Source organism: Pogoniulus pusillus, chromosome 12, assembly GCF_015220805.1.
Source record: "Pogoniulus pusillus isolate bPogPus1 chromosome 12, bPogPus1.pri, whole genome shotgun sequence".
In the NCBI taxonomy this organism is placed as follows: Eukaryota; Metazoa; Chordata; class Aves; order Piciformes; family Lybiidae; genus Pogoniulus; species Pogoniulus pusillus.
In genome coordinates this window covers 11,642,948-11,787,126 of record NC_087275.1, presented here as the reverse complement: position 1 = coordinate 11,787,126, position 144,179 = coordinate 11,642,948, and positions in this window count along the sequence as shown.

Genomic DNA, 144,179 nt, shown 5'->3' with positions numbered 1-144,179 from the left:
ATAGAATTTGCACTGTGAAAAAGAATTAGTAAACTATAGCACATAAAAAAATTCTGACATAGGACTTTTGTGAAGTAGGAGAACAATGAAGTTGATGGAACTTAAATGTTTTTCTCGACTCATCCAAGTTACTTTATTTTGATAGCAGGAATCTTTCTGACCACACCAGCTTCTTCTGCATGTCTGCTAGAAGTTATCAAATTATACTGTTCATTAATGCCGGTATAAAACTAAGCCCAGTACCATTTTGGGATCATCAAACCATACCTATTGACATTCATTGCTGGAAAATGAAAATGCTTTTTTCTAGCTTGTGAACCTCTCTTCTCCTCTGTGGTTGTGTATGTGACTCAGATAAAACAGTGACATAAGTGCCTGCTTATTCTGATTTAAAGTTCATTTAAGCCTATAGGGACTGTTTCACTGACATTAATGGATTTTGTATTGGGCCTTTTTAGCACACTGGCAAGATCATAAGTCTCTAAGCAACACTCTGAGACCCTTAAAAGCATATGACAAACAGTCTTATTAAGTGAATGCTATATGCAATATTCCCCTCTGGCATACCTTTTGGAAATACTTTTTACCAAAATCTCTTATGTTTATGATAGACAGAGGAATGACCAAGACATATTATCAGGCACAGCCTCGCAAGTTCTTTTTCCCAAAACAGTTGTTGCAGTTTGTTTCAATAATTACCCAGTAACCAGGGCTCATGTTATTCTTTTCAACTCTCTGTCTGGAAAATGAAAATAAATTCACCAAACCATGCCATGCTGTATTCAACACTATTCAACACAAGAATTTATTTCCTGTACTTGGGATCATCTAAGGCAACAGGATGATAATGAACAGCACCTCTCCTATGAAGAAAGACTATGAGCAGTGTGCAGAAGGAAAGGCTCCAGGGAGACTATAGTGGTTTTTGAACAATTAAATCAGGTGTATAAGAAAGAAGGGCATCAGCTACTGAGGTCTGTAGGGTCCCTAGCAATAGAACAAGAGATAAGGCTTTTACACTAAAAGAGGGCAGATTTAGACTAGATCTAATGAAGACATTTTTTACCATTAAGGTGTTAAAACATGAGAACAACTTGCCAAGAGAGAGGTAGATGCCCCACCCTTGGAAACGTTCAATGTCAGATTAGTCAGGACTTTGTGCAACCTGAGCTAGTTGAAGATGTCCCTGCTTACTGCACATGGGAGTGTTCTAGATGACCTTTAAAAGTGGCTTCCAAACTAAAGTGCTATATGGTTTTTATATTTTTATAATCCTATGATTCTAGTAAAAGTGATGAATTCTGTGATCAGGTGAAGTTGAACAATAAGAATTAATGTATTTAATAGTTACAATAGATAACAGTAAAATTGACTTTCAAGAGATTTGCATAATCGCTGAAAATCTTGGTTAATCAGTGTATCAGTGAGACGTAAAACAAAGCCAGAAGGTTGACAATTGCCTGTGATTTATATTGTCCAAGTGCATTGTGGCACACAGTGAGAGGCATTAAAAAATTAGTAATGTTTGGCTGCAAGTCAAAACTGGAAAATTGCAAACTCGTTGACCAGAGGCAAGATGTATAAAGTCACATTCTGTCAGTGAGAAAAGAAGTTAATTTGTGATGACTAATTAAGAAACAAAACTCCTAAAGATTGAAAGTGTTAGCTACCTCATTAATAAAATTGTAGTAAAAACACATGAGTCAAAAAACTCTGTTATTATATACAACATTTTTTGTCACTTTCAAGACCAGACGCAAATGCTAGGCTAAGGACAAAGAGAATGATCAAGGAAAATTCAAGCAGAGCAAAATACTACTTAAACTAAGAATTAATTAAATAACTATCTAAATAAATAAAATGGAATAAACCCACATAACTAAAGGCTTGTCTTCTACCTGGACTACTTTCCTAATCATAAAACTCAAATCAATAAATTCCTAAGTTCCCATAACTTTCTACAACGAAGGAAAACATTGTAAAAGCAACAGACCATATAGCTAACATTATGCTCCTGTCTAGTCATAAATCACTTGGATTTCACAGCTTTCCACGCCAAGTTGTTTTAAGCTGTTAAAGCCTACACCTACTTAGGGTGACACTTGAGAAAACTGTCTGCATAAATATGGGGAAGGGAGACTATCTACCAAGGTTCTTACCTTATTCAACACCCAAATATTGGCTCAAGACATATAAGTCAAAGATGTGAAATTCAACTATAATCTCTGACTCAAAGCTGAACTGAACCATAACAAGCATTGGACAGGTAATTAATAAAAAACATGAGATGAATGTATCAAAAAATATGTTTAAAACAAGCACAGAATCATAGAATCATAGAATCAACCAGGTTGGAAGAGACCTCCAAGATCATCCTGTCCAATCTATCACCCAGCCCTGTCCAATCAACTAGACCATGCCACTAAGTGCCTCATCCAGGCTTTTCTTCAACACCTCCAGGGATGGTGCCACCACCACCCCCCTGGGCAGCCCATTCCAATGGCAAATCACTCTCTCTGGGAAGAACTTCCTCCTAACATCCAGACTATACCTTGCTCAGCACAACTTGAGACTGTGTCCCCTTGTTCTGTTGCTGGTTGCCTGGCAGAAGAGACCAACCCCCACCTGGCTACAGCCTCCCTTCAGGTAGTTGTTGACAGCAATGAGGTCCCCTCTGAGCCTCCTTTTCTCCAGGCTAAACAATCCCAGCTCCCTCAGCCTCTCCTTGTAGGGTTTATGCTCCAGGCCCTTCGCCAGCCTTGTGCCCTTCTCTGGACAGTCTCGCTAATGCCTGAACTGCACCCCATCTTGGAGGTCCAATACTGTTACAAGCACCCAAGGATTTGGCATTCTTCTTGAAAAAAAGATAATTTGAACTTTAGCCTAATGATGTCACTCAGCAAGTGCTTGTAATGGAGGGGCTAATCAATTAGTGTGAGATGATATTTTTCCAAAAATCATATTGTTTATTGATTTTGATACTCAGGAGTCTCAGCCTCCCCCAAACACTAATTTTAACAATAATTAGTTCTTCTGCAACTGTCATGGAAACATTATACAGAGGGATAACTGGATCCTCTGGATGATCTGTGTATCTCCAGGACTTCCCGTCTTGGCAGGAGACTTTCAGGTACAGGAAGGGTGTCTTGCAATGTGCAGTCTTGGCATGAATGTCATGCTGGCCATGCAGGCGGATCATGTGGAGGCGTTCAGATCCTGTTCCTGGTAAACTCAAGGCAGTGGAGTTTCCAGGCAGTTCAGGATGCAATAAGGCAGCAAGGAAGTATGCTACAATAACAGCAGGCAACAGTAAGCTGAATACAATGGCAGAGCACGTTGTGTTACCCATTCGTCTCTTTCTATCAATACAGCCAGAGACTAATAGACCTTTGGACACAGAATAACCAATCAGAATGGCAGTTAGACAAATCTGACCATATTAAGTAAAGACATAGGCTTGCTTTACCCAAATTTTGGAAAATCATAGGCCTTGCACGAGGCAGGCACAAGCTAAGTATGTGTAACTTGTAAACTAGTCTGGGAAGGCCAGAGTCCTTAGAATCAATGGCTTCAGGTTCTTTGTCCTCTTTCCTGTGGTTGCTTCTCCTCATAGCAGAAGGAGGGAGAGCAGAAAAACCTATCTGGGCAAGCCAGGACATGTATAAGCCTATTTTGGCTTATTCAGGCCTACCATAACAGTGCCCGACCTTTAGGTATAGTGGTTTAGGAAGCTTATTTATTTTCTATTCAATAAATAATCTGCAAGTGCCTTTTAGCCTTATTTTAATCTTTAGGCAGTGTTTAATTATTGATACCTGATATTAATTGCTCTTTGATATCCAGTCACATTTTGTCTAACAACTTAGGCTGTGTCTTTTGTAGGCTTCTATCGAAAATTCTCTATACCCATAATTACTATGAAATACTTTAGACAAAAAGATAAATTGACATCCAACAGCTGTAAATATCTATATCCGTGCCTACTTTAGGCTTAGGAAACTGTACTTCAAACAATAAAACCAAATTAACATCTGTTAGCAAAGGAATAGTTCTGAACAGCTTTCCAAAACTAGTAGCAGATCCATCTAGCCTCACACTTGAGCTACTGAACTGATTTTAAAAAAGGCAACATTATAATTTAGAATTTTGTCTTTTGTCTGAAATATTCTGTATCTAATTCTCACTGCACTTGATATGGAAATGAAATGGCAAATCTTTATACATTCATTTTAAAATTGTTTTATGCTTACATCTCTTACACTGTTTTAGACTCAAAATAGTACAAGCAGATGTGACAGACAATAAAAAAGTTCTTATTTACTGTGATAAATGTAAATCTAAGTACAAAAACTATACAAAAAAAAAAAACAAAAAAACCACCAAAACCCAAAACTTAGTAGCATCCCTTCTGAAGTTACACCTTTTTTCCAGCAACACCATATTTCAGAGCCAGCTGAGTCTAGTCTGGGTGATTTCTAAAGTGTGGGGGGGCAAGGAACACCCAAACCATCACAGGGAGACAAAGGCAAGTCAAGCACAGAACTATTTCTCCACTTAAACTTCCATCTAACTGCACTTTTAATAAAGAAAGAACACAGATTTTTCTCGAACAAAATTATATGACAAACTAATCTCATGCCATATTTCCAAGACTTAGAAAGTCTCCGTAAGGAAGAACAGCTTGGAGTTTTAAAGAGGTTGAAAAGAATCATTATTTTGTGTCTTTAAAAGACATAACCTTTAATTATCTAAAATTAGGATCTTTTCTTTCCTTAACAGTAGAAGTCAAATAATCTGTCCATTATTAATGTAATTCAGTAATAATAATAATAATAAAAAACACTCTACTCTTTCCCTTGCTTATCAAGTATGAACTGGAAAATCAATGTGTGAAGTTGCAGCAAGTAGAAAAGTTGAATATTTTGTCTATTCCTGGTCAAAAGTAATATATGATTTGGAATTACTATCAACAAAGAAATAATGCTTTTTTGTCCTTGAAAGTGTTAACAGTGATTGTTTAAGGCTAATTGGAATATTTTAATCAGAGAAATTAGATCACTGGCTGTGGAAATAATAGTGATGTGTCTATCACTCATCCATTCTGCTGAGAGATACAGAATCAAGAAACATAAACAAAATTCAGTCAGACTCCATCGGACTGCCACCTGCTTCCCTAATTCTTCTGTGTAACCTGGACCTGTGTAACCCAAACTAATCACTCTGCTTCTAATTCCTTATCTGGCTTCCTGTGTTCTCACCCTTTGCATGTGAGAAATTCTGAGATAAGGGAGAATAGGTGGAAAGCAAGAGTGGAGCTGGTTTGAAAGCCCTCCTGGGTGGTTCTGCTGTTCAGGAGGGGGCTTGTATTTCTGTATTACTTTTAACTTGTATATAATTGCATATAATTGTAAACATCTGGATATATTTTGTATATACACTTTTAAATTGTACCACACTATAACTATAGCTTCGTTCCTTAACTGCCAGCCAGCTGAGTTAGTTTGGTGAATTTGTGGGGGCAGGAAACTCCCAAACTAGCACAGTGATGTCGAACATCTATACAGCTCATTTTACAATTCAGATGTCTGATTCTCTGTATTCTGAATTTTAATCTTAGAAGTCTTTATCTGTATTGAGTTTGAAAACATTAGACCAGGCTCCTAGGATTATCATTAGAAGACCTTCCATAAGAAAATCTATTTTGAGGACAGCACACAGGATCACAGAATCATAGCACTGTTTTAGTTGAAAAGAGCTCTAAGATCATTAAGCCCAACCATTGACCTAACACCACCATGGGAACTAAATCATGTTGTGAAGTGTCATGTCTACAGATGCATTGAACACCTCCAGGAATGGTGACTCCACCACCTACTTGGGTAGCCTGTTGCAGTGCCTGTCCTGTCTATCATCCGGTGTGAACCTACCCTAGTTATATTTGAGGCCATTTTTTCTCATTCTATCACTAGATACCAGAGACAAGAGACCAACACACACCACACTACAAACTCCTTTCAGACTGTTATACATGCAGCTAAAGAACAAATAACTCTTATGAGAAACAAGAACCATGCTTTTATGGGGGAATATAATATAGATAATGTATTAACACAAGAGATGTCTCTCAGCTTTATATAAATATGAGACTAAAGACTTATTTCCCTAATCAGATGAAATGTCAGTACTGGGAAGTGTTGATCCTATATTTATACTAGTCAGTGTGGGATAGCAAAATCAAAAACCAGAAATGAAGCACTTGTACTCTACAGTAAATTTTACCAGAAAATAAGATTATTTGAAAAGGGAAAAAAAAAAAAAAAAAAGAAACTCCAACAAACCAAACAAAAAAAACAAACAAGCAAGGTAAACACCTGAAGCTGTAAGCCTTAAGAATTTGCAGACCATGAAGGAGGAAGAGGGAAGTTGAAATAACAGAAGGTCACTGACTCAAATTTTATATTTAAAAAGCATTTCTCTTACATAAGAACTTAATGATTCATGCTGGAAATTAAAGTCTAGATGTGGTCTCACTCTTCTACACCCACATGCAATCTATTCAGTGACACACATTCCAGAATTCATGATTTATTTTTTCTTCTCACATTCAATAACATTGCTACATCCAGATTTAAAGTAAATCATTTAACTGTTTCTACTTTTATCTTAGAAATACACTCTTGCATGTAGTGGATATAACCTGCAAGAGAAGAAATACATCTTTATGAATTCAGAGCATTTTTTAAACTGGCAGTGCTTCTATTTCTCTAATAACTAAATGCAGCATGAAATAGTTAAATGTTCAGCTTTTAGAATAGCTAATATTTCGAGCTTTATTAAAAGGTTCTATTTAACAAACCTGCCAACTTGCAAATTCCATTCTGAGGGCTATAGCATAAATCAATATACCTGTAACTATTTTCGATCATGCATTAGTTTAACACAATTATTTCATTCTGAAATCTGGGAGCACTTAGTATCAATGCAACACTGAAAATGTAATTTAAGAAAGAAGTATTGATTCAGTTAAGTCTGAATGGTGAGAGAAAATGTCTTGGTATTCTTTTCATGTTATTAGAGCTACAAGCTAAAGCTGTGGATACTTTATTCAGAGATAGTTTAAATGAAAAACTTGAATTTGGACTTCTCCATATATGCATAGTTTTCTGTAATTACTACTTCTTGCTGGCTTTCATAATTAGCAACAATTCAGTTTTATTTTGGAAGCCTCTCAAAGTCTAGTTTTGGCCCATACAATGGGGTAGCAAGAAGAACTTTGCTAGCAGGAGTTTCCCTGCTTAAGAAATAGACTTTCACTAAAACTACTGAAACATAATCCTTGAATCCATGTCCTCATGCATATTCTAGATCAATGAGCCTAAATTTGATAATATTTCTCATTCTAATAGTAATTAATCTCTAATCAAACTAAAATTAACCTAGAGGTAAATAAGATTTTTTTCATAATTATTACCTAATTCAATCAGGACATATAAGTTGTAGATATGTGAAACAAAATGCTAAAGAAAACACTCAGGTTTCCTAATTAAAATCAAATCATCAAATTGATGGGCTGTTTTTCCAGGAGATTTTCAGACTCTTATTCAGCTGTTCTCTGGCTGTTGCTCAATCACCCTGGAATGTGTTAACTGTCCTTGAGACTTTTAACAGGTTTTTTATTGGGAGAACCCAAGACTTCTGATTTGTAGCCTTGTCATATCCCTAATGAAGGAATTCTAAACTCATGGCAGTAATTAGATAGTATTGTCATATGCTGCACATAGACACAGAGTGAATATCTGGCTAAACATTATCTTCATCATCAATCTATGAGCAAATAACTGGAATACAAACAAGTGATCTTTTTTATTTGCTATTGCATTTATTAGGCGATGTGTTTACATAGAAAAAAAACAAACTGTAAGAAGTACAAATTCAATAGTGAAGGGTAAGCCTAGCCTAAAAGACCTTCTCTATAACCCAAGATTACTTTTCATATATATAATTTCCTCTGGAGCTGTATCTCGCAGTATTTCAACCATGAAAAGCAAAACTAATAAATGTAATTAATAATTAAATGAATTTTGAATATTTACACACTTCCTCTGAGAAATTTTTTTCAAGAGAAGCTGCCATGGAGTGAAAGGAGATATCAGTCATAGAAAATCATAGAAATCATAGAAATCATAGAATCAACCAGGTTGGTTGACCTCCAAGATCATCCAGTCCAACCTAGCACCCAGCCCTAGCCAGTCAATTAGACCATGGCACTAAGTGCCTCATCTAGTCTTCTCTTGAACACCTCCAGGGGTGGTGACTCCACCACCTCCCTGGGCAGCCCATTCCAATGGCAAATCACTCTCTCTGGCAATATATTCCTCCTAACATCCAGCCTATACTTCTCCTGGCACAACTTGAGACTGTGACCCCTTGTTCTGTTGCTGGTTGCCTGGCAGAAGAGACCAACCCCACCTGGCTACAACCTCCCTTCAAGTAGTTGTCGACAGCAATGAGGTCCCCCCCTGAGCCTCCTCTTCTCCAGGCTAAACAACTTCAACTCCCTCAGCCTCTCCTCATAGGGTTTGTGTTCCAGGCCCCTCACCAGCCTTATTGCCCTTCTCTGGACACATTCCAACACCTCAATATCTCTCTTGAATTGAGGAGCCCAGAACTGGACACAGTGCTCAAGGTGTCAATTAGAAGACTTTAAAAATCAATAACAGAAGAATGAATTTAGCAAGACTCTTCTGAAGAACCTTTTGGAAATAGTATACGAGTTATGCATAAAGTGAGAGAAATGCTGGCATTCAGAAGAAAAAGAAGATGGTACCCAGACAAAAGAGCAGAGAAGCATATGCAAGCCACTTCACTGAGCCAGGCAGAACTCCTTCACTTCACAAAATAGCTTTTCTCAAGGGAAATATTTAGCTTGATACAAGATAGCAAGATCTATCACATCAATCAGGGAAGAAAGAAGAACAAGTAGCAGCCAAATCCATTAGAGAGTTTTATCTCAAGTCACATGCTGGATATTAACATAGGAGAACTTCATAAAATTTTCAAAACTGAACTGTCTAATATGCTTTTTGCACGTTAGAAATTTTCACTTATTTTCCATTCTAAAAGACTTTCACAGCTTACTGATATGAATGCTTTGGTTACCCATCCCTGGTGCTGCAGCTCTGTCTTTCTGTTATAACTCATGGAAGCAGAAAGCAATGTTCAAAAATTTGGTGTTAGTTTCTGAAACATTTAAAATTCTTCAGGAAATCATAAAGGTGTCTTAATTAGTTGTACTAATCTGTATCATTGCACTTTCACTGAGGTTCCTTTTTACACATAGCAATAAAAGAAAGTTTTTATATTTCTCATTGTTTTCACCACAAGGTCTGAAGAACTGCTTCTAAAGAATGACTTTTTTTAAAGTATGCTATTTTGTCCTTTCCTCTCTTTTTTTTATACACTCTTTTCTCCTACTATTAAGTATTTTGGTCACAAATAGTAAGTCATGAAATAGACACAAACTACAAAAAGCTTAATTTATTCACAATACACCAATTAAGTGGAAGAGACATCTGCACCAAAAAACTAAGTAGAAGTGGACTGACAGTGGTGCACTACTATTGCACTACAGTGCTACTACCCCACGTTTCTTTGATTTTCCTCTAATATTTTGTCTTCATCCTTCACCATCTAGGATGTGGAACTGTAAAACAAAATTTCTTAGCAACTGTACTTTCAACATTACTATGTATAATCATCTGAAAGGTTGCTTTTAAAAACAAATGTTACATGTCAACCAAGTCCTAAGCTGTTGGGTATAGTAATATTAAATGTAGTGATTCTATAGGATTGGCTGATTATGGTACAGCTATTGGAAATTGAAATACTGGAACATAAGCTATGGACAGACGAGAGAGCACAAGCTCAGTAAGTGCTGAGTTGAGATAAAGTGGAAGGTTGGGATGACCTTAGAGAATGGTGTAACAAATATAAACAAATGTAAGGCTGGAGTCTGTGGTTTTCTCCTATCTCTGCTTAGACACAATGTACGTGTTGCTGAGAGAATATGATGAGTGTCTACACTAATTAGTATGTAATTTCTAATGCAAGTACATGTAACCAATTGCAGTTTAATACAATTTGTAGCCTTCTGATGAAAGGTATAAAAACACATTTGGCATGCAATAAACAGATTGGATTGGATTGGATTGGATTGGATTGGATTGGATTGAATTGGATTGGATTGGATTGGATAAGGCTTTCTCCCCATCTCTTATTCTTCTGATGCCCATGGCATTGAAGCCCGTGGCACTAAGCCATCAAGAATACTGATCAAGAATTTACCATGTGGATAGAAAATACTCAGCATACAAAGAGTTAAACTAGGCTGCCGACTGTCATCAGAAGATTCTTTATGCGTATGTGCATACTTGAGCTCACCATTAGCACATAATCACACATATGCATTTCTGTATAGACAATGCTCAAATTTGCATCTATACCTTACAAGTTATTTTGCTGAAGCTGTCTGTAGATTAGATATTTTTTAATGCCAGTAGTAATGCTGCATCTCATTGACATTTCCCATTTTATGCTACATATACCTAATCAATGCTGTCTCTGCTGGGTAGCAGAGTAAAGATCTCCATGATTACTTTATGTTGCTTGATTTCCTATCCATCTAATTAATTCTGATACTTTCTGATTAGATTTTCATAAACCGTATCTTGTTGCTACATGTATTAAACTTCTTTTTTTTTTTGTGGGCAGTAATCATTTGCAATACACAGACAAGCAGAGGGTTCATTAAACAAACAAGTGCACTTGGGTTGCATATGTCCAGTTCTGTAAGCATCATAAGCAGATTTACCCTCACTTCAGTAGCAGAAGACATTAATCTGCTACTTACAATCTCAAGTTTTAAATATCTACCATGGGGAGAAAAGTGTTTTGTGTATACGACATGGTTACTGCATTTTAATTTCTGTTTTCTGTGAGCTGCTAAGAAGAAATTGTTGCCAAGGGAAAAAAAGGTCAGAAATAGATGTGATGAACTGGGGAAGATGGATAAGTTTATCTTTCAGGATGGCTTTTATGTGAATGGCACAATTAGGAGATAGTGCTCCGCAGTGTTTTAGATTTGGCTGCATAATGCTCTTCAGATTATCTTGGCAGCGTAATATAATGTTTTAAGGAAAATCAAGGTTCCTCTGGGATAGAACACTGAATTATAGTAATAATTCAAATTATTAAAAGCAAGGAAAAATGATTTAACTGTGTTCTTTAATCGTATCTACTTTTAAAAGGGGTGGTTTATTACATTTGAAAGTATTTTTCCTAGTTTGGTGCTACCCATATATATCACCATGGCAATCTAGTCATACAGTTGTTTGCATATGATACAATGAGTCTTCTAGAAGCAGTGTGATAGGTCTCTAATATAGGTACATTTGTGCAGAAACCTGCAGCCATATCAGAGCTTGGTTTTCCCAGACTTACTTGTGAATTGCTCAGCCACTTCAGCACACCACTGCTGGTGTGTTCTCCTAGGAATATTTCCGCCTTGAAAATAATGTATTTCCTTGCGCTTTCTATTTGCAACACTTCAGTGTTTTTTCATTGCTGCATTAAGATAAACGTTTAAAATTGTCTCTCTTCCAGGTTCCATGTACAGTTCTTCCTTGACAGGAAGAAGCTCCAAATACTGTAGCAAACCATACTGACTCACTTTGAGATTTAAGTTTGCAAACATTGTCAATACGGCCTTAAAAATTGGATAGCACTGGAGGTGTCATACTACTGTGTCTGAGGGCCTTATCAAAATTTCCAATCATAACACACAAGCACATTTTGCTATTTCATACTCTTCTGTCTCACTGTAGGGACAATTGCTACCTGATAGTCATTTTAACAGTCTTTTCTGTATACTGTCTGTCTGTAGAAATGTGCTTTGCTTTCTCCTCCTCACTCTGAACACATACATTTGTATTTTTTATTGTGTGGGTTTGGGTCTTTGTTAAGTTCTCTATGTTTTAAGTGTATTTTCTGAAAAAATGTAAGTTTTTATCATCGATTCAGTGCTAAAATGTTTTGTGTTAATGAACCTATTCAGTTCCCTTTGAGTTCACAGGCTCACAGGCTCACAGGATGTTAGGGGCTCGAAGGGACCTAAAGAGATCAAGTCCAACCCCCTGCCAGAGCAGAACCATACAATCTAGCACAGATCACAGAGGAACACATCCAGTCAGGCCTAGAAAGTCTCCAGAGAAGGAGACTCCACAACCTCTCTGGGCAACCTGTTCCAGTGCTCTGTCACCTTTACAGTAAAGAAGTCCCCCCTTGTGTTGAGCTGGAACCTCCTGTGCAGCTTACATCCATTGCTCCTTGTCTTATCCCAAGGAGCAAGTGAGCAGAGCCTGTCCCGACCCCTCCTGACCCCCAGCCCTCAGATATTTAAAATAGTTTAAAACTGATCTTTAAAATTCTCTTTATTTATGCTAGGATTTCCTCCTTCTTCCAAAACTACACATTTAAGCCTAAGACAATAATCACTAGATAATTATAAGATTGTCATCTCACATAAGCAGCTCAAAGACATTCAACAGCACTATGATAGAGGCCATATTTATTCCTTTGAGCAGTATAAGATTGTCGTGGAACGCAGTTTCATGGGAAATTTATGGGGAAAACACGCGAGGCTAACTTGTAAAGATCAAGTGATTTATTGCTAAAACATGGAGATCTCCTTCCCAAAACTAAACTACCCACGTAAATTCTTTTGATACGAGGTTGCAGAATAACATTTCAGAAAATAGCAAATAAGAGAGGGTCACAGTATCACAGTATCATCAGGGTTGGAAAAGACATCACAGATCATCAAGTCCAACCCTTTACCACAGAGCTCAAGGCTAGACCATGGCACCAAGTGCCACGTCCAACCTTGCCTTGAACAGTCCCAGGGACGGCGACTCCACCACCTCCCCGGGCAGCCCATTCCAGTGTCTGCGATTTAAGAGTTCTTTAAGTCTTCAGAAGTTGCTCAGTCTTTAAGTAAAGAGTTTGTTGGTTACTCACTGTTAAGCAGTTCAACAGGGTTGGAGTACTATTGAGTTTGGGTGTGGTCCCTTCCCCTGGTCAGGATCGGGCCTAAGCAGGCCCTCGACCTCTGAGGATCGGGCGTTGCCAGTCTGGTGCCGAGCAGGCCAACCAGGAGCAGGAGCGAGCGCGAGCTGGAGCTGAGGCTGGAGCAGGCTAAAGCAGGCAGGCAGGCAGGCTGGAGCAAGCGAGCAAGCGTCCCGATCAAGGCAGACCCACCATTTTATAATGTCCAAAAGAGTTGTGCTCACCAGTTCAGGCGATTTTGACGTTATTTTTACAGATTGGTACAAAGTTATAATCAACCTGCACAATTGGACAATTCTTATCATAACAACCTGTAAGACCACCCAAAGGTCGGCCCATCGACAGGTGGCCAGCGTACATGTGAACCAAGGCCGGTAGCTGGGAAACATTGGCCAATGTTTACCTTTTATCTTCACTAGGGAGGAATCTTCTCATGGGTACAGGAAGATTGTTTTGAGTTTTTGTATAGGGTTAACACTCCTGGGGGAGTAACCCTGAACCTGACCCTGGGGGTCTTGGCCCCTCCCCAGGGGTGGGCCTCACTCCAGGTGATGGTTAGCCCACTCCCCCCACTTCCTGTGGTATAAACAATGCTTTGGCCTTCAATGTGAGGCACTAACACGTACAACATGGGGACCTGCTAGGGAGCTCTTGCTACCCTCCATGACAAAGATACATAGAGGCTCCCTGAGAGCTGTGAGAATACACTATGAAATTTATGCCAAAAGGTAGAATAATACAATTTCTTTCCCATTTGTAGTGCTTCTGAGCTTGCCACAAGAGTTCTGATTAAATTTATAAAGGAGATATTCTACCAAAAAAGATTTCAGAGAGAGTGGGATTAAAAATAAATGCACTTGAGATTAAAAAAAACAAAACACATTGGTGTGATATCTTGTTAGTATAAATACCTTATGGGATTATGGAATGACTAATTTTGGTTGTTTTTAAGCTTGTGACTAGCAACATGATTGGCACTTTTAGATTACTGGACAATGACAGACACTCTGTTACTAAGACAGTATAAGGTGTTTTGATTTCTTTAAAACTTGTATATTTTCATCTTCTGCTCACAAGTGTGGTGGAGAGTCCCAAAGGGCACAAAATGGGCTTGAGCATGTCCTGTCTTGTCCGGACATATTTACCTGCCTGTCTGCATTGCAGCCAGAGGCGGGAAAACAGGACAAAGAAACCCAGACAACAGAGTCTGGTTCAATCCGGTCACCTGAGGGGGGCTTCGTGAGGCCCACGCCCCTGTCGTGTGCAAGGGGCATGTGCCCCCATGTTTGGAAGAGAGCAGCCTGTGGGTTCTGCCATTTTTGGGTCTACTTCGGTGGTTGCCAGAGGTGATTGGGTGATTGTGTGGCCAATGAGACCATTAGCGTCGGCCATTGTCCTATAAAGGGGTGAACAGGTGAATAAGGAGCTTGCCTGCTCCTTCGCTCTTCGCTCACCTGCCGCTCGCCACCTCAGCCACCTCAGCCACCTCAGCCACCTCAGCCGCCTCAGCCGCCTCAGCCACCTCAGCCACCTCAGCCGCCTCAGCCGCCTCAGCCACCTCAGCCACCTCAGCCACCTCAGCCGCCTCAGCCACCTCAGCCACCTCAGCCGCCTCAGCCACCTCAGCCACCTCAGCCACCTCAGCCGCCTCAGCCGCCTCAGCCACCTCAGCCACCTCAGCCACCTCAGCCAGCAGCCCATTCCACATCGCAGCCCATGTGGAATTTGCCACAGGACTTCTGTTGAATATTTTCCTGCTTATGCTTTGGGCCACAGACACTAGGACTAGTGAGTATTCTTAACTCTTTACTCGAGTTGCTAAAGGAATGTAATTAACCTCACTAGCGGTGAGTTAAGCCTCCAGACTCTCTATCAAAGACATTTATAAAACCTTTCAAAATTCCATTGCATAGAGACATTCTGTAAAACACTTCTGCTAACTGCATCCAAGAACTTGTGTGGAGAGTTGTAAATAAGTTTGGAGGAATTCTCTTTGTATATAGATTAATAAATTATTTAATAACTTTTGAATCAGCCTCATTGCGCTTTACCCCAAACTCAGATTTCAACTAGCCCCCTCATAACAACAAGTTAAACAGATGTCTATCATGACTAGGAACACTGCTCCTTTCATTTGATAGGAAGTTTTTCGTCAGAATTTTAATAAATATCTTTGTCCTCTGTGTAGCAGGAAAAACAAGTGAAATAAATAAATTGGTATTAAAAAAAACCCCAAAACACAACAACAACAGAAAAACCCCACACAAGCCCAAAAGAACCATCCACAATTTCTGAAATTAATAGTTGTGAAAAGAACAAATATATGACAGGATATTTTTTTTTCCCCCATAACTTTCTGTTAACAAAATGAAGTCTTTGCTGTATGAGGTATTTATCTTTCCATAGATTTCATTTACTGTTGTCATTCATGGCTGTTTTACTGAACTTCCCTGCTACACATCTAGGAAAGACCGTTTTAACGCGCTCTGCGTGCATCACTGCTTTAATTTTCTGTGGCATCCTATAATACTGGCAGATTTTGTAATGGTGTACATTTTCTGTATAAGCAAGATAATTTTCTATCCTTTAGCAGCTATTATTTATGACTTTCCAACCTATCTAAGCCTTATGTAAATCAGTCTTACTGCCAGAAGTCTTTTTTAATTGAGCTGTACTTCCACAGCTTAACTCAAGGGCAACAGGCAAATCATATTGTTTCCTCAGCCCTTTATTTACTGAAGAAGAAAGGAATGAAGACAAAAACTCCTGTAAATATTTATTAGATACCAGCTTTTTTAAATACCTCTGTTTTGAACCAGTCACTGGCAGTGCCACAGATGTGGCACTAATCTATTAGTTGGCACATTTGTTAAACAGTAAAAGACTGTTTTTGCAGTAGGTTGTGCTAAATTATGATAGTGAAACTCTCAGCAGTAAAAGACTAGGATATCTTCTTGTTTTTATCCTACAGAGAACATTCTGAGGGTGTGTGGCCATCCAGTGAGACCTGGACAGACTGGAGAGCTGGGCACAGAGGGACCAGATGAAGTTCAACAAGGACAAGTGCAGAGTCCTGCATCTGGAGAGGAATAACAAACTGCACCAGTACAGGCTGAGAGGTGATCTTCTGAAAAGCAGTCCTGTGGAGAGGGACCTGGGGGTCCTGGTGGATAACAAGTTACCCATGGCACAGCAGTGTGCCCTTGTGGCCAAGAAGCCCAATGGGATCCTGGGGTGTATTAGGAGGAGTATGTCCAGCAGATCAAGGGAGGCCCAACAGAGAACCACGAGGATGACTAGAGGACTTGAGCATCTCCCCTACGAAGAGAGACTGAGAGACCTGCAGCTGTTTAGTCTGGAGAAGACTGAAAGGGGATCTCATCATTGTCTATAATTATTTGAGGGGTGGATGTCAAGTGGATGGGACCAAACTTTTGTTGCTGGTCAGCAGTAATAAGACAAGGAGCAATGGATACAAACGTGAAGATAGAAGGTTTCACCTCAACATGAGAAGAAACTTCTGTTACAGTGCAAGTGATGGAGCACTGGAACAGGCTGCCCAGAGAGGTGGAGTCTCCCCTAGAGACTTTCCTGTGCAGACTACCCTGGGTGATCCCGCTTTTGGGAGAGGGGGCTGGACTTGATCTCTGGAGGTTTCTTCCAACCTCTAACTTTCTGTGATTCTAAATAAGACAGGCTAAGATTAAATGCTTGTCGTGGAGGGCCTGTAGGCCCGATAAGAGGATTCTTTATGCCCATACATGCCTGGACATGTTTTTCTGCCAGGACCCCTGGCAGTAAACAAGTTGTGTAACACACAAACATCCAGCTCATGTATCCCTAGGGCAAGTCCATGTGATCCCCATACTTGGGAAAGTCCAGGCAAGAGCCTCCTACCTATTATGGTAATGTTTGGCTTACTGCCAACCTGATTGGTCACTCTGGTGGCCAAAGGGCACATTAATCTCAGCCCACAGTCTATAAAAAGGGGTGCACAGGAGAGCCACGTGTTCAGACCTGTTCAGTTCAGCTCAGCTTAGTTCAGCTCAGCTCTCTGACCCTGCCTGCAGTGCAGCTCAGCCCTCTCTGACTCACCTGCAAGGCCCAGACACAGAGTCTGGCACTCACTTGCAGCTCTGAGGCACAGACCTCATGCTTTGATTAGATTCTCAGCTAACCTGACTGCATACCTTAGAAGCAGAGCTCATTCAAACCTGCACGCACATATATATATATAAGGAGCCGACAGTCTCCTAAACTAGAACCAGCTGTGCATATCTGCAAGATATATTGCTATCAGGACCTGATCCTGATCTTGCTTTATCTACGGAGCTCAGACTCCCAGCTTATTGCCTGGTGAAAGCCATTGCAGCTGAGAGAACCAGGAAGCAGACTTCTGGATTGTCTGCACCCACGCACACGGCCTGAACCCATGTGAAAGAACCGTGCCAGAGACAGCATGGATATTCTTCTCCTGTTCCTGGAATCCTGCCAGCTGGATTAATCCCTGGACACAGCATCCAGAAGAAGACAGCACCATCGAGGCAGAGATCATCCCACACCAGGAGAACAAAAGGTTAGAGAAACCTGAGACCCCAGAGATTGGGAAAATTCACCTATCTCCCCTCAAGCCAAGAAGATTCAAGTGTCCAAGGGTCCATGGGCAAAAATCCCCTGAAGTCCAGACATTGGACACAGGTTGTGACAAAAGTCCGAAGGGTGATTAATAATTAATAATAACACTTAGGAGTAAAGCTTAAATTCCTCTATAATATAAGTTGCCTCTGCCTTAGAGCAGGAAGAGTTTCAGCCCCTCTGTTGGGCAAATAGCATAAGTTCCCAAGCGACACTAAGTCAGAAGGGAAACTCCTCTCTCTGTTTATAGTTTGAATGTTTTGCTAATTATTAATCAGATCCCTGTATATATTCTGTCCTAATTGTTTTTATAATCTTGCACAAGAACTAAGTTTTAATACTCAGTGGTTGGGGGTGGCAAGAGTTCATAAATATTGATTTTAATAAATTATATTTTTACATAAAATTTATTTCACCTCAAATTAATTTCTCACCTCTGCCAAATAGGTGTAGTTATAGAGATCCCCCTCCACAACAGCAAGCCAAGGAAAGGATTGAAAAAAATCCTACCAACAATTGTTCAAATAAATCCATTTTCTTGGATAAAATACGAGTATTCAGATTCATTCATCTATGAAGTTATTTGTTATTTCCATAATTAGCCCAATACATTAAATTAAATTTTATTTTGGGGTTATAAAATTACAGTAGTAATGCACTAAATGAAAGCAAATCATTATACTTCGGCTATCAATTTATTAACAAGCCTTTTGAAAAGCTGGAAAGAGGAGGTCAGGTCACACCTATAAAAATACCTTCAGAGAAACACCAAATTCTGGAGTGTGTCAAAATCTTTGTCATAGCTGAAGAATCTACAGTCCATTCATAGTATAGTGACACACAGAACTTTTACTGCAATATAATATGATAATATCCATATGCTGATATCTCTGAATGGGTCAATCCATAATTTCTTTGGTCAACCAGCTTTGAAGAAGCACAAAGTTTATTATCAGCTCAGATTGCTTCTTGACTTTCATTTACTCACACAGATGAAAAGGAAAACTTTGACAATGAGAAGTTTGGAACATAATTACAGGATGTACCTTATGCTTTTGATTTACTTTCTCCATTTGAAAAACACACATGCAAGTAGGCTATGCTAAGGAATAAAAGCTATTACCTCACTGTATATTTAAAACAGTTATTTAGTGTTAAATACTACAGATGACCTCAAAATAGGCTCACAATTTCACATTGGAAAAACATAATTAAGGTATTATATTTATTCAGATGTAGGTACATGATTTGTTATAAATCTATGATTCAGGAAAAAAAAAAAGAAAAGAAAAAGAAGAAAAAAAAAACAGAAACAAGAAAAATGTTATGTCTTTAGAGAAATATACAAACTTATGTTTTGGTCTCCATTCAGTACCTATGGATAAAGTAATATTTCATGTTTAGAATTAGTCCTCTTATGCTTATTAAAAATACCATCTTTATACCATTAACTGATCATAGTAACAATAATAAAAGTCATGTGTTTGAAGAACTATATTCTTTGTATCTTTACATCAAATGAGTTCCTGAGGGAAATAATGGATTTATTGTACCTTCTCAGCCCTCAAGGTCTCACTCCATTTCAGGCCAGTCAAGATCTGCACCTGACCTGCCTGACCCGTTCTCTGGATGGGAGCAATATAACAACCCTGGGATGGGAGAAAGCACTCTCTTCCCTTCATCCTCACAATAAATGTCTTAAAGAACATTCATGCAAACTATGATATTGATCTAAAAATGCATCACATTGTAATATATATTTGTGTGTGTATATATATATATGTCATAGTTTTTCTTCAGTAACTTTGAAGGTTATTTCTGTTTTTTAATAGACTTTCATAGATTTATGCAAAAGTTGATTTTTTTATGTGAATGTCAAAGCAATGATCTCACAACCATAAACAAAAAGAAAGCTGTACAAGAACAAAGCAAATATTTGTTGGACCTATTTTTAAGGCATTGATGACAATGTACAAATTCCACTTTTTTACCTTTAAAACTCATGTTGTGTATGCAAATATGGAAATTCAGAATTTTAAATCATTATAGCTTATAGAATGCAGAATCATAAAAATATTATTTATAGCACACACTCTAATGTTGAAATACTACCAGCATAACTTCACTTGTGCTGCTGCTTAGAGACACATCAATCTAGGTTTTGCAGAAACATTTTCACAGCTATCTACAAATCACATATAATCTACAACTGTTTAGCACTAGAGAGGCATTTGGGCAAGAGGAGAAAATTTTCAGTTTAAGACTGGTAGAAACACAAACTTTTCAGGATCAAGCTGCAATTTAAGGAACTCAGAAAAAAAAATATTTTTGCTAGAATACTTTCATAAATTCAGCTGTAAGCAAACTAAAAGAAAGCCTGAGAGAAAAGGGAATTGAGAAAGTAACATATATATATATTAAGATTCATATTGTAAAAAAATAAAATACCTGAAATAATAGCTTGGTTGTGGTTTGGGGGTTTTTGGTTTTTTGTATTTCAAAAAGTGCAGAGGAAAGATGTAAATCTTGTGCATAAACATATCCCATGAGACCACTTAAAACATGGAAGTGTTTGTATTTAATGTTGTTGACTTCCTAGAGATCACATGAATTTTCAGTAGATATCCCTCTACCCCACATTTCAAGAAAGTGTCATAATTTATATGGTTAGGGTTTTTTCCATTCTCTCTTCTTCCTGAAATAATGTTTCATTATATTCAAAGTATATAATAACAAAAGACATCTATTAAATGCTTCCAAAGAATTCCTTATGCCTGAATTTTCTGAGTACTTTCCTATGATGCATATCCCACTCTCCACATTCATGGAAATTCAAATGGAAGTGTACAAAGCACTGAGGAAATCACATTGCTACAAAAAGAAATTATGACAAAGCTGCTACAAAAAAAGATGTGTCAGTTAGAGGCTGTCCACCCCTCAAGGACCACCACTTTCAGTCTTTCCATGACGCTAGATGAAATTCAGCAGATGTTAAATGTGTTAAAATCGATGACTAAACAATCACCCAAGACTTAATTTTATGAGCTTTGCTTTTTGTCCCCAGTCTTCACCGATTCTAGCAACCATCCAACTAAATGCATAAAATTATCCTAGGAAAAATTAAACTGTACTGAAGCATCTCTAACGCTTTGAACAAGGTTCGCTGTGTCTCTGTTGACATTAGTTAGCGTTTAAAGAGTTTAGGAGGATGTAAAAAAGACTCATAAAATCAGTCATTATAGTCTGGGGGAAAGTTGTGTGTTCTTCAAGTGCAGCACTAAGTTTCTACCTTTGAATGTTGGGCTTTTCTCTTTCTTTTTTTTATTTTAATCTCATCCTACTTACAGAAGGCCCATTACTTTGCTGAGGAGGAGATGGAAAATAGGATGCACTGCCAAGGGACCTGCAAGAGCCACTGTACCAGGCATACATCATTCAACCAGGAGCACTAAAGGGATTAAGAAGGCAGGTTTGTATTGTCTCAGAGGTACAGTAACATAAGCACCACACTGGATTGTATGACAGTTACCATGGTAACTGCTCCTTCTTTTCCTATCACTAAACCACAAATTTGCTGGCAAAATAAACCAAGTAATTCAAAAGCATGTGAGACAAAGGTTGTGACAAAGTCCTTTCAGCCTGACAATGTTTCCAATTTTCTAAATCTAAAGATTGTCTATTTTGAATGATTAAGTCTCTAAACTGGGTTATTTTAAGCCCTCGTATTAAAAAGATCCCATGCAAAAAAATTAGTAGAGGCATTTCTTGAGAAGAGTGCCATGAGCAAGTCAGAAAAAAGAGCAAGATAACAGGACAAAAAATAAAAATCAGCATAATAGTTCAAAACAAAGATCTTGGTAGAATTATCCTTATCTGTTAGGAATATCTAATAATACTTAAGTGGAATAGAAGTGTATGAACATTGTAAAGTGTCAGGGATGGAGGTTAAGGGAATACTGGTTTGAAAACTTACACATAGTTGTTAGAATGAACATGTCTGAGGAGACAGCTAGGGGTTATAAACAAATTCCACCCAAATAGAGTAATCATCTGACCGGGTTACACATATAAAGTCACACAGGAATAAAAACAACAGCAATATTCTAGACAAGTAAATACATTGTGCTTACAGCTTTTATAACAATAGGCAAAAGGCAGGGGGATAACGAGACAGGGAGTCTCATTCAAAAAAGAATGAGACAGAATGTTAGAACCGTATTTTTTTGTGAATAATAATTTCATAAAGAACTATCACATAGAATCAACCAGGTTGGAGAAGACCTCCAAGATCGTCCAGTCCAACCTAGCACCCAGCCCTAGCCAGTCAACTAGACCATGGCATTAAGCGTCTCCTCCAGTCTTTTCTTGAATACCTCCAGGGACGGCGACTCCACCACCTCCCCAGGCAGCCTATTCCAATGCCCATCACCCTCTCTGTCAAAAACTTCCTCCTAACATCCAGCCTACACCTCCCCTGGCACAACTTGAGACTGTGTCCCCTTGTTCTGTTGCTGGTTGCCTGGCAGAAGAGACCAACCCCCACCTGGCTACAACCTCCCTTCAGGTAGTTGTAGACAGCAATGAGGTTACCCCTGAGCCTCCTCTTCTCCAGGCTAAACAACCCCAGCTCCCTCAGCCTCTCCTCACAGGGCTGTGTTCCAGGCTCCCTCACCAGCTTTGTCACCCTTCTCTGGACACTTTCCAGTACCTCAACATCTCCCTATGAATCAATGAGAATCTTAAATCTGCTTCCTTCGGCAAACAACTTCTACTCCAAACTTCAACTTCACAGCAGAAAACTGGTATGTACCTGACCATGACTACAACTGTCTGGGGGAAAGTAAAGATAGAACTTAGAATATACAATACAGTAGAATATGTTTTATCTTATTTTTCATGTTTTGTCTAATTCTTCCAAAAAAAAAAAGATATTTTGTAAATGACTTTAAGTTTCAGTGAATTTTCATCAAATGCTCTTTTAAAGGAAAAAAAAAAAAAAAACAGAGGAAGAGAGAAAGTCCTCCTTAATTGATTGATTGATTTTTTTTTTAATACCTTGATTTAAGACATAAGTTATATGCACTGATAGAGAAGCACATAGAATGGTTCATTCATATTAAGGCATATTATGTTTCTACTAAAATCCATTCTCTAAGCATCAGTAAGTACATTTGAAGTGTCTCTCAAGTGGCCCTAGTTTATGTCTAGAAATGTTATCATGGCACTGTAGATAAGCTAGTAAGTCTCAATACTCAGCCAGCATATATTCCTGATAGAGAGGAATAACAAGAATTAGCACAGCCAATAATAATCCACTGCCATTCAAAGTGGAAAGGTCTAAAGGATCTGCATTGTGCATCTATATGAAATAGGTTAGAAGGCAAATGAGTGTGAATGCAAAAAAGTAAGAATGAAACCAACAGAACATGCAAAACTTCGTCAGGACAAGTAATTTATCTCTTTTGAAATGCCTGTGGCATTTCATCAAGAGAAAGACTGCAAGCCACAAAAGAGATAGTCTGTCTTTCTACTAAATTTGAGCTCCAAATCCAGAGCATTATCTTGAAGAATAGTCTATACACTGACAGAACTTACTGAAGGAAAAAAGGACCTAAACCAAAAGATTAATTATGCATTGTCAACAAAAATATTCTTTGCATTTTATTTCACCACTGTTTATATTACCAGACATGAGAACAACATAAATTAATGAACATATGTGGATGAAATATGAATGGACATTGGACATTTGATTAGCATGAAAAAGTATTTTATATATTTAAGCATTATAAGAATTGGAAGATTGGAAGATTGTGAGTCAAAAGACTTCTTTCAATTTTCTTTTTCCTACCCCGTGGATTTTTTCCTTCTTGAAGAATATTGATAATCAATTCCCATTAATTTCTGAAAGTTCACCTAAAGCTTCAACTAAAGAAATAATATCCAATCCTTTTATTTTTCGTAATGAAGAGTCTGCAGAATATTCAAGGAATATTCAGGAAAGCGAATAATTCAAAGCATTAATCAGGAGGAGTCTTTTTAAAAAATGTGTCTTTTTCCAAGGGTAGTTTAGAAAATTTAATCTGTAGTTATTAATCATAAGTCAATTTAGGTTCTTATGGCTTCTCCTGAGAACAGACAATTTACTTTCCTTTTTTTAAATCTCAAATATACTCACCGACAGGTTAAAAGAAGTAATTCAGGCGTTTTACAGACCCTCTCACAACCAGTATTGTATTCTAAAGCTATCTTATAGATAAAAAGAGACATGTATTTTTGACTGACTAAAAAATTCCTTTGAGAATTTGGGTTTTGTTCTGCTGCTTGAATTTTACTAAATTCTCCTTTGAGAATTTGTTTTTTGTTCTGCTGTCTGAATTTGTACTAAAAGATGGCTGTGCTTAAAAACTGTTTAATAAAAGTGGTTTGGTGAGGACACAGTAACAATAAATGGAAGAGGAAGATGGGCTCTCCCTGCAAGAAATGGCTATAAGAGAATAGATGTAAATATCTGCAGTGAAAGGTAGAAAATACAAATTACAACAAAAACAACAACAACAGCAGACAGGCAAAATAATTATGTTAACTTATTCTAAACTTTAAAGGAAATGTAATGAAAACTGTGACTAAAAATTTAGAGAAGAATTTTATATGACAAAAAAGCATAAAATATAAAAACCAGGACTAAAACCAACAAAAATTCAGTGCAAATATTTCCCTCTTAGATAAGTGAGATTATGCATAAGTTAGAATTGTTTTTGAACAATAGCTATTTAGAAACCCTTAGAAGATTACATTAGTTTACCTTTTTTTCATTAAGATCATGAGTTAAAATATTTTGCTTTGATTGTCTAACACTAAATTGACACTAAAAATTTATCATAGAATAGAATCATAGAATCAACCAGGTTGGAAGAGATCTCCAAGATCATCTAGTCCAACAGTGACACAAGTACCAAAACTAGGTCTGTGTAATTGAAAAACACCACAACATTTCCAGTGACAGAATAGTTATTGAATTTCATTCTGTTAGAATCCTAGGAGTTGCACTTATTGTAAGAATTAGCATTCCTGATAATGGTACAAATAATTTGATGCTTTGGGATTTGTTAAATAGGGCTAATGAAGGACTCATTGCTTGAGAAGTGTTGTATAGGGAATAGACTACAGTGAAGATCTAAAAAATCCCACAACGATGATTATAAAAATATTTTGGAACAGAGCCCTCAGACAATCCATTTGGGTTGGAGCATATATTTAATTTTGTACAATAGCAAAGCCCAAAGCAGTAAATCACTGCTCACCAGTCCCCAAACAGATTTTCACTATCTAGCCAAAGTCACCCTGAAAGACGATGTAGAGCAAATCAGTTCATTTATAGCAAATGAGATTTTTGGTAGTTGTAGTGTATAATCCTATTTTGTTAGCTCTGCTCCTGCTTCTAAATTGCACTTCCTTACAGCGAAAGCTTTATTTTTGCAAATGTTGTTGTTCAGCCAGCTCTAAAATTAAATTTGTAGTAGAAACATCTGGTTCTGAGTTTGGCCCTTCCTCTGCTCTGATCTTATCCTCTTATGGAGCTACGCATTCTAGCTCTTCTGCCAGTCAAAGAAAAATAAACCACCAAAAATACCAAACCCCAGACAACACCCAAACACACCCCACACCCCCCCAAAAAAAAAAAAACTGGTTTGAGGCTAAGTGAAATATTTTAATGAGAGAAATTAGATCATCGGCTGTGAAAAGAAAAAAATAGTGATGTCTATATCACTGATAGGTTCTGCTGAGAGACAGAAAACCAAGAAACAATCAAAGTCAGTCGGTCTCTGGATACTGCTGCTTCATTAACTATCTCTGTCTTAACCAGTTTAACTCGATCTAACCATATTTCCTCTAACCTCTTGTTGGCTTTCTGCATCTTACCTCTTGCACATAAGAGATTCTGAAATAAGGAAGGGGGTTGGAAGAAGGAGGGGAGTTTGTTCAGAGCCCCCCTGAGTGGTTTTGCTGTTCAGGAGGGATTTTGAATTTCTATATTACTTTTAACTTGCATATAGTTGTAAATATCTGTATATAGTGTGTATGTATGCTTGTAAATTTGTGCTACGCTGTAAAATATGGTTTCATTCCTTAATTTCCAACTGGCTGAGTTAGTCTGGTGAATCTCACGGGGGAAGGGAAACTCCCAAACTGCCACAACTGTTTATTTAAGTGACATCCCAAACCCTAGAGTGTTAAGAAATAAATGCACAGGAATAAAAAAGTGGGTTTGATTGTTGAGCATTTGAGAAAAACAACAACAGCAACAAAAATTATGAAAAGTGTTGGGGTTTTGTTTGGTTTTGTTGTTGTTTGGTTTGGTTTTTTTTTTTTCTTTCTTTCTACTGTTTCAAGATACAATCTCAGGATTACTGGAACTGCAAGAAGTTGGCACCAAAATTTAGTCTTACTTTCTTTTCACATTTTGTTAATACCTCATGATGGACAACATTTGTAACTGCCTAGCAGAATTGTTGTGACAGTTAGAATTGGTGACATACACACTGTCTTTTTTGGTCACGCAGAGAAGTTAAATGTTAAGTGGCAAGAGCCATCTAAATTGTACATGGATAAGCTGTGACATTCAAAATCTTCTTAAGGGTAGACAGGAACACACAAAAAGTATAAGATTTTATTTTTGGCTTGATTAAATTGTTCTGACATTGAACTCAAATGCTCTAATATCAAAACTTTTTTGATGGTGTTGCACTTACCTGCCCCACCAAAGACCCTCTGGGCCCCGTAGATGGAATTTTCCACTTCCTCCAAGAACAGAAGGTTGAACACATGTTTAGGTGACCATTAATGTCTCTAAATGTTTCAACAGTTTTGGGGTTTTTTTTGCTTCCTTCTCTGTTTTGAGTCAGCTTGAGATTGCTGTTAAATATTTTCCTATCACCACTTGCTCTTTTTCCCCTACTTTCTGGAAAGAGGTGAAATCTCCCCACATCATCCATGACCTCAACAGACAATTTGTCCCACAGGGACAGATCAGGACTGTCAGTCCCTTTCTTCTGACAACATCCTCAGAGATGAAGCTCAAATAGGCTGTCATATATGTCCATGTTTTTGTAGGCAGAGACATCATGCAGATGTGTTAAACTGAGGCCAACACATGTCTATGGCCATCCACTTCAGACTCTGAATTCTGGGGTGAGAAACCTAAATTTAGTGGTATAGTAGACGCCCTTGAGTGAATAGGGTGATAACAAAACTCTCAAAGAGTATAAATGCAAACTGTAAAAGTCAGTTATGAGTCAGTAAAAAAAAACCAAAACTAAACCAAACAAAAAAAAAAACCCAGAACCCCTCCCAAAACCCCACACCACCTTGAAAAGTGGGTAGAAATGAACTCTGGACACAGTGAAGAGAGAAAAGCATAATATGCAACATAAGTATCCCATATACAACAAAGGAGATAAAAAGATATGCATTTGTAAGCCAGCTACAAATGTTATTCCTGATAAGCTGGTACTAAAAAAACCCAGAAGCAGCTCTATGGTCAAGAAATAACTAATTCCTCCTTTTCCTCTTATTATGTGGATTATTTCAGACAGCAATATGTAAAGAACATTTTACATGTAAATAAAGAAGAAATTTAAAGAGAAAAGAGGATGTTTGTGTCTCTCTTCTGCTCTAAACTTCACACACAGAAAGGTGATTGATACTGCACCATAAAGTCAGAAAAAATCTCTTGTGGAAATGAGATATATGTAATATCTTCTGTATGCGAAGGCAACGCATTTTAGAGTAGATTGATTTAAGAATGAGAGCTCATAACATATGAAAGGGAGGATGATATAAAAGGAAGATTGGTGCAAGCAGAGGTTAGTGAAATTGACAGATATATTACAAGGGTAGGTTTTAGCGTAGAAAACAAAACACCTAAGATAGAAAAAAGTCCTCAGGCAGCCTGAAGACTTGAGTGAAAAAAAGTGTTCATATTCTGAACACTTTCAAAAAGAAGAGGTCTTAGAACAAGGCAAGAATATATCAAAGTACAATCCCAGTTGCTTATCATCTCTTTGTATATGAAGCGGTTAAAAGTAAACTACTTCAGCACAGTTCGTTTACTACAAACCCTTATCAAACTCTCACCCTGTAGAGCCTTTACTGCTTTAACTTTACTGCAAAACATGGATTGTTGAAAGAAGTAAAGCCTGCCTGAGATTTTTTTGGTTTGTTTCAAGAGGAAAACTAAGTGAACTGAAGGTCATCCAAAGGCAATGGCATCTATCAGTGGTTTAAGATGAAGACATTAGACATATTATACCATGAAATACGACAACTGCCTAAACTCCACCAGTTGGTGATACTCTGATACATTGTGTATTCAGTTAAAAATAGGGGATAAAATAGCAAGATCATATCTAACAAAATGGTATCAAGAGTGCCTGAATTCAAGGTTTCTCACACAGAGGAAGAACTTACAGAAGATAAGCTATTTTTTACTGCAGTTATATAATGCTAGAGATATGACTCATTTCTCTCAACTTTTTGAATTGGAAAAAGTGAAGCAAGAGTTTTTCACTTGAGGCTGTCTAGCAGACAAGTTTTTGTGGGTGTTCTTTTATTGAGAAATTACATGATTGTTACAGAGAAAGATTGCCTTACTGATTGGCATTTCATTCAGAGATAAATATTTTAATGAATAACTTCAACATTATTTTTTCTGGTTCTCTGTAGTCAGAGTTTATGTAGTAGTCTGATGCATTCAGCTAAATGAGTGAAAGTTTAGCAAGAATTTTCTCTTTTTAATAGTTCTTACAATGAGAAGGTACTCATAGAAGAGTTTTAGCCTGTAACTACAAATGTGAAAAAGAGGAAAGAGAACTAGTTAGTTTTTCCCAACGTTGGACTGCTTCTTGAATAGTCTTATTGCTAATACCTAAGTCTACTGTACTAATTTAATTTTTCATCTTACTGATTTTGGAAAAGTATTGATAGTGAAAATGAGATTCTGGAGCTCTTCTCAGTAGAGCCTGCTTAACCAGCCAGATACAAAATTGTAAGTGGTGATAAGATACCCAAGTGACAGAGGCGTTCAGATGAAATTTAAAAGCAGCCACTCAGAAAATTTTGTTTCAGAAAGAATGCTAGTTACATTCCAATTTTGTACTAAAATGTTAATTCCTGCCTTTCAGTAAAAAATACTTCTTCAAAATTGCTTTTCAAACTGCTGTTAGAAATAAGCTTTATGCTTACCAAAGAGAAAGTTTGTGCATTAAATTACTTAATCACCATAACTGAGAAGAAAACCCTCCAAGTTTGGCTGCAAACTCTTCAGAAGGGATAGCCCTAGGAGGAAATGCAATGGAGTGACCTTCATCAGGGAAGTATTTTTATTTTCTACAGATTAGTGATGGTGACAATAGGCTTGAGTGTTTATGGGTAAGAATCAGAGGAAATGCCAACAAGGCACATATCATTGTGGGAGTCTGTTATAGACCATCCAATCAGGGGGAAGAGGCAGATCAAGTATTCTATAAGCAGCTGGGATAAGTCTCACAATTACTACCACTTGTTTTCATAGGGGACTTCAACTTACCAGATGTCTGCTGGAAATAGAATGCAGCAGAGAGGAAATAGTCTAGTAATTTCCTGGAATCCATGGAAGAAATCTTCCTGACACAGCTGGTAAGTGAGTCAGTAGGGAAGGCACCCTGATAAACCAGTTGTTTGTGAACAAAGAAGGACTAGTGAGTAATGTGATGGTTGGAAGCCATCCTGGGGATGACAATCATGAAATGATATTTTTCAATTCGCAGAGAAGTAAGGAGGAGGGTTAGTAGAACTGTCATCTAGGACTTACAGAAGGCAGACCTGCTGTCCCCTCCTCACTCCAATCTCCCTTCAGGTAGTTGCAGAGAGTGAAAAGATCTCCTCTCAGCCTTCTCTTCCCCGGACAGAAGAACCTCAGCTCTCTTAGATGATTCTCACATGTCATATGCTCCAGGCCATTCATGAGCATTGTCAGCCTTCTCTGGACACTCTAGCACCTCAATATCTTTCCTAGAGTGAGTAGCCCAGAACTGAACTCAATATCCAAGGTGTGGCCTCAACCCCTGCTGAGTACAGGAGGGGAGGATGATCACCTACTTGTTCCTGTTGCTTTTCTAATACAAGTCAGGATGCCATTGGGTTCTTGGCCACCTGGACACATTGCTGAGTCATACACAGTTGATTATCAACCAATATGCCCAGGTCCCTCTCCAAGTCACAGCTTTCCAACCATACGCCCTAACTCTGTAGCTTGTCATGGGGTTATTATGTCCTAGATGGACCTTGCACTTGGTCTTGTTGAACTTCAAACAATTATCCTTGGTCCATCAGTCTAACCTGTCCAGATCCTGTTGCAAAACTTCACTACCCTCTAGCAGATCACCACATCCACCAAGATTGGTGTAATATGCAAACTTACTGAGATTGCACTCAATGCCCTCATCTAGGTCATTGATAAAGATATTAAAGATGACAGGCCCTGGGGGACAACACTAGTGACTGGTCTCCAGATATAATGTGTGGATGAGGGAAAGGCTGTGCAAATTGTCCACCTAGACTTCCGTTTTTGACCCTGTTTTGCATGGCATTTTTCTACAGCAACTTGCTGCTCATGGCTTGAACAGACATACATGTCACTAGGCTGAAAACTGGATGGATGGCCAGGCTCAAAGAGCTGCAATAAAAGGAATTAAATCTTATCAGTGGCTGGCCACAAGTGGTGCTCCTCAATGACCAGTACTAATGTCTGTTCTCTTTAATGTCTTGATCAATGATCTGACAGGGGCATCAATTGCACTGTCAAGAAGTTCGCAGACTGCAACAAGTTAAACATGAATGTAGAATGACTTGAGATTAAGGAAGTTCTACAGAGGAATCTCAACTGACTGGATTGATGATCAAGGCCAAAGGTATGAAGCTATCTTTTGAGGCTTTGATAAGATTAAAAACCAAGCTTAAATTCAAATGCATTAAAATCATACCCAAACCAAAGAAATTTATCACTCTTACTGAAAACAGGGGGAAAAAATAATTACATCTTGAACAGTTTCAGTTATATATATTCATCTGACTTCACAAAACTGCTCTTTGATGACCACATCATTAAACATGACCAGAATTCACTAGTGGTTTTAGAATATAAGCCTTTATTAATAATTCTCTCTAGTTTGACAGTTTAAAAGCAACAGACGAAATAATCCTATAGTTAGATCAAAAACTAAAGCAAGAAATTTCTATGCAGATATCTTAATTTTCTGACTGAAGCACACAAAGAACTCATTCAGTACCTTGAAAGGCGTCTTAATGCTCACCAATTTCATTATATCTTCATTTCAAGTATTTTGCTTCCTGATATCTTTGGTTCTTATGTATATGACTTTATTTTAGACATATGACTTTTGGACCATGAAATACTAGAATGACTCTATTTCCTTTTCCTTATTGTGACAAATATTGCTGTCATAATAAGAGCATATTATACTACAAATAATAAAATGTAATACAGTGTATACTAATAAACTGTTTCATATCAATGACCAGAAAAAAAAAGTGTCTTAGATAGGACTTGAATTATACCTATAAAACATATTAAAATGAGAAAAATAAGCAGGTTTAGATATAGGCAAATTTGACTCTGTATATATTAAAATATTACTAAACTGTTGTGTAGCATTACATCAGTGTCTTCTCAGTGAATACAGTAAATACTTGAAATCACTTAAAGTCAGGAGTTCATATTTAAGATTACTATATTTAAGATTACTATAAATAATTCCAATAGAATATCAGTTATAATAGTAATAATCATCAGTTATAATAGTAATAATCATCATCCAGCAACAATATTATATCTATTATATTGCTGTAGACTGACAAATGTTTGAGTTGTGGTCAGGTTTTGTCTTGTAAATCCAGTCAGAGAAAGTTCCATGTGTAAATCATAGAATCATAAAATCAACCAGGTCGGAAGAGACCTCCAAGATCATCCAATCCAACCTAGCACCCAGCCCTATCCAGTCAACTAGTCCATGGCACTAAATACCTCATTCATGATATTCTGTTTATTCAAAGAATACAAAAGGTGGGGAAAAAAGTTTTCTATCTCTATTTAGAAAATTACTCACTTCAAGTATTGTTTCACTTAATTCATACTGGAAATGAATGCTAGAAATTGAAATCAAAGATATCAGATATAAGTCAGAAGTGAAGAAGTGCATAATTAAAACCAATATTTGTCTCTTACAAGTATATTCAAATATATATACACCATAAAAAAAAAACAACAAAACATACAGATGGATTATGTACTTCAGCAGTGATAATTATATAGACAAAGGCACTAAGAGCCTGATAGACTTCACTCACAAAAGTGTTACAAAGTTGTGGGGGTTTTTTTGTGTCCAAAATTCTGTGAAAAGAGATATTAAATTTCCTTCCCTTCTCAGCAGCAAAGTTCTCTTCAGAACATGCACTTATGTATACTAAAAATAAATAAATAATAATGCCCCAGGCAACAAACATAAAAGTGCATCCTTTTAAAAGTAATGAAGTGCTGCCTTCTCCAATTGTAAAATAAACCCCCACCTAACTGACTGATTGTCACTTAAACACAAGCCTACTGAATTTATGATACATTCTAGAACCTGCGGGCTATAAAAATAGCCAAAGAAAAATGGTTTTCCTTGGGCACATTAGGCTCTGGGGATTTGATGTTTGCATAGGAATGTTTGAGGCCTTTTCTGTTTCCTAAAAGATAGAAATCCCTACAGAATTGAAAGATCCCTTCTGCAGCTACTGTTATCGTGCACTTTAGAGACAGAAGTACTTGAATAGGATAAATTCTACAGAACTAATTGAGATATAATCATGGACTTGTGTAAACTGCAGTTTACCCTGAGAAATATCTTTGCTCTGCCTGTCACATACAGCAGCCAGCTTGACCCTCAGCACAGCACTATTTCCCATGCCACAATGACCCTGTCCCCAGTTTACCACTATCTTTTCTGTAGCAGTGAGATTCTTTTGGAGCCTAAAGCTTTGTGTGTTGTTAGCATCGCATGCAAAATGCTTTCTCTAACCAGTCACTAGCTTTGTTCAGAGTGAAGGCAGACAGAAAGCAGGATAAAACAGGTTGATAAAATAAGACATTGTTAATTGAAAGAAATATAAATCTAGGCAAATTCCTAATACAAGATAATATCCTAATCTATTCCCTGAAGTGTCAGATGAATTGTTACCCAGAAATGACTATTTGTTTCCTCAGCTGTTTTTTGAGTCCACGGTACCTCAAACATAATGTCTGACACTGAACAAGCCAAAACATTTCTATTGTTTTTACTCACTGATAATATCTCAAGCAATAAATTGCTGATAGAGAAATTACTATGCCCTGAAAATAGGACACTGACATGAGAATTTATTCCTTATGGGCCATATTTAAATAAAATAATAATTACCACAACCCAAAACCACACAAAAACAACAAAATAAACCAAAGCAAACCAAACCAGATAATCTCGACTTCATTACCCTCTAAATTTCATTAAACATCAGTGCAGCTGAAAATGTACTGATTTTACTGATGCTAGTTACTGTGGGGTTTTTAAGAAACATCAGAGAACTTTCATTATAATCCTGACTACTGGATATTGACAGCAAGCAAATAATGGCACTCTGTCTCTTAATGAGAAATAATGGTCACATTCAGTTCTGCCAGCACAAATGACTAATTTAGAATCACTCTGGGGTTTGTTTGTTTGTTTTTTTTGGGGGGGAGGGAGTTTGGTTTTATTTTTTTTTCTCAATTAAATGAATATTCTGAAGGGAATCTAAGCATTTCTTTCAAATTCCAGGGGAAAGGGAGTTAAGAAGGACACTAATATAGCCTTTTTACTAGTAAGGCTCACAGACATACAAAAAATCACAACAGGCTAAGTCGGAGCCCAAGAATTTGTTGCTTGCAGAACTGATGGGATTACAGCCACCTGCGTATTATGAGTTGGAAGGATAACTACAAGGCAATGTGGTAACAGTGTCTCAGGCAAAAAGGAGCCTGAGTCTCACAAAATGACGAGAAAGGGACAGCAAGGGTCATAGTTTCTAGGTAGTAACACAGTTTAAATAAGATGACACAGCACCTTGTCAAGCTGTCTTGAAACTGTCCAATATAGGGAAATCCACTGCTTCTCTTCAAAGATTATTCCAAAGTCTAACTGTTCTCATGGTGAACTCAGAGTCACATACACTCAGTGACATAAATACATAAAGGAAACTTGGAAAAGAGGCACTTTGTTGTATACTGTTATTTTTTTTTTGTCAGTTGTGTCTGCTGTCTATGATCAAACATTTATAAGTGGGGTTTTAGCACATACTTCCTCCAGTGCCCGATCAGCCCTGCCTAAACACATGGGCTAGTATGAGAAATCTCTCAAGTAAATGACACAGCCTTTAATGAGTGCTTTTAATGGTTAATGGTAAAATAACTTTCAATAAGCTGGACTTTGATATGCTTTAGCTTCCAGCCTTTTTTTTAATTGTTTTGTCTGAAGTATTAAAGGTCTCTCTACTATCAGACATTTTTCTTCTGCTGCAGGCAATTTTAGACCATGATCAAGCACTGTTTAATTTTGAAGCAGTTAAAGTGACTCAGACCTTGAAGTCTTGCTATACGAAGAGAGGTTTTAAAATCTTACATCATTTTGTCACCTGTATATTCCAGACTTCTTTTTGTTCTCTAGTTAAAAAAAGTGGTACATATGCATCTCATAGCTAGATGTAGTTAATATACACTTGAAAATAAACTTATAGAAAGCCCATTGAATGCTACTCTTTTGGTACTATGTGCTGGATTGGAAAGAAACATAGGCTCTGCTGTGAAGTTAACACACAAACACGTAATATGACTTCCCTGCATCCTTAATGTACAACTTTTTACTTTTCCTTAGAAGTATGTTCTTCAAAATTGAATCTTTAGCTATACACAGTTTCCCAAGAGAAGCAGCTTATTTTGTCTAATAAACAATCAATAGTTTCTACTCTAATGATGATCTTAGGATAAAATTTATTCCACAATAATAACAAATCATGGTCTGATCTCTTTAAAAGAAACAAAGTGCTTCAGCTTTCCTCCAAATTGCCTTCAAACTAACCCTTCCAGAAACAAACTCAAGTTCCCACTTGAAAATCACTAAGTCATACTTCAAAAAATATCTGTTATTCTCAGTGTTAGGTGTTCTGGACAAATTTAATGCTCATAAGAAATATTCTGATTATTACAGGTTCACAAAGCTTGGATGAGGCACTTAGTGCCATGGTCTAGTTGATTGGCTAGAGCTGGGTGCTAGGTTGGACTGGATGATTTTGGAGATCTCTTCCAACCTGGTTGATTCTATGATTCAGCTCTGCTGAATTCTTGTGAAATCTATGATTCTTGTGAAATTTCAGTTTAACAGGATGTTAGAGGTAGGAAAGGACCACCAGAGATCATTGAGTCCAACCTCCCTGCCAAAGGCGGGGCCACAGAATCTAGCTCAGTTTGCACAGGAATTCATCCAGATGTGTCTTGAAAGTCTCCAGAGAGGGAGACTCCACAACCTCTCTGGGCAGCCTCTTCCAGTGCTCTGGCACCCTTACAGTAAATAAGTTCTTCCTCAAGTTGAGATAAGCTGAGCTGTAATTTACTCCCATTACCCCTTGTCCTATCACAGGGCACAACTGAGAAGAGTTTGTCTCCTCCCTTTTGACACTCAGTCCTCATATATTTATAAAGATTGATTAGATCCCTTTTAAGTCTTCTCTTCACCAGACCAAAATGTCCCAGGTCCCTCAGCCTCTCCTCACAGGGCAGTGCTCCAGCCCCTTAATCATCTTCATAGACCTCCATTGGACTCTTTTGAGTAGATCCCTGTCCCTCTTGAAGGGAGGAGTCCAAAATTGAATGCAATTTTCCAATTGAGGTCTCACCAGGCCAATATATTTTACAATATATTTGAAAATAATAAAATATATACTACATTTTATAAAATATTTTACTTATCTCTTTTTCTTTAGCTCTTTTTATTTATGATACAGTCTAGGAGCTGAATAACAATATATGTGTAGTTATAATCAATACTTCAGTGTCTCATTTATCACTTCTTTAAAATCTTTTTGATCATAGAATCATAGGGATCAAATCACAATTGGAAGAGACCACAAGGATCATCTAGGTCCAACCCCCCTGCCATGGGCAGGGACACCCTACCCTACATTGGCCTGGCCAGAGCCTCATCCAATCTGGCCTTAAACACCTCCAGAAATGGGGCCTTGACCACCTCCCTGGGCAACCACATTCCAGGCTCTCACCACTCTCACCATGAAGAACTTCCTCCTCACATCCAGCCTGAATCTCCCCACCTGCAGCTTTGCTCCATTCCCTCTAGTCCTGTCACTCCCTCATACCCTAAAAAGTCCCTCCTCAGATACTGGAAGGCCACGATAAGGTCACCCTGGAGCCTGGAATGCTTTGATATTTTTCCTGAACCAAAATTTGTCTGCATTATTATAAACAAATGCTTTCAGAATGCATTTTATTGAACATCTGAACAATGTTAGTGCACTGGCTTCCTTCTCACTTAGTAGACCAGCCCACTTCATCCAGCTGATAGCACTGCTGTTGATGCAACACCTGTGACTGAATGCAATTGAACACTGTGTTGTGCTACACCTGACCTTCTCAACTAAAAGCCTCCTTACTAAAAGTGAAAGGACTAAACATCTCTTGACATCTAAGTATCAACTTAAATTGTTCAAAAGAAAGTCAGCTTTAAACACACATTGAAAAGTTTCATTCCAATGTCACTGGGGTCAGTTCTCGTTAGTATCTTTATTGATGATCTGGACAAAGGGATTAAGTGCACCCTCAGGAAGTCTGCAGATTACATCAAGCTGGGAAAGAGTGCTGACCTGCTTGAAGATAGGAATCCTCTACAGAGAGACATGGACAGTCTGGATCAATGAGCTAAGGTCAGCTGTATGGAGCTCAGCAAGGCCATGTGCTAGATCCTGCACTTGGGTCACAGCAACTATTGCTACAGGTTTGACACAGAGTGGCTGAAAAGATACTTGATAGAAAAGGATATGATGCTGGGAGACAGCTGGCTGAATATGAGCCAGCAGTGGCAAAGAATGTCTGTATCAGGAACATTGTGACCAGCAGGCCCAGGGAAGAGATTGCCTCACTCTATTGTGATGCCACACTTTGAATAGTTCAGTTTTGGGGCCATACCTCAGAGAAAGGCATCAAGGTGTTCAAGTGGATCTAAAGAAGGCAATGAAGATGATGAAGGGCCTGGAGAACAGGCCTAACAAGGAATGAGTGGCTGAGGGAATTGGACCAGTTTTGTCTGGAAAAGAGGAGACTTTTTTGTATCCTCATGCTGAGGTCCTTAATTTTCCCTGGGAACTGAATGAGAAAATTAATCTCCTTGTTCATTTCAGAATTTCACTCCAAGGTATTTAAAATCTAGTAATGCAGCCCATGATATAGCTGATTTTTGTTTCTGTACATGATGTAGGATGCATGTAGACCTGATTTTGAGAACCATACTGATGTAGTACTGTGTGAGCTAATTGCTGAGAGGTTGTAAGTAAAGATATGTTAAACTAATGTCCATGACAAAACCCATTTCAAAGGAAAGCAGCATTGTCAGAAGCCTTAGAAGTCTTGTCATCATTTTTCATGAATGTGAGCAATCATTTTAATCATATTTTTCTCTACAACCCTTTTAATACATGAATGCATGAAAACAGACACAGTTTTGTCATGTAGATATAATTTAAAAGCTAACCCCTGAAGCGCTACACTGATGCCCAACATGAAAAGAAACAGTAATTCTGTAGTTTGGTCCTGGAACTTCTTTCCTCTGACATTTCTTCAAGAATATGTTAAACAGCATTTAAGGGAAAAATGAGAAGGGAAACATCAATGCTGTTTCTTGGTAGCACTCATGCGCAAAATGTCCAGACATTATCTAAGAAGAATTGTTAGAACTCAGAATTGATTGAAATCTTCAAAGTCAGTGATTCAAAGTTGAACTTCAGATTGTAGGCATGAATTAATGTAGGTGAAAGAAAATTAAGGAGAGTAGAAGGAGCCAGGAAAACATTAAGAGCTGAATTTTGACCATCTTACATACCAGTCTATATTTGAATAAACACACAAATGTTTCCAAAAGTTCACTATCTGTGATTGTATATAGAATCATACAATCATAGAATCAACCAGGTTGGAAGAGACTTCCAAGATCATCCAGTCCTACCTAGAACCAAGCTCTGTCCAATAAATTAGACCATGGCACTAAGTGCCTCATCCAGTCTTTTACTGAACACCTCCAGGGACAAATACCCTCCTCCTTGGTCAGTCCATTCCAATGCCAATCACTCTCTCTGGGAAGAACTTCCTCCTAACATCCAGCCTAGACCTCCCCCAGCACAAATTGAGACGTTGTCCCCTTGTTCTGCTGCTGGTTGGCTGGCAGAAGAGCCCTACCCTCACCTGGCTACAGCCTCCCTTCAGGTAGTTGTAGACAACAACTTCTATTATTTCTATTTACTTCTATACTTCCATTTACTCTTCTGTTTAATAAATAATTCTGCCTTAAGTCAATATTGGGACTATTTTTTCTTGTACAAACATGGAAATGAATAGTTATGGTGTAAGTGAAATGTAGTGTAATTCTGTGAATTTGTTGCATCTCTGCAAACTTCAAACTTTACCTTATGTTACTTACTCTGTGCACATGTGTGTAGGAATGTATATTAATGTAAAAACTGCTTTGAGACAGGAGACTTTCCAAGACTCTACAAGAGGAAACAAGTCTCTTTTGCGGCTATCAATTGAAATGTGCTTTCAGCTTATAAAAATGCCTCAGTGTTGCAGGTTTTTGAGCAATTTCACTTTCAGGTGTGAAAGTACTTTATGTCAGTTTTTCAATTCACTTTATTCATAAACAAACTTTAAGCTTAAAAGTACACATATCTGTGAAATAATATAGAATTAAAATTTTCAAAGACTAGTTTGTTCTATATTATATTCTCCAAAATTATAACTAACAACAAAGAATTTTCTACCTCTTTTAGTATCATGACTGTAATCTCCAGGATATCATCTGTTACTTGAAAGGATATTTCTGTGTCTGGAATACAGGGGAAAAAGTTGTTATAGGAAATCGACCTATTCTGTATTTACTTTCTTCTTTGTTGGATAAATGTTTCTACTTTCTTCCTGTGGAAAAAGTAGTTGAAATTACATCCAACTTTGTCTCACAATCAGGAAGAGTTCTTTCCCCCTTTTTCTTTAGTATTTTGAGATGGATCCTATCAGGCCTCATGGATTTATGAGCACTTAACTGACACAAATGTTTCTCCACAATTTCAGTCCCTTATAATTTTCTTGCTGTGAACTCTGACAGGTGGTAAAATCAGCAGAAGTAATTCTGTTCGGTGATTTTACTTTTTAGCTCACTCTCTTCTAAGCAACTGCATTTTCTGAGCTTAACAACAGCAGAGTTTTGCAGACACTGTCTGCTTCTAGAAATGATAACATTTGATGCTTATAGTTACTTACAAGGGTTAGTATACAGAACAGATCTCTCTTCAACTTGCTCCTAGAAGACCAAGGTCACTGCTAAATCTTGTATAATGTATTCAGGGTGCCAAAAGTACGAAGTGAGAAAAAGGGTCAGGGAGGACCTACAGTGAGGAGCAGAAAGGACAGATGGCCCTAAACTGGCCAACAAGGTATTCCATTCCACGTATGTCATATTCAGCATAAAGTTGAGAGATCACAAGGTAAAGCTCTCTTCTTGAGTGGCTGCAGTCCAAGAAGGAGTCTGCCCACTCTGCCTTCAATCCTAGTCCATGTGTTCTTGAATCCAGTTCCAGAATTCACATCATGAATCTAGTTCTGGTCTGGCACATTTTTGGCTCCTGCCCACAGCATCAGTGGTGACACAGACCACCAGGGGTGTTGTGGCAGTTTGGGAGTTTCCTGTCCCCCCCATAAATACACCAGACTAACTCAGCTGTCCATAAGTTAAGGAGTGAAGCAATATTTATAGCATGGCACAATTTCCAGACACATACATACAATATATATATGCAGATATTTACAGCTATATACAATTATATACTAGTTAAAAGTAATACAGAAATATGAAACCCCTCCCAAACAGCAGAACTGATCAGGAGGGCTTTCAACCAACCCCCCACCTTCTCTACAATCCCTCCCTTATCTCAGAATCCCCCTTATATGCAGGGTGTTATGTGAAAGGTCAGCAAGAGATTAGAAGGAAAAAGATTACACAGGTTCAGGTAGAGATAGTGAAGCAGCAGCAGCAGCATCCAGAGGCACACTGAGTTTTTTGTTCACTGTGACAGTTTGGATTACTTAAACCTCAAGCTAGGACAGTTTACATTTCTTGGGTTTATGTCCATCAGCAGAGCCAATGGGCAATATAGACATCACTATTATGTTCTTTCCACAGCCAATGATCTATTTTCTCCATTAAAATATTCCAATTAGCCTCAAATCAGCAGAATCTGCCCCTCTCTATTACCCAGTGGTTTTCTGAGAATGACCTGTATAATTTAAACCAATACTTACTGTCAAGAATAGTACAAGTCCATCTTTTTTTGGTTTACACTTTGTTCTGGTTATCTCTGATGTAGGTGATTCAAAAGCTCATAAAACAGTGAATAATTTGTCTCTTCATGTATGAGACCAAAACCAGACTCACAGGTGACATTTGGTTCGTGTTCATATATTGTAGATTCTCTCATAGATTCTCTCTTTGGACACCATGTGGTACCTAAAACAGAAGCTCCTAACAGCTTCTATTAAACACTCTGAATTTAAAGTCTCTCAGCTAAGGTTACATTTCTCTGTGGAATACAGGATCCAGGTTCACAGGCTGGAACAGTGCAATCTGGTGCAGTGCACAGGGTTTGCCCTGTTCACAATCGGTCAGGAGCAGATCCCCAGTGTTGCAACTCCTTGCTAGGCTGTTGCTAGGTTTGTCACCTAGACTTGTCTAGAGTCAAATGGACTCGGGCTCAGTTGAGCTCAGGTGGGTAGTTACTCCCAAAGCAGGGAAAGAGCTTCAGACCGCTGGCTTGGTTCAGAGCACAGGCAGAGTTGGGCTTTCCATTCACAGGGGGAGGCAAGTCCCCAGCTAAGCAGGGTGCAAAGGCAAACAGGTAGCGAGCAAAACAAAGGTGGCAGCAGCAAGCAAACAAGTTGGCTAAGTTTTTAAGCATTTTGGTGAATGTGTTTGACCAATAGCAGCAGATAAAACATTCCTAGAACCAATCCTAGGTTATTTCACCAAAAAAGGAAGATGCACATGCCTAGCATCTGTGACCTATACTTACCAAAAACAAAGCAGGGTGCAAAACAAGACCAAATATGGTGCCTCTGTGGCAGACTGAGAGGCACCAAGGCTTCTGTCTGTTCTCCTGCTTCTTCCCCCAGGAAGAAGGAGAGAGGAGGGGAGCAAGGTGGATATTCAGGCAGGCATTTAGGATGTGTCTTGAATATATATTTCAGGTATAATTTGGACCTTCCACCATGGAGATGTCTAATGAGTGGAAAAACTATCTTTGGACCTACTCTCCACACACCTACATAATGCATATGAAAAAGTTTTGGACAGGCTATCAGAAGTCCTGTGACAGACCTTTGCTGCTAGTCTTCCATGTGATCTCAGAATGATTTAGCCCAAAAGACAAATCCAGCAAGGAAAAAGTCTACAGAATGCTATAAGTACTGTCAACACAGCAACACAGAAGCTTATAAGTCTATGGACATTTCTTTCACTGACACTGCTAACTTAAGAGGTTACTGCTTTTCTGGTTTCTTCTATGTGCCCTTATGTCTTTCTATCACTGTTAATGAAGAATCACATTTCAGCCCAGCAAGTGATCCATCTTGTGTACTGCCTTGCTTTGTTTTGTTTGTTTTTTTTTTTTGTTTTCTTGTCCTAATGAAGGAATAGAGGAATTTCCTTCCAATTATGGCAGTAGAAAAGTTTTTGTCTGCAATAACAAATGTAGTTACTTCTTCCCTTTTTCTCTTTTTCTTTCTTAATTAGATCAATAATGGGATGATAGTGACCTCCAGCAGTCATCCTGTTTGGCTGAGAAATATTCAGGAAGGTGAAAAATAATGTCTTTTCAAAACTTTGCCTTGAGACACTGTGATGGGAAGTGTGAATGTATGATCTGAAGGTATTAATGTACCTGGATCAATTATATTGATTCTTTTTCCCTGAGATATTTTTTGCATTATATTTTCTGTAACTCATCATGTGCCTCACTTCACAGCGTGCAGACATTCTGCATCAAGGAGGAATAAAGTCACTTTACTCAGATGTTTCCTCTAGAAACAACTATGTCACCTATGGCACCAATAACATCTTGCTTATGTATCTGTGCTCATGGCCCCTTTCTCGTGTAGCCATCCTTACGCTTTTCAGGTGTAAGTAATTTTGAAATGCATACCCTCTTTGAAATATAAGACATCAATCCTGCACTGTGTTTTGCCCCAGCTCAGATATAGCATGATTCATTTGACATTATCTTTCTGCACTTGATATCTCAGGCATGTATACACATGTGTCAGTAATTCTGAGCCTGGAGGATCTCTAATGAAGGAACACATTAGAAATTGCAGACAACTGATGCAGTGAAGAACTTCACGCAAACATCTATGAAAATGTTCAACAGGAATGAACAAGTAGTAGAGATTTTTTGGGAAGCCCTAGGAAACAGTTTTTAACTCATCAGGCCATAATAGGGTATCACCACATATGCAACTTGTGCTGGAGCAATGGAGGAGGCAGGGATCATACCAACTTCATGGACCTATGTAGATGGGCACAGGATTGTACTCCACAAATAAAACCAGGGTGACAGCCATAGCTAAAAGTATATCTATCATACAGACATTTCTAAATGGATATCATGAAACAGCTTAATTTAAATTTAGAGGTTATCTTAAGCATAAAAGAACATAACATTGATGCCAAAACAGTACATGAAAAACCAATACTACACCTCAAATCTACTCTTTTCACCACTTATTTTGTGTAGCAGAATACACTTTGAATTCAGGAACAGTTTTAGTTTTCTTGGTATTATACAAGATTCTGTGTTTTATTCCTTGAAATATCTATATAGGATATAAATTGTTCTAATTGTTGCTACCCACAATGGACAAAAGCAGAAACAACCTGTGGATTGATGCAGGTGCATCTTTATTCCCTGCAAGTGCTCTTTATTCCATGCCCACATGCCCAAAAGCCAAAAGGCCCCTATTACCACCAGAGCCACTTTTTTATACCAACATGCAAACAGTGCATTAACATAATACAGATGATGTACAATCCTGCTTTTCCTCTGGGCCAGGTGGCTCGTTATCTCCTCTCTGACATGGGAGACATCCTGAAGCTCTAGGAAACCAAGCCAGCTCACTCTGTGCACAGCTAATTATTTTCTTTTCTCACATTTCTTCTTCTTGCATTTCCACATCTAATTATGTGTCATAGAAAGCAATTAGTGTTGGATATTTGGTATCTTTCATGTAGTAACCATTCCACAGAAAAATGCTGCTAGTATTTCATTAATATCCTTCATATTTTGACATAACAATGAAGAATTAAGTGAGAGAGTTAAAAATTCTTTTTTTTTTTTTCAATTCCACTTCCATGGTCATAGTTGAGAGAACAACTCAATAACATAGATTTCAAAACAGAAAAAGGAAAGTCCAAACCATGATCATTCCCTAATGAGAAGAAAATGCATGTCTGATAAGCTTGCCGAGGTACCAATGAATTTACAAGGCTCTGCATAAGAAGTCTCAGATTTTTCCAACAGTACTAATTTTATCCTTTAACTCAGCTTTGCAAGACTTCTTTTTCACATTAGTCTCTCTTCAACCCACATGTAAAGATGCGAGATGGAGAACCCATATTGATGCAACAGATTTCTGTGCGAAGGAAGAATCACTACATAATACTCCAAACGCACAGCTAAGAAAATCTAAAATGCTACATGTCATTATGACTTAAAATTCTTTATATAGAAAAGTGTTCTCTGTGGGAAAGGATGGCAGTGACATAATGGTGTCAGCTTGGTAAATTAACTCCATAGTATTTTTAACTTAAATCAACTATGGTAAAGAAATTTCCCTTAAGTACGACTATGCAGTAATCTCACTTCTGCCATCTGTAACACCATGATATTCTTTTAGTTGCCAAGCATCCATGAATAAGGGTAAAAATAAGACTCCCCCAGACAAACCCAAAAGCTAACTTAATAAATAAATTAATAAATTGAAATAAGCCAGAAGAATTAAAATAGGTATTAAAAGAGGCTTAAGTCATACTTCATGCTACTTGCCCAGGTGGCCAAGAGAGCCAGTGGCATCCTGGCCTGCATCAGGAATGGTTTGGTCAGCAGGAGCAGGGAGGTCATTCTGCACCTGTACTCTGCACTGGTTACACCACACCTTGAGCACTGAGTTCAGTTCTGGGCCCCCCAGTTTAGGAAGGACATTGAGATGCTTGAGCGTGTCCAGAGAAGGGTGACGAGGGTGGTGAGAGGCCTTGAGCACAGCCCTACGAGGAGAGGCTGAGGGAGCTGGGATTGGTTAGCCTGGAGAAGAGGAGGCTCAGGGGTGACCTTATTGCTGTCTACAACTACCTGAGGGGTGGTTGTGGCCAGGGGGGAGGTTGCTCTCTTCTCTCAGGTGGCCAGCGCCAGAACGAGAGGACACAGTCTCAGGCTGGGCCAGGGGAAAGTTAGGCTTGAGGTGAGGAGAAAGTTCTTCACTGAGAGAGTCATTGGATGCTGGAATGGGCTGCCCGGGGAGGTGGTGGAGTCACCGTCCCTGGGGCTGTTCAAGGCAAGATTGGATGTGGCACTTGCTGCCATGGTCTAGCCTTGAGCTCTGTGGTGAAGGGTTGGACTTGATGATCTATGAGGCCTTTCCCAACCTTGTTGATACTCTGATACTGTGATACTGTGATACTGTTCTCCAGTCAACATTATCTCCCACTTCATTGAGTATGAACCAGAATGAATCTTAGTTTGGTGAAATAATATTTAGGTGTTCAAAAAAGGCCACATAAAGCTACATGTTCTATAAGAAAATAAAAAGAATATTTTCATTCTTCTTGACTCTGTTGACAATCCAAGGTTAGCTCTCATATTCTCTCTAGATTTTTTTTTCTCCAAAACCCAGTAATTTGCAATATATTTGTCTGTTACTGCTTTCTGTTCTCTTGATTTTTCAGGGTTGATTTTTTTTGTTGTTTTTGTTTTGATTTTATTTTGGCTTTGGTATTTTTCTCTGCCACAAATGATATATTGTAGAGCAAAAAAAAGAAACTGTCTTTATTTTGAGTTTTAAAATGAAAAGTAAAATTGTTTAGATCTTGTCTTTGGTGTATACTCAAGGAATTAGCACTATTAATAGTACTATTTCAAGTGCTCTTGTTGAGCTTACTTTATTTGGAAGAGAAAGAAATCACATAAATGACATACAGATAAAATTTGGATAACCAGTGTTATGCCTGTGGAACAAAGAAAAAGGAATCAAGCCTATGGCAGGAAAGGTGTGATATAGCTGCTGCAATGGAATAAAAACAAGTGCTAAATTAATTTTAAGTGGCAAGATATCACATAGGAGGGTTTTGTTAGTTTTCTATTCATTTGCTGTGAATTTAACATATATACCACAGAAATACAGAAAATCTCCAAACAATAGCAAGATCCTTCTAAGTGCTTCACAGTCACAGGACAGACTAAATTCTCCCATCAACAGCTGTACAACTGATAGACCAAAGCAAGTCATTATGATACCTCAGATAAACACAGCTGAGATGGAAAGAGCTTACTTCCAGCTAACATTACGACACCACAATTTGCTACTTCCTCAGCTTTTAAAGTGTATGTATGGATATGGACAATGCTAACCCAGTCATATCAGAAAGATAAGTTTGAATGTGATGTCACTAAAACTTGAACTGAATCATTTTAACAGAAGAGATACAGGAATGTCTGCATTTGCATGCTGAGAGGGGGGAAGGTAATTTGCAGACAGAGGGTGCTAAATAGTAGCAGAGAACAATCTCTTCAGATGATTTATCTGCCCTTGGAAAAAGCCATGACTGGATCTGTACTGAAGAAATGTGATGAACTGTAATTTTCTGAATCCTAGATTAACATAGTAGCCAAAAAGTGAAATACTTCATTTTGTACACGGTGTTAGCACATGTTCATTATATACAGACTCTTCAGGAGAGACAGGCAGGGAAGAAGGAGAGGGGGTATTGACCTGTACATCCATGATAATGCTTCTATGGAAACACAGTTCTGCTGAGAATAAAACACAAAACCCCAAAAAAACAAATCCCAAGCTGGAGCCTATGCTAAGACTATTAAAAAAATCTGCCTTTATAAAAACAGGTTAGAAAACACTATGGAACTGCTAGAGCGAGTCCAGAGGAGGGCCATGAAGATGATCACAGGGCTGCAGCATCTCTGCTATGAGGACAGCCTACAAGAGGAGAGAAGGCTTTGAGGACACCGTATATTGGCCTTCCAGTATCTGAAGGCCATACTCAGAAATGACTAAAAGCACTCTGAATGATCAAACTTTATTTCATGCTGAATACTATAAAATGATGATACTAAACACCATTTTGGAACTCCTGTTGTTCCAAACTATCTTTTAAAAAGTTACACACACACATCAGAAAAAAAATACCCCACATGGATTCTTAAACTGAAGCTTATTTACCACTTTCTACCTCATGGGGTTGCAGGAGTCTTTTTAAGTGTTAACTTCCAGAAAATGTAACCTATATAAGAGTGCTGTTTTAAGAAAATATGAGTGTAATGGAGAGATGACATGAAGGACATAACAAACTTTTAATCACAGTTAAAGCTGAAGAAGAAATAAAAATAATTTTGAATGGTACAATACTGCTTTTGTGCAAAGTTGAATATAAGTTTTGGTCCCTTGAAACTTAACAAAATGGGCAAAAAAGTAACTGAATACATGTACAGTTTGTTGTTTGTCATGGAAGTTATTGGTCCTTAATCTGAATGCCTATGACAATGATGGAATACAGAGCAATTATGGAATACACTTTTCAGCTTGTGTCTAAAATGAAACCACTTCAAGTGCTCCATGATTGTTACACTGTCCCAGCCAAAGTGCAGCTAACAAATGCTTTAGGCATTTAGTTCAAAAGTTCATTCCTCATCTTAGCTTATGTAGATGAAATCACACTCAAAATAGCCTCTTCATTCTGGGCCATATATTAATTGAGCTTTTTTGCCTTCTGTGATGTAAAAAATAAAGATGTGTTGAGAATTTCTTTAAATAAAAGTTCTATACACTCAGTAAGCTCTAAAAAACCAATAAATGGTATTCCTTGCATGTACTAATACTTACATGCAACAGAAGGTAGCAGTGGCATATAAGGAAGCAGGTAAGTATTGTACATTTTAGATGTGTGTTTAGTTCCTAGGAAATAAATAAAGAAAAAAACCCAAACAACTTCTTCACTGACAATTATGTCCTGCCTGAACAGGTTAAATATACATCCCAGCATTTTGATTGCATATTGTACTTTTATGACTCTTCCTCACTGAGAATATGCCACAATTTAACCCTAACACACACAGACAGCTGCTGAGCTTCTTTGGTATCATTCTTGTGCCATGTATCTCTCCCAAAAATAAGCAATGCACGAAGTACATATTGTTCCTGCTCTGCATTTTCATTTTCTGCCCCGTTAGTCACAAATCCCAAAACAGCTTCAGAAATCACTAGATTTACAGAGAAAGTGGTGTAAATCCAAAACCATTATCTTCAGTGGGAAAGTTTGATTGTCATAATGACACTTAACAATATCTATTTCTCTGTGATTTGTTTACAGAACTAGAACAAATGATGCCAATCAAACTCTCTTTCTTACAAAATACACTCAATGGTGCAGGGTGGTACTGAACAGAATATGTTCTACTTTTACAATCAAGTATCTATTATGAATGAATCCAAAAAGATTAAGCATAATTTAGGAATTAATCAATCCTTATCAACGAATGTTATTTTTAACATCTAAGATCAGCACAGTAAATGGATTTTGTTTGATAGTTTTTCCTTTCCAAACAAAAGAATGGACTCATTATAAGCAACAGCTTCTTAGCAAAATGTCCCTACAGAAGACTTTGGTTTAGTGTTACACTTGTAGTTTCCTTTCATTGCAAATGTGATGTGACCTGGTATTGAAATGGTCTACAGCAGATCCAAATTTGTAAGTCAAGAACCTTTTAACTGATGGTCTGTGCATCTTTCAGTCTTCTTAGTCCTGATAAGAAGCAATTTCTAAACAAAGATCTTTATGTTCGAAAACATTCTGCATCATGAAATTGCTGTCCTTGAAGAAATTGAGTAGAACTTGAATCAAGAATACACTGAATCCCACCAAAAGCAGGAAACAAACATATTCCTTCTTTTGCTATCAGACTATAAAATAAAATGTTACCTATGTGGTATGCACGTCTCTGAGACAGGGTGCATATGCAGTTGTTTCAAAAGTCTCCTCTCAAAAGAAAAGAAATGTAATTGTTCTTGAAGGCACCAAAATTGCTGCAGTAACAGAACAGCTTGTTAGGGTCACATTTAAATACTGGGAGCAATCCAAATCCAAATTCTTGAAGGTAAGCACAAGAAGGAAAAAGGAAATATTCAACTGCTCCTAATTTCTGCATTAAGTGCTCCTTGATAATCTGCAGAAGGATCTTTAAGAGAATCAACACTACCTCTAGATGAATCATGAGCATATATCTCTTTCATTTTGATAGGTTACATATTAGAAATGCATCTTGGAGATTCATTACACGCAAATCTTCGAGGTGTAAGACAGAGTATTATCATAATGAATAGGAAGTTTCTTTGTTTGTTGATTCTCAGTGCTCGAAATCTCTACATTTTTACTCTGTCTGTTACCTTTTTTTTTGGGGGGGGGGGTGTTGTTTTGGTGTGGGTTTTTTGGTGGTTTTTTTTTGCTTTTTTTTTTGCTTAATTGGTTTGGTTTGTGGCTTTTTTTGTTTTTTTTTTTTATATGTGTACATTTTTCAGGATGCTTGAAGAAAATCAAGCATCTTCAACATTCAGTGTGAATTTCTACTTCCTTTAACCAAAGCAGAGACAGCGAAATAATTTCAAATGTGGACAAAACCTCTTAATCACTGTAGATACTAATATGGAGCCCATTCATGTTCAGCTACTTATTCAGTTAGAACATTTTTTACAGTTACCAAATTATCAGAATAATAATTCAAAGTCCCTGCCACAAAAAAAAGTGGCAAACCCACGTAAGCATGTATAGTTTAGATGTTATTTAAAGATTTACCTCTAGTTAATGTTTTCATTTCATTTTCAGTGAGTTTTCCTTATATTCTTTTCTTAAGATATAATTAAAAACCTTACATAAGTTCTACTAGCTTTCACCAACTCAAATAAAGTGTAATCTTTCCATTTCTACAGCATTAATAATGGATTTAATTTGAAAATAGATGAAAACAGAAATACCACAAAATATGGCTTGAGTTGCTGCAGTCAAAGATGGCAACAACCATGAGAAGCCTAATTGCCCTCAAGCTATATATCGGGTGGTGATTTAAAAATAATTTAGTTCTGTGAACACTGAACTCCAGAAGCAAGGTTGATGCAAAACTGAACACATTTAAATTCAGATAAAGACCAATGTGAAATAAAAATTGAAGTTGTGAAGCCCACTTTAAAAAATTGCAGGTTCTTGTTGGCAGTTTTCTTCATTTCAGCAGAAGGTTAGTTGAAAATTTGGCTGACTTACTCAGATGGTGGGAGTAACACACATAAAAGGAGTATGTTCAAATCCAGGCACAGACAGAACATTAATAATGCACATGTTTTTGGGTGGGGTGATTTTTTTTGGTTGGTTGGTTGGTTTTGTGATTTGGTTTTGTTTTCTTTATGTAGAGCTGGCTTGACCCATAACAAGAAATACCTGAGACCACTGAGTATCAGATTACAAATTTGTGATTTATCTAATTAATAATTTGTTTCAGTTATTAGAAACATTTACAGTAAATATGTGTCAAATCAGAAAATGGTAGGATGCCTTATTGGCTGCACTTTATATTTGCCAAGAACAGCAAGCTGTAAACTGAATTTACTTTGTGACTTCCAGTGTATGCTAGTACAATGAAGGAGAAAACCCTTCAAATCCCCCTAGATTTGACTTGACCCTTGGACCTGGATCTCAGACTTTACTAAACCTAGTAGCTTGCTTATTTTCTTATCATTAAAAGTGGGAAACCATAAATCTTTTGATTTTACTTAATGGTAACTTTGAAAGGTTGATCATGTTATTCCATTAATAATTTACTCTTTCCATGTACAATTAGTGGATTGTAGAAGGAACAGTAACAGGATCAGGGACAGTGAGTGAAGAACACCACGTGAAGCTGTTCCTTGAGTAATACTACTGAGAATCACTGCCTGCACAGGGAAACACCTGAGGTCATATTCCAGCAGCCTGTGTTGCTGTCTTTATTCAAACAGATGAGTATTCTAATGAGTTTTCTAAAATAATGTATGTGTCATGAGCTCTGCTTGAATTCTCGGGTGAAATATTGTTAGCAAGCTGCTGGACATTGACTTGTGGGTGGCATATTATTGGAATAAAGCAAGATATTCTCACATTGCAGTATCTCAAGCTGGGCTGCACCAGGAGAAGTGTGGCCAGCAGGTCAAGGGAGGTGAATATCCTCCTCTACTCTGCTCTGGTGAGACCCTGCCTGGAACCCCTATTACAAGAGGGATGTGGAGATGCTGGAGAGTGTACAGAGAAGGGCCATGAGACTGATCAGAGGGCTGGAGCCCTCTGAGGACAGACTGAAAGAGTTGGGGCTGTTCAGTCTGGAGAAGAGGAGGCTCCCAGGTGACATACTTGTGGCTTTCCAGTATCTGAAGGGGCCCTACAAAAAGCAGGGGGAGTACTTTTCAGGATATCAGGGAGTGACAGGACTAGTAGGGGGAATGAAGCAAAGCTGGAGGTGGGGAGATTCAGACTAAAAAGGGATCATATAAAAAGTATTAGAATTTAGCATATTTACATACTTCAGGTAGTAAATTGGCCTCCAGTGATCATAGATATAGCCTGTTTATATAAAATGGATATTAGTATGTATATTTCAGGCAACTTTTCTAATGGCAGAAATAAATTTAGGATGATGTAGTTTCCATTGAATGTTTATTATTACATTGCAATCTCTTCCATATATGCTTTTTTCTGAGAAACCTCCCAGTAAGAAGGCATTTCAACATTTCATTTCCTGAACTTTCCAACTGCTATTTTGAAGAGATTTAACAAGAATATATAAATGGCAGCATCTTAAAGATAGAAGATAATTTCCCATAAGAACCAGCTAGTTTATAGCTTCGCACGCATCAATGACCCTTGCAATTTGGCAGCTGTTTTATTAATTTCTGTACACTTGCTTCATCTATTTTGAGAAAAATAATAAATAGAAGGTGCAATTCAAGCAGACTACATTCATTCCTGAAGGTACTGGGGGAAAAAACCCACAACCAAACACCACCACCAAAAAATCTCTTCCAACCTAACAAAAATATGGTCTTATTACTTTCTGCCATAAATTGTAGCTAAGTGTGAATGAAACAAAACTGAAAGTAGCATGGCAGATAGATTGATATTACCATTGGGTCAGTAGCATGAAGAGAAAAATATGAATTCTTCCCTGGTGTAATGCTGCTGAAATTGATTTACACTAGGGAGGCATTTAGCATGAAGCCTTTGAAAGCACATATTCAAAAGGGAAGTTCTATTTGCACTGTGGGGTTTCCATTCTCATTTTATATATTCCTCTAAGTCACTTCAAGTAGCACAGAGAATCTATTTAAAAAAATAGAGATGTACAAATGTACTTTCAATCTCTTCCTCCCTGAGCCAGAGCCAAAGTAAAAGCCACATTTTACTTAAAGCAAAGTGACACACAAAGAAAAACAGGTTTAGTGAAGCAGACACCTTCTAACATGTTTTTCTTACAAAATGAGGAGCATTAAGAGTGATAATTGTTTTTTTTTTAAATGCTTTTTTTAATTATTCATAATAAACATGAAATCTCTTTTGCAAGTCCTTGTTATATTTAGAGTAAAACTGTGCATAGGTCAGTAGAACAGAGTTGCATTAAAAACATTTTCTTTAAAGCAAGAATATACATCCTGCATTTTTTAAAAATGAAACACCCATAAAAAATGGTTAAGTTTTTTGGAAGAGACTGAGTTTACATTCAAATGTTCCATATTTTTCTATTCTCCATGTGATGGAATTCTTCAATCAAATTTGAGTCCTCTATCAGCTCCAGATTTTTACTGTGCTCTTTGGGACATTGCATTTTTTTCTACAAGAAGCACTGTAATGAATCACAAAATCATAGAATCAACCAGGTTGGAAGAGACCTCCAAGATCATCCAGTCCAACCTAGCACCCAGCCCTATCCAGTCAACTAGACCATGGCACTAAGTGCCTCATCCAGGCTTTTCTTGAACACCTCCAGGGACAGGGACTTCACCACCTCCCCAGGCAGCCCCTTTGATACAAGAGTGACACAGTTAATTCTGTCTGCTTATCTACAATGGCTCCTCTGCAGGAATTTCCTTCTCTGATCCCAGCACCAATTACAAATTATAGATAGTATTTACTAGTCAAATATACATGTAAATAGTATTTCCCTCTCTTATGGTATGTCTGTAGTGGAAGATACATACCATGGCTTGCCCAGACATGATCCTGTGGTCCCTTCCCTCTGCTGGGGGTGGGGGAAGCAGAGGGCAGGAAGAAGATGAAAGGCTTGATGACACCCACCTTGTGGGTCCAAGGCTTGCACTGACTTGTTCATCCCAAATAAGGGAAAGCAAGCTCCTGACTTCACCTAATATGATGAGGCTTGGCAAAATGCTATTCTGATTGGTGAATTTGTGTGGCAAAGGACCCATTACATCGGGGCAAGACAATAAATAGGCTCTGCCACTTGCATGCTTTCGCTTTTACTTTTACTTTGCCTGCTCTGCCCTGCCACATTATGCTCCGCTTTGCTTTCAATGACTTTCAAGACACCAACAGACTCCTCTTCAAGTTTTGGGTGCTGTCTGATACTATTTTGTGAGTAAATATTCACAGCTTCTCTCTAAGAAATTCTGTAACTAGATTCTATTGTGCCTTTCCGCCTTAGTAGCAGAAAGGAGCCTCTCAAGTCTCCTGGTAGGCAAAAGGTATAATTGAAACTAAGACCCGTTTTCCAGTTTTAAGTTTAATGTTTGTACTTGCTAGTTATTTCTTAATGTTCTAGTTTTGCCTGTTCCCTGTGTGTATAAGTATCCAAACTGTGTGTTTTGAACATTGTAAATAGGTTTCCTGGTGAGATTTAATGTTCATAAGCAATTTTCATAGTTATTGACAATCTTTGTCTGGATACTAAAATACTGATTATTGCAAAATTCATAACAATGTTTCAACTACTGATGCTTTCTTTTCTGCAACCACAGCTAGCATTTGGCAGAAGCAGTACAAACTCACTGACCATATGAACTCACTCTGCTAGTAGGTCTATGATAAGAGAATCTGGCACAAGCCCTAGCATAAATCTAGCCCATTATTTTGAACTAGTGCTGTATAGCTCTAATTGTCTCTCTTGAAATATGGTAAAACGAATCCTTTATGTTCTTCTCCAGATTGCATGTTCATAAATTAACCCAAGTCCAGCTCTGCTGATGTTGCTAGTTCTTCCTGCAGAAATTAGTCCTTTTCAACAAAATTTCCAACAATGGTGTATCCTGAGTCTGCTCATACTATTTTTGTCTGAATACAGAATAGAACAATTATCATTTGCAAGCTATGTTTCTAAAGTTTCTCAGTAACATTAAAGCAAAATTAAGTTTATAACATGTTCTTGTTTAGTCTCAAATGTTGACTAAATATCTAGCATTGAAGAGCATGTTTTTTCAAAGCTATGAAAAAGTGGAATAAATTCTTTTAACAATACTGATGAGTTAAAAAATCAGAAAAAAATATGCTAGAATGGTTTAACTTTCTTCTAAAAAGAAAATCATGGAAATTGTTTTCAAATAATTTTACCATCTTAATAATAATAAATTACAGCTTAATCAAAAGGGAAAGCTGATGACAGGAAAGATGGAACTTCACACTTTAAAGGGGTCATATTGTTTATTTCAACTTCAGGAATCAAAACAAGTTGACAATGTTTTATTTGATTTCCAGTCAGCACACCAGACCTCTTCTAAAGGGGAAAAAATTTATATCTGTAATGATAAGTATGAAGGAGAATTACTTCTGTGCATCTCCTAATGGCCCTTAATTCCCATCTGACTGTAGACTGCAGAGATTAACTACTAAGATTGAGTGTCTAAACTGTTTAGAAGAGAAAAAGCCCACTGTTGCTCATTAAATAGTTAACTTGGAATTGACTCTCTATTGAGTTTTTAATTTTAAGAGAAATGATGTGAATTATGAGAGAAGCAATTTCTATTTTCATAAGGTAAATTTTTAAGTACATTACATAAACTTAGTATTTAAGAGAAAGTACTGTCAAGAACCTGCTTTTTTACATAATCATGACCTAAAGAAAAAAATATTTCAAACTGGGTGAATGATGATGGATCTGATAATTAACTGACAAATTAATAGATAAAGAATATTGATAGAATATATTCTGCATCAGGAACAGTGTGGCCAGTAGGACAAGGGAGGTTATTCTTCCCCTGTACTCAGCACTGGTCAGGCCACACCTTGAGTACTGTGTCCAGTTCTGGGCCCCTCAATTCAAGAGAGATGTTGAGGTGCTGGAACATGTCCAGAGAAGGGCAACAAGGCTGGTGAGGGGCCTGGAACACAAATCCTATGAGGAGAGGTTGAGGGAGCTGGGGGTGTTTAGCCTGGAGAAGAGGAGGCTCAGGGGTGATCTTATTACTGTCTACAATTACCTGAAGGGGCATTGTAGCCAGGTGGGGGTTGGCCTCTTCTCCCAGGCAACCAGCAATAGAACAAGGGGACACAGTCTCAAGTTGTGCCAGGGTAGGTCTAGGCTGGATGTTAGGAAGAAGTTCTTCACAGAGAGAGTGATTTGCCATTGGAATGGGCTGCCCAGGGAGGTGGTGGAGGCACCGTCCCTGGAGGTGTTCAAGAGAAGACTGGATGAGGCGCTCGGTGCCATGGTCTAGTTGACTGGCTAGGGCTGGGTGATAGGTTGGACTCGATGATCTTGGAGGTCTCTTCCAACCTGGTTGATTCTATGATTCTATGATTCTATGAAAAACATCTTGATGGACTTTGTCAAAAGCCCATAGTGCTGATAGTTTTATAGACATCTACCACCATTTGGAAGAGCTGTAAGAGGTACGTCCTTGTGATGTTAATTAAAGTCCTCTTTTCTTGTCCATTAAAGTCCTGAAATCCAGTACCAAAGGCCTGTAATTAAACCAATAGTGCCTATCAAAGACAGGCTATTAGCTTTAGAAAAAAAAAAAAAAAGAGAGAAAAAAAGAAAAAAAGAAGTCTGTTTCAGGGGAAGTGTGAAGAGAACTCAGCTACATATTATTCAAAGTATTGTTCATGAACTCAGGCAAACTGGGAAAGAAAACACTGTAAGAGATGAGGTAAGCCTTTACAGAGCTAAGCTTATTACCATTATAACCACTATATAGATCAGAGTTTATCATTTTATGAAGTACAAAATCCAATGCTTATACCATAAAAATAATATTCAAGTGCTGAGGAAATTGCACTTTTTTGATAACTTCCCCTTTCCAAAGTGTATTTACCAGGTTACTAGATCCAAATTCCCTGGCTTAGGTATTAAGTACTTCAGTAGAATCAGTACAGAGGTACAATCACTAGAGGAAGAGGACTGCTCTCAGTTGTTCTATCTCTAAATAGGCACTGACTCGAACTCATAGACAGATTGCCCAGGAAGTGGAAGCTTCAAAACAATTGAGAAGTTTATTTTGTACCTGAAATAGATGTGAAAATGATGCTAATACTCTTTTTTATCTGTTGCCTCTGACTGTGGAAGTAGTTTCTGAAATATCTGTGAGCTTTCTTAGAAATGCCTTGGCTAACTCAATATCTAAGCCACAATTCTGTTACTCATCCTTGCTATTACTGTAATGGAGCAGCAAGAGCAGGCCTGCTACCTAAAGAATAGGAACAGGAACTGAGGGGAGCACATAGAGGCCATGCTACATGTGGCAAAAGTGGAAAGAGGTTAAGCATGACATACACACAACTGATAGTCAGGACCAAACAAGTGTCCAAATCAAAAGGCAATGCAACAGTGATGAGACACATCAAAATCAATCGAGTGATTGCTGGGCATGCCCATGGGGATGAAGAACAGAGGCAAAACCAAGCTGCAGATCAGGGGGCTTCCATAACTGCACACAGTCACATCTGTAGCTGACATGGAGATCAGGTGTCCTCCACCATAACAGACAAGAAATAAGTGCCTCCAGAATTGAGCCTAAATAGCACTCCTTGTTCATGGTTGAGTGTGAAGGTCCCAGGTGAGTCTGGTTAGGGTCTTTGAGGCATACTAGCTTACTTAAGGACCCAACAATTATTTTCTTCCTATGCCACTTCATCTCTAAATTTTACTCTCTTTAAGGAAATTTATTCTTCTCCTGTATTGAGCAACTTGAGTCCCATGTCTAGTTCTGGGCCTCTCAATTCCAGACAGATATTGAGATACTGGAACATGTCCAGAGAAGGGCAATGAAGCTGGTGAGAGGCTTGGAACACAGCCCTTTGAGGAGAGGCTCAGGGAGCTGAGATTGCTTAGTCTGGAGAAAGGAGGCTCAGAGGTGACCTCATTGCTGTCTACAACTACCTGACAGGAGGCTGTAGCCATGGGAGTTGGTCTCTTCTCCCAGGCAAGCAGCAATAGAACAAGGGGACACAGTCTCAACTTGTGTTGGGGAGTGGTATAGTCTGGATGTTAGGAGGAAGTTCTTCCCAGAGAGAGTGATTTGCCACTGGAATGGGCTGCCCAGGGAGGTGGTGGAGTCACCATCCCTGGAGGTGTTCAAGAAAAGCCTGGATGAGGCATTTAGTGCCATGGTCTAGTTGATTGGAGAGGATGACCTTGGAGGTCTCTTCCAACTTGGTTGATTCTATGATTATTTGAATATTCTTGGACATAACTTTGTGTTATGTAGATATGGATCTGACATATGAATTGATTTCACATCAATGAGAACACTCCAGAGAACCATAATACTTCAACTTATGAGGTCTTAAAAAAGCAGTTCCCAGTATGAGATTCATGTAGCATATGGTTTTCTAAAGTGAGAGATTAAAAAAAAAACCAACAAAATATTTCTATCACTCAGTGTTTTAATGAATAAAACTACAAAATGGAAATTGAAATGAAATTTTATGTTATTGGATGATTTTTTCTACTGATGCCACACTCTGGATTCCATAAGTCACTCACAATGACTATCTGCAGGTATCCTAACACTAGGTTTTGGGAACATAGCTAGCATACCTATACACACATACCCACACACTCACACAAATGCACACACATGTATACTCTGAATCAATTTAAAAACATTTCTCTTTAAAAGATCTTGTTTATTGACCATCTCACCTATCCACCACCAAAGGTCTCTATTATAGGGAAAATTCTTCATGTCTACGTTACTCATATTGATATTTTTATGCAGCCAGTCCAACTACTTTAATGAGTATGGTGCTGATGATGTTTTTATGCTTCTGTAAAGTTCTGATATGCAAAGAATAAGTTGTATTATATTTCTGAGGTCCAACCATAAATCACTATATGTTACTTAATAAATTCTATTTTAAAAAATTACTATATGATGGATGGAACTCATAGCAAATTGTGGCCCAATATCTCTTTTACCATAAGTAAATAAATTAATATTTGTTTTCCTTCTAAAATGCCTTTATTGGAATGTTTGTTTCCACATAGTATCTGTGATTTATATCCTTTTTCCCTCAGTGCCTCTTGTTTAAAAGGGGAAAAAAATAAAAGTTATCTAGTGCTGTAATATAAAAGACTCAATAGAAAATAAATCCATCTAAAATACATGGAATACGTCACAATTTGTATATTCACAAATGCAAAACTAATACAATTTTTAGCTAAATTCCCAAGAAAATTTATTACTGCAGCATCTAATGGCTTAATTAAATCTAGCACTTTTCAGGATAAGTATTTCTTACCTCTTAAAAAGATCAAAATTGATCTAATGTTGTAGGATTGTATTATTCTTTACACAGAAAGCCAGTGATGGTGAACTAAAATTCTCTTAACTTTCCACAGCAAGCAGAATCTAAGAGCTTTTCAGTTTCTACTGCTTTTTATATCTTAAGGACCAAGAGCAGTGATATGCCTTATGTACATTACTACTTTGATGTTTGGACACTGCATATTGGAATTATTCAGGAGCACTCATGACGTACTACTGTCAGTGGCATTACCAGTTGGGAAACATGAGAGATTTTTGAAGGGCTTTGCAGTAGTGTGGAATTGATTAACCATAATTTAAATAGAGTAATAGAAATTTGTCTAGACCTTATTTTTGTCATTTGCAGTATGAGACATTAAAACTCTGATATTCAAAAGTCTTGAACATGTAATTCTTCTGAGACCTGCTAAGGCACATAACCTTTGAGTAGTAGACTTTAGACATAAAAAGCAAAAAGACAGTATTTCCAGAAGCTTTGTAGGCCTACGTGAACTTAGCAAGCACTTAGCAGTCACAAAGACAATAAGCACAAGTTACCTTTGTGATTTCTGTTTAAACTGTTTAATTCTGTGTTCATAAATACCTTTTGTGTAAATACTTGTTGTTGACCAAGAATCCAAATGAATTCTGCATGATTTGGTGAATTTTTGACGATTAATAAACATAATTGATAGTCATACTGGGAAATTAATATTGGTATTTCATATCTGATATTAATCATAACAATATATTCCTTGTGTGACCTACTCTAGGTGATCCTGCTCCGATGGGGAGTTTGGAAGAGATGATCTTTCAATGCCATTTACAACCCTTAAAATTCTGTAATTCTGTGATTCTATGGAAAATAAAAATATGAATAAATGGGTTAAATTTCAGATACTATATAATAAGAGAAATTTGCTGGTTTCAACCATATAATCACTTGAGTCTTGATTATTTTTTTTATAGAGATGCTGTACTAATCAGAATGAGACTGCTTAGAAAATAATTAGAGACTGTTAGTGTTAGAAATCAGACGTTCTTCATAGTTCATTATTCATAAAAATCATCACTGTATACTGAAACTCTCAAAAATAAGGGAGTGTATGATTACATATTTTAAGAGTTCTGAGAGAGTAAATAGAAAAAGAAGTCTTTAGCTGAAGGAGAAAAAGGACTTTTGGTGCCTATCACAGTAGGACAGTGATTTTCTTAAACACTTCAGTTTAATTAACATTCATTTTATCTGGTTAGAGCACTGTACTTTGAATAAAAATGTTTTGTATACAAAGAAAAGAAAATGTCCAATGTCCAGGAACAATGTGTCTCCCTCTTTTTTTCTTTTTCCCACTGTTTCACAGTTCTTCCCTTTTAGCAAGAAGATCTTTCTTTGTAACTTTCTTAATCATAGAATCATAGAATCAATCAGGTTGGAAGAGACCTCCAAGATCATCCAGCCCAACCTAGCACCCAGCCCTAGCCAGTCAACTAGACCATGGCACTAAGTGCCTCATCCAGGCTTTTCTTGAACACCTCCAGAGATGGTGACTCCACCACGTCCCTGGGCAGCCCATTTCAATGGCAAATCACTCTCTCTGTCAAGAACTTCCTCCTAACATCCAGCCTAACTGTATATGGAGACTGGTACTTTCTCTTTAGCAAAAGTAAAATGATTGTGGACATAGTGAGTGAAAGTTTCTTGTTTGGACATACTCAGGCTTTTATTCATGCTCATAAACAATAATTTCTGAGTAAGTGGTTCTTTCCATTGACAGATTTGTTCAAGTGTTTCATACATTTAAAACAAGCAATTATGCCTTTTTCTGTACTTTAGAATGAAAACATTTATATAAAAATACCTATTAGACTTTACAAACTAAAGAAAGATTATGGTTATTGTTGCTTATTTTCCTGTACAGTAACCATTCTTACATGAGCAGGTTCTAAATCTATTGTCCTTCCATTAAAAGCAGAAATGTTTTGTCTATGTATCAGGGGAAAAAAATCATAACATTTCCTAGATGAGCCTACTGAAAGCTATTTTAAATGCAAACGCAAAAGCCTTCCATTAAAAGGCATTGTGCTAGTTTGAAGCAGGCTAGAATGTTTTGGTGAGAAGAACTAGATTACAGGCTGTGAAAGCAAAACAATTGTGATGTCTACTTCACTCACTGTCTTGCTGAGGAGTATGGGAAGAAAAAAGGAAAACATTAGATAACACTCTCTCCATTTTTCTCTCACTCTGGCTTGGGCTGCTGACTGAGCTGCATCTCTCTAACACACCCTTCCATTTGGACTAACCCAACTTTGCTTCTTAACCTCTTGGTCGAACCTCTATTCTTTCTTAGGACTGAGGTAAGGTTGAGAGGGGCAGAGGGAAGATGAAGGGGTGGTTGAGAGCCCCTCCTGAGGACTCAGGTTTCTGGGAAGGGAGTTGTGTTTCTGTATTACCTTTTACCTTGTACATTTCTGTATATAACTGTATATACTGTAAATATCTGCTTGTATATTGTGCTAGCTGTAAATAAATAGCTTTATTCAAATTTCCAGAGCCGACTGAGTCTAGTCTGGGTGATTTCTAAAGTGTGGGGGGGCAGGGAACAGGCATCTTGAAGAATATACGGAGAATAACCAGTTCGAGGTAAATACAGATTGAGAGAAGTTACAGCAATGATTAGTGGTATTGGAACTATTGGTAAAAAGATAATCACTAAAAGTCTTGACAACATATCTTTGTCCTTGTTGGCATATAGTAATTTCTGCCTGACCCAGTTCAATGATAAGATGTGTGGCATCTTCAACATTCCACTAACATCTTTTTTGATATTTGAACAAGATGTTTGGTATCATATACATTCTTTATGATACACCAAAAGAGAATTGTAGAAATTCAGACTTAAAAATAGAAAGGAGCTTCAGTTTTGGTGAGGAGTGTAAGTGTCTTGTATTTGAATGTAATTAGAATGTTGGAACACAAAATATTTTCTTTACCTTGTATGCATGTACAAGAAGAGGGAAGGAAGTACTACATTATATATATTGCTACCTCCAAGTGATATAAGACAAGGAAGAACAAAATAAACTATTGGTTCTTACATATTTGCATCAGAAAATCTAACAGTAGAAATCAGTCCAATGGCAAGAAAGGTAAAGAGCAAGCAGAGAATAATGAGCATACTGTAAATCTCTCTTGAATGATTAAGGATCACGCATAGGGTTATTTAGTCAAACTTGCCTCTGTTTTCTGCAGGTATTTTTGTCATTCCAGCCTATTTTGAGGAGCTGAACATACCAGAAATACTTAGAATACATATTCTTGCATAGTTACAAGAAAATTGAAAACATATATATATATATATATATATATATATATATATATATATATAGAGAGAGAGAGAGAGAGAGAGAGAGAGAGAGAGAGATTACATTTTACCTGAAAAAAAATTATTACAAAGTATGTCAAAGGAAAAGGGTATTCTAAGGTAATTGTGCACTATGTTATCTTATTTCATATTAAACTTTTATCTCAGCTCTTCATCTCAACCTAGGGATTTTCTGTGTTGTTTTTCTCTCACTTCTGAGTCGGAGGTAAACAGGCAAGTTAACCCACTTACAGCGTCTTAACATATTACACTTATGAATATTGACTGCATCCACAGAACAGCTTATCTTGATCAAATAAATAAATTCCATGAGAATAAACTAGAATAAACTGCTGATTTGTGAAAGAAGCTTCCAGCAACTCCCTGTGGGATTCTGTAAAGATTCATATCTTGAGTAGAAAAATATTTCTAGTTTCTGGAAATTTCCACCTTATGCCACTTTTTAAATTAATTTGACTTATCAGGGAATTGTATACAAACTGTTATATATTCAACTATTACTTACTTGGCCATGCCTAGACTTCAACATCTTCACCCTGTTGGTTCTGTTCACTTTTGCATTGAAAAGGCTTTTTAGTTGGGATAGATTGCTTACTATGAACTTGTCATCGGTTGGGAGCTATAGAGTTAAAAATCCTGTAGGTTTTGGGGAGCAAAGGGTGCACAAAATCTCCTTAAAGTTAATGCCTGATAACATAAATACATCGCTGTGTTTTTGCAAAGTGATGCATCTGTGTAGTCAGTACAAAATGAACATTAAAAAATAACAAAAGTGTCCCTCAAAGTTGTCATTTAGTCATTATTCACGGTCAGGTGGTTTTTTCCCTGGACTCAGAATGAGATTATTTGAAACAGTTTTGAAAAGTCCTATAATAAATTTGGTACTATTTATATATCATAACCATCCCAAATTGACAAAATGCCAATTTTATTTCATCCTTGATTCTTTTTAGATTAGTAATTCACATTATTTTGAGGTTTGTTGTTGTTGTTATTCTGTTTTATAACAAGAAATATGTTTTGTCCAGACTTCATTAAAATCACCCTGTGTGTTGTGCACCACATTTGTAACAGGAATAGAAATCAGATTACCATTAAGACTAATTTAAAAGTTGTTTTATTAGTAATTGTAACAAACAGCAGCAACAAGAAAAAAAAAATCAGTTCTGATTTTAAGTGTTTAGTTCTAATGTCAGAAGGCTTCAGAATGATTGGTCATTGTCCTAGTTGAACAGGGTCTGCTCTAACAAGTCTTGTTAATTGTAGGCAACAAAAGACTCCAATAAATCATAAAATAACACTAAATCATAAAAATAACACTATGAAAGATTGTCAAACAACTACAAGAAGAAACTGATGCTGCTATAGGCAGTTTTATGTTGTCTGGTGCATGTAGATTGAGGTAAGAAAATATATGTTCATTAAAAGAAGAGCAAAGAGGAAAAATACAGTACAACTTCAGAGAATTTAGGCTAAGAAATATTAAATGTAGTGAAAATTACATGGTCACAATCAAACTTATTTGAATCCTCTGTTTGTTGTGACTGTACACTGTTTTAACAACTATACACCCTGCTGTGGTGGCTTGGCCCAGGTTCTCCTAAGAAAGCCAGAGAGTTCTCCAGGAGGACCAGAGAGGTCCAGGAGGTGGACCCTGGAAATTGCAATTTTGTTATTCAATCCCATAATCCTGTTGTCACTTTATAAATTGGCAGTGAAGCCAAAAATCTCTCTTTTTCTCTCCCTTCCTTTGGCTCTCTGGAGGGAGTCCTGATCTGGTAAAACAGTATGAGCAGCCTGCCTGTGGCCTTCAAGGATGCACAATGAGGCCAGTTTGGGCCTAATGGGAGACAACGAGGGGGTAGAATATGAGCACTGGGGTCTTGTGCTGAAGTTTGGTTGGGGGTGGGGAAGGTTTTGGGGGAATTCTCATGTATTCTGTATCTGTAGTAAGTGTTAATAATTCAAGTAGTCAATTTTTTTCCCCATACATCTTTAAATACAATTTTCTGTATTCCACTCAGATTCAATTAGAGCATTTTTATATCACTTCACTTCCTTCAGGAGTCAAATAATTATTTCTGTCCCCTCTCTTGAAAAAAAAACTATGACAACTGCCCAGTATAGACAGCAGACAATAAAAACTACACATACAACTGGGTAGAATCATAGAATCATAGAATCAACCAGGTTGGAAGAGACCTCCAAGATCATCCAGTCCAACCTATCACCCAGCCCTATCCAATCAACTAGACCATGGCACTAAGTGCCTCAGCCAGGCTTTTCTTGAAGACCCCCAGGGACGGTGCCTCCACCACCTCCCTGGGCAGCCCATTCCAATGGGAAATCACTCTCTCTGGGAAGAACTTCTTCCTAACATCCAGCCTATACCTACCCTGGCACAACTTGAGACTGTGTCCCCTTGTTCTGTTGCTGGTTGCCTGGGAGAAGAGGCCACCCCCCACCTGGCTACAATGCCCCTTCAGTTGTAGACAGTAATAAGATCACCCCTGAGCCTCCTCTTCTCCAGGCTAAACAACCCCAGCTCCCTCAACCTCTCCTCATAGGATTTGTGCTCCAGGTCCCTCACCAGCTTTGTTGCCCTTCTCTGGACATGTTCCAGCACCTCAACATCTTTCTTGAATTGAGGGGCCCAGAACTGGACACAGTACTCAAGGTGTAGAGTATCTGAGTCTTCTAAATCAAATGCAGACCTCATAAATGGCTGCAGACATTAACAGAGAGAAAAATAATGCCTACTTGGATAAGGAGAACTGTGAGAGTGACAGTACATAGAAACACATGGACAAAAGGAAGATATTTATGAAGACACAAAAGTCTCTCTAAAGCTCAACAGAAACAGGAACTTTTGGAAATCTGAGATTAGGCTGAAACAGCTCAGTTGGTTCCTGTCATCATTTTTTTTCCTTGCCAAATGCTAACCTGTGAATAGAAATGAAACAAAAAAATCCTTCACTGCTCTCTCCTGAACTGTTTTCAAGCAGCATGTTTTTGTGATACTGGTAACTCCTGCCTCTGGTTTTTCAGTAATGATCTTGTTTTCCTACACCTATTATTGTCTTCATCTGTCACTTCAGTATTAGATACTGAAATTCTTCATTAAGCTCACAACTAAATACCTCTCTCACAGACTTCAACTTTTCCTTTGCCTAGTCACCTTGTTACAAGTTAAGCAGTCACATCTCATTTTTTGTTTTCCTCCATAAACTGTACCTCTCCAGCCTTTTATTGCTCCTGTCAGAATTTCACTTAGTCAATTCATTTTTCACTTTCCAGCAAGGATCATAAACACAGGGGTGTTCAGCTTTATCACAGTCATTTGAAAAGACCACTCTCCCATTTCTGTAAGCAGTTTATCTGAAAATGCATATCACAACAGCTGGTCTCATCTTCAGCCTCTCTCTCTTTTACCCCTGTTTGCTGTATTTCTTTGCCTATGTTGTGTGTTGCTAACTGCAAGTAATTTTTGCTTCTTTAAAGGCTATATTTTCATGAAATTAGCTTGCTATTTTCAAATTGACTTTGTATGCCAGAAAACAAACAAGTAAACAAACCCAGCAAGCTCTCTGAGCCCGACAAATTGTTTTGGTTTTCCTGTTTTGAACAAGGTATAAGGAATTGCATTTCTTTGGAAACAGAAAATCACAACAGCCTCACGAATGCTTCCTTTACTTCTTTTGCTTCTAGGACATCAGCCCTCCTGTCCTGGTTTAAAACATCCTGATCTCATGAGAATGCCACCCTACAGCAGAACCCACAGCAGAATCATTGGAATGAACGTTCTTTAAAGTTCCCTTCCAATTCGAGCCACTCTATAAGTCTGTGTCAGTGGAGAAACCAAATGCAGGGAAAGGAAGGGATCAAGATAACTCGGGGAAGAAGAAGCTGGGAAAAACAGATGGATTAGGTTTTAAAAGGCAGATGAGTAAATGAGTTAATTCACTCTTCTGTCTACACCCTCTCTCTGATCAATTCAGTCTGTCCTATCCTGGTATCCTGTACTAGAATTAGATTTAATTTCTACTTATTTTCCTGAGTGAGAGGCTTTCTGATCTTTGTGTACATGTTTGAGTGTCAGCAATTGGAGTTGGGCTGTGGGTCATGGAGTCTCATATGTATTTGGTACTGATATCTCAGATAAGCAAAGATATAATATTCCAATTAGCCTCAAATCAGCACAGGGCTTGCAAACTCCCATGCAGCCTCCCAGTATTCCTAGGGCCATTCGTCTGGTAGGGACTGCCTGGGGCTGCCAGCCTGCTCCCCATCAGCACTCACAGAGCTGGAGCTCAGACAGAATGAACATTTGGCCATGGGGTGCCCGATAAACCCATCTCAGCCCTTCTCAGGTCGAGGGCAGCCCAGTCACCTGCTGAGATCTGACAAGTCCAAAGCCTTCTCCCAGCAGCTGCAAAACCATATGCACTGCTTTTAGACTATAAATTGCTTTCAGGCAAAAATTTGTTAGTATGCCACCTTTTAATTTGCATGTATCAAAGTCTGTTCTGCATGTGATAAGTATTTACATTGTTTACATATATATGGTTTTATTCTCTTGAGATTTGAAATCCTTTCATTGTAATAAACCTATTAACAGGAAAATACATTAACCATCTTTAGGGGAATAAAATGACATGTAAATGACTGCAAGAGCTTTTCAATTTCTAAAAATTACATTGGTTTCAGTATTTTGTCTTGAACTTCAGATAAATTAGCTGCCCATTTTTCTACAGTGATAAATAGGGTAAATCAGCTCACATTTTGTTAACATAAACCCAAAACAATACCACAGAGACAACTGGAGTCACACTGAATTGGTAGAAGGATCATAGAATCAGCCATGTTGGAAGAGACCTCCGAGGTCATCCAGACCAACCTAGCACCCAGCCCTATCCTTGAAGACCTCCAGGGATGGTGCCTCCACCACCTCCCTGGGCAGCCCATTCCAGTGGCAAATCACTCTCTCTGGGAAGAACTTCCTCCTAACATCCAGCCTATACCACCCCCCAGGACAACTTGAGACTGTATCCCCTTGTTCTATTGCTGCTTGCCTGGCAGAAGAGACCAACCCCCACCTGGCTACAACCTCCCTTCAGGTAGTTGTAGACAGCAATGAGGTCCCCCCCTGAGCCTCCTCTTCTCCAGACTAAACAACCCCAGCTCCATCAGCCTCTCCAAATGAGGAATGAAGTATATAAACAAGATCAGTTGCAACAACAGTGCAACTAACTCTGCATCTAACTGTGCATACAAATCTTAAAGGGTCAGTAATTGTGACTTTTTTTATGTGCATAGTATCTGATATAAACTCATTATGTCAAGGTTTAACTTAATCTGTTATTAACTGTGCTGTCAGAACTCTAACACAGGCATAACTAATGCTATGGAAAAAAAAAAAAAGTCTGATAAATGTAAGTGAAAATGTAAACACAGAAAACAGTAATGCAGCAAGTCAAGTTCCTAGAAATACTAGCTCAATATAATTAATTGCATTTAAAATATGCTACCATGACTAATTAAAAAAAAAAAAAAAAAAGGAAAAAAAAAGGAAAAGAAAAAGAAGGGGAAAAAGCAAAATTTTTGTCTGCAGTGATATACCAAAGGGCTTGTACAGAGGCATTGGATCTGGCAGAAGACAAATGGACATAAGAATTTTAGTTTTTACTGATGCAAGACAATGATTTCTGGCTGCAGGCATACCAGTCCATTGGTAATTTCACACCAGGCTGCATTTGCACATAAATTTCTAGCTTTGCCTCTTTTGACTGTTTTATGAGAATTCTTCCATGTTCTATCTTGCAAATATACATCAAACCAATACACTGAAAATAGAGAGACTATGCAAACTGATCCTGATATTACCTTTTATTACTACAAAGAATAGACACAAATTGTGCAAACCCATAGAGGCTGTTGAAGTTTTGACCATCAACCAGATGGCTGCTTTGCTATTACTCACTCATCTCTCCTAAAACAAAAGCAGTCTCAGAGGCTCAAAGATTCAATCATTATTCTGCAAGTTGTGAATGTCTTGTGGGTGCTTTGGGTTTCTTTATAGTCTCTCCAAAATACTTTGCTTTAAATATGAAATAGACACATGGTAAATCAAACTAATGATTTAAATGGTGAAATAGTAATTAAAAAAAAAAAAATTATTCAAGCCATCCTAAATGAATAGAGTCCCAAATGTATTTCTTCCACTGAGCTGCTTTACATATTTTCCATGTTAGACAAACACATCTCTCTGTTAAGGTTGCTATTTTATTTGTGTTGTCTCGAAATAAAGTGATATATTCTGAAGAGAAAGGCAATGTTATTTTCTATAAGAGTTCTAAAGAAGAAAAAATTGCAAAATCATTAATGACATCATTTTGGTGTTTACACTTCCTGGACGGCTGTATACAGGACCGCTAAATTTGTCTGGGTTGTCTTTATTTTATTGTGAGCTTTTCTGTGTCTGAACCTGCTTTTGAAGTAACTGTCAACATCTGCCTCTGCAACAAGCCCCCCTCATTATCCTCAAATAAATGGTAGCAGACATATTCACACCCAAAGACACCAGGGGTATAGCAGTTTTTAATACAGAGTTCTGACAGGATGTTGTCAGAATCCAAATTTAATTCAAATTTAATCAACAGTACCACCATGTGGCTGTCCTGCACCAAATGTTAATGCTTACCCATAAAACATAATGGAAAGGCTAAACCCACATTGCATTTTGAAACTGGTGACTTACTAACAGAGCAATCAAAGTTACTCCATGTGAGTTTTTAATTTTAACAGGAAAGTAATGCCACTGTCTCCATAACAATATGTTGTCTGTTGTAAATTTTCTTTAACCATTTGCCTATCTTGAAGATTTTGGAATCCTGAATTTCCAATATAACTTTTAAGAGTTTCAGTAAGTTTCAGGAAAGAGTTCACTCTGAATTTTTAGGAGTAATTTTATCCTTCACCAACCTGTTAGCTCCATGCCACACTTGTACCCGTTGCTCCTTTTCTTATTGCTGCTGACCACTAAAAGGAGATTGGCCCCATCTATTTGACACCTCAGACATTGTACACACGGGTAAGATCTCCTCTCGGTCTTCTCTTCTTCAAACTACACAGCCCAGGGTTTCTCAGTCTCTCTTCATAGGGGACATGCTCAGGTCCCCCAGTCATCCTCTGCTGGGCTCTTTCCAGCAGGTCCCTGTGTCTCTTGAAGTTAGAAGCCCAAAATTAGACACAGTATTCCAGATGTGGTCTCACTAAGGCAGAGTAGGGGGGAGAAGACCCTCCCTAGATCTGCTGGACATACTTTTCCTGATGCTCCCTATGATGCCATTTGCTGTCTTGGCCATGAGGTCATACTGCTGTCCCATGGAGAGCTTGTTGTCCACCAGGATACCAAGGTCTTTCTCCACGGAACTGCCTTCCAGCAATGCAGCCCCGAACCTGTACTGGTGCCTGCGGTCATTCTTCCCAGGGGAACTCCTTACTGAATTTGAGGTTAGTTCTCAGCTAACCCTCCATTTTAAATAAAATAGTTTGGATATATAATTATTTTTGAAAGCCATAAAACCCTCCAAAATCAAAACAACCTTCCCTCTCCCCCCCAAAAAATAATCCCAAAACAACAACAACAAAAAAAAATAATCCCCAAAACCAACCAAGCAAAACCACCACAAAAAAGTGTTCCTTGTCCCTGCATTCGAAGGAAAAAAAACCCAGAAAACTAGTAAATGCAATGAAAAATAAAAAGACTTTGTTCCAAAACTATTATCACAAAAAATACAGATTAAATTAGCTGAAGTGTAAAGAAACACCATAGAAAATGCATGCAGAGCAGATGGAGTGTGCTAGCAAACACATGGCTTTTGAGAATACTTCACAGGCTCACAGGATGCTAGGGGTTGGAAGGGACCCAAGAAGATCATTGAGTCCAACCCCCCTGCCAGAGCAGGACAATACTAACACAGATCACACAGAAACACATCCAGACAGGCCTTGAAAGTCTCCAGAGAAGGAGAGCCCACAATCTTTCTGGGAAGTCTATTCCAGTGCTCTGTGATCCTTACAGTAAAGAAGTTCCCCCTTGTAAAGAACATCATAGTTGGGTGCTACAATATGCTACCAAGATTCTTGAAGATTTGAGAGGGTTATATGAACTACTAGTTGTTTTCAGGAAAAGGATTGGTAAAGTATAATTACCAGCAAAGTACTAGAAAACTACTACCATATCTGGAGCTTCTGGCTGTCACAGGGGAATTCAGTGGTGGAGAGTCTCAAGGAAAGAACTACACCACTCGGTGACATGACATTTGAAAATGTATTATTAAGCAAGGGAAGCACAGCAGCGAGTTGTAGCTTCTATTGCAAGTTTTCTAGCATATGACATGCTCTTACACAGTGTACATAACACATACACGCCCCACTACAGAAATATAGAAAAGCAGAAACATAGGAAAGCAAAAAGCCCTCAAAACCAGAAGATAAAATGTGGTGAGTTAAGCTTTGTTAATGGATTATTTGTGGAAGTAACAAAAAAATAGTGTAGTAAATTCATCTGAATGCATCAAACACATCTAGGCTCTAACATATACCACAGTATTTCTTAATTGTGCTTATCATATGTTTATCTGTGGTTTACCTTGCCCACCTGCCAGAAGCCCAGCCAGCCACTCTCTTGCCTTCCCTCAACAGCATGAGGGGAAAAAAATCAGATTAAATGTATCACGAGTCAAGATAAAGATAGGGATATTGCTTACTGGTTACCAAAATGAACAAAACAGACTAACCTTGTGGAAAGTTGATTTAGTTTATTGTCACTTTAAACATATTTCAATGGTGATAAACACAGACAAAAGCTAAACCACTCTTGTTTTGAGGCTCAAATTCAGTCCTTCACCCTCAACTCCTCTACTTCACCACCCATCAAGAGACTCAGGGAGATTGGTTGTGATCAGTCCATAACAGCTCTTTTTCTCTCCTCTCTTCTTACAAATTTTTCCTCTGCTTCAGTGTGGGTCCTTCCTACATGTTTCAGTCCCTCAGGATAAGCCTGTGCCAGTGTATATTCTTTATAATGTGTAGCCTCTTCAGGATATATTCAACTGGCCCACTGCTCTCTATTCAGGTTCCAAGGGAATACCTGTTTCACCATGGTCTCTTCCAAGGGCTGCAGGGAGGTGTCTTCTGCTGCTTGGGCACCTGTCTGTATGTGTCCCTCTGTGATCTGTGTTAGATATTATTGTCCTGCTTTGGCAGGAGGGTTGGACTTGATGATCTCCTTGGGTCCCTGCCAACCCCTAACATTCTGTGATCCTGTGAATACCTCTTCCTTCCCTCCTGTTGGTGTCAGCAGGCTTTTTTCTCACACTTTCTTTCTCCCTCTTGTCCACCTTGACTTACAGGTTCAGTTTTGGCCAGCGGTGGGTACACCAGAACTGGCTGGAATCAGCTGTGTTCAGCAGATGGCAGCCTGAACTCTTCTCACAGGGACCACCTCTGCAAACTCCTGCCACATAAACCCTGTACAAACTGTAGCCAGGAAACAACAAAACAACAGGATCCTGAGGAGAAGTGCATCCCCCTAATTCTGAACCTGAAAAGCTGGGACCTCAGGCCTTTCCTAGCTTCTTATGTCACTACTGCTGACCACCAAAGTGCATGCAAAACTATCAGATTTCTCACTAACTGACGCTAGTAATATCTGAATTTTGTCTTGCTCTTTTCTTATGAATCTTTTTACATCTCGATGATATGTACCATTGTGGTCAGTCTGACTCCATGGCCCTGTGCCAATCACAGCAGCTGTGAAGGGCTGTGCACCAGAGAAGAAAATTGCCTAATCCATTATAACTGTGAAGCTTGATCTTTAACATCTGTAATCTCAAGAAAGCTGAACTAAAAGACAGAAGGTTTCTTTTGTCACCTTCACATCACGTGGCCAGACAGAGCCTGGCACCTCCTAGACAGATAAATAGATATATTTAACTGAAAGGAACAAATATTATTACTGAAATCATAATCCTTATTTTATTCTCTCTGTGATTAAAACTTCATTTTGCTTTCACAAAGCAAATGCAGGCTGAACAAAACATTAGATGATTAATTTATATGTTTGCTCCTAGGAAGTTCCATTTATTTGTGTTAGTTGTTAAGGAATTGTTTTAGCTGGCAAGCTCTTCAAAGACTGTGTTACTAGAAAAGACTCAGGCGTAAGTCTTGCCAATCTGTCAGAAAAAGAATCTAAAGGTGAGGGAAGAAGGTGGGGTAAATCCTTCTGCTGAATACAGAACTTTTGTACTGGTCCTTTTTACACTTTTTCCTCCCACAAACATGAGGGAGGATTCTGAATCTGAGGCTTGTCTGGCTCCATTTTTCTTTTATAGAAAAATATTTTCTTAGTGCAGTATAATTATATGCAAGTATCTCAGACACCTAAATATCAGAGGGCACATTGCATGGTGTGTGTCATTTTTCCTTCCACTTATTAGTACAGATTGATTTCAGTGGGGAGGGAGTTGATGCTTCTCCACCTCTGGGTATTTTTTTATGCATCACTCATTGTTTGCTTGATTTTTCCATAGTACTGTGAAATAGAATTAATACAACAATATGACATGGCAAGTTTTAATAACAGAGAGGGTGCAGCAGTGGCATCTGTGAGAAGACACCAGAATCTGTCTCTGTATGTGACAGCCAGTTTCAGCTGGCTACAAGGTCAACACTGACCAAAGTTGAGTCAATCAACAAGTGTTTCCATGAGGAATGTATTTAAGGAGGGGAAATATTGCCATACAACAGTGGCTGAAAGAGGGGAATAAAATATGTGAGAGAAGCAATCCAATAGAAATCAAGGTCAGTGAAGAAGAGTAGAAGGTGCTTCGGGTGCTGGAGCAGAGATTCTCCTGCAGGCCCTGGAGAAAAAAAAGTCTCAGCCCATGGAAGGCCATGTAGGAGGAGGCTTCTGCAGGGTCTACATAAAGAGGAACTCAAGAAGAAGCAGATTTTCTGGCAGAGTTTCCATGGGGAATCCATGCTTGAGAACTCCAATCATGAAGGACTGTAACCTATGGAAAGAATGTATACAAGAGCAGTTCTTGCAAAACTGCAGCCTTTGAAAGGGCCAACATTGGAGAAAGTAATGAAAGACTGTTTGATGAGTGGGATCCCACACCAGAGCATGGGAAGAGTGTGAGGAAGAAGAGGTAGCAGATACATCATGGACTATGAACAGACCACAACCCTCATTCTCCAGCCTTCATTCCCCATTTTCTTCTCCTGTCCTGTTGAAAAATAACAGAGTGGTTTGCTGAGCATCTGGCTTCCAAATAGGGTCAGCACACTACAAATATAATGGAAATAGTGCTATGGATCATCCAGTTCAGTCCTTGAAAACTTGTAATATTTTACAGATAGTTTCTTACATTAGCCTTTAGTGTCTCCAAAGATTATGCAAAACACTATTTCACAAGAGAAGTCGTTCTACACTCTGATTGCCCTTTTACTGAGAAAGTTCTTGTAATAACCAAGGTAAATTTATCCTCCTAACTCAGCCCATTACTCCTTGTTTTATGATGAATGTTCAGTGTGACTAGCTCTTTTGCCCTTTAACTATTTATGTAGAGTTATCATGTTCCTCCCTAAGCGTCGCCTCTTAAGCTAAATAAATGTAATTCCTTTAATCTTCACTTACAAGTTATGTTTCATGTAGAAATAAAACAGGATAGTTATGTGAGATTTGTGTCTTTTCCCAAACACCAATGTAGTTAGAATAATTTACTCTTCTCTGAAGTTCTGCATTTTACTTAAGGAAAACATCACTCTTCTCCCAGAGCAGAGGGATGGCAATAGAAAGAGTTGTAATGGATCAGTGCTGCATATCCTTGAGTCATGATGGTTTTGGGGGAAAATGAAGCAGCTTAAAAGAGTAGCCATAAAGCATGGTCTCTGGGCTTTACATTTCATTCTACATTATACCTTTCAATGAGTTTTAACAGTGTTATATTTTAGATAACTGGGTTCTCTAGGATTTGCACCAACAGAGCATTAACAATCCTTTACTGTATTTGATTGCTTCTGTCTAGAGAATGGGGAATAAATATGGGGAGAAATAACTGTTTCTCAAATTTTTTTTTGACTACAGGAATAAAAAAATCCTATCGATTGAACCATGGATTTCTGTCATTGTGATACCAGAGAATTGTCATGATCCAAAAAGACTTCACTGTCTTGCAAACTCTGATTTTTAGATTCTTTCCCATTTTTAATGGTAAATACCAAGCTTTAAAGGAAATAATATCCAAATATTAGCTAGCACTCAGGCACTCTAGAAACAATTTTCTCAACTGAAGAACTGGTGCTGAATTTTGGAATTTTGACTTCAGGCAGATTCTAATGTCATCTTGTAGTGTGAACATCCATAAGCAGCTAGAATACATTTATCATTCTCCTGAAGTTCACCTGACCACTAGTTTTCATCCCCAAAATATTCTCATGGCTAGACAACTTAGAAGGCTACTCTGCAATGTAAGCCAAAGTTCAGGCACAAATGTAAGCTAAAGGTGCTGAAGGTCAAGAAATTTATTGAAAAGGCACCCTTCTACTCCAAATTAAAATCATAACTATCTAATTTTCACTCAGAGAGTCCAGATTATAAGTCAGGTACACATGAGGAAAATTGCCTTGTTTGTGAGGAACAGCAAAAAATTTCTACGCTGTTCTCTACAGGCAGGAAGTGCCTCTGAAACAAGCCAGGCTGAGGAGCAGCTATGTCAATAGGATTCTTGTGCTGACAATGAGCTAAATGTGAGCCAGCAGCCTCGCCTGGCAGCAAGACAGCCAAGAGCAAACCAAGAGCATACTGTGCTGTATCAACAGGACCAGAGCAAATACATCGAGGGAAGGAATAATAACTTGGTGTGTTATGCATGTTACACCACATCTGAAGTCATCAATATATGAAAGATGTTGGTCAACTGGAGTGAACTCAGGAGAGAGACATGGCCAAAGATGAAGGTCATAAGACTGGTTCATTCTGGGTAATAGATAGCTCTGGAGGGGGACTGCCTGTCTGTAATGACAGGATCAATCAGAGATGATATAGCTAGCCTTAGGGTTGCCTTGTGGGAGAGAGAAAATGGACAGAAGTGGAACAAAAGAGAGAGAGAGAGGTTATAACGAAGAGTTTGCATGCATGCAGTGTCCAGCCTTTGATGCTTTCTCCATCTGACTGGATAAGGCTCTGGGTAAGCTGGTATAATCTTATAGGTGAGCCTGCTTTCGGTAATATATTGGAGTAGGTGAATTCTTGAGGTTCACTGCAACTTCATCGTGTGATTCAACAGAACTGCAACAAGCAAACAAAATCAGACATAGGCAGATCTTGTGAGAAAGAGAGGAGATAAACCTATCCCTTTGAAAATGAGACCAATGTTCTTCTGATGATGTGGTTTTTAAGGAAGGGGTCTGTAGCGCTAAATTGAACAGGAGTATGTAGATGGAAGCAGCCTGAAGAAAAGGCAGTTTAGTATTATGAGTCTATGATGAGGCAGTGATGCAGAACCTGCACTTTAGTCTTTTCTCTCCTTTCAAGCAAGAAGCTATGGTCTTCTTCACTCTTGCAGAAACCTGCAGTTTATCCTCATTCTTCTGCCGCACTCCATCAAAGTCCACAAAAGCTGTGGTGGGAGACAGGTTACACATAATTTTCTAGGCTATCTTAAGGAAGGTTTGAAAATCAGCAGTGTATAAATTTTACTTTAGAGAAATCATCATGAAAAGCATTTAAAATGGTCTCAATTTCTCACAATGGCAAAAGAAAATAGATTGGGGAGAAGAAAGAAGGACTGTGTTAGTTTCTTCAAATCACAGTATTTTCGAGGCTGAGATGAGCCACTTTACAAAGGAATCTTGTTCAACGTTTATCAATCTGCACAATTTTAAATTGAGTTCTGGAAGGTTAGAAATAGAGTTAAAAATACATTTCTTGGCAGTACATTCTTATATTTCCCACTCCCACCAGCTCATGAGAACAAATAGGAGGTTTTTCCATCTGCTTCAATCCTAGTAATGTTTTAAATCTCCTTTTTTTCTTCCCATAGTATTTTAAAAATATATTTTAAAAGAAGTGTTACACTAAAATGATAAAATAGACTTGATTTAATAAGATAACATTTTTTCTCTGGGTTTGATCCACTTAATTTAAGGATCTCAGATTTGGTGTCGTTATTTGTGTAGCTTGAGATTTGATCCTATTGTTTAAACAGGTAAATTTATTCAGAACTAAACTGACATTACATAGAGCTCAATTCTTAGTTGGTTTAAATCTGGTTGATTTTCGCTAGGTTGATTTCACAGAGACTTTTACCAGTCACACCATCTAATAGGACTACAATATTATTGCATTTCCATAAAAGCACTCAGAATATAGGGTTTGGATTTGGGGATTTTTTATCTTTTTTTACCCTGAAGTGGTTTTATACAACACTTTATATTCTTTATGTGACTAAGAAAAATTAGAGGAATAAAAAGAGTAGAAATACTCAGTTAGTTACAGAAGACAGTATTTAAAGGTAATTATAGTAGCAAGGACTAAATCCATAATTCTAATAATTAGAAAATATTCATTCTATCTATACATTATATAGAATTTGACATCCAGGAAAGCTAGTGGACACTTACCCAAGATGCTTAAAGTAAGATTTCAATGTCTTGTGTTTTCCTTTGAAGAACTACAATCAGAAAACGGGGGGGGGATGTCTGTGTGTATTTGTATGAACACACTCAATATAGAATTACAGATTCATATTTATTGCTTGTATTCATTCCTTTGCATCAGAAAGGACATCAGAGATGGTAGATCCTTGTATTAAGTTTTTGATGAAATAAAATAATCCATGGTAGTATCCAATGTTTCTCTTCTTCGTTAATAAGCTCTTGAATAAGACAACACTCATTGATGCAGGTGAGTTTAATACTTGCTTACAGCAATTACGTAGAAGGTTCAGGCCCAAATAACTGATAAAAGTGTCTAACCAATGATTATCATCTGACTATACCATGAAGGGAAAGGCTAGCTCAAAAAGAAAAAGAATCACAAATTAATGCAGACTTGGCACATTTCTGACCATCCTGTATCCCTACTCTGCAGTACATCCTCAGTGTTTACTAAAGCCTGCTGCTGCCTACCCATAGACCTATATTTTTTTTCACACTTCGTGCCAAGAAAGGTTCTTTCTGGTTTATGTTCTTGTCTTTGCTTCACTCCAAGTAGCAATCTTACATTTTTGTATTTGGTGACACTAGCCTTGTTTTTCTCAGCTTCTCTATGTTCATTACTGTAAGCCCAGCAGTACTATGGTGAGATTATTAAAGCCTGATCTCTACAAGAAAGAGGAAAGTTTCCTGAAAGAAGAGGTATAGAAATCATTTTGAGGGGATAGAAAAAGATACTTCACATGAAAAGAAAAAAACTCATACACACACAAATAAAACACAACCAACCAACCAAACAAAAAAAGCAGTATGAGGGTGAAAGCCAAATAAATTATAAAGAGATGAATAAGCCAACAATGCTTACAAATCTCATGTATGGATATAATTTCAATTAATATTTTTATTTACCGTAGTGGTCTAAAGTACTTTTGATAATATAATAATTTAGGTTGAAAGGACCTTTAAAGACCACCTAGTCCAAACACCCACAATGAGCAGGACTGTCATTAACTTGATTAGGTAGCAGCAAGTCTCATCCAGCCTGATCTTAAACTTTTCCAGAGGTGGTATCTAACCTTTATCTGAGTGACTTGTTCATGTTTCACCACTTTAATTGTAAAATAATTTCTTCCTTATGCCTAGTCTGATTCTACCCTCTTTTAGTTTAAAATCATTACCCTTTGTCCTGTCACAATGGGTCCTACTAATAACTTTGTCCTCATCTTTCTTTAAACCCCCTTTAAGTACTCAAAGAGCTTTATGCTCTTCATTTAACTGCAAATCATTCTGTCTTTCAGGAGTCAAAGTCCAGGATTGTGATGACTTCTTTCCAGACTACTAAATTGACATTTACCAAACTGACATCTACCAATAAGGAAATTTAAGCAAGATCTTGACCTTCAGAATATGTTTTTGTAATTGTCATGACTTTCCTAATTTCTTTTTCTTGTCTGCATATGAAGGCTGTCACAGTTGTGCTTAAGGCACAATAGCCATGCAGATGCCTCCATTGTGATCTAATTTTTAATTCAAGGTCTTTTAGATATTATGTCTTTGGAAAAATTCTGAGTAGCTATGTCAAAGATGTTCACCTGTTTTTGTATCTTATTCCTGTAGCCACTGACATACAGTTACATTTCTCTTCCTTGAAGTGGCCACAACTTGGGCAAATACTTGTTATTTTGCCTGACTTATTTTTAAACTGTCCATGTTTATCCAGACCTCAGTACACTTAACTTGGTGTCAATATCCCTCTCAAAGATACCACATCTATGGCTTTGTGGCTGAGAAAGGTATTACACCATCCTCTGGTACACTCGCTGTCTTCTCTCTGTGGCTGAGATAGACTGCCCAGGGACATGGTGGAGTTGTCATCACTGGAGGTGTTAAAGACAAGACTGGATGAGGCACTTAGTGCCATGGTCTAGTTGAGTGGATAGGGCTGGGTGCTAGGTTGGACTGGATGATCTTGGAGGTCTCTTCCAACCTGGCTGATTCTGTGATGATTCTGTGATGATTCTATGTTATCAAGGGGTTCCCAGAAAGACAATCTGCCTTTCATAATGATGGTGGAATCAGTCAACATAATCTATGACTAAGAATAAATAGGGGAAAAAAATATAGATAGTGCCATTAGGGTTGCTGCTGAGTCTTTATTGTAAGGGTGTCTAGCCACAGGACCAGGAGGAATGTTTTTAAGCAGTGGGGGAATTGGTTTAGACTAGATATTAGGAAGAAGTTCTTCAGTATGAGGGTGGTGAGACTCTGGAATAGCTTGCCCAGCATGGTTGTGAATGCCCCCTCCCTGGAGGTGTTTAAGGCCAGATTGCATGAGGCCTTGGGCAATTAAGTGTAGCTGAGAGGTGTCCCTGACAATGGCAGTGGAGTTGGAGTAGATGATTGCTGAGGTTCCTACAACCTAAATCATTTTACGATTAAATGGTTCTATGATCTGAACCTGTCCTGCTCAGGCATAAGGTATCTAAAAGACAATCTGAAAAGGACCAAGGTAGCTCCAGGTTAGCCAGGAGCTTGAACATTTAACTTTGTGTCAATGTTCCTGGCAAAGCTGGGATACTTTTGCAGAGTTTCTGAAAGGATTAGTTCTTAACAAGAAAGTTTACAGTAAAGATTTACAATCTCTTGTCGCAAAGACAAAGAGGGGAGAATAGGCATAATATTCATCTTTATTCTCATAAATCAGAAAAGCATCAGCCTGGGTAAACAAGATATTTCTGGAAAAGAAAAAAACTTAATCCAAAGGAAAAGAGATTTTCTTTTTATGAGTACTAAAACTATACTCAAACGATAGAATGAAGCCAATCATTTTAAGCTAGAACAAAAAATACACTTTGAAGTAAATTTGAATTTCACTGACAGTTGTACTGTGCAATGTTCAATAAGAGGCCAGATTTCAACTCAGCTTTTTGCATATCATATGTGGAAAAGACAAGAAATATATTCTGTGCCAGCAGCTAAGGATCAGCTTATTTTACAGAAAACATTTGCCGTTTTGCAATATTATCCAGAATCTCTTTACCAGAGCAGAAGCAACATTTTAGGAAACTCAGTCATCTCCCTTAACTAATGAAAACAATAAAACTCTGTGGCAGGTTTAGTTATAGATCTAGCTTTAATGACACATTTTTACTGAAGTGTTCAAATCCAAGGACATTCCTGTGCTCCTTGTCTTATTCATCCAAATGTTGAGGGATTTTAAAGTAGGGTTTGGTTTTTTTTCATTTCACTATTGTATAAGAGAAAATACAATTGTGATAACTATTTTTAAGAAACATTTTCTGCAGAGAAAGGCAAAATATCTTCTTTCTTTCCTACCCATAAAAATTATATTTGACTAATTCACAGAAATCAAAACTATCAAAACTAGCAGTGTGCCCAAGTGGCCAAGAGAGCCAGTGGCATCCTGGCCTGTATCAGGAACAGTGTGGCCAGTAGGACAAGGGAGGTTATTCTTCCCCTGTACTCAGCACTGCTCAGACCACACTTCGAGTACTGTGTCCGTTTCTGGGCCTCTCAATTCAAGAAAGATGTTGAGAAGTTGGAATGTGTCCAGAGAAGGGCAACAAAGCTGGTGAGAGGCCTGGAACACAGCCCTGTGAGGAGAGGCTGAGGGAGCTGGGGTTGTTTAGTCTGGAGAAGAGTAGGCTCAGGGGTGACCTCATTGCTGTCTACAACTACCTGAAGGGGGGTTGTAGCCAGGTGGGGGTTGGTCTCTTCTGCCAGGCAACCAGCAACAGAACAAGGGGACACAGTCTCAAGTTGTGCTGGGGGGAGTATAGGCTGGATGTTAGGAGGAAGTTCTTCACAGAGAAAGTGATTTGCCATTGGAATGGGCTCCCCAGGGAGGTGGTGGAGCTGCCATCCCTGGAGGTGTTCAAGCAAAGCCTGGATGAGGCATTTAGTGCCATGGTCTAATTGAGTGGCTAGGGCTGGGTGCTAGGATGATCTTGGCGTTCTCTTCCAACCTGGCTGATTCTGTGATGATTCTACATTATCAAGGGGTTCCCAGAAAGACAATCTGCCTTTCATAATGACTGTGGAATCAGTCAACATGATCTATGACTAAGAATAAATAGGGGAAAAAAATATAGATAGTGCCATTAGGATTGCTGCTGAATCTTTATTGTGTCTCTTTTTATTGTTGATTGTTTGTTTAATTAGATTATCTGGTTAAGTAGCAGCTTTCCCAGTTTAGTAGCTACTAATGGTAATTGTAGATTTTATTTCTCCTTTGATTATTTGCAAATTCGTGTTATTCACACTGGTAATTATGTACCAGAACAATGTAATTTCTCCTAATTTTAAGAATGTCATATTTAGATTGTGAACTGATGCTGAAACAGTTCTGTCACTAGTACTCATACTGTTTTCTAAATAAAAAAGCCTATGGTTCTAACAGCCACTCAGAGCCATAATGGCAACTTACTACTGTTGAAAATGCTAATAATGCCTTGAAATAGACAAGATAACTAGGATGGAAAACTCTATAAATTACTAGTCAAGCTTTGGGAAAATTTGACCTGGTTGACAGTAATTATCTATTTACATCTAAATAATACCAACTGATGTCTCTCCTATTTGTTGGACTGCAGTGGAAGAGAAGTGATTGCTCCCCACCCTCTTTTTCATGTAGCACCATGTAGCAAGTTTTTTTTAGTCTTTGGAGGAAACTCAAGAACATCTGACTGCTGCTTTAACAACCTACTTGTAAAGCTCTTAAAAACATTACAAAACTATTGTAATGTCCTCTAACTTCAACACATTCCCAAAACAGGCTATGGTCTTGTACTTTAATTATTGATCAATTAATTACTTACTTAGGAGACTAAATGATTGTGACAGGTTGACTCCAGACAGCAGTTAAACATCTATGTAGTTGCTGGCTTATATGCCCTCAGAGATGGAAGAGAGAATTAGAAGAGTAAAAGCCCAAAACTCATGGAGGACCCCAGACTGGAGAAGTCCAGACTGCTCTAGAGGACCCTGGACTGCTCCTGAAGAAGTCTGTGGCTCTGAAAGAAGCCCATGCTGCAGTGATCTGTTGCTGGAAGAATTGCAGGCCATGGACAGGACCCATGCAGGAGAAGTTTGTGAAGGAGTCTCTTCCATAGGAGGAACTCCACGTTGCAGCAGGTTAGAACTGTGAATTTCCCATGAGAAGGAGTGAAACAGACTTGGACTGAGAGCAATTCCCACTCTCTGTCTCTCTGTCTGCCAGCAACAAGGAGGCAGCAAAGCTGCCCATGGGAAGAGGGGAGAAGTGGGTGGAGGGGATATATTTAAGATCTGGTTGCACTTATTATTACCTTACTTTGATTCAGTTGGTTCATTTTTTGGGGCTTTTATTTAAATTAAATTGAACTTATTTCCCCAAGTGGAGTCTGTCTTTTTCCTGTGACCATAATTGCTGAATAAGCCCTCCCTGAGACCCTTGAGTCTTTTGTTGTATTTTCTCTTCCACATTCCATCAGAGAGCTTAGAATTGAATGAGTAACTGTCTGATGCTTTGTTGCTGACAGAGTGGGCTCAAACCACGAGTTTACTACATCATTGATGGGGATGATGTTGCACAGTGGAGGTTACCTGAACATATACTAACAAAGAAAAGTAAATAGCAGGCACCACTCTTTCCTGAGAAGGGCATGAGGAAGAGCAGGAAAAAAGCTTATAACTTTTAGCACCATCTGTTTCAGTCTACTGATTTAATTCTGTTTCATGAGACAACTTACTAATAGACACACAGTCCTAGATAACTAAAGCTCATAGAATTAATCTCCCCACCACATGACACTGTCACTTTTTTTCCTGAGATCTGTAATAATTGGCATGCTTTTGACCCTTGCAGCCTCATTGTTTTATTTTTATTTTTCATTTTTAGGGGAAAAGCCAAAGAAACTATTGATGTAGAAGAAAATAAAATTGAGATTTTCCTTCAAATAATACATTAGGAATACTTTACAGTCAACTGTGTGTGATCTACAGGGCTTACTAAGGCACTATAATTTGTAACACTGGATACAGCTTCTCTGTCTGCTATCATATAGTTAAACCAGCTAACGTGTCTTAACTTTCTCCTGAGGTTGTAAAAATGTAAGCTCAGCTGATTTCTTTTTTCACTGCTGATCAGGTTAACAGTGCCAGATGAATCTTCCTGTCTACAACGCTGAGCAGCCTTATAGTTTTGTCAAAGACAAACGTTAAATGTAACTTGAAGGTCACTGGAAGTGATGCAGTAGCTGCTGGGAAACACTTTTTTATCACTTTACTTTTAAGCAGTCTGCTTTCAGATGAAAGTGAAAGAGATGTAAAAAATTGATTGCAGAGCTAAAGAATGGAATAAACAACATTAACAGTGGCACTGCTACTGAAACTCATGGTACAGTCTTCCCTCTCCAAATATAAGCAACCAGGTATACAGAAGATAAACCTCTGAAATCAGCAGACTTCAGAGGTTTTTGTTTGTTTCAATTGTTTTTATAAGGCATGAAAATAAGGGGCTGGGGCTATTTCTTGAAAAAGATGAGGCTGGCAGGAGATCTTGTTGCTGTGGAAGGGTTGGCACCAATCTCTTCTCACAGATAAATAGTGACAGAACAAGAGGGAATGGCCTCAAGCTGCAGCTGGCTAGGTTTAGACCTGATATTAGGAATTTTTTTTTCACAGAAAAAGTAGTCAGGCATTGGAATAGACTACCCAGAGAGGTGATTGAGTTACAGACCCTGGATGTGTCTAAAAGTCTTTTGGATGTGGTGTCTGGGGATACGGTTTAGGGTGAAGGTTCAGGATCCGGCATCTGGATTGGGGCAATCTCAAGAACAAATCCAGGCTGGGCAGTGACTGGCTGGAGAGCAGCCCTAAGGAGAGGGACTTGAGGGTGCTGGTGGACAAGAAGCTTAACATGAGCCAGCAGTGTGCACTTGCAGCCCAGAGGGACAACCAGATCCTGAATTGCATCAAGAGAAGCATGGCCAGCAGGTTGAAGGAGGTGATTCTCCCCCTCTACTCCGCTCTGGTGAGACCCCACCTGGAGTACTGCATTCAGTTCTGGAGCCCCTGTTACAAGAGGGATGTAGACGTGCTGAAGTGTGTCCAAAGAAGGGCCACTGGGATGATCAGAGGGCTGGAGCACTTCTCCTATGAGGACAGATTGAAAGAGTTGGAGCTGTTCAGTCTGGAGACAAGGAGGCTCCCAGGTGACCTTCTTGTGGCCTTTCAGTATCTGAAGGGGGCCTACAAAAAAAGCTGGGGAGGGACTTTTCAGGCTGTCAGGGAGTGACAGGACTAGGGGGAATGAAGCAAAGCTGGAGGTGGGGAGATTCAAACTGGACATGAGGAGGAAATTGTTCATCATGAGAGTGGTGAGAGCCTGGAATGGATTGCCCAGGGAGGTGGTTGAGGCCTCATCCCAGGAGGTGTTTAAGGCCAGGCTGGATGTGGATCTGCTCAATCTGATCTACAGTAGAGTGTCCCTGCCCATGGCAAGGGCGTTGGAACTTGAAGATCCTTGTGGTTCCTTTCCAACCCTGACTGATTCTGTGATTCTATGAATTCAACAAATCTTTATAGTTCAGCCATGTATTTTAGAAGGAAAAAAAAACTTTAAACTTCATAAAAAACTATGACCACAATATTAATTTTCAATCCAAACTTGGTAATCTTTAATATTTTTTTTTTACAGATGATTTTTACCTGGTTTTGTTTGTTGTTTTTTTTTTTTTCTCTTGAACATCATGATTTCTGTGCTGCAGGAAAAAAACTATCTGCATGGCTTACTTTATGCTATGATGCCCATGTTTTTTCTCACATTGATGTATGATTTGAAAAATCCCCATAGTTTTCAGCTACAAAGACTGTTAGTGTTCAAATCCAACAGTTAGTAATGTATGTCAGCACTTGAAGTAAAGAACATTCTTAGTGATGTACTTGTCTTGCCCAATAAACATGCTCATTTGAAATTATCATTGCAAGATGCCTTGATTCACTACAGCTTGAGTTTCACTAGAACAGCATAACTAGAGATACACCACAGAATAGCTAGGCAAGAACTGTGGCTTCTCTTCTTTAGCTTATATTTTGTTACATTAGTTTAACAGCAGGTCAGGAAATTACTTGTTTCAGTAATATTTTATGACAACCTGTATTTAGCATTCTAATTTCTCAGATTTTTTTTCAAACTTTATATGGAAGTTTTGGTGATTGAAACAGAATGGCTCTTAGACTTTAAGAATGTACCAATATTATATTATTATTATTATTATTATTATTATTAGACTGATCTTAATGGAGATGTAAGTCAGCTCAGTATTTTTCTTATCCCATATATCCCAGGACTCTTAATCATACAATTGGTTCCATGACCTTTTGTGTTGAGTTTGTTTTTCAGAATAAGACATTGAAGGAATTCCCTATTTTATAAAACTAAGGTCACAGAGAGTACAAAGTAATCAGTCTAAACAAGTCTAGTTTCATTATTCAACGGTTTGTCCCTATCCATCTGTTCTTGAGAGTTATGCTTAAGAGCAACTGCATAAATTCTCCAGTGAACTGAGGATGCAGCAGAGTGGAAAAATGGAAAAGCCATCAGGAATTAGAATGGAGATGATAAGTTTAGAAACAAAACAGAAAAGACTAGGAAAGGACAAAATGGTTAACAGAAGTAATCAGAGTTAGAGTAGAGCAGTGACTTTTCAAGCGAAGATTACAAAAACCCCAACAAAACCTAACAGACAAAAAACCCTATAACTACTTCCTGAAGGATACAGGTACATGACAATCAAATGAGAATATTTTCCTGAAAATATACATATATATATACACCAAAAGAGAATTAGAGGAGAAACTACCATCACTTACATGCGTAAAGGATAAGTTTAAAAACACAATCTGAAAAGGATTTGGACAGAAGAATTTGTTTAGCAAATGGACATGAATAAAAATTATTTTGACTTTTGCACTTAGCAAGCAGTTTTAATAAGTAATTTTATAATAGTGCTAGCCCAAATGGTCAAGTTCTTATTAAAATTACTATCCTGTGTTGGAGTACAGGGACAAGACTGAAGAAGATGGATAGCCCAATAGAAATTCAATAGTTCAGTAGAAATCAGAGAAAAAAAGGCTGAAGAAGAAAGGCAGTATCTGTATGAAACTGAAACATACTGAACCAAGTAGGTTGGATTCAAGGCTTAGGTAACTAAGACTTATACTGTGAGATACCATATCTGAGGTGGCTCTGACCCACTCTTGCAAAGCCTGCACTAATGCCTCTGAGGAAGAGCACAAATCCCAATTCTCTGCATACTTTAACATTGATCCCAAGAGCTTTGCTGAAATGAAGACTCTGTTAGATGTTGGAGATTAAGACAGTTTACATGTAGAATATTAGAATTAATTGTGTAGTTAATTATGTAGGATGAAAAGCAGCATGAAATAGATTGTGAGGTCTTAAAAGGCATAGGGTAAACAAAGATGATGGGTCCCACTCTGGAGGAGCCCAACTTGAGCTATTTTTCTGCTATACCATCTGAATAAATTAGTTTTATAAAGTTCAGTGACTAAGACTCTGCTGTGGGAAACCTTGGGTGAAGAAACTTCTTTAAGAGTCATCAAACATAAAATCTGACAGGTTATTTGCAGCATTTCTTAATATCTTATTTGTCTCATTCTACTGATCAGATATTTTTTTTTCTGTGCTTCACACAACTTTATGTGGTAAACTAATCCAAACAGCTGAGATTTTGTTTTGTTTCTTTCCATAACAGATGTGAAGAGGAGGAGAAAGTATACGTTCTTCAGAATTTTCAAAACAAAGAACTCTTCCCTTGTCAAAGAATTAATCTGTACGCAGACAAAATATTCTTTATGAAAAACAGCAACACACAAATGAAATCTACAGCCAGATAAATGAATGTCATATACTCAAGAATTACATATACTTTAGTTATGTGACTTACTTTGGTATTTTCATTTTCACTGTCCACTAAGTTGCAGAGGTTTTCAACATGCACAACACAGCAAGATATGACAAAGACCATTGGCTATCAAGTTATTTTCCTATAATTGCATGAAAAATGTAACCTAAAGTGTGACTGGAAGAAGGAGCTGATACATGTAAAATTAAATAAAGTGTGAAGTGAAACTGGATCTCCAGCAGTGTAGTGGAAGGACCAAATGGTGCAAAATACATCCAAAATATACCCAGAATATGTCTTTACATGCCTCAAATTAACCTACTCTCCACCTCTTTTCAGAGTCCAGGGAAACGCAGGAAGAAGATAAAGGACCAGTTGTTATCTGGTCTGATGATAAAGGCTTGCCCAGATATGTTTTGCTCATGTCCACACCTTGTGGTAAGCAAGGTGCATGCACCTGGCCTATGCTCACCTTGTGGAAAGCTCTTGCCTTGATAAATATGGTTGAAGTCTGGTTTAGTGCCATTCCACTGGTTAATGGCTTTGCTTGTCTGTGTTGCCAACGGGCAAATTAATTCTTGGGCAAATGACAACTACAAGGCAGATTGTAAACAAGATGCCTGATGCTTTGTGCCTTGTTGCCTTGTCTACCCATGATCTTTGCTGTGCCTCAGTTTGCCCAGGAGAAGCACAAGTGCTCAGGACTTCACCTGTGGGCAAGAAAGCCTTTGTCAAGTGCTGCCAGGAACCACGCCCAGCCTTGGGGTGCCACCGGCAACCACTTGCCAAGTTCAAGCCTTCTTGGTTTTAGCAAGAACCTCTGTGCCAGCAGGGAAGAGAACCAACTAGACCATGCAGAAAGCATAAGCACCAGGTAAGTGGAGTGCCCCAGGTAAGCTGTGTCACTGTGAACCACAGTTACAGCCTACGAGCAAAAGGAGTTTTGCACCCAGACCTTGCCGCAGCTTCAGCCTATCAAGTGAACCTTGTCCAAAAAGCCTGAGACTCAGCCAGCCTGCGAGCCCTGCAAAACTCTGAAAATCTCTGTGCAGAGCCTCAGAGCAGCCAAGAGAGGCAGCAGCATCCTGTGAATCAGGAGAAACCCACCAAGAGCCAGCATGCGGCTCAATGCCACTTTGCTTTGTTTTTAATCCCGCTACAGCACATACTGAATTCTCTGTAATATAAGCGCAGCCACAGAAAGATTCTGGAGATGCTAATCTGTGAGTAACTAATTTATTTAAAGCCTCTCTAAAAGCTTCTCGCTCTTGTACCTTGTGCCCAGCTGCCACTGTTTGGCCGCAAGGAGCCTGTCGTGTCTCCCCCTAGTGGGCAAGTGGCATATTGCACCACAGATACTCTCCAGTTTAAATTCCTGTTTTGCATTTTCCAGTTTGCTTAAATTGTTTAAGAGTGCCCTTGTACTGTACTCCTGTAAATATCTTACACAACCAAACAATGACCCTGTAAATAGGTTTTTATATTAATAAAAAATAATCATTTTATTAATATCTGCCTTATCATAGTTTAATGTAATTCACATCAAGCAGTACATTCCCAAAGTGTTAAACTATTGACAAATGATCATTAGAAGTTTCTGTGATTTTTTTTAAAGTTTATTGTCTTGATTCTAACCTTTTACAGATATATTAATAATAAAACTATCTGTGTCTAGTTCTGGGCTTCTCAATTCAAGAGAGATGTTAAAATACTGGAATGTGTCCAGAGAAGGGTGACAAAACTGGTGAGGTGCCCGGAGCACAGCCCTGCAAGGATAGGCTGAGGGAGATGGAGTTGTTTAGCCTAGAGAAGAGGAGGGTCAGAGGGGACCTCATTGCTGTCTGCAACTACATGAGGGGGAGTTGTAGCTGGATGGAGGTCAGTCACTTCTGACAGGCAACCAGCAACAGAACAAGGGGACACAGTCTCAAGTTGTGTCAGGGGAGGTATAGGCTGGAGGTTAGGAGGAAGTTCTTCCCAAAGAGGGTGATTTGCCATTGGAATGGGCTGCCCTGGAAGGTGATGGAGTCACCATCCCTGGAGGTGTTCAAGAAAAGACTGGATGAGGCACTTAGTGTCATGGTCCACTTGATTGGCTAGGGCTGAGTGATAGGTTGGACTGGATGATCTTGGAGGTCTCTTCCATCCTGGTCGATTCTATGATTCTATAATTCTATGAAGCATGAGTTCAGAAAGTGTTCCCTATACTGTCAACTGTGTGATACAGAAAAGACCTCAATGTCCTAAACCAAACTTTAGAATGTATGGTAGAAGACTTAAAAACTAAAATGACATACAAGAAAACAAGACAACTTCAGGGAGCTACTAGCTGAGGGCAGGAAGGATCAAATAAAAGTAATTCTTTGCTGGGACCCAACAAGGAATCTTAAATTACTATGTGCTAGCTAGAGAAGATATACTCTACAGAATGTTGTTTAAGAATGAAAATAAAGAAGAAAACCCTAGAAATTGCAGCCATCCTCGGTGGAAAGAAAATTCCCTCCTGGCCTTTCCCTACTGGCAAGTTCATTTAGCTCTAGAAGGTGAGCAAACCAACTGAATAGATAACTAAAAGAGTTCTTTGGTACTACAGTACAAAAACTTTTGATTTCTATCTGCTGTAACACAATGCTTCAGAGAAAGGTAAAAGAATATTCCCTTTCATTAAAAGTAATAAAAAAGCTCAGAGGTGAAATTTTACAATGCTTTGCTATCTCAAACTTAACTACAAGTGAGGGAAAGGTAAAGGTGCAGTGAAGAGTGAAACTGTTTGGCTCTGTTTACTGACTCTCCACATGCAGATCTCATTTAATTAAAGCTTCTGTATTCATGCTTTCGAAAAGCATGCTTTGAGTGCAACAAAATTATAGATAGAATTACTTCTGTATCAGTGGTAAAAGTGAAAAATTGTGCTACTGAACCTAGTCTAATTTCTGCAGTGCCTGATTTGTCTGTATATCACATTTTTTCCCCCTCTAGCAGTAGCTGAGCACCTTTTCTGTGAATTGTTTGAAAGAATTCCTTGCACAGTTTAATAACTGTTACTGCTGGGCTACTTTGGTATTTCCTGAATTTTGTTTTTAAAGGTTTTGAGTTTTTTGCTTAGAGGCTTTGTTTGTTTTGTTATTTTTTTCCATTACTAGTAATTCCTGTACGCTTCTGTATAACTTCCTCTAAAGGAGGGGGTTGAATCTGGGTGAGAAGTAATCAGGCTGACATGAAAAAATTATATAATTGTTTATTAAACATATAAAGAAAATTTCCCCAAACTTACTTACAATTAACACACACACACAGAGATTTTATTATATGCAGAATGTATATATACAGTGTGCTAGTTTGAGCCTAACTAGAATATTTAGGTGAGAAGAATTAGATTATAGGCTGTGAAGAGCAAACAGTGGTGATGTCTACTTCGCTCATAGGCTTGCTGAGATGTAAGAACAGGAACATAAACATAGAAAACACAGCTGTTTGCTCTCTGTCTCTGCGTTTATCTCTCTAACCTGCCATCTGTGTGACTAATCCTTCCATTTCCTAACTGCCCTGGCCAATTCTCCAAACTCACCTTGAACATAAGGCAAAGTCTGGGGTAAGGTAGAGGGCTGGAAGGAAGGTGGAAGGGTGGTTGAGTGCCACTCCTGGCTGGTTTCTGGGAGTGTTCTGTTGTGTTTCTGTATTACTTTGTTTAACGTGTATATTTCTGTATCTAGCTGTGTATATTGTAAATATCTGCTTGCATACTGTGCTAAGCTGTAAAATATAAAGCTTCATTCAATTTCCAGCTGATGAGTTGAGTCTGGGTGATTTTCTTAAGTGTGGGGGAGCAGGTGACACCCAAACCATCACATAGAGTCAGATTAAATCTAAACGATTTAGGAAAGATTTTAGAAACCTTCAATAGCTTCTAGACTCTCCCAGGGTGCTGGGAGAGAGGCAAACGATCTCTGACCTGATCCTTGTTCATCTTGGCACAGCGATTTGCAGAGGTGCAGGCAGGATCTCATGACGATGTGCAGAGAGCGCGATGTTGGTGGCAGTTTTTGTCAAGTATCCTTCTCCTGGGAAACCTGGAGCACTCAAGTTTCCAGGTACTTCAAGCTCAAAACATCAGGGCTAAGCTGGTCTGAAGCACGAGGCAGAGCAGAACACGTTGTCCAAGAGCAGTGAGGCAGAAGCAGCCGAGCAGAGGCAGCTAGGCAGAAGCAGTTCCACTGCTTGCAACTTAGCTCAATTTATTTGCCAAAGCGCAATGGCTCCTTTGGCCACAGAGATTCACCAAAATGGCATTGCCAAAACTGACCACGTTAGGTGAAACCAGGACTTGCTCACTTTTATATGGGCAAGACACCAGCAAGTATTCAAATACCTGTGGGTACCTGTTTATCACTTTGGGAGGAGACATAATGGCCCACGCCTTTGTTTTCCTCTAGCCCTTGCTTCCCCCATCAGCAGAAGGGTGGGGCAAGCCAGGACATCTAATAGGCTTATTGGCCTTCCAGGACAAACATAAAGAAGCTGTCCACTCTAGGTGCTAGCCTGCTTTAAATTTTCATTTGGAAAGCAGTGTTGCATCATCATTGTACGGAGAAGAAACATGAACACCGGGTTCATAAGTGTTGGCAATGACAAACATTACCAGCGTATGTGTAAAGGAAAATAGACTGACTTTTATTGTCAACCAAGTTCTACCACATGCAGATTAAACACATTCAATCAGCAGCTGATTTACTTCACCAGTTACCACCGTGGGACAACTGTGTGCTCACTCAGCAATTTTTCCCAACACATTAAACATTTTGAAACCTTTTTGTGAGCCTATGTTTCAGAGAAACAAATGCAAAGTGACTTAAGAACACTCATAGATGTAATCTAAGCCAATGTTAACATAATTTCTGGTGGTAGATAACTTCATATTCCAAATGTTTTTTCCAGGGCCTCTCTTGGGCTTGTGCCTGACTACAAATTATGCAACACAAATGAATGCAAATATCTTATCCCAAGTTGCTTCAAATTCTGAACTAGACAAAAAGCATAAGGAAGGAAGTAATGGAAAAAAACTAGCAGAAAATATCTGTCCTATCAATCTTGAAAGGATCCAAAAATCCTCTTGCCAAGTAATCTTACTTTCACATGTCTAAAATGTATAATTCCCAAAGCAATATTAAGAATTAGGAAACTAGGCAATTTTTTAACTTAAAATTATTGTTGGAAAAAAAAGGAAGAGTATTTTTGTCTCTCTATTTTTGACCTATTGACAATAAAATAATGACAGATAAATAAACTGAAGGTTGTTGCAATGTAGTATGTAACTTTAAATGTTGTTCGGTGGTTTTTTTTCTACTTTGGTTATAAAAAGCAAGAGAGGATTTCTTAAATTTTGTGAAAATGGCATTAAAAATTGTGACTTGTTGATAAAATTTCAGTCTAATGACTCATCTTTAGAGAATCAATGCATAAAATTTGTTTTGAGGCTAAAACAACATGTCTCTTGCAAGCTGTATTTAACGGGGGGCAGGGGGGAAGCTTCATGCAACACGCTTCACATGGAAAAATATATTCTTGGGTCAGTTTTAAAGTGCTAGGAGGAGTGGTGTATAATAGTTCCACTCTGCACATAAACTAGAGTGGTGCCAAGGGGAGCTCTATAACAGCAGTAGTAAAAATTGAGAGAGTAGAGAATGTAGTGAAACGAAAAGGCAATTTTGGTGTTCAGATGATTTAAAATATCCAAACTGAAATAGCAGCCAGGAGCACTTTCTTGCATTCAGACTTAGTGAATGTATTGACCTTTTGACTTCTGTTATGGATCTTCCTATGATATACTTCTCTTTGAAAGATTAATAGGGAAAGCCTATGCAGAAATAGAGAAAGGCTAAGAGAGAGTCTGTTCTCTCTTTAACTCCCTTTTTAATCTCTCATCAGATATAGCAATTTTAACATACAACCATAGCAGAAATTACTTCTGCCTTTTAGAAACCTTCTGCACAAAAGTAGGCAATAAAAAAATCAAGACCTTGTGTCAATCAAGATTCACAGCAGACACTTCCTTGTTACACATCCTCTTCTAGAGGGTGTCGTATATAGCTGTTTTATTTCCTCAGTGCTTCTCTGGAAGTGCCCATTTCCTCAGCACCAATCAGGCTAATATAAACTGGATTCTTCAACATGTGCTGAATTATACATCAAATTACTATTTTTGCTTATTTTAGTTTTTATTATAGACTTGAAATTCAACCTCAGCTATAGAAAATACTGCAAAAATTGAATATTTGAGACTCTTTCTGAACATACCTCACCTTTGAGGCTGAATATGCAATAAGTATGAAACTGATATCTTCTTTTGGATGAACTGAAGACAAAAAAGAGTCTTCATCATTCTTATTATTACATTCTATTTGTGGGCTTCTTTCTTTGCCAACGTTCAAAACCTCAATGTTCCTGTCACATTTCTAAAGGCTATTTTACACATGACTATATCATAGAATCATAGAATCAACCAGGTTGGAAGAGACCTCCAAGATCATCCAGTCCAACCTATCACCCAGCCCTATCCAGTCAACTAGACTATGGCACCAAGTGCCTCATCCAGTTCAATAATTCCATGAATGAATTCCATGAATCCCCCTGTTCTCATTAATGGATTTATGTTGTATCAATTGCTTAGGAAGAAGCATGTTTTTCCTAATACTTGGTGTGACATATGGCAGAGGAACCTATACTAAGGGAAAATATGAGCTCCTATAAGAATATCATAAAGTTGAGGAGAAAGGATTGTGGGATTGGTTTCTTTTTGTTTTGTTTTGTTATTTCCTGATTGGTTCTCTAGCAGAGAGGAGACTCAGAAACTCTGTATACAATAAATTATAGAATGCATTTCCTTACTTTCCTGTAGTACTTCAAAACAAACATGTCTGGTCCATGTTGAAATTTTTGGAATGCCATATCACAAAGCAAAGCTGCATCAGGATTTAGCTCTAGAGATTGATTGACTAATTGGTCCCTGAGGTGACAATACATATAAAATGGTTGTAAGCATAAAATAACACAACTAGTAGAATTCAATAAAAGTCATCCTCTCCTCTCTCCCTCTAACAAGTAACTGTGAACTTGCTAAATAATCACAGGGCTTTAGAGAGGCTGAGGTGAGAGTTTAAGAGTGCCTTCCTCACTCTTGCTCTCTTTCTCCTAGCCTGTGTAATTTTATAATCAACAAAATTCCCATTTATGAATTATTTAACCTCATGGTGCAAAACTGAACTAAAAAATATCAAGGCATCATCTGTTCCCCAGTACAAGTGGTTGCAAAGACCTGTCTCCTCCGTAGCTGTCAGGGACAGCAGCACAAGCTTGGAACAATTGCTTATGTAGTACAGCAATCTGCCTCCAGCAGCAGCTCTGTGCAGGTATGTAAGGAAGAGAGAAAATAGGTTAAGTGATGTCTTTAAATGATACTTCCCCCTACAGGTTCTGCTGACCTCCAACTGCTTTCAGCTTTTAAGATTTCCTGAAGTTGCTATGCTTTTTCTGCTTAAAAACTCTCAATGACTTCTCATTAAATGCTTGCCCAGTTTTCCATTAAATCCATGTGAACTGTCAGTATCTACACTCCCCTCAGCAGGGATTTACCCAGATCTCTTGCTGTGCAAAAAGCCGTTTTATCTTACCAAGTGGTTTCTGCCTTGTTCCTCCTACTTTCACCCCTTCAGTAGTAAGCTCCTAGTGATTGTGTTGGAAGATGTGACAAACGATCAGGACTTGCCTCTGCTCTCACATATACCATACCAAACTACCTGTTCTCTGATTTGTCATTCTTATGCAGTTAAGCTTTCATTTGTCTATTTTTTTCAATCTATTCCAAGAAAGGGAAATCAGTGCTTCCAACACAACATTCCCAGAAGCAACAGTAAACGGCCAGCATTGCCTAAGTCAGTGCAGGTAAGTGCGAGGTGCCAGACAGAGGTGCAAAAGGGACTCTCTGGTAACTGCAGGCAGTGGTCAAACACAGTGCTGCCAAGACCCAGCAGTCTCCAAGCAAGACTGATGCAACATTGAGTGAGTATTGCCAGAAGCAACCATGTGCGAGGAGCTCTGGGGACATGGTGGGCAGACAGGGTGTGGTGTAGCGGTTTGCGCAAGCAGGATGATGCCTCTCTCCTAGCTGAAAGCTAAGTCAGTAACTTCAGCAAGAATGAGGAGGTGTAGCCATGGTGTCCACCCAGAGGAAGCAGGGAAAACACCAGTGTGAGGTGTGAGCAGAGGGACTCGCTCTGGAAATGGAGAGGGCAAGGAAGATAAAGAGATTTGGAGAAACACAGACTGGTGGAATCACGCTCTGGCCTCCCTGAAACAGGGACAGGAACAGCTACTAGAAAAAGGCCTGCATTGTCTCCCCACTAGCAGGGAGGTAGGGCCCTGAAGGTAAGCAGTGAGTGGAAACAAGTCCCCATTAGGAGAGACAAGTGAACCTTCTCTTTGCACACCATGCCTCCCTGGGTTCTGTGACACAATTGATGTTGGGATTCTAGAGTTGGAGGACTGGTTGGTGGATGATGTGTGTGTCGATTCATTCACATTGGAGTCAGTAATGCCAGAAAGAACTACCTCTTCTAGTATTACTGCCACCTCCATTGAAAAAAAGAAAATGAGTAATTTTGTGTGTTAACAGGAAAAGAAGATCCAGGGAGAACCTCCACCACTACTGGATAAAGGAAGGAACCTGGTGAGGAAAGACAAGGAAAAGGCTGAAATGCTGAACCACTACTTTGCTTCAGTACTTGTCAATGACACCAGTTGCTTCATGAAGGTTCAGCCCCTGCAACTGGAAGACAGGGATGCAGAGCAGAAAACAGCCCCCACAATCCAGGAGGATGCCAGGAATGGACTGCCCAGGGAGGTGGTGGAGTTGTTGCCTTTGGAGGTGTTTAAGGAAAGGTTGGATGTAAGGCCTAGTGACATGGTCTAGTCAGTGTGGTTATGTTAGGTCATGGACTGGACTTGATGATCTCAGAAGTCTATTCTAGCCTCAGTAATTCTGTAATTCTGTCAAAAAGCTGAGAAGGGCCACATCCAGGACAGGCAGCTGAGCTAGCCAATGGTTATTTGATAGCATACTGATGTCATGCCTACAATGTAAGAGAAGGGCTGGTAATGGCAAGTAAGGATGTTTTGATCAAGTGATCGTGATGTGGTATGTGTGATTTGGATAGAAACAAAGAAAAATCAAAACAATGCCTTCTCCCCATGCATCTCGTCTAAGATCAGCTTCACTCCATCAACAACTCCTCTACCTTCCCTTCCCCACTCTATCCACCCCACATTCTGTCCTCCCAAACATGGCACACTTGAGGGTAGAGAATAGAGGGCTGTGTTCAGTCCGTAACAGCTTTTGGAACCTTCTCCCAGAAGGCCACCCTACTTGGTACCTACACCCATAAGTAAAGCTGTCTAAAAAGTGAAAGTGTCTTAGCAGCCATCACATAGTTCAGGTTCTCATGCTGTGTGAGGTATCACTGTTGGTTTTCTGACCTCATTGTCACACATCTGAAAGAAGATAGGTATGGTATTAAGGTTTCTCTAATAAGATTGATTTTAAGATCACTGTTATATCATTTTCCCCACAAAGTTCTGTACATACAATCTACTTACATGAAATACATTTCACCAGTTACAACTGGGAAGCAACTAAATTGATATGGGTTCAATTTCAAAATGGCAATCAATTCTTAGTTTAGTAGATGAATCTATTTCCATATAGCAATAGTATTTGAAGAAGAGACAAATCTTTCAGAAAACTTTAAAACTCCAATCATGCATTTATTCTGCTGTAATAAGCAGATTAATCACTCAGTCTTCCAGAGATGGTCATATAGTCAAAGGTGGACCCTTAGCCTTCAATAATCATAAATCTCAAGAGATCTGCCTTTTTGAATAGCTTTTATTCTAGTCACTGGAATGTGTTCTACCTATTCTACATATAAAAAATGTACTACTTAAACAGGCAATTGCAGAAAATTGTGGTTATGATTTTCTCTGATAAGTAGCTTAGGTATTCAGTTGCTGCTTTCTTTCACAAACATTATTTTCCCAATTTCCCATCTGTTTTTGCCTTGCTCAAAACAAAGAATATATAAGAACACTGCATAATGAGGGTTTTTTAATTCTGTTTCCACTTCATCACTTTTTATTTTTTTAACCTCTGAAGGCAATAATCTTTTTTTCATGAAGTTTTTGTTTATAATATTTTGAAATATTGTCATTAACTTGCTATATTTATGACTGTTTGTTCTAGGTCACATATTGCTTGAAGCAGACCTCTATTAACATGTAAATTGCAGTTTCACACCAGTGGCCTCTTTAATGTCAAAGGGGAAATAACATTTTTAGATCGGAGTTGGACAGTTAGCATAAAAAGAGAGAATGTGTTTAGACCAACATGAGTTTGCATGAAAATTCCAACTGGATTTTCTTCTTTAATCCCCATTTTTGCCGTTGGAATGGGCTGCCCAGGGAGGTGGTGAAGTCACCGTCCCTGGAGGTGTTCAAGAAACAACTGAATGAGGCATTTAGTGCCATGGTCTAGTTGACTGCATAGGGCTGGGTGCTAGGTTGGACTGGATGATCTTGGAGGTCTCTTCCAACCTGGCTGATTCTATGATTAAGATTCTGTGTTAATTAACAATTTGTTTCCAGGTTGTAATTAATTCTGTAATACTTCTTTTTTCTATTTTTAGTTGCCCTTACTTTTTTCCCTTGCTTTGTAATGAAATATAGATTTGGAAGGACTGAGTCATCAGCTTGAAGTCTTTCCTGTCAAAACAGCTGTGTCATATGATCAATGATTAATGTTAAAATATGTCTTGATGAATTTGAGTTTAAATCTTATTTACACAGCAGACATTCTCAGTCTACCTTATGGTCTATTGTGTTGAGAGTAGTCTTACTGACACAAGACTGGATGAGGCATTTAGTGCCATGATCTAGATGACTGGCTAGGGCTGGCTGCTAGGTTGGACTGGATGATCTTGGAGGTCTCTTCCAACCTGATTGATTCTATAATTCTATTATTTATAATAAGATGGTCATCACAAGCCATTCTACTGCACCACTTGATGAAGGTAAACTCTTTCTATGTGTAAAAAAAAATTACTTTATTGTTGGATTGTACTGTAAATAAGATCATCACAAAGATCAATACTGAGCTGCTATTTAAAAAACAGCATCTTACTCCAAACCATTACTTTCAAAAATAAACCCACACCTATGAATAAAGATCTCAGCTCAAATGAGGAGATATTCTTTCCAAAAGCAAATAGAGGTTTTAATTTCAAGTATGGATTTTCTTATCTTTTGGAATAAAAGCCTTTGGTTTATTAACACTAGTGAAAACCATGGAGTACCTCTACATTAATTGCACTTCCTTTTTTCCATATCCAAAAGCAGCAATTGTGTTGTAATCAGAAAATTCACAGCTGTACACATAAATTAAATTTATTTGCCTATGAAACCTCTTTAAATAACAAGTGCTGTAAAGATACCTCTATGCACAGAACAGTAGCAGCTAATGAAATACTCTTAAACCCTTGAAAGTTTATCAGTAATTGAAGAAGTAAGAAAAAAAATGATTGGGTTTTTTTTGGTGCCAACAAATGTAGTAACAAAGTAATGCTGTTCTTGCTCTTGTTTGGTTTGGGGGGGCTGTTTGTTTGGTTTTTTTTTTTTGCTTGAGTAATTCTGCTTTGTTTTTGTAACTCAGATCCATAAAGCTAGGTACTGAGTTTATTTTCTGCTCTAATTTAAAATGCCTTTTTAATACAGGTTATCTGGTCTTATGAAATGTCAATTCTTTGGATAGCTCCATCCATGGCAAATTTTACCTATATCAGTTTAATTCTGTGATATGAGTTTTTCTTTTTTGACAGAGTTTTTATCCCCCAAGAACTTCAGAGGAACAACTATTCAGAAAACAGTGGAGTTGTTGTTATCAGAAATACTGACACTTTTCCATGAAATGGTACTCAAGAATTGGATGCCTACACAGGAGTACATGTGACCCTATTCTGAATCTGAACCATGATATAAATTCAATCCAGATCCAAATCTAACCATTATTTTCCTAGGTACTTTTTTTCATTAGTCTGTCTTAAAGCTCTCTCAAATACATGTAATTGAGATTGCCACCTCTGATTTTCTTACCACCTGAAAGGAAAATAAAATTGGAGTCAGTGAATGGAAACAAGGATGATGTGTGTCTGCCCTGATTGCACTTAGCCTTTTGCTATCTTGGAACATTCCTAAGCATCTTGGTCAAGCAGAAACCCCTTACATCAGCTTTTGTGAGAAGTTATCTTCCACAACCAGACAGTCTGTTCATCCAGACTGCACTGGCAGCACTTCTTATTTTTGGCATAGTGGCTACTACAAGGATGTTTTTCTGCACTTTCATGTCACTTCTACAATTTTAAGTATCATATTATCACATAGACACACTATAACGAGTCCTTCATGGAAGCATTGACTCCATTTAAATGCATGTCATGTTGTTATATTTTAAGTATAATTATATAACTCATGGGTTAATCTCTCAACTGAAGAGATTTAAATGTTCTCGAAGAGATTTGCTGCTAGGCTTGCAAAAAAAAAGTAGATAGTGATAAACAAAATCATTCATCTTAGTACTGCTAAAATCTCAAAACAAAACCATAGTTGCCAGTTACAGATTAAGTTAGAAAATCATCATGTGGAAGGCAAATACTGACATCATTACACTTCTGTGCATAACATTCCAAAATTTGCCAGTGAGTGTCGTAATTTTAGTTTGCTTAATATTCAAAGCTGAATGCAGCTACTTTATTTCTTGGTTTAGATTAAAGGTAAAACTGGAGCTTGAATTAGAGCTATTTCTACATGCATGCTGGAAAATGCTTCTTGTTTTTAAATTTACTGTAAATTCATGTGATGGTTTGGGTGTTCCCTGCCCCCCCCCCCCCCCACTTTAGAAATCACCCAGACTAGACTCAGCCAGCTCTGGAAATATGAATGAAGCTTATATTTACAGCTGGCACAATATACAAGCAGATATTTACAGTATATACAGTTATAGACAGAAATACACAAGGTAAAAGGTGATACAGAAACACAACTCCCCTCCCAGAAACCTGAGTCCCCAGGAGGGGCTCTCAACCACCCCTTCACTTTCCCCCTACCCCTCTCAAGCTTACCCCAGTCCCAAGGAAGAATGGAGGTTCGGCCAGAGGTTAGGAAGCAAAGTGGATTAGCCCAAAATGGAGGGTGAGGTTAGAGAGATGCAGCTCAGCCAGCAGCCCAAGTGAGAGTGGTTATCTAATGATTTATTTCTTGTTCCTATACATCTCAGCAAGCCTGTGAGCGAAGTAGACATCACCATTGTTTTCCTTTCACAGCCTGTAATCTAGTTCTTCTCATCAAAACATTCTAGCCTGCTTCAAACTAGCACAATTCATCTCAAAATGTTTGCCTCTTCTACTATACACAAATATCATGATGTCAGACCTTTTGGTGAATATATACATTTTTAACATTAATCTCCTAAAAATTGTTATATTCTTAAGCATTTTAAAATATATTCTGAGAGAAAGAGCCAAGGGCATTGTGCAATACTTTTCAAAATAATGATTCCTTCTCTTCAGAAGCTCAAACTTTTCAATACTATTTATTTACATTGATTTTAACAGAGCAAAAGTGAAAATGCCATCAGCCAAGTGCGGCTTGCTTCCTCAGTGCTTTTTCTTTCTTTCCTTCCTTCCAGAGCCTTTGCTTGGAGAGTCATGTTTGCATATTTTCTGAAAATGAAAAGTGACTTTATTTTAAACTGATCTTTTTGTGTCAGATGCTTTAGCTAATCAATCTCACTCATTAGGACTTTTGTCTTTATTCTCTCTTTCATTTTTCCCTCTTTCTGTGATTCTTGATTAAAAAGTAATACATAGTAGGCCTTTTAGAAAATCATCTTTTTCTTTCTAGTGGCATACCAAGTTCAACACATGTTAAGTAAATGTATTGATTAACATCTGTAACTGTAAGGCAGATGATATTTTGTATTTAATACAGTGTTTAGGACCTGAATACAAAAAGATATTTATTCAAAAGGGTAGATAAGATTAACTAACCAAATGCATTCATAGTGATATAGTTCATTCTATCAAAGTGTAGGGAGGTTGATCTTGGATATGCTATCATTGTAAAGTCATGAGAAATCACTAAGACCTATTCTGAAGCAGCTCGTTTTAGTCCCTCTTCACCATATGATATGTGCTTTTCAGCTGTTAAAATATATGTATCTGATTTTCTTCTATACAGTACAAATCTTGTCCTTGAGATACTGTGATCATACAGCACAAATTTACTGTGCACTAATAGAACTCTTTCATACTGTGCATGAAACCTGTGGCTTAGTCAGATTGAAGCCATATAAAAAACTAAACAGGTCCAGTTTTGTTTTTCTGTGATAATGATGCTAATGATATTCGAAACATCCCTCAGCATTTACATTTTGCATTATCAAGAATGGGTGCTTTTATATAGCTTTATAAACACTTTGCCATATGTTTTTGATATTATTAAATTAAAAATACCTTTTTTGTAGCTTGCACTTCTATTTGATTCTTTTGCATTAAACTGGAATTAGTCTTCAATTCAGAGTGGAACAGTAGTTAAACTTGACTTTAGGAAGCACTGAGTATACATACATTAAAAAATCATATGTAGTAACACTGAAGTTATGTTTAGTGCTGATATCTCTGCTTTTATTGTTTGGAGTTTATTTTCAGTCTATATAGAGTTTAAAATACTTACTGAAATTTGATATAAATATTGGGATTTTTTTTTTAAGTGTCATGTTATAGAGAAAAGAAAGAGAATTCTTAATGCAGAATTCTGCCAGAGAACATCATGCCAGTTGTAAATCAATTACATTATGTTCCTGTTCATCTACTGAAGAAGGTCTGTGTGTGAACTGCTGCCTATCAGGATTCACTTTCTCTTCTTTTAGAAATAAAATGTGAAGATATACCCTGAATTTGCTGTCATAATCCAGAGGTTAATGACACTCTTCTATAAGGTGTTTTTCTCACAAGACATTACTATGGATATGCAAGAATGCTCTTTTAGCTTATCTCATCTCTACTTTCAAGGGAAACTTAATACATTCATTGTTGCATAAATGATCTATTGTAGAAAACTAAAATGTTTTTGATTCAGAAAGTCTCCCAATTGAAAATGTTGTTTCCTTTCACTGGATACCACTGTCTGTAAGCAGCAGTCATTTCAAATACAATAGAATGATACTGTAGGAAGTTTTTAAGTATATTCTTTATAGAGTATTTCAATACAGCTCAAATTTTTGCTAGTATTGTGTTTCTGATCTTAAAAGCAAGTAACACAATGACATCTAAGAACAGCTAACCTACATTGGTAGTTAAGAGGAACATAAAAGGGCTTGGTAGTTTGCAGTTCTGCATCACGAATACCTTTGGGAGCACAGAACTACTGTGACTTGAATCAACGACTTTTTCTGAAGGCAAAGGGATAATTTTGGTCTTGTGTATTTTTTAACACTACAATAAATAGTGAACAATTGTTTTGATGGTAGCTTTAATAAACATATACCATGATAATTTTAGCAGCCACCTGGCACTACAAAGACTCATGCACCCTTTGTCGTGAGTTGCTTAGCCTACGTGTGTCCTTCACAGCTCTAAATGATTTTCATTATTTTTAATAAATGTCTTTATATTGTACATAATTTGTCTTTGATTCCCATTTCCTGGTGCTTCTTCAAGTAATTTTTCTTTCTTTGTAGTTATTTGAAAGAGGATTCTGGTCTGTGGTTTCATGGTTGTTCCTCATTCCCTGCAGGGCTTGAAATTTTGGACATGCATTTAAAAAATATTTATTTTTAACACATTGGTGTTCTTACATTGTCTAAATTCTAGCAAATATGGCATACTTTGGTTCCATGCCATCACCAGTCTATGATTACTATCAGGGAAAAGATGTCAGAAACCACATTATTGATAAACATCTGTAGTTTCTTATTACAATGAGATAGAAAGAGCAACTGGTCCTGCCATGGCCTCAGTGAATCACTGTTCATCAGAAAAGTTATCATACAGACAGCCAATCTTCTCATTATCAGATAATGCAATATGTACCATATTCCATTTAATTAAACTAGCTGCTTTATTGGTATGTCTCCCAGGGATATCTGCTGACTTAGTTCAGTGAATAATAGCGAACAGCAGTAGCTGAGGCTTAATTGGAACACTATTATAATAAATCTTTCACTCCTTTTTTAATTTTTAGCAGGGACCACTATGCCTAATGCCACCTGACTAAACAGTGCCTAATTAGATGTTAAAAATTATGATGATTTTATATCCGATGCAGTAGGTGCCAAATAGTAATGATAAGAAGAACCCTTATCAAGCAAAGAGCTTGCAACTAGCGGGAACAACCTGTGTTCACATTAATTTAATCACAGCAATCCTCTCCTTGAATTTTAAAGTTTCAAGTAGGTGTTGGATGTGACAGTATTGAAGATTAGCAAGTGAGGATGGAGGTTCATGCTTTACGCCAGCAAAACTGGTGTACAGAAAGTACCAGTTATTTTTCTCTTCCTCTGTGTATGGTGCAGAAGACAAGATAATCAGGATATTTCAGTGTTGACCAGTGTTTCAAATTGACCAGAATATGTTTATTAAATAAAAAATTGTGGTTTTGTGAAAGTAGGGGTTGGATGCCAGAGCTGAGAGTGTTGTGTGCTAGATTTAGTAAATTATTTGTATGTTCACATATATGTGTTGGGAATGGTACATTCATGCCATTATAACCCACAGGGGCTGTAATCAGCATAGAGCCAAATTTGACCTGTTTCACTGGTGTTAGGTTTTACTTCATTACAAAAAAAAATATGTAAATTCTCAAATACTAATTTAACAGCAGAATTAAAACATGGTTTGGCCATGGTTGTTACATACACATGCATATATGTTCATACATATATATATATATATGTATATATGTGCATACATATATACATATATATATATATGACTGCAGCTTCACAATATCATAATGAATAACACTGAAAATAAATGTACTCATTTACTTTGTGATGGCTCTGTTTCATTGACAAAACTCAAGATGCGAAGCCTTACTTTCATGTCCATAAGGAGTTCTAACACCATACTACATTATTGTCTAATGCCTAAGAAAAAAATGGAATAGAATAGAATAGAACAGAACAGAACAGAATAGAATAGAATAGAATAGAATAGAATAGAATAGAATAGAATAGAATAGAATAGAATAGAATAGAATAGAATAGAATAGAATAGAATAGAATAGAATAGAATAGAATAGGATCAAACACTTCTGGATTATATTTCACAGGTACAAGGCCTTATATTTGTCCTTGAATTTCGTAAGATACTTGTTAATTCACTCTTCCAGCCTGTTCAGGTCTTCCTGTATGATGGTTCTTCCTTCCAAAGTACCTAATTGTCTACTCAGTTTAGTGTCATCAGTAAACTTCATCAGTATATATTTGATCTCATCATCTCAATCACCTATGAAAACATTAAACTCTGTTAGGGACCCCACTTGTAACAGGTTGCCAGTAAGAAAAGGATCAATTTATCACTATACTGACCATTGTGAACCTGATTTTGAAGCAAATGATTTCACCTATTTGTTGTGTCACAAGTTAATAGCGGCACCCGAGGTCCAAGGTGTTTAGAAATCAAGTTCTGACATGCTCAAATACTATCCTACCTTCAATTCTTTTCTCAAAATAAGTCTTTTAGTTCCAGGAATGTTGAAAGTTTTTGTGTTGTGATTGTGATATGAAAGCTTAATGTCATTGTAGTTCTGCATTCAGTGAAGCTGTGCAGGATCGTGGAAGGTCAAATATAGTCGATGTTGTCCAGATGAAAGTAGGATCTATTCATATTCAGCTAATTACTAAGCCATTCATGACTGAGGAGATTTAGGCCAGAATATTCACTGAAGAACCATTAATTTTTAATGCCTTTCAGTGTTCTCTTTCACTTCTGTAAGATTAATTATCCCAAAGTTCTTATGCAAGTCCTTGGCAAAGTTGATCTTTCAGTCAAAAGCATTGTGAGCTTATATTGTCTTAAATTAGTTCATGTTATATCTATGCAACTGTAATAAAAATAGTTGAAATCTTAATGGATAATAAAAAGTAAATATTAAAAGCTGAAGCCTGTTTTTTTACGTAACCTGAGGATTTGCAGCACAAAAATATATATTGTTTTTATATGAATTTTTAAAACATGTACTTCATGTGGCTGCATTTTGCATTTAGTATGATCTAATCAATGCATGTAATTGGATAAATAGCACATTAAAGATCTGTTCTGCTTTTTAATTTCACAGAATTCCATTTTAAAGTGCAACAACCCAAAGGTCAGCCAGAGAGAATAACTATCTTAGTAGCAATTGCACCAAACTATCAACAGTTTTACTATGGTTCTTAAACCTTGCCTTAATGTCAAGCATAATGGTGGAGAACTAATAATGCTAATTGAATTATGGTTCTGAAGTAATTATCATTTCTGGATAAACAATATTATTTTGTGTGTGTATGGCTGTTACTGGAGATAGCAAGCTTGACTTCATTAATTAATAAAGAGCCCACAAATCCTGTTTTCAGTTGTGCTGGAGGCTGAAGTATTTTGTTTATCAAGGGATAAATCTTTTATAATGGTATACTTCTGAAAGCAGATGAAGGATATGCATCACTTTTGTGACTTCCTTCATCCACATGGCATTTTAAAATTATAATTTCATATCAGCATTTGTATATAATGTCTAATACAAAACGTGGACGGAAAGCAGATTGAACTACTTCAGCAAATGGAGTCATTCAGTAGTGCTTTAGGGTTTCATTTTGAATCAAAATGTTAAGGTCAAATTGTCAGTTAATAAATTAATTTTACATCATTATTCTATCGTGTTCTGTAGTATTCTATAGTCAAGATTCTATACTGTGTGATTCAGATAAACTGCACTTGAAGAGGACCAAGACAAAATGAATGACTAAACCTCCCCTTCTTCTTGCTATTTTTGTTATCACTTAAGTCTGTATTTGGCTGAAAGCTTTGATGAGGATCCTTTCAGGTAGCTATTAGCTCCTGATAAAAAAACACCATGAGCATATATTATCTCCTGATTTTTTTTCTTCTTCATGTTCAAACGCATTTTGCACTCTAATGATCACACAGGTCTACTTGTCCTTACTACTGCAAAAGTTTAGAATAGTAATAAAAATGATTCCCAGCCCTGACAGCAGGCTGCTGCAATCCTCTTTCTTAGCTGTGTCAGAACATCCAATTCCATATCTCCCAATGTAGTAAGAGTTGTAAAAAGGACTATAAATAATTTAGAAATTTGTAACTTAAAAATAAACCCCATAATTATGCAGCTACCCTCAGCCTACAAAGAAAAAAAAAAAACTTCTTTTTGATTGCTCCTTCCTACATCTCTGCACATCTCTAAATCCTCTGACAACTCACTTTATTCCCAGATACTACAGTCCCAGACAATCTATAAACACTTGATACTAGGTAAAGATTTGAAGCATGGCAGATGCATGTAGATTTCTGTATCCAATAGGTTGAGCTGGTCAGTTCTGCATTAGGAGTTTTTATTTGGAAAGTAAATGTGGAATTTCCATTTCTACTTTTGTATATATTATGAAGTATGATAACACTCTGTGATGTGCTTATTGGTGACCTAATTACACAAAGAACAAGCCTGCATACCGCTAATTCAGTAGTGTCAGAGACTGAGAAAAACATGTCCCAACATCTCAGAAAAACTTGTTTTGAGCTACATGTCTGAAAAATGCTAAGTGTGCATCCTGTTCACACTCATCATCCCAAAATTCCCCCTTCATGAGCTCAAACTCCCAAGAGCTCTCTATTATGCTACCAGACAAGACACCAACTGGGGGAATGCAAAGTGAGCTTGTGGATGCTGCCGTGGGATGACCTGTTTGACTGTACAGCTTGCACGGATTGAAAGACCACCATTCTGGACCATCACATCTGGACAATCTAAGCCTCCTCTAGCACAATTTCATGCAAGTCCCTTTTATTTTATCACTTGATATTACTGAAAAGAAACTGACCCCTACCTCACTACGACCTCCTTTCAGGGAGCTGTAGAGAGCAATGAGATCCCCCCTCAGCCTCCTCTTCTCCAGTCTAAACTACTTCAATTCTCTCACTCAGTCCTCATAAGACTTGTTCTCTAGATGCTTCAGCAGATTTCTTGCCCTTCCCTGGACACAGTCAAAAACTGAATGTCTTTTTTGTATTGTGGGGCCCAAACCCAAACACAATATGTGAGGTATGACCTCTTCAATGCTTAATGCATGATCCTTTCCCCGTTCCTGCTGACTACACTATTCCTGAGGCAGGCCAGAATGGTGTTACTCTTCTTGGCCACCTCAGCACACTGCTTGGTTCATGTTCAGACTACTTTCATTCTTTGAAGTGACAACTAAACATGTACCATTTCACACTAAACTGATGAGAATCTTCCTTTTTGGTGTATGTGTAGACTCTTACCCATCCACTTCTTATCACTAAGTAATTTTCTTGCAATTTTTGGAAGAATATGTGTAAAGTATTCACCACAGAATGTCATAAAATTATCCCAACTTCCTTGCATGCTTCCAATCAAATGCTCATCTGGTGTCATCAAACTTGTGCATGTGTTCACAAGAGCTATGGTCATTCAGTTTGTGAAGAGCTGTGTGCAACAGCAATAGTTTAGTGCAGTTTCATCAATTGCATATTAAAATGAAGGTCTCAGAAATAACGTTTGACACAGACTGTGATATACTGACAGAGGTTGAACAGGACTGCAAACAGCACTATGCACTGTGTACTAGTTTGAAGCAGGGTAGAATGTTTTGGTGAGAAGAACTAGATCATAAGCTGTGAAAGGAAAACAATGGTGATGCCCACTTCCCTCAGAAGTCTCTCAAAGGAGTTGGGGAAGAAGAAATGAAAACATTAGATAACACTCTCGCCATTTTTCACTCACTCTGGCTGGGCTGCTGACTGAGCTGCATCTCTCTAACACACCCTCCACTCACCTTTGCTTCATAACCTCTTGGATGAACCTCTATTCTTCCTTGGGACTGGGGTAAGGTTGAGAGGGGCAGGGGGAAGGTACAGGGGTAGTTGAGAGCCCCTCCTGGGGACTCAGGTTTCTGGGAGGGGAGTTGCGTTTCTGTATTACCTTTTACCTTGTATATTTGTATATATAACTGTATATATTGTAAATATCTGTTTGTATATTGTGCTAGCTGTAAATAAATAGCTTCATTTATATTCCCAGAGCCAGCTGAACCTAGTCTGGGTGATTTCTAATGTGTGTGGGGGCAGGGAACACCCAAACCATCACACACTGGAAATTCTTTAGCAAAAAGCATCTCAAAGAAGCAGTGGGAATATTATTTCAATAATGCTCATAAAAATCTAAAATATACATAGGTTTTGGGTATGAAGGTAAATATTCCAATGGCAAGATATATATAGACTTCTACCATGCAGTTTTTAAAGTTAAATTAAATTTCAAAAATGTGGGCAATGTGCTGTTCACTGACTGTGGAAATTATGCTGAATACTAACACAGTCTAAAGTTGTGCCAAGGGAGGTATAGGCTGGATGTTAGGAGGAAGTTCTTCACAGAGAGAGTGATTCACCATTGGAATGGGCTGCCCAGGGAGGTGGTGGAGTTGCCATCCTTGGAGGTGTTCAAGAAAAGACTGGATGGGGCACTTAGTGCCATGGTCTAGTTGATTGGATAGGGCTGGGTGATAGGTTGGATTAGACGATTTTGAAGGTCTCTTCCAATCTGGTTGATTCTATGATTCTATTCTATGATTCTATTCTCAGCCAAACCATTTCATCCTTCATGTGAAAATTACTTTGACCTGTATAATTACCATGTAGCAATTATGTTTGTACAGATTATGTTGCTCATATTCTACTACCTGTACAATCTATTTACTCATATGGAAAGACTATTAATAGCAGTGCATTATTTACTTTCTCACAAGAAGAGAAATTTTGTGCTCCTAAAAACCTGCAGGAGTATTTTTCATTTGGAATTAACAAATGTACAAACTGCAAAGTAGGTGACATTCATTTTTAAGACAGTTCAGGCTTATCATGGATTAAGAGTCTTAAGCAACATCTTTACACAGCTGTGTTTCTCAATTTAGATGATGGGTTATCCTTTAGAAGTGTATTTTGCTGTAGCCTAGGACATTCTGTAGGAGACTATTGGCACAACAGTTCAAGAACTTAAAGTCCTAATAAATCAGATGTTGCCATTTTTTGCTTTATTTCTGTTTGATTCCAAAGTCTATTTATTCCTTGTAATGTAGGAGAATCTTTTTGTGTGTATGTGTGTGAGAGATGTTGTTTTGGTTTGCTCTCCCCTTAATTCCTCAATTCTTTCTAGAAAGGGGGAAAAATGTAATGCTGCCTTAAATGTCTGTGGCATTTTCTTCCTAATTGTATAATATTCCTCTTCTTGTTAATCCTATTTAAGATTGTATTGTTCAAGGTATTTGCATGTCAACACCTGGTCATTTTTTTTTATTGCCAGATGGTTGTGATGATGCAGAACAGAATACTGGAACGTTTCAGTAAATTTATTTGGGAGGCGTTATTAGCAAAGTGTTTTGTTTGCTCTTTCCTAACTTGAAGCTACAGAGAACCACCTCTGAGACACATTTGCTAGTTGTGGTCACACTACATCTTCCTGAACGATGATCATCTCAGATTATTATTAACACTTCAGCACCTTTTGCCAAGGTTTTTATAGCCATCTCTGGAAATAAGACTCATCCCAAATTTCTCTGAAGTAAGATTTCACAGTTTAAGATTTAAAAAACAATTGAAAAAAATCTCTCCCTCTACCCTTTGCCCAGTGCTGCATGCAGCCTATATAATGTAGAAGACCCTTACCTTAGCCTAAAATACTGGTGAATAATTGCCTTTCAGATTAAGCTTACCCTTTATAATATTTTTAAATCAATTTTGTCTGAAAATAAAATTCTAAAATCACTTTTGAAGCTGATTTTGTTACTTCTGGATGCTTCTGTAGATACAAGTTTCATGGATCACAGAGCCTTGACATCAAACTAATTGAGCTCAGTATCAAATAACTAGTATGGGTGCAGCAAATAACCTATTCCCTGAAAAGGTTTGTGCACACTTCTGTGATCAAAGGACCATCACGTGCCAAATTTTACAGAGAGAAGACTTACACTTTGTTTGAGACTCACTCAAAAAGATGTTGGGGGAAACAAGCACATAGAAAAGATGAAATTCCCTGTTATACACCATCTGTTCTGAGCTATTTTCTGCTAGAGAAGAGAAGTTGTAAACGTGCTTAACACAGCTTTACAGCTTTACACTACTGCATCATTTGTAAAATGGCTGGAGTAGCGTGGTCAATAAAGCCAATGTATTTGTTTTATAGAAATAAACCTCTTAGAATTGGCCTATGTAGCAGGCTGTTACTTTCAATGGCATGTCAAAGACAGTACAAATAAACCATAAACTTAACACAAAACCCCCTTTTGCACTGTCACATTACAGCTCTCAAGGCTGCCAGTAGGCTAAATGCCTACTTCTAGGCAGTAAGGACTTCTGTCTGAATCTCAGAGAAAGACCTTTCACTCTTTTTCAGCACAACTGATCTCCAAGTCATTCTATTTGTGTTAGCATACATTCAGTTCATGAAGGCTGGGCACAGAAATGAGTGCGTGTATTTTCTGTTTTGTCTGGTTTTCACTTGTTTGGTTTTGTTACAGTATTTTTCCTTTGTAAATATCTGATCCTCTCCTTTACTTCTTCCCTCCTTATAGCCACTCCACTCGTTATGTTTTCCCTTTGTTGATAGTTTTGATCATACACAGTTCTCTCTGCCTTATGTCTATTCTGCTGTTTAAACAAAGTATCTCCTTTCTTCTCAAATAGGTTTTTACCTTCTGCCTACCTTCGTGACCTTCACTCACTTATGGCTCCCTTTCTATAGAATTACAGAATCAACCAGTTTGGAAGAGACTTCCCTGATCATCCAGACCCAGCCCTGTCCAATCAACTAGACCATGGCACTAAGTGCTTCATCCCCTCTTTTCTCAAACACCTTCAGTGACAGTGACTCCACCACCTCCCTGGGCAGCCCATTCCAATGGCAAATCTCACATTCTTCTCTTTCATATACAATTTTTTGTGGTTTCACTCACATCATGACAATTTTTGTCACCATATTGAACTTCTCGTTTCTACCTCTTGCAGAATTGTGCTAGTTTGAGCCTAGCTGGGATGTTTTAGTGAGAGAAATTAGATTATAGTCTGTGAAAAGGAAACAATGGTGATGTCTCCTTCACTCATAGGCTTGCTGAAATGCATAAAATGAAGAACACAAATATAGGTAACACAGTGGCTGTGTGTCACTGGCTGCCTGCACTTTTCTCCAAAACCTTATGTCTGTGTAACCAATCCTTGCTTTCTAACCCCCCTGGCCAATCATCCGAACTCACCTTGAACATAAGGCAAAGTCTGAGATAAGTTAGAAGGGTGGAAAGGACGTGGAAAGGTGGTTGAGAGCCACTCTTGAGGACTCTGGTTTCTGAAAGTGGTGCTGTGTTTCTGTATTACTTTTTAACTTATATATTTCTATCTGTAGCTGTAGATATTGTAAATCCCTGCTTGTATATTGTGCTAAGCTGTAAATAGAAATCTTCATTCTTAATTTCCAGCTCGGCTGAGTGTAGGCTGGGTGATTTCATAAGAGTGGGAGGGTGGGTAACACCCAAACCATCACAAGAATGCTCACTACCATCTTTTTTTTAAATATCACTTGTATCCTTTCTTTTCCCCTTTTTTTTGTAGTCTCCATCTTTTGCAGTGCACAGAAAGGGAAAAACAAACAAACAAACAAAAAACCCAAACAAACAAAGAAAAAAAACAGAAGCAAAAGGTAGAGTTTAAGTCTGCAGAACCATAAACCATTGCAAGAGAAATGGTTTCCAATGGTGTAAACTGAAATATGACACACATTGGAAATGTCACTTAGATGTCTTTATGTACGCTAATGCCTGTTTTCTTAGTTGCTTATCCAAAGTGTAATATCCAAATTCATGAATCATTTAACAATAAGAAATAACTTATAGTGTGCTTTCTTCCTTATCTTTGAAAGTTTTCCACCATCTGTATAGACAAATCAACATTTTGTTGCATTTTCTGTGCTGGAGAGAAAAGTGAAAAATATATGGTTTTTTTTACCAGAGTATAGCATCCTTAAGAGGGCTTGAGTTGACTTCTGATCTCTTTCTGCTCATTTTGACTCAAAAATACAATTTTATTTCTAGTATTTAAGCAGTAGGACACAAAGATATGTAGCAAATTTTGGTTTTCAGTGTCTTCCAAAATTTCCTCTTTTAGAAGTCTGAAAGGGATTTCATGGATAATTTGCTGGTATAAATGATCATATATTGAGATCAAAGAGTAAAGTTTATTCCAACCTGAAGATATCTTACTAAAACTTACCAGCATTCCATCAGTTTTCTACTGCTGGAATAAAGTGCATCTTGAGCTACGTATTTCAGCATATCCTTGCGACTACGGAAGAGATGAGTTTTTGACTTGATAATAGTTCACAGGAAAAGGGGTATTTCATCTGTAAAATTAATGTCTTGAACTTTTCCTAGCAAAAAAAGATAGTGAAGACACTGGAGACCAGAAATGACATGGTCACTGTGAAATGATGGATGAAAGTAGGGGAGAGAAATTCTTTAGCGGCAAGTATTATAAAATACCTTAGTGGAGGGTTCTATACAATAAAACTTAGGTGATGGGCTCTATAACATAAAATGAGGTGATGAGCCAAAGTCTATTTCATAGCTTTTATTCACTGTGCTAAAGATTTGAAAGATAAATACTGAAACCGTGTCAGTCAAAGGAGATGAAGGAGTTCTAAGGGCTTTCTTTTTTCAATGGAACCCTGGAAAACTTTGATGTCTTGTTTATTTTGTTTGGTGACTTTTTTGTTTGGGCTTGTGTGAGTGTGTGTCTGTTGGGGTTTTGCCTGCTTGTTTGGAGTTTTTGGGGTTTTGTTGTTGTTGTTGTTTGTTGGTTGTTTTTTTTTCACTTTGGTTGTGTCAGGGAATGAAAATAGAAATGGTAGTCTTGCCTCTTGAGACTGAAGTAAGCAAGAATCTCATTTTGAAAGCCTTTAAAATCATAAAATAAAGCTCAACAATGAAGTGGTGCTTTCAATGAATTTAAAGACCACATGCAGAACATTTCAAACCAAGAACCACTGGCAATATTTTGTTACCAAGCTCTTGAACAGTATTTCTAACAGTTATTGTGCAAATTAGTACATACTAAATGGGAATTAAAATTAAATTTCTTGTTAAATTCTGTATTTTCTATATATGGGAAAATATAGACAACAAGAAGAAAAAAGATAAAACTATTGAAATGTGAATTGTACTTTTGAGCTAGTGGGATGAGTTAATTAGTGACAGTATTTGAGAGTAATAAGCATGGCAGAGTTTTGGCAGATTTAAAAAAGCTCAAGTGAGCTGTAGATGGAAAACATCTGCTTACAGGTTTGTGACAGATTGTATATGTTATTTGATAATTTTAAGACATCTTTTCTGTGAAATGAAGACCTAATTCAAGCATTCTTTGCTCGCTCTGTCAGTTTCATGCAAACTCTTTCAATCTTAACTGTTTGTTTAGCAGAATTCTTAGAATGTTTCTTCTCTGTAAAAGCTTTCTTAGAATCATAAGATCATAGAATCAGCCATGTTGGAAGAGACCTTCGAGATCAGACAGTCCAACCAAGCACTCAGCCCTAACCAGTCAACTAGACCATGGCACTAAGTGCCTCAGCCAAGCTTTTCTTGAACACCTCCAGGGACGGTGACTCCACCACCTCCCTGGGCAGCCCATTCCAATGGCAAATCACTCTCTCTGTGAAGAACTAACTCCTAACATCCAGCCTAGACCTGCCCTGGCATAACTTGAGACTGTGTCCCCTTCTTCTATTGCTGGTTGTCTGGGAGAAGAGACCAACCTGGCTACAACCTCCCTTCAGATAGTTGTAGTTCTTGGGTAGTTTGTTCTCAAAGACCTTCAAAGATAAATATGTTCTTCATCCCAAACATATTTAACCCTTAGAATGTCATATGCCATTTCCCGCCTGCACATTTCACACTGTGCACACTATCTAGAGAGCTTATAAAATGTGAAATTAGCTATTGTAAGAAACAATGAAACAGTAGTGAAAACTGACTCAAGCACAATTAACTAACTCATATTCTGTAAAATACCCGTCAGAATTGTTGACTATTTTGCAGGTCAAAAAAGTATCATTTGCTGTGTTCAAAATTATTATGTACATGGAAAGCATAGAAAAGCATAGAAAAGCATAGAAATGCAAAGCAAAGCAAAGCAAAGCAAGAGAAGAGAAGAGAAGAGAAGAGAAGAGAAGAGAAGAGAAGAGAAGAGAAGAGAAGAGAAGAGAAGAGAAGAGAAGAGAAGAGAAGAGAGAAGAGAGAAGAGAGAAGAGAGAAGAGAGAAGAGAGAAGAATGAATTTAAACATCATTTAAGAATGAAGAGGCAGAATTAAATCTTAAATTCCAGTGCTACATGTTACACTTGAATTAAATTCCCCTGGCATTTTCTAATAGCATGCTCTGGCAGGCGAGTTGGACTCAATGATCTTCTTGGATCCCTTCCAACCCCTAATATCCTATGACCCTGTGAATGAAGAGATTATTTTCTTTTCTTGCTACTAATTTCACAGATTTCTTCTTACCTAGTGAAATACTACTAGCAGTAGAGTTTGCTTTGTAGATGTGCTTATGTTCTAAGAATGCCTGAAATTATACAGTAAATAGAATTTAAAAATCTGAACCTCGGTGTCCTGAGTTTATCTTGGCTAAAGTTAATTTTCACAAGAGACTGGGAAGAGAACGCAGCCAGGACAGATGACCAGAACAGTCTAGAGGGATATTAAGTACCATATGATGTCATAGTATATAACTGGAAGAGTTGGCTGGAAGGAGGAGAGATCAATGGTTTGGCTTCCAGGTGATGAACAATTACACACATCACACCCTTTATACATTTTTTTATTTGTATTATTGCTGTTATTACATTTTCTCTTCTTATGTTGTTTTATTAAACTATTTTTATATCAATATGGTTTTTTTTCCCTTTTCCTTCTGATTCTCTTTCTCATTCCACTAGCATAGTAGGGAGGAGGAGTGAACATGCAGCTACCTGGTGCTTAGTTGAAAGCTGGAGTTAAATCAGAACACTGAGGTATTCCCAGCTGTTTTCTATCTAGAAGAATAAGAACTAGTGTATCTCATAGTTTTTTTTCCTTTGTTGTAACCCTGAATATTTCAATAAAGTTTATTTTATTAGTTAAATATTTTTAACTTCTGTATTTTTAACTTCTGTATTTAATGTGCCTTCTTAGCTTTTATTTTATTTAACCATCAATTTTAACATATTTGTGTTAAGTACTGACTTCATGAGATTTCAACAGTCTGAATTAATCTCCAGTCAACTACACACGGAAACGTGGACAAAAGAGTTTGACAACTCTGTCAATGTAATGTTTTACTTGGAAGTGGTTACATGAAGTGAAAACCTTGAAAATAAACAACCACATAGTATATAAACATTAGTTAATATACATTAACATTAGTTAAGCTCATCTTCATGTGTTCATATATTTGTTTGTCACTGTATGTGTAATATAAATCACAAAAAGCTTCTATTCTGAATACTCTACCTCCCTGTTTTGACAGGTTGTCACTGTGTTTTAGAGCCAAAGTAACATATACTTTGCAATTAGATAGTGACTTATCCTGGTATTTCAGAAACCTGGGGCATTAGGGTGACTTTCACTTTCCATTCTTTTAATGTTAGTTTAAACTGGGAAGTAATTTCTGCCATGTGGTGCTTTCAAGCATTTGACTAGACAAAGGTAACAAGAGATTTTTTGTGTCCCAAGTATTTTGTATCTTTTTTTTTCTTTACTGTGCCACTTAGGAGAAAATATGATGTGGTTAAGAGATGATTCATCTAAACCACATCTTTATTAATGTATCGTGAAGATTTACTCAGCAAGAAAACAAGCATTGCAGATTGCCATTCCTTTTCTATAATTTCCACTTGTTTGAAGGTTGACAGTAAATTTTCCTGTGCAAGCTGTGTATCTCTTAGCCATTGTTCTGGGTGTATTACACTGGTTGCATACACCTCTAACTCTGTATTTGAAATGAATCCAGCAAGAACTACTTTTCAGTGCTTTCTATTTTTAGCCCAATTTTCCATCTGCTGTGTCAAGCTGAATGGTCATAGAAACAATGATATATTTTCCCATCTTGGCTTTGACTCTCAATTAAAACACAACTACAAAGCAAAAAAAACCATGCTTACTCATTTTTATGTATCCTGAATGCTCATGCACTTGAAGTATATATATTTTATATTGTTTTCTAGAAGCTGGCAAATATAAAAATCAGTTCCTGTAGTTTCTGATGTATCATAACTTCATACATCTGAAATTTGTAGAGTGCAGATGTTGATAAGAGTTGGCAGGACTAGCCAAGCTTTTTATATAGTGTATATATAGCTTTGTTTAGCTCTATATATACTATGTAAATATTAATAAAAATATACATATTTATATTAAATATAAAAGAAGAGCCTGGAACGAAAACACTGTGAGGAGAGGCTGAGACAGTACAATTTGAGACTGCATCCCCTTGTTCTATTGCTGATTGCCTGCCAGAAGAGATCAACTCCCACCTGGCTACAGCCTCCCTTCAAGTAGTTGTAGAGAGCAATGAGGTCACCCCTGAGCCTCCTCTTCTCCAGACTAAACAACCCCAGCTCCCTCAGCCTCTCCTCATAGGGTTTGTGTTCCAGGCTTTGTCACCCTTCTCTGAACATGTCCCAGCACCTCAACATCTCTCTTGAATTGAGGAGCCCAGAACTGGACACAGCACTCAAGGTGTGGCCTGACCAGTGCTGAGTACAGGGGAAGAATAACCTCCCTTGTCCTACTGGCCACACTGTTCCTGATACAGGCCAGGATGAAATTGGTTCTCTTGGCCACCTGGGCACACTGCTGGCTCATGTTCAGCCACTATCTATCAATACGCCCAGGTCCCTTCTTGCTCCATTGAGGACTTCAGTTTATTGAGTTCTAATCTGACTTCCTTTGTCTTGCATAAGAAACTAAGGTTCACATATACGAATTCCAGAAATCTTCTTAAGCTTAAGGTAGCCTTGTGCTGGACCCCTGTAGGCAAAATTTGCCTGATGCTGCTCTATCAGGAACTCTCTTAGCTGTCCTGCTCATATTGCAGAGTAAAGTAAAATAATCTAAGAGTTACACCTGTCTAAGCATTCATAATACATCACATAGAAGTCTAGAGTTTTATCTGAATTATCATAAATCATATTTCCAACATTTGCAACTTCCACATGAACTGAGTAAAATAAGCCTATTTTTTGTATAATTATTTTGCTAAATATGGATTTGTCTTAATAATTGCTAGCTTTAATATGCAGCTCTTGAGAAACAAACAAACAAACTTCAAAGCATACAGAAAAGAAGTAAAGCAAACAGAGGCTGGATTGAAACAGTATATTTGAAAATGCCATTCTCTATCTCTCTTTTATTAGACTAAAATACAGTAATTCTTGAAATAAAATACACAATATTTCTTGATGTAGATTTTTTGTCGTTGTTGAAAGTTGATAATTTTCACATTTAAATCTGAACTGAGCCAGCAAAACTCTTCTCTGGTTTCTTGTAACTGATGAAAATATTTCTGCATTGGTAAATGCAAAGTAGAATCGATGTATAATTACTAAGTTAATTTATTAAATGAAGATCTAATTGTTAACACATCAGAAAACAATTTTTCACGTGCTCCCTTCCTTTGGTGAGGCAGCTTTCATTCTAGCAGAACAAGAATGAACTTTATTTAGTAGAAGAGCCAGAATCTAGTAGTAGCTAGGTGTATCCAGGCTGAGTTGATGTGCAGAATGAAAATTAATCTGTCTGGAGACTTGGAAGAAATTACTTTAAGCTTTGCATAGACTGGTATCATTCTGGTGTTTGTAAACCTGGTCAGGCAAAACCTAACACTTTCCACAGAGATCTAGGGAGCAGGAAGCACCAGTAGAAAAATGTTGATTCTGATTTTCTGTAGCTGGAGTCCTCAGGTGTGCTGTTATAAAAAGGACAGTTTCCAAGGCTGATAGAGAAGGGAAAATTGTCAGTGGTAGAAAAATGGAGTTTTCAGATAATTCTGAGCTGAGGTTTTCTGCTTTCTCACATATTATCTTCCTCACAATTCCATTTTTCTTCTCTTTTGCAGGTAATGATATACTGAAAGCAACATTTATGTTTGTAGTTACTCTACAGATTTTTGTGTTTGCTCTTCACTTCAAATTCCTATTTTGTTATTCTAAAAGTGCATTTCATAGTAGAACTGAGTGAATAATTGCAATTTCCCATGCCAAAACTTGAAGAAAAAAATGGTATCATAAATCAGAATTGTAATGTAAATTCCCTGCCACTTGCAAATGCGGACAGTAGAGTGATGTTACAAGTAATGAAACTCCTTTTGAAATAGCAAAATTAAGAAACAAAACCTGGATGTTAAAATTAAGCTAATATCAAATTGTCTGTCATTGGTGCACCTATAAAAGCAGGAGGATTTATTGGTTACTTTTTAATGCATGCAAGGGCACAGTAATCTCAATTTTTAATAAGTTCTATTTGATGAAAATGCTAAAGAAGTTCCTTCCTAGAAAGTGACATTACTTTGAAAGTACCTTTTACTCTCATTTAGTGTAGATTGCTTTTTTAATTTATAAAATTGGTGATCTATAACAAATGATCCCAGAAAGAAATGTGCTCATTCTGATTCTGATGGAACCAGCCATGCACTGAAAAATACTTCAAGATCCTCAGGTTTCCTATAACTACTAACTGAGAGTTATTATTTATTATTATTAAAGTGAAACAGCAGAATAGGATCAGCAGCTCAATCAATAATATGGCTGTTATTGGGAAGATACGATAATGATTTTGAAATGCCATCTACAACTTTAGTATTGCACTTTCCAGTAAAGTCCATATCACTGTCAATTGTCTTGTGGGCCATTAGCAGAGATCTTAACACAGCCTGTAGGCTGGGGTTCAAACTAGTTTGGCTCTGTGGGCTGGGAAATTCACTACTGAAAAACATTATTGGCAATAGCTGAATTACTGGCCCTCATATGCTTATAAATGGGCAGTTCTTGAGTTCTTGCAGAACTGAAAGATAAGCAACAGTAAGCACATATGCAGGCACATTGCAGTGTTCAATGTAAAATGAAAATTTACTTTCCTTTTTTATTTGAAAGAAAAATAAATCACTTTTAATGGAATAATGTATAATTCCATTGTGGAACAGAAGGGAAACTAGCTTTTCAAATTTAGCTTTTATATTACTCTGATGAAATACATAGCTCTTTGCAGCCTGTTGTGGTTACAATATTAGCTATTTGGTAGAAATTCCCCCTAGCAGGATGTGGAGAACTACAGGGGCATAAAACTGAAGAAATAAAAAGCATCTGTGCTTCCCCTCCTCCAATTTCATTACAAAGAGCTGCAAAGATAGAAAAATAATGCAATTAATCCTTTAATGGTAGCTATGAGTCTCTCTAGACATCAACATGATGCAAAGTATCTGTGAGAACAGGGCTTGCAGAAGATAACTTACTAGAGGAAGGTCTGTGACATACCCAGGTCACTCAGAGAACGACCAATACATTTTGCTTATCAGACTTTAAGAAAAAAAATAGTGGTTTTGTGAAAGAAAGGTTCTTCTGTAAAATACTTATTGTAGATAAATATTTGTCACGAGATTAGTATGTGTTTTTTTATTGTATTGTTCTAAAATATCCCTCGTGTGCTAGTTTGGAGATAGCTGGGATAATTTGGTGAGAAGAATTAAATTATAGGCTGTGAAAAGGAAACAATGGTGATGTCTACTTCACTTATAGGCTTGCTGCCTATAAAAACAAGAAGACAAATATAGATAACAGAGTTGCTCCTGGGCTCTGGCTACATGCGCTTCTTTCTAACCTGCTGTCCATCTGCTTCCTAACCCCCTCTGGCCAATTCTCCAAACTCACCTTGAACGTAAGGCAAAGTTTGGGATAAGGTAGAGGAGTGGAAAGGAGGTGGAAGGGTGGTTGGGAGCCCTTCCTGGGGTCTCTGGTTTCTGGGAGGGCTGCTGTGTTTCTGTATTACCTTTTCAACTTGTACATTTCTGTATATACCTATATATATATTGTAAATACCTGCTTGTATATTGTTCCCACTTGGCTGAGTCTAGTCTGGGTGATTTTCTTAAGTGGGGGTAGGGTAGGTAACACCCAAACCATCACACCTCGTTTTATCAGGCAAATCAGAAAGTGAGCTTGTATAGTGCTTCTGAGAACTGTCCCAGGTCAAGGCTATAGGGTTAAAAAAAAATTCTGGGGACTAGAAGATTGTTATTCAATTCCATAATTCTGCTGTCTCTTTATAGACTCACAACAAGGTCAGTTTGTTCTGCTTTCCTCCTCCACCTGCCCTGTGTGTGTGGCGGGAGCCAATGTATCAGGAACATGTAAGCAGTAGGCCTCCTGGATGGCAGAGGCATTGGTAGAGGGGAGGATTGGAGCACTGGGGAATGTAGATTTAGTTTTTTGGGGATGGGGGAAACTTCAAGGGGGTTTGCCATGATAATTGCTCTGTAATATCTACCGCTGTATTCCTCTCTCTAAATACAATTCTGTATTTTCTCTCCAATTTGATCTGAGAGTTTAATAGTTTTAACTTTGTAGAAGAGATTTGAATTATCTGTGATGACATGAAATAGCTAAGGATCTGAAGGAATTTGAGGCCAGGTGTATAGTTTAAAAAAACCTCTATAAGCACTTGTAGATTCAGTTTTTGAATAGAACTAGTTCATTTTTTAAAGTTAGTTTATTTGCTAAGAATTTTCCTCTCTGCTGAACCATCTGACCTTGAAGAAAAACAGCTGATGATTTTCCCAAACCAAATTTATCTTACTGTAACAACTAAATTGCTAACCCAGTTCCTAATTGGACAATTGAGAATAAGACCATGTCTGTAAAGGGAATATGAATTAATGTATTTTTTGTCTATCTGTCATGATTTTTTTCCTTCAAGATAAATAATCTTAGAATCATAGAATCAGCCAGGTTGGAAGAGACCTCCAAGATCATCCAGTCCAACCTAGCACCCAGCCCTAGACAATCAATTAGACCATGGCACTAAGTGCCTCATCCAGGCTTTTCTTGAACACCTCCAGGGATGGCAACTCCACCACCTCCCTGGGCAGCCCATTCCAATGGCTTCTCTCTGTGAAGAACTTCCTCCTGATATCCAGTTCCTCCTCCCACAAGCATGCACATGCGAATATGCATCTGATTTATCTCAGTATCTAATACTAGGTAAAAGACTGCTGGCTCCTCTGACAACTGCAGCTCATTATATTCATTGACCTTTTTCTCATCAATATTTGCCTTGTTAATCAGCTCAAAAAACTTCTTGTGACATCATCAAGAACTCTAGTATTTATAGATCTTAATGCTTTTCCTCTGTCCAGTCTAAGAAATCCTACATTTCAAAAGTCCACCCTGTCAACAGAAAATTCAATTTAAATGTAAGAATTATTTGGGTTGTTCTTGAACGTTATTTATGTGTGCTGCATCTATTATTTGAACACACAGCAAAAGAATCTTGACAGGCTAGGTTCTTCAGAGAATTTATTTTATCTCCAGTATAAGAAGCTGATTCCACTGGCAGTTCTGGCACAAACTTTAAACACAAAACACAAAAGAACCAGCATGTCTATTCTTGTCTCAGAAAGATAAAATCTATGGGAGAGAGAAGAAAGAGCTACAGATATTCTGATTGATTTCTAAAAAACATTTGTAATGGAAAAGGAATGAATAATGCAAGCTAGAATCCTTCTCTTTATCACTGTGTAGGATTTCAACTTGAGCTTCAAAAGATATTTGCCTTTCACATGTCTTGATTCTGCTATTTCTGCTATTTGTAGAGCAAAGGTGGACTTCTTTGTTTTCCCTGCTTAATCCAGGGTAAGTTTAAAAGCTGTAATTTCATTAACATAGCATTAGACTTCTACATGCCTTAAAGGTATTTTTTTGTCTTAATATTTTACATGTGTGTACATATTCTCTCTCTGTGTAGATATGTATATATATCTGTAGACAGGGAGAAGTACTTGTCTGTGCCTATCCATAAATAACTGATAAGTTTAAGCATGTTAAATCAGAAGTCATCACAACTGAGAAAAACAAAATACACCTGCATGTGTATTTTAACAATGTTATAAATGGAAGAACTGCATCCAGTTCTGGAGCCCTTATTACAAGAAGGCTGTGGACATGCTGGAGTGTGTCCAGAGAAAGGCCACAAGGATGATCAGAGGGATGGAGCACCTCTCCTGTGAGGACAGACTGAAAGAGTTGGGGCTGTGTAGGCTGCAGAAGAGGAGGCTCTGAGGTGACCTTCTTGTGACCTTACAGTATCTGAAGGGTGCCTACAAAAAAAGCTGGAAAAGGACTTTTTAGGCTATCAGGGAATGACAGGACTAGGGGTAATGGAGCAAAGCTGGAGGCAGGTAGGTTCAGACTGGTGGTGTGGAGGAAGTTCATCATGAGAGTGGTGAGAGCATGGAATGGGTTGCCCAGGAAGGTGGTTGAGGCCCCATGGCTGGAGGTGTTTAAGGGCAGACTGAATGATGCTCTGGCCAGCCTGATCTAGGGTAGGGTGTCCCTGACCATGGAAAGGGGCTTGGAGCTAGATGGTCCTTGTGTTCCCTTCTAGCCCTGACTTGATTCTATGATTCTAAGTGACATATAAAAAGAAAACCCTTCATTTCTTCCTACATATGTTATAATTTCTGCCCTAAAGATTTCTATATTTAGGGAGATAAACGTTACAGAAATAAACTTCTAACTGTAGTCAGTGATCATTCTGCTGTTTAATGCCTTACTTTGTGTGTCTGAGTTTCCTTAGATTTCATTGTGGTACATTATTTTGACAATGTGTTAAGTCATGTGCTCAACTACATCAAAGTTTGTTTCATGTGGGAAGCAGGCTTTTTTATGTATTATTTTCTTTACATCTTTTCACATCTTTAGTTTTTCTTGATATGTTTTTACTATATATAAGATCAAAGATTAGTTTGAATTAAAATAGAGCAGAATTTAAACCAAAAAAAAAAAAAAAAAAAGGAGTCCTCTGAGAGTTTTAGTCATTTTCCAGCCCTTCTAAATGGTTTATGAAATAACTAAACTTTGACAAAACTCCTTACAAAATCAGTGAGAAGTTCATTATTGACATCTGAAGGTAAAAATCAATGTTCTTATAAATTAGAATAGACTAGGCTTGAACAGAAAAGAAAAGAATAATTTCAATTGGTAGAGATCTTCAGTCATCGAGTCCAACTCACTGAGCGCTTCAGCGCTGGCCAGGAGTTACAGCACATCTTTAAGGGCATTGTCCAAATATCTCTTATATAGACAGGAAGAGGGCACATAGAATCACAGAATCAACCAGGTTGGAAGAGACCTCCAAGATCATCCAGACCAACCTAGCACCCAGCCCTATCCAGTCAACTAGACCACGGCACTAAGTCTTTTCTTGAACACCTCCAGGGATGGTGACTCCACCACCTCCCTGGGCAGCCCATTCCAAGGGCAAGTCACTCTCTCTGTCAAGAACTTCCTCCTAACATCCAGACTGTACTTCCCCTGGAACAACTTGAGACTGCGTCCCCTTGTTCTGCTGCTGGTTGCCTGGCAGAAGAGACCAATCCCCACCAACTACAGCCTCCCTTCAGTTAATTGTCGACAGCAATGGGGTCATCTCTGAGCCTCCTCTTCTGCAGGCTGCACACCCCCAGCTCCCTCAGCTTCACCTTGCTTCACAGACAAGGATACCTTCCATTAGATTACATTGCTCAAAGTTGCATCCAACTTGGTCTTGAACACTTCTAGGGAAGGGGCATCCACAATGCTTTCCTGAGTTAGCACCAGGTCACTAGGGTTATTAAGGGATTGCAACAGCTTTCATATGAGGAGAGATCTACAGGCTCTATACTAATTTTCTTCAAACATTTTTCTTTTGTCCTAATTTGTGATCTAGATGGAATTTCTTTACATTATATTTTCTCTCTATATATAGAATGTATACATATATTTTAGTATACATATATATTCTATATATAATTTCTACATTATATCCATTGAGGGATGCTGTAGCACTTCAAACTAGATTTCATTGGTCATGAGATTAGCAAGGAAACTCTGACAATAGCCTTTTCCTTGGCAAAACACATAAAGAGCAACTACACAGAATTATAGCATCTCTTAAAGTAATTTTTACACACTATTCTAGCTTTAACTCTTATCTACAGCTGGAGCTAGAGCACAGATGCATAAACTGCCTTAAATTTTGTATAACAAAATAACTTATTAACAAAATTGGCATCTCCTGTTTAAGACATTTTGTGCTGTACATGCAGCATAGCAGAATGAATGACAACATTTCTCATAATTGAAGTATACTTTCCTTTTGAGGTGATCCGCCATTTACTTTAATTTAATCAATTTAATTAAATGGAAATAGTAGCCTAATCCCTCAGGGAGTGCATGCCTAACTTATGAAGTATTCTATAAAAAATATTTGAAAGCTGATAATTTTCCTTCTGTAGATGTGAAGAGCATAGCTAAATATGAAGACCCAGAACTAATGCAATTTCCCAGCAGCATCAAAAATGTCAGCTTTTGTTTTGAACAGATAGGGATAAAAAAACTAAGAGTAGTAATTTTTTTTGCATATAAACTTTTCTTATGTCATAAATTCTCACCTATTTATAGGTTCAGGAAAGCTATATGATATGAGATGGTCACTTGTCTAAATGACACTTACAAAATGATTTTCCATTTTCTTGGGATCAGTTTGTTATGGAAGGTAGAGTGACCTTCTCAGACTAACATTAGATCATAATTCAGCAAATTATCATATAATTACTCAGTTACTTCCTATAATAATGCAAAAGTCTGAAAATAGCATTTCACAGTTAAGTGGTGGTTAGTGTCAAAATTGTAAATGTTGATGCTTACAGGTTGTTATAGAGACAGTACATTTAAAAAAAAAAAAGATAAATAAAGTAAAAGGCTGTCAAGTTGCTGCGTTGCTGAATGCCTTCTTTGCTTCAGTCTTTACACCTAAGGCTAAATTCCCCAGTATGTACTCCATTGCTGTCTACAGTTACCTGAAGGGAGGCTGCAGCCAGGTGAGGATTGGTCTCTTCTACCATGCAACCAGCAGCAGAACAAGGGGACACAGTCTCAAGTTGTGCTGGGGGAAGTATAGGCTGGATGTTAGGAGGAAGTTCTTCACAAAGAGAGTGATTGGCATTGGAATGGGCTGCCCAGGGAGGTGGTGGAGTCACCATCCCTGGAGGTGTTCAAGAAAAGCCTGCATCAGGCACTTAGTGCCATGGTCTAGTTGACTGGCTAGGGCTGGGTGCTAGGTTGGACTGGATGATCTTGGAGGTCTCTTCCAACCTGGTTGATTTTATGATTCTAAAAGGCAGCACTCTCTGCATTGGTGAGTATTTTTCATTGGTGCGCAGTGCTTCTGGGAGACCAGAATACATCTGTGATTTTTCTCTTCCCTTCTTCTTACCTCAGCACTCCTTTAGACTGTATTTCATCTACATGGTTAACTACTTTGTGTTTACAGCTTTCAAAGTTTTCTCACCTTAGAATCAGTAATTTCAGCATTTAAATTCTTCCTAAAATTGTTTCTTAAAACTTGTATTTTGGAATTGCTGACAGATGGGACCACATTTTTATCTGCAAGATCATTCACCTCATGTTAGTGCTAAATCTACAGGTGAGTGTTCTATGCGTGTCAGGGATTGATAGGCAACTGGCTTTTTATTTAGGAGCTATGTGGGTTATTGAACTGCATGCCCATATGCAGAATTTTCAGATAGGATTTAATTTTCTTCTTTTGTTAGCACAGCCAAAGCCATTTAATTTCTTTTGCTCAAGAGATAAAGTTGGAAAAAATACATTTTAATGCGTAGGAAAAAAAATATTGAAAAGTGAGCAAATTTGTTGGTGTCTAAATTCAACCCACAACATTTATATTAAATGATAACTACTTCAAGATTATTGCCCTACATTTCTGTCGGTGAAAGTCACGGCCAGAGTCGCACTACGAACACCAATGTGGTTAGAAGTCATGCTCCAGTGTATTGTGGTGATAAAGTGACTTTTATGCCAAACTCAGAAGAGTGCTCAGCTAGCTTAATTAGGATTGGTACACACATAAGGCACAGATAGCCTAAGGCTGTGTGTGAGACACAGATAGGGTAAGGCTTAACAAAAACATTTATGGGTCAGCCTCCTGCAGCCAGCAGATCCTGGCCCCTTGCAGCTGAACGTGGGGGTTTGTCTCATCGCCTTAGTTCCTGCCTCCGAGATGGGCTCAGTGACACTCTTCACAGCAGGAGTTGCTCATGTTTATCAAATCATGTCCTCTGTCAGCAAGAAATCCATCTACACATTTCAACTTTTTAAAACTGGGTATGTTTTTATTAACTTAAGACTGGTTTTCCACTATCAACCTATATAACTAACATAAGGACACTTTCTGAATGTTATAGCCTTAAAGGCATAACACAACATCTCTAAAAACTGATTTTGTCATCCAATAGCCCTAATTAAGCATAATCTTAATCATCAGATTAAAAAAATATATAGTCTCCTATCTTTGAATTAATTATATACTCTGTGTGTACGTAGGCTGGCCAATATTTCTAGTTCTTTTTTCCTTCGTTTAGACTTGCTGAATGATGCATATGTTAGTTTAATGGATGTCATAGTGAGATGTTAATAGCAATCCTGTAGGTTTTCTATTTGTAGATAAAATATTTTTATTATTTTGCACATTATGTCATTTTCTTGCTTTGAAAGTGGATTTTTCTGACTGGGGAAGATTTTACAGCATATTGTAATTAAATGTAAATGCGTTTAGTTGTTCTTCATGGTTCAAATTTAGCAAATTATAAAATGTAACTTTGATAAAGTAACCAACATAGCTTTCCACATCATTTCCCTCTTTTTTTAACCTATGGAAAAAAAAATATAAATACTTACAAACAATGATCCATGAAGGTTTAGAAGACAAACCTGTTAGACACATCAAAGGCTGTTAAATTTCATTGCAAGATGAAGAAACATAAGAAACAAACAAAAAAAAATGAGCAAAGAAGCAAAGAAAATTTTGACATAGCTCTCAAGAGAGATCATCAGCTTCTGTTCAGTCCATCTGCTCGTCTTTGAACAGCTTGGCCTTTATTTTTCTGATGTAACTTCTGAAACCACAGCCTTGTTCAAGAATCACTTTTTTTCCTCTGGTATGTAACCAGCTAAAAAGGCTTTGGACATAGCAACTGTGCTCTGCGGCGTTACTCCAGCTGTCTCAGACATTGAGGTAGCCCAGCAACACAAGAACTCCTGAGCTAGCTTTAGGAAAGCCATGCTAATTAGTCTGCGTAGAGTTACTACTTCTGGGATCTGACATTTAATTATATGTATGGTGTGGCTGTTTTGACATATAAGTTTGTTCATATTTCTCTCTGGAGTGGCATGTATTTTACAGCATAGACAACCTTACAGATTTACCACCTCACCTTGCTTCCTTTTTCCGCCTTAATGCTTTTCTTTTGTTTTAGGTAGCTATTAGTCACATCCAGCCACGTTCTTTGTGTTTTTCATTTATGTCTGCTATTTAATTCTTCTTACAAAGCCTCAGTGATATCATGGCCCTAGTCGGTTTCTGTGTGTTTCGTAACTTAAACATCTGAAGACCACTACCATTTTTTTTCACCAATGAAAGTAGTAAATTATGAAAAAAATAACATTACCACTTGTTGTGGAAGGCCAATATAGGTCTAATACATGTCCTGGCTTGCCCAGACCTGTTCCCATGGTCCCCCTCCCTCTGCTGAAAGGAGGCAGCAGAGCATGGGAGAGAATACAAAAGGGTTGGATGCACCCCATCTGAGGGTCCAAGACTTGCCCAGATTTGTTCTGCTTCGGTGGTAAACAAGAAACATGCACTTGTTTACACATAGTCTGTGACATAAGAGAAAGCAAGTTGCTGGCTTCACCTAATATGGTCAGTTTTGGCAAAGTGCCATTCTGATTGGTGAAGCTCTGTGGACAAATAAGTCCCATTACACTCGGGCAGCTGATAAAAGACATGGGCAGAGCAGGCAATGTGCTACCTGCTCTGACAATGTGCTTTGCTTCATGCTCTCTGCCTCATTGTGCTCTGCCTCATGCTCTGGGCCAGCTTTGCTGTGTAGCAAGCTTTGATGCACAAACTTGTCCATCTGGAAACATTGCCATGCCTCAAGTTTACCAGGGAAAGGCATTAAGTGCCTCTGTGCCACCAGTGAGACATGCCTGCCTGCATACCATCTGTCCTGGAAGGAGTCAAGACCAGGTCAGAAACTGTACTAAACCCCAGTTTCCTGATGGAGCTGTGGGGAAAACTCCATAGCCTCCAATGGCTACCATATCACCAACAGTAACCTCCCAACAGGTTTGGGTACTGTCTGAGACTATAATGCAGCCGCAGAAGTCCGGAGAAACTATTTTGTGAGTAAACGTTCTAAAAAGCCTCTTTGTAATTAAATTCTGACTTGGTAACTGTAAACTCTATTGTGCCTTCTGCTTCAGCAGGAAGAGCCTCTCGAGTCCCTCTGAAGGAAAAACAGCAGATTGACTGCAAGATTCTCTCTTCAGCTCCAATTAATGTTTGTGTATTGGCTAGTTTTTCTTAACTGTTTTAAATTGCCTGTCTCCCTGTGTGTAAATTCTCACAACCAAACATTTGAACCTTGTAAATAAGTTTTCTGGTGAGATTTAATATTAATAAACAAATTTCATAGTTATTAATAACTTTGGGTATAAAAATTAACCAATCAATATAGATATTAATTTTGTATATATCATAGCATTACGGAGTCCTAGGAAGGCTAACAATCTAGAGACTACTTGTAGTCTTAAAAGTCTAAGCAATGTAAGCTAAGGTTAGGAAAAACATTTTTACTGCAAGTTGGGCTCTAACATATATTGGTATGTTTACCTTACATATTGTGTGGAAGGAGTCACTGAGTGATAGAGCAACTGTTGTAGCTGAGCCACAACTATGGCATAACCTAGATGAGTGCAAGACAGAAAATTGGGCACTTTTAGAAGACAAAGAAGGTGAATCCAGTCAATTCACTGAGGTAAAAGCTGTCCAACTTGCTCTTGATGTGGCTGAACATGAAAATTTGCCTATCCATTTGTCTCTACACCAACTCATGGATGGTAACAAATGCTCTATAGGCTTGTCTAAAAGACTGGAAAAAGCATGGTTGGCAGAGGAAAGGAAAGCCTATCTGGTGTGCTGATCTATGGCAGGACATTGATCATAGAATCATAGAATCAACCGAGTTGGAAGAGACCTCCAAGATCATCCAGTCCAACCTAGCACCCAGCCCTATCCAATCAACAAGACCATGGCACAAAGTGCCTCATCCAGTCTTTTCTTGAAGATCCCCAGGGACAGTGCCTCCACCACCTCCCTGGGCAGCCCATTCCAATGGGATGCATGGCTGGAGAGAATCCCAGTGAAGGTGTAGCACGTAGATGCACACATGCCTTCTTTTTCTTAAGTGATCACTATGAATTTGCTAGTTTGAGCCTAGCTAGAACGTTTTGGTGAGAAGAACTAGTTTAAAGGCAGTGAAGGGAAAACAAGGCTGATGTCTACCTCACTCATAGGCTTGCTGGGATGTATAAAAATAAGAATCAAAACATAGATAACACACTCAACTTTTTCTGCTGGGGAACTGTCTGAGCTGCATCTCTAACCTCACCCCTCTCTGCTGTCTCTGACTCCTACCCCCCTGACCGAACCTCCATTCTTCATTGGGACTGGGGTAAGGTTGAGAGGGGTATGGGGAAGGTGAAGGGGTGGTTCGGAGCCCTTCCTGAGGACTCAGGTTTCTGGGAGGGGGAGTTGTGTTTCTGTATTACCTTTTACCTTGTATATTTCTGTATATAACTGTATATACTGTAAATATCTGCTTGTATATTGTGCCAGCTGCAAAAAATAAGCTTCATTCATATTTCCAGAGCTGGCTGAGTCTAGTCTGGGTGATTTCTAAAGAGTGGAGGGGCAGGGAACACCCAAACCATCACAATTATGTATTAAAGTGACAACACATTTTGTCCTATTAGCTTAAAGACTGAATGGAAGACATGTAATTGCAATTTTGATATTTTTTAAAACATTTTCTTGTAGTTTTAAAAGTAAATTACTTTAAATATGTTTTTTTCTTAATTTTTTTCTGTTATTGTTTTGTACTCTGCAGGTTTAGAGTGTTCAATATCACCCAGAACTACCCTGAACTTCCATGTAGAAGTGTTATGAAGAGAAATTAAAATACCATTGTCTACACCCTGTTATTCTCTTTCCACATTCACTTGGCAGAAATAGTGAGTTTAAAGCTAATGTGCTTGGACATTAACCATTATTAAAAGCCTGTAAGCCTAATAGTTCCGTGTTTGCAATTTTGGGATAGTGCTTTCTGAAGGTTTGTTGGATTTTTGGTAGGTTTTGGTTGGTTGGTTGGTTTGTTTGTTATTTTATTATTGCCTTCTTACAAGACCTGAGTAGAGTAATAGAATAATAGAATCATAGAACCAGTCAGAGTTGGAAGGGACCACAAGGATCATCTAGTTCCAACCCCCCTGCCATGCCCAGGGACACTCTATCCTAGAGAAGGCTGCACACAGCCTCATCCAGCCTGGCCTTAAACACCTCCATGGATGGGGCCTCAACTGCCTCCCCAGGCAACATCTATAAAGTCCCAGTTAAAAAAGAAGAGAGCGTTAGGACACACAATGCACCTATTTAAATGGAATTGAAATAATGTAAAGATTATATTTGAGCCATAGTATTTCAAATCTTCAAAATGAAAGAAGAATAATCTGTTGTGAAAGATTTCACTGGAGATAATCTTTTAGTTCGGAGAGGAAAATAGCATAATAGGAAATTGATTGTGAAATATTAGATCTTGTTTTCATTTTTGAACAGGGTGTAAAAACAGTGATACAGATCTGTCTGACCTTCTTGTGGCAGGATATTTGTTTCCTGTGATGTTTTACTCCTTTAAAATTCTCTCCAGTGTGTGTCTGGCGGATGGATTCTTATTCATCTACATCACTAAACAGATAAATTGCTAAATCCTGAAATGATTTTAAAATTAAGATTGACATTTTCCTTTCTAAGTATAGTATAATTTATCCCAGGAAATAATAAATTTTATGTATGCAAGCCACCACTTAGAGCTTTCAAGTTGATTATGTATAGCCCCCTGGATTATTTTTAGCCACTTTATCATTTTTTGTCCTACCAATCTGTACCATCACACTGTTGTGCATATCTCTACCCTACACAATTGTGTTCCTCAAAATGGCAACAAAAGAAATCCTCAAGAAATGTCAGCTACTGAATGAGCAACTGGGATTTATTGGACTGCTGTCTATGACATTATGTCTAATGATTTGCTGATGAAATCAATACCATTGTGGTCCAACTTCTGTCACATATAACAGTGCAAGATTGCATTGTTTAAGAAAACTCATTAAACTTAGATTATATTTATATTACTGTTTAATTATGTTTTGATGGTGAAAGGAGACAATTAAAGTTAACAAGCTTTGAGAAGTCCTTCAGCCTATTTGTATCAGGAAAGCCTTTTCCTAAGAGATGTATGTTGGAAAAATTAAATGTACAGATTCTGGTCATACAAAAAATAGGAAATTTCTTGAATTTTAGCTTTTTCAAAGTGATTGATAACAACAGTGTTGGCAAAGTTCTAAATAATAAATGTTTTGCTGTTATAGACTTTTGTGGGTTGTTGCTTTTTGGGTTTATTTTTAGCTTATATTTTACTATTTCATGAGTCAATTAGAAGCTACGAGGTGAATGTACATTATCTAAAGTGGGGAGTACATATACACTAGACGTATTCCAGGCATTCTCTAACTTCTGTGTTGTTTGGTTTGTATCAAATAGATACTGATCTTAAAACAATAAATCAGAAAATAACTATTTGTTTAAATTCTTCAAAACCAAAAGCATCATGAAACACAGCATGCTAGCTTGCAAATAAAAAAATAATCACTTTTAAAATGGTGCACAAGATAAAAGTATTTTCAGTGCTGCAGCCATGGACCTATGCAGTTTCTAGAGATCTCATCACAAGTTATATATGCATGGCCCCGAAAAGATTGCTATATTGTGCTTATACTGCAGTACAGTGTGTTGTTACTTGGAAGTTCTTTTCATTTCAGGAGAAATGACCAGAGGCATGGTAGAAATTCTTTGGTCTTTCAGGTTTGTTTACTGTCACCCTAGCAGCAAAAAAAGTTGCAGTGCTGGGGATGGTCTGTGTGACTTAAGGTGATCTCTGCATTGGGGGCTGTGAGAGTTTGAGAGTTGAAAAGAGAATTATAAGCAGGGAAAATGAAAATATCCTCCTCTTCCTATCTGCAATCAGTAGAAGAATGTGGAGGGAGACTTAACACTTGCACAGGAATTGTGTGGGAGACTAATTGAGACACAACATTTTACACTGATTTGTACTGTAATCTTTGATGTGGGAATTTAAGACTGTATTCTCAAACAACAGAGCAACATAATTATTCCAATGTAATGTTGGGTATCACCTCAGCTATTATGAGGAAAGCACATTCTGATTATAGCACAGCAGTTTTGATACTCGAGTCAGGAATGTAGTAGCTGTCAAGATACGCAACATAAAATATTCAACCTCAGATAATTAACAGAGTTGATTTAAATTATGCCAAATTATGATTCAATATTTGCCAAATTAGAGTACCATGAGGAGTGACAAAAAGATTCACAACAATATACAAGATATATATATTTGGTTACATATGTATATACACTATATATATGTATTACTTCACATACTGATCTATGCACAGTCAGCCCTAGCTAATCCATGCTCATCTCTGCTAGTCTGGGAATAAAGAACAATAATCTCATTGAGTGTTTCAGAACACAAACTTGTATAAGAAGCTAGATGTGCCTCATGTCATCAGTGCCTTATAAAACTATGTATTTTGCATTTTAAGCTATTGCATGTAGATCTCTTTATCCATCATAGCTGTTGAGCAAGGGTGCAAGAGTAATTCTCACACAGACATACTGCCTGTTAATCTGAGAAACTGAATAAAAAATACTCCTCAATTTACATCTCTTATATTGTAAGAAGTTAAAATAGGCAACAGATCTTCAACTTCATGTCGATTTCTGTGTCACGTGTTCTCTTTACTGTCTTGGCATCAACTGTATTGTCACTCATGCATAGCAAAGGTCCTTTAATAGGCTGGTTATGAGGCCTCCTGTAATAGCTAAATATTTTTTCCATTGACTGTAAGTCATCTTCAGTTTATTCTAACTCAGAATATTCTTTAACAATGTTCTTCTGAACACACACACACAAAAAAAATCAATAATTTTGATTCTTTTGAGGCCTGATGCAGTACTTGTCTAACTTGGCATTTTAGCAATTGAGGTACACCTGTGTCTGAGAAAACACAAAGGCAATAATGACTTTCAACGTCTTTGTATGTTAGGGAAAAACAGATAATTCCCCTTTTATACTTACATATACCTATTGTCTCTAGAGATCTGCTAAGGTCACAACTGGATTTTTTAATATACAAAGCAAGGCTCATCATTCATCACTCAGCAGATAGGCAAATTAGCATGTAATATGCAATTCTTTCATTAGTACTGTTTTCTCCATAAAGATCATTACTAAGAACATGAAAAGTACCCATGAGTAGCTCCTCCTATTATGTGAGTGGATACAGTAAAGTTTAAATATTACCTATATGTTGCCATTCAGCAGAATTATTGGTGAGAGCCCAAGTTCTACTAACCTACTAAGATCATCTTTTTAAACATCCCAGTAGACTGAGATTCAATTGCCTAGAAGTCAGGGCAATTCCATCAAATAGAATTCCTAGATATTATTTTGTGCAAAGCCTTTCTTGGATTAAATATGTTTCACAAGTTTCAAAGTTAATTCATATCTAACAAACCATGAAGAAAACCTTTTGTATAATATGCTGTTATGAAGAGAAAGACCTTAATTTCAGCAGGTGAGTATTGCTATTTCCCAAACTGTAGAAGTGATGATAACCAAAAGGTATCAGGACTTTTCCTGCTTATTAAACTTAAGACCCAAAAAATATTTTATTTGGGATGTACTATTTCAAGTAACATGGGCAAAGACACAATCTGTGTTCAGCAACACAGTATTTGGCTTTACCAAAAGCCAAAGTATTTGGCTTTACCTTTTATGCTATTTCTATAATTGTGTAGCTAACACTCTATTTTGGTTCTAAATTATAAAGGAAAGAGAAGAACTTTCTGGACATTCTTTTGAATATAGAGTGAACAAGCAGGGTACTGGTTGTAAAAGGAAAATAATGATAACATCTATATCATTTGTTAGTTTGCTAATTGGTATAAAAAAATAATATATAAACAACTTCTCTGTCCCCTTTGCCTTCTGCCTTCCATCTCCTCCACTGCTCCTCTGTGCATGGCTGAATACTAACCTTGACTAAACTGATAATATGTGAGGTCATGATGGATTTCTATCTTAGGGGAGAGAAGAAGGTGATGTTGGCCCCTTCTGGATTTTCTTTGTCTAGAGGGGAGGATTAGATTTCTGTATTGTTTCTAAATTTAAATTAATTATATATTTTGTATATATTCTTGTAAATTCAGCTTACTGTAAAATATAGCTTTACTTTACTTCCAAACCTTCTGAGCTAGTCTGGTGATTGCAGTTTTATTTGGAGAGTAATTTATGGACCCACCACAAATGGAATAAAAGAGCATGTATTATCATCCAAGCAAAGTACAGTTGAGCTCAGAAATTAGTTTGAAGTGTATTTTGCAGTGTAGTAGTAAGCATAACTTGTTCTGTGGAGTTACTCAGAATGCAACTGGAAGGGAAAATAAAGATGAATACAAATAGTATGTGCTACAGCTACAGAAAAATGTAGTGAGCTGTTACAGTTTTGTGTAAGATAAAAATGTGTGGGTGGATATTATCAACTTGCCATTGAAGAATTCTTTATGACAGGATGAATGCTGAAAGATATTGCACTTTTCCTCCTCTAATAACAATTCTGTTCCTGCAGTGACTTCCTAGTGATAGTATGTTTTGGTGGGTTTTTTTTTTTGGGGGGTGGTGGAAGGGTTTAATTTGCTTCTTGTTTTAATCATTTCATGTGGGTAAGATAGTAAATAAGTTAATATAACAGTTATGTCTGAATGATATATCATATAGTAAAAGTTAATGGTGGTTGGAGAGTGTAAGAGGGTTTTTTCAGTGTAAAGAATTATTTCAACCTTGCTAAAAATTACACAGGCATGAGAATTACACTAGAAGCATAAACAAATTTAGAGAATCTGGAATACTGTGTTCAGTTTTGGGCTCCCCACTTTAAAAGGGACAGGGATCTGCTGGAGAGGGTCCAACGGAGGGCTACGAGGATGATTAGGGGACTGGAGGGCATGGCTTATGAGGAGAGGCTGAGGGACCTGGGGCTTTTTAGTCTGGAGAAAAGAAGACTTAGAGGGGATTTGATAAATGTTTATAAGTATCTGAGGGCTGTCAGAAGGGGGGAGACAGGCTCTGCTCACTTGCTCCCTGTGATAGGACAAAGAGCAATGGGTGCAAGTTGCAGTACAAGAGGTTCCACCTCAACACAAAGGAGAACTTCTTTAATGTAAGGATCACAGAGCACTGGAACAGGCTCTCCAGGGAGGCCGTGGGGTCTCTTCTCTGGAGACTTTCAAGGCCTGTCTGGATGTGTTTCTCTGTGATAGTATTGTCCTGCTCTGGCAGAGGGGTTGGACTTGATTATCTCCTTGGGTCCCTTCCAACCCCTAACATCCTATGATCCTATGACACATGGTGGGTTGTGGCTGCTCAGCATTTAGCAGAAATGAGTCTTAAGTTGACTTTGGTTTTCTATGACTTTGAACCTTCATTCTGATGCTTTGGTTATATTCTAGCCTTTAATGTTTTCTCTTTGATTTGGGTACTTGTTTGCTGTTTAAAAACTTTCCTACTGATCAGTCTTAATTTTTATTTTGAAAGCTTAGTAAGCTTAGGAGTTGTTTCTTCCTAACCTTTGACCCACTAAATTAAATTTTCAACCTCACTTATCTCCAGTAAGGTATTTTCCAGTATGCTTTCACTCTTTTGCCTTTTCCCTTTTTTTTTCTTTCTTTTCTTTTTTTCCTTCCCAAGTAGGCAAAAAGTATATTTTTTTCCAAGGAAGAGGAGAGGTAAAGACACTTGATTTCTCATAGAATCAAATTTTAATATTTAATAAAAGTCCCACTAGCCCATCTTTTGTTGTTTTTCAGTATGTTGGGTTTAAATACAAAATCAGCCATTAAGGTTGCTCTCTTTGTACCCTACCTTCTGTTTAACAGCAATAGCTGAATATGGCAGTCTGACATTTAGAAAATGAATTTTAAATGCTATCTCTCATTTAAAAGACTTTTTTTTTTTTCATCAGACTTTAAAGATAGAGAATCAAAATTATGCTGCATAAAAAATATTATTGAATGCTAGAGAAGAATATTTATAGACTTCAACATCAGCAGCATGTCACTGCTGTGCAAATAAATAACAGTTGTGACTTATCAGACTAGATATAATGAAATTAATTAAGCAATATATTTTGTTTATTTTGAGCTCTTTCAGCAGTGTAAACCAACATAGGCTATGCCAGCTGTGAATTACCAATTGGCATAAAAATCACAGCTTAATTCTGACTTTGAATTAATTATTTCAGAGGCAATTTACTATTGTTTTCTGCTTACTGGTTAATAACTGACAGAAATATTTTAAATTTTAAATAATAAGTCAATTTCTATTTACACATCTGTTCTACCATCACCTGTTCTGTTGGATAAATACCATTATGGCTGATATAATCTACATACACAGAATTAGGCTCACTGGTTTCCTCTAAATCTGTTTACCCACTTGCAGCATACATAGCTTTCATGCCTTTCCTTCTAAAGCTTGTCTTTAATATTCTGTTGTGGTAGGTCTGATAGGCCCAAAATAGGCTTATACATGTCCTGTCTTGCCCAGGCATGTTTTACTGCTCCACCAGAGAGGCAAGCGTGGGAAATGGGACACAAAAGAACCTGGAGCCACTGAGTCTGGCCTGCCCAGGGTCCTGTGGTGTAAAGTACACACAGCTTGTGCCTGCCTAGTGCAAGGCCTGTGCTTTTCCCCAATTAGGGAAAAGCAAGACTATGGCTTTGCCTAATATGGTCTGGTTTGGCTAACTGCCATGCTGATTGGCTATCCTTGTGTCCAAAGGGCAATTAATCTGGGCCCACATTGATAGAAGGCAATATACAGGTGAACAACCTGCTTTTGCTTCCCTGCTTTGCTTCCCTGCTCTTTGCCTTGCTCTCTCTGCTGTGCCCAGCCCTGCTGCTACTGCACATTGCCTTATTGCTTGCCTGCTAAACTCCACTGCTGCAAGTTACCAGGAGCAGACCCTGGATGCCTGCACACGATCAGCCTGCGTGGCCAGCCTGACATCATGCTGAGACTGCACCACATCTGCCTCTGCACCTGAAGATCCTGCTTAGCATTCCTGGACATATATGCAGGTTGTCCAGAGGAAGCCAGGAGACAAGGTCAGAGATTGTCTGTGTTCTTTCCCCAGAAGCCAGGAAGATTCAAGCCTCAACATCCAACAAGACAGAGTCCCCTGAAAGCATTTGGGCACTGTCTGGACTGTGGCTAGCCCCCATGAGGGTAATAATAATAATCTGTGAGTAAATGCTTAAATATCTCTTTGTAATTCTCCACTGCCTCCTGCCATAGAGCAGAAAGAGCTTGAGCCCAGCTACTGGGCAAGCAGCATACTGACCACAAACAGCATTTGACTGCAGAACCTCCTCTTCCAGTTCAACTAATGTTTATATATTTTGCTGGTTATATTAGATGTAGATATTATCCACAGAATGTTTCTATGATTGCATAAGAACTGAAATATTATTAAAATGAGTGGTTGGGGGTGGCAGAGTTCTGAATAGCAACATTAATATCATCTCGCACCAATTAATTTCCCCTCCCCAACATACTCAGAGGACACTGTGAATTAAAATGTCACTATCATTATGGACTAAATTGTCTGTGTCGAATAAATCAAATGGTTAGAGAACATAATGCAATAAAAACAATAAACAGTGGATCTTATTGCATAGCCAGCCCTCCTCACCATGTTGTGATGGTTTGGGAGTTACCTGCCCTCCCACTCTTAGGAAAATCACCCAGACTAGACTCTGCCAGCTTGAAGTTAAGGCATGAAGTTTTATATTCACATCTTAGCACAATATACAAGCAGATATTTACAATATATACAGCTATATAAAGAAATATATAAGTTAAAAGTAATACAGGTACACAACAGCCCTCCCAGAAATCAGAATTCCCAGGAGGGGCTCCCGACCACCTTTTCACCTTCTTTCCATCTTTCTACCTTATCCTAGAGTATGCATTATGTGCAAAGTGAGTTCAGAGGATTGGCAAGGGGGATTAGAAGCAGGATTAGTTACACAGATCCAAGTAGAAAGGAAACATACACTCTGAGAGACAGACAAAACACTGTCTTATCCATGTCTCTGTCCTTGTTTTTACACATCTCAGCAAGCCTATGAGTGAAGTAGACACCACCATTGTTTCCTTTTCACAGCCTATAATCTAATTTCTCTCATTCAAATATGCCAATTTGCCTCAAACTAGCACAAATGTTCAAATAAACACTGAAAAATATAGAATGGTGTCTAGTTTATTCTTTATTTTAAATTGTTCCAATATTTATTGAAAGTGAAATATTTTTCATGTATTCCTGGCCTCTTATTACTCAACAGGAAACAATGGCAGTAGTCCATTATTGTATGTGAGAAAACCACCATTGATCAATGTTTTAATTGTGCCCAGTATCTTGTGATTAAATAGGGAACCATGTCTTAGAAAGAGGATAGCTCTTGATTAGAAGCTCTTGGCTACTGCCTACATGACATAGTGTTACTTTATCTCCTTGAATTACCCCAAAGGTACTTTTTGTAGCAAAATTCACTCTTTATGCAGGTATGTAGTTATGAAAAGAAATCTAGAATCAAATAGGTAATGTGAGACTCTACAACAATATGACTATTACTCTAGGTGAGTTTGTTTCAGTCTTTACTCATTTTTAACAAGTAAGCTTATCTAAAATCCTCATCTTTGTCTCTCAGTGCTCACAGGGTTAAAAGCAATGAAGGTAAGAATTCACTCCAGGAAGAAATTTACTTTTCCACACCTCTATCTGCATTTTCAGATCATGAGCATAGACTAGTGCCTTGCACTTTTGAGATGCTAGACCTTATCTCTCTCTCATTCATGTAAATCAACAAAGGTAAAGATTGCCATTGCTGCCTTGCCCAGACCTCAGTGGCCCAGGTGCCTGGCTCGAATGCTCAGGGATGGAAATCAACAGAGATATAGATCATCTTTTTTTGCCTTTCCAGACCTCAGCAGCCCAGGTGCCTGGCCTGAATGCTCAGGGATGGAAATCAACAAAGATATAGATCATCTTTTTTGCCTCCCCGGACCTCAGTGGCCCAGGCACATGGCCTCAATGCCCAGGCGGTGATGGGCAAAAGCCCACAGCTGGTGCTGGACTCTGCCCACGAGACACATCAGCTACTCCAGGGAGAAAGGATGGTGTAAAATACTTACTTGCCACCTGGCCTGACTAGCCCCTAGATGTGTATATGGATAGGTAAATGACACATGAGGAGGGTGGAGGTCTCCCTTCTGATGCCACTGGACTCCTGTGAGTGCATGAGAACACACAGAAGATTCCCTGGGGAGCTGCACCTGGGTATTTATATAAGACTGAGACTAAAAGACTGCATGAAAAGACCTGAGCAACGCCTGCTTAGGAAGAAGAACTCCAGAACAAGAACTCCTGAAGAAGAACATCCCTGGGCCACACACACACCAAGAAGGACTTGGACACTGGAAGCCTCATCTCTCTCTTCTCCCCCCCACCGCCCTCTCCAGTTGATGGTAATCTAATCCCTGCTCTTTTCCCCTCCTCTCTTTAATCTGTGTTCCCTCTCCCTCTCTCCCTTCCCTTCTCTCTCTTCCTCTGTTTTGTTCAACTTTCTATCCTTAATAAATAGTTCTATGGTGATACATGGTCTTGCTTGTACCTTAGTTTCACAACACAGAAATCTATGAGAACAGATCCTGCTCCTTTGCACAGAGATACTGTTAATCTCTGTTCTCCAGACCTATAAAGCACTTCAGAGGAATGGGCCAGACTCATATCCTAGATTTTTCTCACTGCCCTCACCTCAAGACTACTTACTGTTCTGGGGTAACCTTTCACCTCTCCTAATAAAGCTATATCAAGTTTGAAATTTGTTTTCCATCTGAATAAGCTTATATCCATGTTTCCCATGATGTCAGACTAGTTTACATCCACACACTCTTCTTCACCTACTGATTTCACTAACTCATTTATATCTCATGCAAACTTTGGATTTGCCTCTGAGGCTCTGTGTTAACAATTCCAGGAAAATGGAATACTTTGCTTTATCTTTTCAAGCTCCATACCAGTTCTTTCTGCAAAACATATATCTTTTACCATTTCACCTATAAACACTCCCTTCTCTACCAGCCACTTCTCATCTGCTGCTTGAATCCCTTCTCCATTGCTATTATACTATTGTGTTTCTTTAATATTCTAGATCTACAGGAAGCCTCATTTTATCATTCTGTAGAATCATTCATTCACAATAGCATCTTTTAAGATGCTACTGATCTCTGATAAATATATATATTTATATATATAAGTGTATGCTAATTGCTTTTGATCTACAGAAGTTAAAAAATCTACACATAGTAGATCAACTTCATGCATCCAGGATGTAATCAACTATTTTTTTCATTCCACTTAACAAGATGATTGCCCTGTATGGAAGTACATAGAAATGCTGTTAATTAGTACAAAAGTATTTTGCTACTCTCTTTTACAACTAACCTTTCTCCTTTCTGTGAAAAAAAACACCAAAATTTATGGTGCTGATTTGACTGATCATTAGTGTATTGTGTTGCATTATGTAAAAGATCCATTTTGTTTAATGGCATTTTAGTTGAAATCTCTTCAAAGTGATGATTTAAATTGGGTTTGGGTTGTTATTTGATTTCTTCTGTTTTATTGATCAAGTACAACATGACCTATTTCAAAATATTTGGAAAATATTTAAATATAATTGGAAGCTACATTAAAATGGATTTATAATTCATGGAATAGGAAATTAATAATCCATTTTCAAATACAAACTTCTGGAAAGTTAGTTGGATTTCCCCCCCCCCTAAATTTACTTTGCTTCTGTTCTTGTGCTACAGATAGATTCCATTTCATCATGTTTTCAACTGCTGTTAAAGTAAAACCTAAGCTTTTACCACCTTCTTTCTTGGCTCCCATCTACACAAAACCATCAAGTTTCTTTACAGAGCCATATCACTCTGACAGCAATGATTTCAAGGCAAATGCTTAAAATAAAGAATATGCTTAAGCCATATTCTCTTTAGGAATGGTTCATAAATTAATCATTGTGGTACTTATCTTCTACCAGATATGTGATCCTGTCATTCCCTTTAACTTAGTTGTCACTTTCTTTTTATTTTAATTTGTGTCTTTCTCAGCTATGCCTTATGACAGAGATGCTGAAAGTGGAACTTGCAGAAGATTCATTTTTATTTAGGCTTGGTAACTTTCAGAAGCTATAAAGGAGGAGGAAGGAGTAGAAGGTATACAAAGTAAAATCCAACATTATTTCCATCCTAAAGTTTAATGCATTTCATTTTAAAGATTACCCAAATGGAAGCGGGCATTGGAATAATATATTGCAGCAGATGTTCTTGTCTGCTCTGAAGGAAACACAAACAAACAAGCTTTAGACATAATTCTTTATAGGTCTTTATTTTCAAATGCATATATGAGTATGTGTCTTTCATACTTTGTGAATATTATTCATCTCATAAATTCTACAGCATGGGCAATACTAAGAACATGTACAAATTCTTACAGAAAGGTACATAACTTACACACATTGTGCAAATCATTTGAGTATTTATGGACTTGCCTGGGAGCTTTAAAAGAATAATTTGTTTGGACACTGCTAAGAGAATACTAAGTGTTCTGCAAAAATCTGAAGCAGGCAATTTTGACTGTTCAAAGCTGTAGCTTCAAAGTCACTGCATTCCTGATGCTGTCTCACTTGTTCCTGTCTGTAAGAGGGTAAAATCAGTATGTGTTTGATCGAACTTTCTCAGCAGGCTGATAGTCACTAGGTTACCAGAGATAGGACCTGGGAAAAACAGGGCTGCCAAGTATGTACATGAGCAGTAGGGAAGGATATTATGTAAGAGATTCCAAAATGAAGGAGGAGTTCCATTCTCCTTGGTTTGGCCTTCTGAGACATACTGGCCATACATCACAGAATTCTAAGCCCATCTATACCAAGAGCCTAGGTAGCTGGATTGGAGTAGCAGCAGGAAAGTGCTGGTTCCAGGTGGGGACTCCTACCTTAAGAAGATAAGTGCCTGCCAGCCCTGTGATCTACACATCTCAGGAGTTCTGCTAGTGCAGTTGGATAGGATGAGTATAACCTGCTCTTTGATCAATAGAGTTACTCAGCATTTCTTGTCATATCTTATTCAGCATTGTAATTTCCAGTGTATCTCTCTTTTAATGATTCTAGTATTTGAGCTAGTGTTTGAGTGTTCAAACTGTACTCAGAGCAGGGAACCTATGTGTTGTGTGTTTGCTTCCTGGAGCCCAAAGAACCCTTGAACACTTCCTATGAAATCAGTTTTAAATTATTGCTGAAAGGGAATAGGAAAAAAAAAAAGAGAGAGAAATTAATAATTTTGAAAGTTTTGACTGAAGTCAGATCAATGATGTGAGAAGTGGTCACTCAGGCATAGTATTGCCATTGAACTCACAATCAATCATCTCAACATTTGTCATGTGTTTTACCTTAAAATATTGTACTGACATTCATCCTGAGGAAGGATGTATGTAAGGAAGATCTATGTAAGACAAATTATTTCATGGTATTTCCACTGTAGTCTAAATCAGAAGAGTCTTGGAAGACAAATCATAGCTAAATTCACCTGACTCAGGCCATTATCATTCATATTATTCAATGACTAATTGATACCAGTGGCCAGCAGTTTGAAAAAGGTGATCCTGCCATTCTACTCTGTTCTGGTGAGACCTCATCTGAGGTACCATGACCAGCTCTGGGGCCCCCAACTAAAGAGAGACATGGACCTGTTGGAGTGGGTACTGAGAAAGGCCACAATGGTGACCAGAGAGCTGGAACAATTCTCCTATGAAGACAGGCTGAAAGAACTGGAGCTGTTCAGCCTGGAGAAGAGAAGGCTCCAGAGACACCTAAAAACTACATTTCAATACTTCAAGGGGGCCTCTAGAAAGGCCGAGGAAGAGTTTGTAGCAATAGGACAAGAGTTCAGAAGAGTTTGTAGCAACAGGACAAGGGACAATGGTTTTAAACTGGAGCAGGTTAGATTTAGGTTACACCTAAGGAGGAAGGGTTTTTTTACGATGAGAATGGTAAAACACTGTAACAGGCTGCCCAGGGATGTGGCTTAGGCCCAGTCTTTGGAGACATTTAAGATCAGACTTGATGTGACCCTGGGCAGCCTGATCTAGCTGGAGGTGACCCTGGTGACTGCAGGGCAGTTGGACAAGATGAATTTTCAGGGTCGCTTCCAACCCAATGTAACCTGTGAATCTGTGAACATTTTTCAGAGTCCATAAAAGATTTACTAAAACGTAGCTGCTTAACAAGTCAGACATGCAACTGGCAGCAAATATAATTGTAATTCCTCAAACTGACTGTTATCTGTTACTGTTCTGAATAGAAATGGTATTTACAACATTTTCTAATATGACAGGATTAACTGAAATATCTGAATCAACCCAGGATTCTTATTTCAAACTAGATAAAGTTCTTTTAATACTTGGTCATTAAAGCTTTTCATTTACTCTTGACACTACTTCAAGTTCCTTTTCCTTTTTGGTTTAAACTATGACTGTTTTGCTACTGAAAATCATAGAATCATAGAATCAACCAGGTTGGAAGAGACCTCGAAGATCATCCAGTCCAACCTATCCCCCAGCCCTATCCAGTCAACTAGACCATGGCACTAAGTGCCTCATCCAGTCTTTTCATGATATTTATATAGATGCTTTCTGGAGAGGTCACTTAATGTGTGATGTACAGGTGCTTTACTTTGCAATGCCTTGGAGCTCAGTACATCAAGTACTGTCACGCAGCTTCTAACCAGGTGTTTTATAATTTGTGGAGAGAAAGAATTATTCCCTATGAGATCTGAGTTCCAAACAAATCAGTTAATTTATTCACAATCTTAAAAATACATTGTAAGTATCTGGTGA